General features: G+C 36.4%; 5 protein-coding genes across 6 annotated transcripts in view; 3 read left to right on the plus strand and 2 right to left on the minus strand.

Annotated features, from left to right (window-relative positions):
* LOC144444226 (proton-coupled zinc antiporter SLC30A2-like) overlaps positions 1-470 on the plus strand; it is a 12,178-nt gene extending 11,708 nt beyond the window's left edge. The window contains exon 8 of the mRNA XM_078133641.1: positions 204-470. Coding sequence (XP_077989767.1) covers positions 204-364 — 161 coding nt within the window. The 3' untranslated portion in view covers positions 365-470. The remainder of the gene's footprint in view (positions 1-203) is intronic.
* Positions 471-6,526: 6,056 nt separating this feature from the next.
* LOC144444473 (2-aminomuconic semialdehyde dehydrogenase-like) lies at positions 6,527-19,537 on the minus strand. Of its 2 annotated transcripts, none has more exons than XM_078133899.1 (9): positions 19,226-19,537; positions 15,803-16,003; positions 15,212-15,423; positions 13,848-14,014; positions 12,813-12,988; positions 11,963-12,137; positions 11,384-11,497; positions 10,433-10,528; positions 6,527-9,793 (listed from the first exon to the last, which is right to left on the minus strand). In XM_078133899.1, exons 1-9 carry the CDS (start codon positions 19,393-19,395, stop codon positions 9,647-9,649), a joined length of 1,458 nt encoding a protein of 485 aa, XP_077990025.1. In that variant the 5' UTR covers positions 19,396-19,537; the 3' UTR covers positions 6,527-9,646. The 2 variants fall into 2 exon arrangements, with proteins under 2 accessions (XP_077990025.1, XP_077990026.1); XM_078133900.1 differs by having other exon boundaries at positions 19,359-19,405.
* Positions 19,538-25,341: 5,804 nt separating this feature from the next.
* Positions 25,342-68,559, plus strand: LOC144444227 (E3 ubiquitin-protein ligase UBR5-like). Its single transcript, XM_078133642.1, has 48 exons — positions 25,342-25,502; positions 28,353-28,397; positions 29,166-29,244; positions 29,742-29,818; positions 30,500-30,619; positions 31,287-31,524; positions 31,763-31,859; positions 32,125-32,268; positions 32,594-32,829; positions 33,195-33,314; positions 34,072-34,182; positions 34,759-34,916; positions 35,363-35,477; positions 36,080-36,354; positions 36,871-37,000; positions 37,544-37,663; positions 38,593-38,704; positions 39,197-39,351; positions 39,752-39,946; positions 40,488-40,569; positions 41,042-41,158; positions 41,593-41,782; positions 42,375-42,541; positions 43,615-43,810; positions 44,550-44,826; positions 45,140-45,231; positions 45,574-45,720; positions 46,449-46,558; positions 47,039-47,162; positions 47,750-47,867; positions 48,208-48,368; positions 48,812-48,986; positions 49,728-49,907; positions 50,424-50,571; positions 50,853-51,020; positions 53,217-53,462; positions 54,522-54,772; positions 55,345-56,786; positions 59,182-59,395; positions 59,789-60,035; positions 60,797-61,026; positions 61,654-61,784; positions 62,176-62,388; positions 62,925-63,009; positions 63,139-63,411; positions 64,018-64,162; positions 64,633-64,718; positions 65,268-68,559. Exons 1-48 carry the CDS (start codon positions 25,441-25,443, stop codon positions 65,478-65,480), a joined length of 8,817 nt encoding a protein of 2,938 aa, XP_077989768.1. The 5' UTR covers positions 25,342-25,440; the 3' UTR covers positions 65,481-68,559.
* A 2,074-nt stretch (positions 68,560-70,633) lies between these two features.
* Positions 70,634-75,023, minus strand: LOC144445108 (uncharacterized). The gene is made up of 3 exons (XM_078134664.1): positions 74,857-75,023; positions 74,334-74,461; positions 70,634-71,648 (listed from the first exon to the last, which is right to left on the minus strand). The coding sequence occupies exons 1-3, from the start codon at positions 75,006-75,008 to the stop codon at positions 70,696-70,698; spliced, it is 1,233 nt and encodes a 410-aa protein (XP_077990790.1). The 5' UTR covers positions 75,009-75,023; the 3' UTR covers positions 70,634-70,695.
* Positions 75,024-79,643: 4,620 nt separating this feature from the next.
* LOC144444228 (sperm microtubule associated protein 2-like) lies at positions 79,644-101,982 on the plus strand. The gene is made up of 5 exons (XM_078133643.1): positions 79,644-79,683; positions 83,691-83,757; positions 90,337-90,383; positions 99,473-99,539; positions 99,884-101,982. Exons 1-5 carry the CDS (start codon positions 79,644-79,646, stop codon positions 100,452-100,454), a joined length of 792 nt encoding a protein of 263 aa, XP_077989769.1. The 3' UTR covers positions 100,455-101,982.
* The last annotated feature ends 42,197 nt before the right edge of the window (positions 101,983-144,179 follow it).

The following is a 144,179-nucleotide window of genomic DNA, read 5'->3' on the forward strand; positions in this document are numbered from 1 at the left end:
TTGCATGGTGTACGATATTACAAGTAAGACATTATATTTAACAAACAGTTTCAAAAAATGGTCCAGTTGCAGCTAGTGAAGATTTTAAATGGAATTAAATATGACTATTATAAGGTGAATTATTGGAGCTAAGTTATTCAGTTTTATCTATTGGTTTGGTTTTCGGTACATTTACCATTTCTTTTCTGTTATCATTGACATAGAATCTCCTACTGAAGAAAAAGAGGTTGATCCACAGGCTGTGCTGGAGGAAGCCGCTAGAATACTACGAGAAAGATACGACCTCCACGACACAACAATACAAATTGAAAACTATTGCGAAGGCATGGAAACGTGTTCACAATGTAAAGAGCCCATGGACTAAACACGACGACAGGAAGTGAAATATCAGATTTGAATATATCCAATAGAATGCAATATTGCCGAAGGTTAATGATGTTCAACCATACTAAAAATGGCATCCCGGCTAAATCAATACATATTTTAGTACAATCTGACCACTGGTGGCTCCCTTTACACTACGCTTCACCACTGCCTCAGTTGGGTCAGCTATAAAGTAATGACCACATGGTTAAAATTCCAATTTAATAAAATTTTTGTCAAAGAATCATTGAACATTCCGAAAGGAAATAGAAGTGAAGATTTATGAAAGTCATACTAGTGATTTAGAGAAAAGAATTGACAAACTAACTTACATGTATGTTATGGTGGCAACACACAAAAGTCACATTGGTAAAAAAAAAACTGAAACAAAATGACACCCACATATGCTGAGGTTATGTGTATTAGTGGTGTGTAGTAAAATTGCCAAACTGTTCCAAAGATATAATTGGATTGAAGAGCGCCATCAGTGGTCAGAATGTGACATGTCAGTACATTCTGTAAACCCCTTAAGTTACTGTTGTTGTGCATACTTGTCTGAAGCAGTCTATTACTGAAGACGAAAGTCAACTAAACCCCTTAGGTTGTTATAGCATTGGTGTTTCTGTCCTTGAAGTCAGTTGAATAAATTAAAATAAATGTTTTAGATTGGTTTAAAAAGCAGTTAAGCTACTTGACTTTCTGGAAAATATCATTTTAATAGTACTTACTGTATATAGCTGCACCTTACTTATGATAACTTCAATTTTAGAGTTCTTTCAGAGAAGATAGAATGAAGAACGAATTACTTGTAGTAGTTTCCAAGTTTGTCTCACCACAACAGTGGCAAACATTGTTGAAATTTCACTAAAACTTAGAGATAATATTAGCATTATAAACACCAGGGTGCACACACTTCGTAGTTCAAGTTCTTGTCTGGTAATAGTAGTCTTACAACACAGTATGATATGGTTGCTACAATAGTAAGTACAGTTGAACCTCGTTAGTACAAACTCGCTTATAATGAAACCCCAGTTACAACAAACATTAGTCGAAGGTACAGTTATAACGAAATACGGATATAACGAACTGAATTCCCTCGTTCTAAGCTATTTGTACAAACGAGGTTTGACTGTAATTATACTATTTATGAGTGCACTCTGGTGTCGTAGTTATTTGAAGTTGCAGACATATATATGGACATGTTCAAATGCAAAATAAATGTGCATAGTCTGGAAAACAACCCAGGGAAGAAAAAGCAGAAAACTCTATCTGACATGTATTCAATCAGTGAAATGCCTGGATGGTTACATTTAGCTTTCGTGAGGATCACACCAAAATTGATAGTAAAATCTTCACGTTAGTTTTCTCTACCATGCAACGAGTGGAGAAAACTTGGAAACTAATACTAGTAATTTCTGAAAATCTGTGTAAATACTTTTATTCATTCTTCTCGTAAAAGAATTGTAAATGATTGTGATCATAGATGTGGATTTTATGACACTGTCTCATTCTCATTTTATGACGCTGATAAAGTCAGACATTTTCTTTGCAGTCGTTTTGATTAAAATCAGGTCTTGTCATTTGATAGGCATGTGATAAACTTACAATTTTGGTACAAATTTTGATTTAAATCTACCAGATTTATCCCTCTTTCAACAACAGATATGCTAGCTACTTTGTTTATTATCTATATTTCAAGAAAATTCTATGTTTATAATATACATGAAAGTATAACATAGAGGAAAAATTTACGGATTGGTAACTGATTTTTTGAGGCAAAACAATTTTCATTGTTCTAATTAGTGACCACTCACTAGTCCTCTGTGTATGTTTCGTCGACAGTATCATGTTTTTGTTGCATTCATTTTGAACAGCAAACATATTCTGCAGTGAGAAAATACACGCATGTTTGACTTTATTGTTTTTACAAATGGAGAATGGGATGGAAAAATCCTTACAGAAGTGCAGTTTAAAGTTGGGGTGTTTTGAGAGTATATGGTTCTTAGAATCTGGATAAGGTGTATTTCTTATGTGATTTTCAGAATTAATACCGTGTTTGGCAGCCATTTTGGATTCTAAAATAGTTAAATATTGATATAATATTGATATGATTACAAAAAATTACATGGTGACCTTGATTATTTTTCTTTATTTTTTCACTGAAATTGTGTTTGAGTTTTCTTGAACAAAGTAACTGACAGAAAAAGTGTAAGGTTTGCATTTCACCATGCATATATTACCTTGGCGTGGGGTGGTGGTGGGGGTGGGGGTGGGGGTGGGGGTATGTTAAATGTTCCTTCCATTGTTGTAAGACCAACAAATTATTGTCTTGCAAGAATGGTATTTTTTCTGTGAGAGCAGAAAAATGGCTATAGTTTGCAAAAATGGTACATTTACTGCAAGAGTTGAAAAGGTACCCGTACAATACTATGTAACAGTTCGACACAAACTGTCCATACTTCTAAGTAACAAATCATCTCAAAATACTCCACAATATGCTATCCATAACCATAGCCTGTAAGGTATGCCATGTCTGGGCGCCCTCATACATCAGTCAACTTACTTCACCACTGATAGCGTGACACGAATGTCGTATCTTACAGACTGTCCTAACTACAGAAAACACAGATTATTTATTGGTAAATATATATATATATATGTATATGTAAATTTAACCAAGGATTTGCACATTTCTGCTTGCATGTATATACAATTGTATGAGAATCAAATAAAGTGTACTACTATTAAAAATGATATCTATACACAAACATATCATTGTAAAAGTTACAATTCACACTTAAATTGTAAATATTTGATGGAAAATTACACATTTCTGAAATATTAAGTATGATTAATAATATATAATACTGTATGTGTTGTAAAATTAATGCAATATTTTTCACAATATGTGAAGATGACTCAATTGCCTGTAAAGAAATTTTACTTGTGAAGCAATTTGTTCTCTGTACATGTATGTCGATCTCAATGCTGTAGAAACTTGTCAATTTGTAAAATCACTTATTACTATGTGTGTGTGTATAGAACACTGGTTTAACAGTGTCACAATCTGCAGCTGTACCTCTAGGACCAATTTTCCTGAAAAACGAAAGTTTGTAAAATATCTCCGATAGGTGGCGCTGTAGTGCACATGCCTTGTCTATGTGTACTGGCAGCCCCTGAAACAGAGCTCCTGTAAAAAGCTATTTGAAAGTTATTTTGGGGGTGGTTTGTGCCGTATAAGCAGTCCTGAGTGTGTTAAAATGTCCATAGATTCTAGCAGACTGGTTTCTGTGAAATAATTCACTGCAATCAAGACGATATCCAGGTTTGAAAGTTTTTTGTTTCTACTTTCCTTACAAAGAAGGGGTCAACTTCAAGTTCACAAATTCTACACACCTGTTAGGATGTCTTCATTAGTATACAGCAGAATGGTCCTGTTCAACTTAAACAATGTATGTGAAAAATTCGTCAAAGAGTGAAAAAAATCATTACTTGGGAGCGAATCACACATTTCTGCTGATGTCTCATCAGCATCGACGGGTGTACTACAATGGGTTGTTGGGCTGCGAGTAGAAATTTTCATTTAGTATGAAGCCAGAGTCCATGAACATTCATTATTGCATAAACAGTGTAATCATCAACACAGCTTCATTGTCAAGGTTAAGTTCTTTTAGCAAACACTGAGAACTCTTAATTTATGCCACATATAGAGGCTGACCTTCAGCTGGTAAATACAAACAGAGGCATATACCAATTAATGACTGCACTACTTAACCCTGGAAAGATGACATATTTTGCTGTCTTTGCCAAGATCAGTCATCTCCAAAAGATTAATAATGAAAGCAGAGCTCAGTCTCTGACATCCAATTATCTACTATGAAGTCATAGGTCAAAAAAGTGGACGAATTACAGTCATTGAACTTGTACAATGAATAATATCCAGATTGCTTCAGTGACTGAGACATGGTTTTGTGATGAACCCACCAAAAGACAAAAATGTTACAGACTGTACCCCTTTCAGCTTTCAGGAGAGGTCTGATTGACTGTACATTTACTTTGGGTCATCTCTTTATAACCTTACACTTCAGTATTTTTTTTTAAACTATTAGTTGACAGATAAAACTAGTACATACATTTCTGTATATCTATATTTTTGTTCATTTGGAAGTAGTTTTATATGAGCTGTTACCAGATGCAAATCATAGTCTAATGTTATATTATAAACTTACGTATATTTAGAATTCGGTACTCGCAACTGTATTGTAATGATTATGTGTCAATTTCATTTTTTTCAAAAGTTTAGAAAGTTGTGGTTCAAGGTATTTTCTTAGGTATTAGGTATATATTTCTTAGGTATTTTCTTTTCAAAGTATATTCTTGTCATTGGCAGGTGAGATATTGTCAGAAATATAGCATGTAGTATTGTTTATACTCACAACATTTCTCCACCTGGCAAGGAACTTGTAAATATAGGCAATATTTGGTGGGTATTGGGGGGGGGGGGGGGGGGGGGGGGGCATACATCATTGTTTATTGTACTCTATGATCCAAATAAAACTGTACAGCAATCAACCTAAAATGTTCAGTGATACACTCATAGACCTTTCCAATATCACTCTACAGGTTAAAATAGTCATTTTCAATGACAGCGCCCTCAGTTGGCAAGGTATAATTTCAATAATACCACTCAATTTACAATAGCCCTTTCCAATGACAGCACCCTCAGTTAGCAAGGTATAATTTCATTAATACCACTCAATTTACAATAGCCCTTTCCAATGATAGCCCCCTCAGTTAGCAAGGTATAATTTCATTAATAGCACTCAATTTACAATAGCCCTTTACAATGACAGTTTATCCTTACACTGAAGCTATATAACCCAATCAAAGCTTATGTACCTCATATATTTGAACACTACACCATACATTATTTTCAGTGGAGAAAGTGGTGATGATGTGGCGGCCCGTTTATTGCGGTACAGCACATTATAGTCACAAGTAATCTGTCGTTTTTTTAGCAATGTCAAATTAAGTCGGACATTCAGGGCGCCAAATCGAGTTTTATTCTTTTTCAAATTTCCTGACATAAAATTTCTTGTATGAAAGTAATACCTATGGAAACATAGTAATATAATGTATTGTACTGTATTGTTATGTCTTAATGACTGATTTGTACAATGTCATCCAATGTCTTTAATACAGCACTTATTTACTACCACTTCAAAAATGTGTATATGTGTGAAGGTCTTTTCAGTGTAAATAAAATTGCAATTGAAACATCAAATTAAATTTGTCTTCTCACTATCTTTATCACCAGCATTCGGGTAGGGGTGGGATGAGGGTACTCAGATAAATTTTACACAGGTGTGTGCCCCCCCAGGTTGGGATGAGGGTACTCAGGTGTGTGTGCCCCCCCCCCCCCACCCCCCAGGTTGGGATGAGGGTACTCAGGTGTGTGCCCCCCAGGACCCAAACAACTACAAATATCTAAGTTTTTCGGCGTGAAACAGACCCATATAAGGTACTCCTAACACTGCAGACCCATGCATAAGGATATTCCCACCGTTGGGGGTGCCATGTAGGTCCTATCAGCTGTGGACACCTTACTATATGCTTGACAGAGTCACTGCTAGATTGGACACTTCGAAGTGGACACAATGTCTTTGATTTTTTGAAGGCAAATTTACCTTTTACCTGACAATTGAGAAAATATTAAGTATGAAATAGGTACACGCGTGTCGGCTCCATATTTAGGGATATTTAAGACTAAATAGACCCATAGTTAGATATTTAGGTATTTTTGTGAAAGAGGGGCCCATTTGGGCAGTACATTTCAATTCACCTTCTTATAGAAGTACCCCCACCCCCACCCTCAGCCTGCACTCATCAAAACACACTTCTCCAAATTTGGAATCCTTACTGTTGGGAACCTTTTCATTTGAAAATGAAATGTTTCTGCACTCCTCCTTGCTTTTAGTATGTGATTGATTGATAGCAGATAGTAGTATATCTTCCACCTATACCTTGCTATATATTCCAGGTTAAACTTTTTGTCTCCGCCAGGAAGGATAATCCAAGATTAAAAGGTGTTAAAATAAATTAATGTCTAATGAACAGTGAATGAAAGCAAGGAGAGTCACTTCAGATTAAATTATTCGGCAGAATCATCAAACTTTATTGCTTGATTTTAAATATTTTACATTCCTCACCATATCTGACTGCGACCTCATTAAAATCTATAAGCCCCTATCTGTTACTATGACAACACTTGAAAACTGGCAAGAACTCACTTGAAGGAATCATGACCCAAAATAAAGATATAGATAAAACCATTTTTTTTAAATCTATGAAACTACAGTTACAAAATATTTCCCATTCATACATAGAATAAAATAAATTAATATTTTTCAAAAAATCTGTTTCATAAACCATAGAAATTACAAAACAGTGGAATTAATATTAACATCCTTGTTGATTCAGTAAATTACACACCAACATAAAAAGCAATTTCACTGTGTGGTTAGCAATTCACATGATCATTTTAGCAAACTGCCTGCCCAAGTTGAAAGGAGAATAGCTTCACTAGCTGCAAACTCTCTCACAGTCCTTGGCGCTTCGCATTGTTAAAAGGGTTGTTTTGTATGTAAAGATATCAACTGCATAATTGTACTTTAAATTAATATCCTTGTACTGTGCCCTCATTGGCCACATCAGGCTAACCATTTATTGACGTGTTACTGCGACGATCCATCTTATCGTGAAGCCCCAAGCTTTGCAGTAACACATCAATAGTACAATTATGTGGTAGAAATCAATACATACAAAACAACCCTTTTCAGCAATATGAAGCTCTTAGGACTGTGAGAGATTCTACATTAGCTGCATTAGCTGCAACTTGACCATTTCTTGAAATTGCTTTCAGTCATATAATGACTTACTTCTCAAAATTGTTCACCATGAGGTGTATTAAATCACAAACAGGTAAACCAGTGTGTAGCTGTACACATAACACGGCGTGAAAATGTAATGACTTTGTATATTACATAACAGATGCTAAAATTAGTGCCTCCATTGAATTTATACACAAAAAATAACCATTCACAGAACACACCATAAAATAATTCATGGCAATCTCTGTGACTGTATAACCTCACTTGTTATTGAATATTCAAAGACCACTACCATATATAGGTATCAAGACAAGTCAAAACTAACACGAAAAAGATTTAAAACCAGGCTTCTGCTCTAGATTTCAAACTATCACTACACTGTGTACGGATACCATCAGCCACTAATTAACAGCTATAATGTCTTTCAATATACATTCATCTTTGGTTACTTGATGAAAAAAAAATGTCACAGTTGTAGCCAGTATCTATTTCATCAGCCTCAACATCTACAGACTAAGTTTTGATTAATTTACACTACATATTGTGTTCTTGGAAATTAGGTATATTAGGCACACACAAAAAAAGAATTGTTTCTGGTCATCACTTAAAATACCCTTGTGTCAGTCTGTTTTTCGTGTTTGTCCAGCCCATGCTAAGGAGCCTAACTTAAACTTTAACCTACCCCTACTACTTAGCTTAATTTAAAAAAAATACACAATTATTAAATATTTCAATGGGGTTTTGTTGAAAATTGAAAGGTGAAGATTTATCACTGGGTTTGATAAAAACAAAGTTACTCCACTAAATTTTATTGCATAGTTTGTAAATATAAATTTTAACTTTATTTTGGCAGTCTTTTTGTTTGTATTATTATTCAATGAATGAATGAAACAGATACAGTGTATAACTACTATTGGTTCACTACCAAACATGTTACTAGGGAGTCAAATCATACTACCAAGCATGCTACTAGGGAGTCAAATCATACTACCAAGCATGTTACTAGGGAGTCAAATCATACTACCAAGCATGCTACTAGGGAGTCAAATCATACTACCAAACATGTTACTAGGGAGTCAAATCATACTACCAAGCATGCTACTAGGGAGTCAAATCATACTACCAAGTGTGCTACTAGGGAGTCAAATCATACTACCAAGTGTGCTACTAGGGAGTCAAATCATACTACTAAACATGTTACTGGGGAGTCAAATCATACTACCAAGCATGCTACTAGGGAATCAAATCATACTACCAAGCATGCTACTAGGGAGTCAAATCATACTACCAAGCATGTTACTAGGGAGTCAAATCATACTACCAAGCATGCTACTAGGGAGTCAAATCATACTACCAAACATGTTACTAGGGAGTCAAATCATACTACCAAGCATGCTACTAGGGAGTCAAATCATACTACCAAGTGTGCTACTAGGGAGTCAAATCATACTACCAAGTGTGCTACTAGGGAGTCAAATCATACTACCAAGTGTGCTACTAGGGAGTCAAATCATGCTACTAAACATGTTACTAGGGAGTCAAATCATACTACCAAGTGTGCTACTAGGGAGTCAAATCATACTACTAAACATGTTACTGGGGAGTCAAATCATACTACCAAGCATGCTACTAGGGAATCAAATCATACTACCAAGCATGCTACTAGGGAGTCAAATCATACTACCAAGTGTGCTACTAGAGAGTCAAATCATACTACCAAGTGTGCTACTAGGGAGTCAAATTATACTACCAAGTGTGCTACTAGGGAGTCAAATCACACTACCAAACATGTTACTAGGGAGTCAAATCATACTACCAAGCATGCTACTAGGGAGTCAAATCATACTACCAAGTGTGCTACTAGGGAGTCAAATTATGCTACCAAGTGTGCTACTAAAGTCAAATCATACTACCAAGTGTGCTACTAGGGAGTCAAATTATACTACCAAGTGTGCTACTAGGGAGTCAAATCATACTACCAAACATGTTACTAGGGAGTCAAATCATACTACCAAACATGCTAGTAGAGGGCCAACTCATACTACCAAACATGCTACTAGGGAGTCAAATTATGCTACCAAACATTCTAGAGGGCCAAATCATACCAAACATGCTACTAGGGAGTCAAATCCTTCTACCAAACATGCTATTTTAAATCATACTAGGGGGTCAAATCTTAGAACATCACAACACAAGTAAAATGTCAACAATTCTGTTTTTGCACAAAAGTAGCTTTTTCTCTCTTGATTTACTAAATTAGGAATGTATTTCAGTTTTCTTGAAGAAAGTGACAGATGTCTAAGATGATTATTTCTAAGGTGCATACTATTTTAATCACAATCCCTCTGCGATAAAAGAACTGTGCCATCATGTTCAATCTTTATCCATCTAGTTCAAGTCTTGATACAGATCACCTTTTCTTCCGTATAGAATTCCATGGAATCTTTGGCCCCTTCCCGGCCTAATCCAGAGGACTTCATTCCACCAAATGGCATATTGAGATCACGGACAAACCAACAATTTGCCCAAACAGTGCCAGCCTAAAGTTTGCAAAATATCAATCAATCAATCAATCAATCAATCAATCAATCAATCAATCAATAAATCAATCAATCAATGTATTCACCCTGTCCTGTTATATTTATTTATACATGTATATATTTATAATGCTATTTGTACACTGAAAGCCATACTGTCGTATTCTACAATATTTGTAGTAGAATACATACTGTCCCTTTCTACAGTATAGCATGGCTATTTGTAGCCTGGCATCCATACTGTCCTGTACTACAGTGAAAGGATGATAAAAATATCCTTAAAGGATGATAAAAAATATCCTTAAATGCAGAATGTTTCATGTCTACATAGACACGCGATTGAAATATGATTTCAATAGCGCCCCCAGTGGCAATCCTACAGCTTCTTTTGTCTTACCGATAAAATGGCCTATGCCATACTGCGACAAACATACCATGCTAGCTAGCAGATCTGAACATGCTGTTTTTTATTACTGGTCACTTACATGTAAATTCTATGAAGCCACTTTGGTCTATACTTTGGATTGAAAATTTTATTTCAATAGCGCCCCCAGTGGCAAAACTATAGAATCTTTTATCTTTCCTATAACTGACACAGACAGCACATCTAAAATATGCTCTATTTCATTATTACAGACTTACATGTAGTTTCTGTGCAACTCTGTGTGTTCTTCCAACATCACTGCTCCACACACAGGCTGCCAATCCATACTTGACATCATTGGCTCTCTGTATTACCTGGGATACAAAGACAAGAAGTTTTACAAATATCACCTTTTTGTAAAATTCTAACACAACTATTTACTTGCTTTACATTGCTAACATTGTTTACAATCTAGTCAATGACTATTTACTTACTTTACACTGCTAACATTGTTGACACTCTAGTCAATGACTATTTACTTGCTTTGTACTGCTAACATTGTTTACACTCTAGTCAAAAACTATTTACTTACTTTGCACCACTAACATTGTTTACACTCTAGTCAAAAACTATTTACTTACTTTGCACCACTAACATTGTTTACACTCTAGTCAAAAACTATTTACTTGCTTTGCACCACTAACATTGTTTACATTCTAGTCAAACATTGTACAAGAGCTGACAAACATACCATATTTAGACATTACATAACTCCCCAATAAACACTACCTTTATGAGGGACTGTGTTATTGGTTAGAATTCTGTGACTGATTAACAAAGACATGATGTTAATGACTGCATGGGTGGCTGTGGATGAATTTTAAATTGCATCTCATGCATCTCAGGATTTCTAGAGTAATGACTTTGACTATACGTGAGTGGAGGTGTAAATCATAACAATACCGTACAGCGACTAGACTAGGTAGAGAGTTAAAATAGAACAAGAAGGTTGACTTATTCTCATGCACACCTTTAGTAATGTGTCGGCAAAGAAATTGAATGATATTTATTTTTATGATGTGACTGGACGGTAAAATTCTATTTCAGGTAACGAGAATTGAAACAGTATTTTTTTTAAATACTTAATATGAATGTAATATTAAAATGATTGTGGCACACAGTAGAGTTATATTACTTGAGTGTTTATTACAACCTAGGTATAAGCTTACCTCCTCCTCGGAGTCAAATGGTGTGATGCAAACCACAGGACCAAAGATTTCCTCCTGCATACAACGTGATTTATCACCCAGGCCTGACACTACAGTTGGTTTCATGAAATAACCCTTGTGGCAAATCAAAGGAAAATAGTTTAAATTCTGAAATGTTCTCCCTCTTCCTAAAAAAGTTATTAAACACTATTGGTACTATATTTCATTTAATGTCTAATTCAATTTCCTTATTGTAATTTTGAGGTAGAAAAAACAAAAAGATTAAATTGCTACCACTACAACAAACCCCTCCCCCTTCACTCCCCCCCCCCCCACCTCAACCTCACAGGAATTATGTTTACCATGCACCAGTTTCCATAATTGATGGTCCATTACTTATTGTTGGCCCCTTACCTTACATTCTAACTTCTACTCAACCTAGTTCTAATGGCAAGATACATTCATTTCAATCCAGTCTCCACATGAATGGTATATAAGAAGTTACTATAATTTGAAAGATCTAAAAAATTAATCTTCAAGTACAACTGTTTTCATACAGAAAACAAAGTTTCAGTCAGTATGAGAACTTGAATCCAATACCTCTTTGTGTTTTTCTGGTAAGTCTGGCTTTTCATCCACCCTATCACCACAATGGATTGTTCCACCTTCAGTGACAGCAATGTTGACATAACCTTTGACCTTTGCCAGGTGTTCTTTGCTGACAAGAGCACCCATATTGGTGGTGTCCTCGTATGGTGCTCCTACTTTCACCTTTCTGCAAGTACACAGTATGATGACATAACTCAACTCAAGTTGTGGACTAGATCAGAGTAGTGGCAATTCATGATCACGCTAATAATAATAATACCAGCTAGTTGAGTAGACTCTCTCACAGTCCTAAAGCTAAACGAGTTATTTTGTATGTACTGATATCATATTCTATATAACAGTACTCGAATATCCTTGTACTGTGCGCCCTCATCGACCACATAGAGATAACGATTTGTCGACGTGTGACTGCGAGGCTCCGTGTTTTCGCGAGTAATGCGAAGCTCTGAGGACTGTGAGAGAGTCTACTAGTAGACATAAAGTTACCTTCTTTGGAATTTAGTTTGAAGCAACTACACAGTTTTTGTTCAAATTACCAGCTGGCCAAACATCATTATTACAATTATATCATTCCCAATATTTTTCTTCATTCAGCCAGAAAATACTCGTGACCTAAGGATTTTGTCAGTAACTCTGGGTTTTTTCGACTTGTAGTGACAAGGCCCCTTAGGTGAATGTATTTTCCTTAGGTGAACAAAGGATGAATATGGGGGAATAGTATTTGACACATATCACTTCATTGAGTGTGACTTTGATGAATGAAATTAACAACTGAGCTGAGATTGGACGGAGATGAAATAGCACCTGGTTAAAATGAACAATATGTCAAGTTGGGGCTCACCTGGCTCCTTCTATGAATTTCTCCAAGAATGTATCATAGATACCCTTTTGTACAAAGAGTCTACTGTTGCAGAGACAGATTTCACCTTGGTTGGCAAAGCAAGATTTGACAGTGGTTGCTACACACTCGTCCAGTTTGACATCATCAAACACAATACATGGGTTCTTTCCACCAAGCTAAAAAAAATAATTAAAACGTATCTTATCTTGAAAAATGAATTTTTTACATTCACAGTACTAATAGATTAATAGACCTGTTGCCGTTTTCAAGATGCAATGTTCATCTCTCCATACAACGCCATGTATTCTGTATGTGAAGGGGTTTTTATACGTACTAGTCATATGGGGCTGATTGTCACCCGACCGTACCCAAGGTCATTACTGGGACAAGCCATTAAAGAAGCAAGTCCACTTGTTATCAAAGAGTACCAATATTTACACATGTGATGATGGGCTCTTACATAACACAAGTAAACAGTGTAGTTCACAGCGTAAGATCATTTCTAAGGAGTGGGTCAATTGAGGCAAACCTTATCTCCGTCTTATATCAGTTGTTATCAATTTATTAGGCTATTATAAGTAACACTACAAACAGCTTTAGAGATGCAAACAACTTTTATGACACCCGTTTTCGTCAGGCAAGCCCGCGGGTTTGTTGCACTTGGACCATTAATGGCTTGTGAATGTCATGTTTACCAGTAAAAACCTTCTCTGTCATTGATGGTGTTTAGTCTTGGTTCTATAAAATCACTCACAATTAAAGTCATTTCATGATGAAAATGTTATAATTTCAAATGTCATAAAAGATAAAACAAACCTAAGTATAACAACGTAAGTGAAGTGGATTCTCATGCAATGCATCTTGGGAGTGGAAAATTGACTATCGATGATAGGAAATACAAATATAGCAACCTTTTATAATAATCATAAATATGTAAAAGTGACATCACAGGTCATCAGCTGCCACAGTTTGTATTGAGTGGTTATAATAAATGATAATATCTAATTATATTCACATGTAAATTGATCATCTTACCTCTAAAGACAATTTCTTACAGTAAGGAGCACTATCTTGTCGTATCTTCTCAGCTGTCATTGTACTACCAGTAAAAGAGATCATCGGTACATCAGAGTGTTTTACCAAGGCACTACCAGCTCTAGGGCCAGTACCAAATACAATATTAACAACACCTGGTGGTAAACCTGTACAATGCAAAATATAGAATCTGAATTTAACAATAGCCAATCCTAGGACCAGTACCAAAGACAATGTTAACAACACCTGGTGGTAAACCTACAAAATGTTAAAATACAGAATCTGAATTTAACAATAGCCAATCCTGGGACCCGTACCAAACACAATGTTAACAACACCTGGTGGTAAACCTGTAAAATGCAAAATATGGAATCTGAATTTAACAACACCCAATCCTAAGACCCGTACCAAAGACAATGTTAACAACACCTGGTGGTAAACCTGTAAAATGCAAAATATAGAATCTGAATTTAACAATAGCCAATCCTGGGACCCGTACCAAACACAATGTTAACAACACCTGGTGGTAAACCTACAAAATGTTAAAATACAGAATCTGAATTTAACAACAGCCAATCCTGGGACCAGTACGAAAGACAATGTTAACACTTGAACACCTGGTGGTAAACCTACAACATGTAAAATATGGAATCTGAATTTATACAACAGCCAATCCTAGGACCCGTACCAAAGACACTTAACACTTATCTTTTCAAGGAACACTACGGGGTTGTGGAAATTATATTGTCGTTTTAGCCTTGTAAACTTTGTAATCGTACGTAGTTTCATGTAAATTGTTGTCATGTTAGCCTTGTTTACTTTGAAATATTTATCATTTTAGCCATGTAAAGTGTTGTAATTATATTTAACATGCACAAACCAGGTTAACCAAAAAATTATGGAATATATACTCTGGTCATTCTACATCACGACAACACGCATCTATGTCACAACAACGCATGTTTATGTCACTGATTCTCCTGTGTTCGATATGTGAGTCAAAATGTTGAAAATTTCCATTTCTTTCCCTAATTTTTTGTTCATATTACTGGTGATAGTATAATTATATTATTCCCAAATGTTTTTAATTCACCTGGAAAAAAACTCATGACCTAAGGGTTGTCACTACTCATCTAGTGACTCGTAGTGACTCGTAGTGACAAGGGTCCCTTAGGTCACCCATATTTTCATTGGCTGAATGGAAAAAAATATTGGGGAATAATATGTACTTCTCATTTTATCCACGTATCTACATTTTTAGGATTGTAAAGAGCACTAAGACATAGTAGGTGAACTTTTTAAGAAATTAAATTATTATTTATTATAAATGTGAAACTTTCAATTTTTAATTTTAGCACACTAACCTGCTTCATTGAGTACTTTTCCCAGCATCCATGCAGTCACTGATGTCATTTCACTAGGTTTACAAACACATGTGTTCCCAGCTGCAATACACGGTGCAATCTTGAAGGTCAATAGATATAGGGGTAGATTCCATGGACTAATAAGACCTGCTACACCAATTGGTATCTGCATTGTATAGTTCAGGCACCCCCTGTCTTCCATCAGAGTTGAACTAGAAATGTACCAATGCAAGAATGTGTGTTCATAGAGTCAGGATTCATAGTTTCAAATGAAAGTTTCTACTCACAGAATAAAAATAAGTGGGAAAGCAAATCTCAAATTTGTCGCTGATATTGGTAAAGGTTTACTCTAATTTGGGAAAATCTACAATTTCAGACTGATTTTACAATACGCTAAGACCATTGTCACCATTATTTGGAGATGACTGTGATCAGATCATTCTGTTATCAATGGTGGACTATTAAAACTGGCTTTGAAAGTGATGAGAACTGTTTTCCTTTTTTCATCAAATTACCATAAATTCAGTCACATACGAACATATCAAACAGTTTACACCTTACAGAAAGACAGAGGAATGAAATCTAACTTACCAGTTGGTCTTATATAAAATTGATGAAGAAAAGAATCTGAAGTTGTACACAGCTCTTGGAATGTCCACTGTCCTGGCCAGTGACACAGGCTTTCCTTGGTCCCGTGATTCTGCCTTGGCAAACTCATCAAGCTGGGATTCCAATACATCTGCTATTTTGTTCATTATCCGACATCTTTCTGCCGGAGTAGTCACAGACCACCTGAAATTTAAAAAAAGTTGAATATGATAGCTGGTTCATTCTAACTACATACAATTATGCACAAAAAGAAATCCTTGAAAATATGTTTTGTCATGAAATTCATAGCATACATGACCATCTTCAATTCCAGAGAGTGACATCTTAGGGTATATGGGGTGGAAGGGGTGGGGGAGGGGTGGGATAGGGGTGGTTAAATTAACTCAATCAACACACTACATTAGTATACTTCATGCAAAAAAAATCTTTAAAAAATTTTTTGAATAAATTATATAAACTACAAATTACTATTTCTACAATAGCATACAGTGTTCTCACCAGGACATACTAGCATAATTTACATATCAATAACATTGTAATTTGCATAATGATCTGCATATAATATGCATGTCTTCAACATTGAAACGATACATACACCTTTATTACACATGGACAATTGGGAACTTGCAAACACGCCATGTTTAATGTTGCATCATGGGAAATGTGATAATAAATGCTAATCAGTATTGTAAACAATGTTGATACATACATAATAATCAATTCATATTTACCCTGACCAGTGTGGGAGGTTTATTTTATCAGTAGCATGAGATAAGTTATTATGATAATCACACATAATCCCATAGTTCTTTGCATCTGAGCGTGCTCAGTCTGGATTGCAGGTTCCCTATTGGGATCAGAGATTTCTCTTTATTTGAAAGTATTATTATAATATTGTCATTCACCAAGGATGGTAGAACACTTTTGAAGCATGGTAGAAACCTGCCAAGCATGGTGGGTTGGGTGGCAAAGACAGTGTTAACAATATGCTTTGTATATAGTGGGGAGAACACAGCACGGCAGAAATGTGCCAAGCATGCATGTGTCCTGGGAGGCAAGGACAGTATTAACACCATGCTTTCTTATATAGTGGGGAGAACAGAGCATGGCAGAAATGTGCCAAGCATGGTGGCAAGGACGGTGTTAGTATCATGCTTCTCTATAGTGGGGAGAACACAGCATGGCAGAAATGTGCCACGCATAGTGTCCTGGGTGGCAAGGGTAGCACCGTGCTTTCTCAATAACGGGATGAACAAAGCATATGTGCCAAGCATTGTGTCCTGGATGGCAAGGATGGTGTTAACACTGGCCTGCTTTCTCTATCATGAGGTAAACACTGACGATATCATGTAATACATTGCCTCTATAGAGGCTAAATAATTGCCAGGTCAATAATTTACACTACTATGGCTAATATTCACGCAGCACAATATGTATAAACATGTGATTGTGTGGGGCATCCACTTACCTTCGACTTTGTCCCATATATTTATGCATGTACGATATCAGGTTTTTAGTTTTTTTTTTATCAAAGTAGGTCACATGTCCTTGATTGATCTACTTTTAAGTGTGTACCTGAAAACATGCCACTAGCCTATCACAAATCAGCCTCCAAATACAATTATCATTTGTATTCTTTCTAGATCCACACACATGGAATCATCTCCCCAACGTTTTTGTACACAAAACAACTCCTGATGCATTCAGAAATGTCATCTGTGTCACTATTTAGTATATCTCTTATAGATCTGACTGAGAACTTTCTAACAATGTATATATCGTCGTGTCAGTGCAAGAAGATCATATCTGCTATTGTATTGTATTGCAGATACAACCTTATTACACTGACACAACAATATACAATTTGTATGTTATGAAACTCTTTACAAAAATAACCAAGATAAATGACAATATTCACGATCACAGAGTGGAAAAATCATTACGCATTACCACCATCTTTGTACGGAGAGAAAATTGTGTGCAGATAGTAAATTAAACATTGTACAGAGAAATCTTTGTGTGGAGTAAATTTTTTGATGGTGGGAGCCTCTATGATCGCAGAGAGAAAAAACCATATACTTGCAGCTTGCAGAGCAACTTTGATTGCACAGAGTCTCTGCAATCATGGCAAGTAAAATATTGATAAAGAACAATTTTTTTATTGTAATAATTATAATCAAGGCAAGCAAAACATTGTGCAGAGCCTCATCCTGATTGTGTGATGAAATCTGTATGCAGAGAACAAAACATTGAGCAGAGCACTTAGTCTTGTTGATTGCACAGACCAACTGTGATGGGGGGAGGGGGGAGGGAGCACAGGCACAGGGAGCTTAGGCTCAGTTAGTTTTGTTTACAAATACAAACAAACAAGTAAACAAACAAACAAAACACAAATAAATAAACAAGTAAACAAACAAACATACACACACAGATAAAAAATTAACATTTAAAACATTGATTCGCAACTTCTAAACTACATCGAGGCCATAAAAAGGCTGATTACACGAGTTTGCGAACTATTACACGATTAACCGTAACGTCTGAATACATCCAAGACTTTCTACGTGAGATACCCAGGTCATAAATGTCTGCTTCTACACAAGTCATCCAAGTTGAGTACCCCCCCCCCCCCACCCAAACAAGCAAAAACATTTTCTTTTAATTTTCTCCTTAGTTGCTTTGATTTCGACTGCTCGAAATGAAACTGACATGACATGACACTTGGAAACTTTAATTGCATTATTTCAAAACAATGACTTGTATGGTAAAGCCTACAGTTCAAATTGCAACAAATTATACAAATTGTATAAAACTATCTACATTGTCTCCCCATGAAAGAAGTATCCATGGTAACATTAATAAGATTTCAATGAGGGGTTCTAATATTATGCCCAAAATCAATAAATACATCTAGTAGCATAGCTTTTGGGCCTCACAGTGCAGCGTGTGCACTGCTCGAAATGACGACAGTGTGCACTTTATCATGTGGCTAGGTACATATACTGCATGCCATGTTCAGTGGATCAACAGGTACTGATGTGAGTTATTTCCTATTTCATATTGACCACACTCTGCAATATAACACTAGCAATATCCTTACATAAAATCAACATTTAACTGTTTCAACAATGTGAGAATGAGATATAAGGTGCGAGACCAATATATATTTCAAATCAATGTAGGATGAAAAATTAAATTCTTTTACTTTTGGGGTGTTTTTTTAGTTGTCTAGTTCTCATCCTACTTTTTAATGGGTCTGTTTGTACACATTTACACTTACACCACTTTAGACAAAACGTCCTTACCAGAAAGTTCTTTTTTCTGGGTCTTTTTCTGGCCTGCATACCCCAATTAGTATACGCATGGATGTAAATTTATGCGCGCAATTAATTTTACACAACTCACGTTTTGAACGCTACTTTGGCAGCCTGTACAGCTTCATCAATATCATTTTCTCCGCTGTTCGGTATTTTGGCCCATACCTCACCCGTAGATGGGTCAAAGCTATCGATGTGCGAAGTCGTTGCTACATATTTACCAGCAATAAAGTTTTCAACAACAACCTCTGTCGTCATTTTCGATCGCTTCTTAGAACGTACTAGTAGACAACATCAAATGTCTGCACTGAATCTAGCACACAGTCGAGTCACCGTCCCGATAACCTTGGGTCACGGGAGTCACAGTCGTATGTTTTCAAACTGCCTCCTTGGTTGTCTCATCGGAAGCCGAGTCATACATACCCAGACACCTCGTTTTTAATAAGTTACGTCACTTCCCTTTGTCAAGAGGATATACGTGTATGGAATGTCAGTCCCCAGCCATAAAAACAACAACAAGGGAACATTCAGTGATATTACTAGAGGGAGGGCTGGGAATCAAGCGAGGGCGGTCGCGTGGCCGGAGCCTCCCTGCTTCCGTCGTTTCAAATATGATCCTGCCGCATGTCTAAAATATTTCAACAACATGCTGTTTAGAAATGTGGAGGGACCCGATTGTGAGACTAGCCAAGGCAATTTTGGGTCTGACAGGATTGAAAGGTAAAAAGTGTGGTAAGATCGATATTGGTGATCATGCGGTATTGTACAGTGGGGATGTTGACCCCAGTCCCCCCCCCCCGTCCCGACAATTACATGTGATATCAATCGTCTTTGAGCGGTCTGGCCTTCTTTTAGCTATGGCAATTATAGCCACACACAGGAATAAATTAATACAGGTGCAAGTCTCCCCTTATACTTCCATATGTATTAAGTTTACGCACATTCACTGTGTAGTGGTGGGAAACAACCAATGCCGTGTCAGGCCTGTGGTGGCAGCGGCGGTGGGTCCTTGCCATTGAGTCACCGGCCCGGACTTGTGTCCCTTTTCTCATCTAACAGCATTTTAATAACCCAGTGATATGTTTTTGAAACATATAAACATGTGGGAGGGTCATGTTGTAGAGAGGCGATCACTTTTTAAATAAAGTAATCGTGAGAGGGTCGCATAAATACGCAATATAATTTGGCTTAATTTCCCCTGGCAATTACCCAATTGTGATTACTGTGAAAGCTCCCTAAACTTCGAATGTACATGGACAAACAATTACATATACATGTAAATTACTTTAGATTGATAAACAAGTTAGTCTGATGTTCCTTACTTATACGGTACAGCGATATATATATATATATATATGGCGAAGGCAATAATGTCAAAACCACAAAACATTGTAATTAAAAGTTAGATATTAAAATGAGTTGGGTACATGTGACTCACCCTCAAAATCATTTTCTCTAAAATTGTGGCTCTCCACCGAAAAATTGACGCACGCCAATTCTCTCCCTCCCCATCCATAAATGCTGGTGACTCCCTATTTGTAAAGCGAGGGAGGGATGGGGTGTTAAACTATCATGGTCGGTTCTTTATATCGAATCATGAAACTTATCAACTTCTCGTTCATCATTGTTATTAAAATGACATTTAAGAAAAAAAATCTTAGTGGTTATATAACGATGTATTGAATTTATTATTGTACGAATAACATGAATAGGCCTTTCCAGTTTGCATGATCATTACTTTCCCATGGAACACATCCAATATGATATACTAAATGTCACTTCGATTTTCAATATATAGTTATTATTTTTATACATAAATTAGTAACTATATATTATCAAATCGAAATGACACTTTGATACTGAAGTAAAGTTATAATCATATATGAATATATCGTTTGTAATTTGCATTGATTTTAATTTATGGAGGTAATCGTCAACGACAAATAATTGACATATTAATGCTGAACCAATTCAATTGTTGATGAACAAGTCATGACAGATCGCATGCCGTTAGATATAAATGAATGAATGAATGGCGTGTTTACACCTCATCATGATCAGTTCACAGGTTTGTTCGGCGCGGTGACATCAACTCGACCCAGTTTTCGTGTTAAATCGCAACGTAGCCCCGGAGGTATACCCGGTCATTTCATTATCATCAATCTGAGTTCAGTGTCATTCACTCGTTTAGGTAGTTGTGATTCTGGTCTATATCGTGTTTAACAGGATAGTATTGTGCTAAGATCTGCTGGATGGATAGTACAATAATATGGGTGGCGACTGTTCTAGTCCGTGGGCCGACCCCTGAAAAACCCTATACAAATAGCAGATATTATTTGTATATAGTATGCTAATACCAAATTTAAAAAGTTCTACAAATAATATCTGCAAAGATCTTGTAGTCACCAAGATCCCCTACAACGCTTAGAAATTCCCAGTATGTCGTACAGAAGGATGAGGGGCGATATGATAGAAGTATGGAAGTATCTTCATGGTAAATACTCTGCGAACCAGCATTTTTTCCAATGCGAAATACCCACTGAAACTTAATTCGGAAGTCTTTGTGTCAGAAGTCAACTCGCGCCAACTTTTTTCCAAACCGGATCATCAATGCATGGAATAAACTGCCAACAAAAATTGTTACAGCGAATACTAGCAACTCTTTCAAAAACACTCTAGACAGTCACTGGGCTGAATACAAATACATCATTAACATAAACTTGGATAGTGTTTGATTTATATATATGTTACTATTCGTGGAACTTTGGACTATGGACTGTTGAACATTTGATTTTTTTTACGTTTGATCGGCTCATAGGCTTTTAGCCTTCAAAGCTGTACATAATATGATATGATATGATAACGAAGTGACAGAAAGTTAGGATGGTCGACCCACGGACTATTCACCTATAAGTCCACTCAGCTCGTTTTTCACCGGAAAAAAAGGCCACTTGAAAATGTACATGTATATGTTTCTGGTACACGATATTTATAGTCAAATCTATTTGAATAATAGAATCACGTTCGTGATCGATATAACTTTTCTTCAAAGAGAATTCAAAGAGAAATACAAAAAAAATTGTACATTTTAATACGTGTCGATCATTGCCCGGCAAGGTCTTTTCGCCAGTCTGTATGACGTCAGTCTGTGACGTCATTACTTTTCGCCTGGCCAACATTTGTGAGTCTTTTGATACCGGGTCTTTTGTTAGTGTGACAGCAAAGGGCACAAGATTAATCACTTCCTTGCGTTAGCAAATATTTTTATACTAAAGTACATCAGGCCATCAGTGATACATTAGATGTATTAACTATTATGATAGCTGGAGTCAGTGACTGGCGTCAAAGGTTGCATCACGATGCAAAAAAAAATCAAAACAAGCTCAGCATCCAAAATTGATAATATTAACCTCTTTTTGAATAACGAGTTTTATTTATTGGTGATCATGTGGAGTGGGGGTGGTGACCTCAGTCCCGACAATTTATTGTCGATAGTCGTTGAGAGTTCAAAGCCTTCATATATCCAAACACAGAAATGATTTCATACAGCGCCCTCACACATATTTACTGTGGTGGTAGTAATGGAAACAACCAATGCCTTTAAAATTGTCGATGTGGTGGCAGCGGTGGGAACCAGTCCTTACCATTGATTCCAGCCCGTAGACTTGTGTTCTTTTTCACATCTGACAGTATTTTGATATAACCTAACGTGGTTTTTAAAAAAAACACATTTCAACAGGGGCTGGTCATGTATTAAAGGAAATGCACTTGGGGAGAGAGTCACATTTTACCCGATAGATCAGGTTTGATTTCCCATGATCCTCACCCTTGTGATTACTTTGAATAACGAGTACTAATTAATTACATGTAATTTGTACATTCTTTTGGTTGTTTGGCAGTGTTCATTTTTAACCCCCAAGAGGCAGAGGATTCTCTCCCCCCCCCATTTGGTGCTTTCCGGTGACCCCCTAAAATAATAATTAAAACGAATTGAACAACGTCAAGTTCGAATTTTTGTTTGAATTATTAGATACCTAATAATCTTCATAAAGAAAATTATGTAACAAAAATACGACTTGGAAAATGAGTTAGTTAAATCGCAAATATTGACCACATTACACATATGTCCACTATATATATGTACTGCAACTTACTAGTATATTGTATTGAACCAAGCATTGATACCATGCATACCAATGAATCTTAAACCCAGGGTGGTAAACAAATTTAATTTTTTTTCGAACATTAGGTGGTATGGTCGCCTGACCAGTGACTGAAAAAAGGTTTGTTTTTCTTTAACCTGACTGTTACAGACAATCTTAAGCAAGGACTCTGACTACGTGTACATTAAAAACAGGTTTTGACACAGGAGTCGAACACTCGGAATGTTCAGTCACCCCCCCCCCCCCATTGCATTCCTCGAGCCCTTTTATTTTTTCTTGGTCCGTTGGACAAACAAATAAGATTGACCCCCGGACACAGTTCGGACAACAGTATTCGCTCACCTTGTCTCGCTGCCAGACTCGTGACTATCGTCCCTAATAATCTGTTTATGTATGCCGAGCGGCCCAGCCGCGAGAAGAGAGGGACTTGACTCGCGGCTGCGTCGCTCCGCATACATAAACAGATTAGGGACGATAGTCACGAGTCTGGCAGCGAGACTATCGCTCACCCTACAAGTTTGAAAACAGGCTGTATACCAGAGGTATATATCGGAACGTATATTTAGAATAATTCCACTCTTCTCATGCAAGTTGTCTAATTTATCCCATCACGATACAATTATATATATTGAACATATATGCAGAGACTCAACTTGGCCAACAAAGGATGATTGATATTCATATTTACTAGCGGTAATGACGGAAGTTTGTCAAGAAAAACTAAAACAGTAAAACAAAGTACTGTCGATTTATTTTTGTTGGGGGCGCTGTCTATCAAATATTGTTCGATATCCACTAGGTGGACCCATTCCGTGTACGTATGTATATTTGCGTGTGTGTTTATATGTCCAAGAGAACATATAAATTAATACATGTTTTAAATAATAAGATAACAATTTTGAAAAAAGGTGAGAAATTATTCGTTTTCATTTCCATTTATTCCTTCTTATGCCATGCGACAAATACTGTCCGGTGTGTATAAGCGTATGTATACAGTATATTCTTGTGTGTTTATACATCCAAAAAGAACATATCATAATTCCCAACAGTCTGACATATTACAAAAAGTGTCTTGAGATTTACATTTAACCGAATAGTTTTGTGTAGACTGAGCCTTATTTATTTACCACTTGTAGCCTATATATATGTAAATTTTCTATATGTGCATCCCTTATATCTTGTTTGTCATGCCGTTGTTCTACCATAGTGTGACGTAATCGGATCAAAATTGATGTCACAATGGTAAATACGGATCAATATCTTTATTTACCTCTCTTTCCTTCGTTTACTGTTTTTTTTTTCAATTTTGTTGTGTCGGGAGTGAAGGCGCTCACTCCCGGAACAACAAACAAAAAAGGAGGGAAAAAAGCCCATCGTTATATATAATCTTTTTCTAATCCCCCCGTAGAGGGCAGCAATTTAAATAACAAAACAAATATAGAGTTGGTCGGATCATATGAAACATAGACAGAAAAAAAATATTACCGACAATACATTTTCTATCATCATAACATTACAATTGGTCTTAAAAATTGATTTTTGTTAAAGAATTTAAAGTTACCTTACTTTATGAATCAAATCAATTAATTAATTAATAAAAATGTTATCATGCGATCAATTTTGTGCCAATGACATTATCATGATGAGTACGTGATGAAATAATAGCAGCCATCTCACCTACAAGTATTGGACAGGATGGAGACTGACTTAATTGCGCACAGATGGTGCAATTTTATTTATTTTCTACTGCTCAGTGCTGTTCGAGTCGTTGTTTGTAGCTGTATATTTTCAAGTCAAGAATAGCCCTTTTTATTTGCTGCACTTTATTAAAACTCAGTGGACTTCTCTTTTATATGTCAATCTACAAATTTAATGCTATTTATTACATATTATAAATTCTCCGCATGTACTTTTCGCAGTTCGGAGTCTGAACTCTCTACCAATCAAATTTCAGTTCTGGCAGTGCTCTCGATCCCTTCCCCGTAAACCAATAAGAACAATTGTTGTAGTTTGTCAAGGGGAAATTCAAGATGGCGTCGCCGACAAAGCTCGCTCAGTAATTTCTTACATTTCACCAGTATTTTACCAGGACTATCTACACAAACATCACAAATTGACAGTTTAACATTTTTACAAGATTATGACATCCATTCATTTTGTAGTGCACCCTCTTCCGGGAACTGAAGACCAGTTGAACGATAGGTAAGGTTCTGGCGTGGTCTGTCGCGTCATGCGTTTTCAATCATGTCGAATATCCCATCAGCTGGACATTTGATGCTAGTTTTCTGCACGGGCGATATTATCTCTTCTCGCTCTTCAAATGAAGCAGTAAGCAGTGCTTATGATGTCAATCATTTTGACTCACATCATGCATTTTGATTTGTTACGGAAAACGGCATAAAAATGAAGTTTATCTAACGAGAACGGTTCTTGTTTCGAAATTTTCATTAATTTTCCCAATATGGCGACTTTCATTGTTGTGTGTGATGTCGATGCATTTCAACCGGTTGGTTCATAATGTGTATATAAAATATGTAAGACCAGCAAATTATACCCTATACATAATAAGGTATGCTACGATTGCACGAAATAGTTAATGATACCAAGCGGTTAACTATAGAAACGAGGAGTTGCCGGTTATGTGCTCCTCTTGTCAACCTAACCTTGATGACAAGATGGTGCGGATCATTTTCACCATTCTATGAGAATGAGATGCTAATCCAACACAAACTTATTGAAAATTGTGTTTATTTCCAAGTTTTAACAAATTAGCCGTAGTGAATATTCAACAGAGACAACTTACATTTGGATGTTGCATCTGTTGCTTATTATTATCCCGACTATTCTGATGGCCAAGTTCTCAACCTCAAAATTTAGAAGATGTACTCAATTCAACAATTGAATATGAATTTTAAAAATCTGACACATTTATCAGAAATCGAAACAAGGACTTCAGTCTTCTACAGCAGGCAGGTTGCAGACTTGTGAATACAGTAACTCTGAGTTTCTAGACATTTTGGCATCAAATCCATTCGGTCCCAGACATCTTGGCACTGCTCTTCTAATCCCAAAACATTTTGGCACCAGTACCCAAGATGTTTCTTTTACTGTAAAATTATTTTTGCCAAATCATCTCAGGTGATGATGCCAAAATGATAATGGTAGCTGAAGTTACCAGGGTCTAATTGTTTCTGTGCCGTGGAACTTACCATTCCCCATGTTCCTTAATATGCATCACACATGATACTAGTAAATGAATGCCAACTTCAGTTTTGATTCAATGAAATAGCCATCAAGATTGACCATAAAAACAGACAACGTAATTTTGATATAATGTGTGTGTGTGTGTGTGTGTGTGTGTGTGTGTGTGTACGTGTATGTATGTATGTATGTATGTATGTATGTGTGTGTGTGCAAGCACGTGTGTGTGTGTGTGTGTGTGTACATGTATGTGTAAGAATGGTCTTGTAAGTACAAATGTAGGATAGCTTGCCCTCATAATGATTTTCATAATATATGAGTTTACCCATGAATCTCATGTAATCTTAATTTATTTTAGTATTAGAGATTATGTTACCACTACCTCACAAATTTAAAGTAGTGAACCCTGATAAGGAAAAAAAGGAACTCAGGTACCAGCTTTTACCTTCTTAGCACTTTCTGCCTTTGACAAAGAAAACTGATTATGAATTCAATGTGCCCTCTAATAATAGCCAAATTTTGTTGTTGTGAGTCAAAATGATAAAAAATGGCATTTCTTGTGAGTCACCACACAGTAAGAGATAGGGGCACACCAAATTTTGGTGCGGGGCACACCAAATTTTGGTGCGTCACCAGATATTGTGTGCGTCACTGGCATGTCAAATTTGCTTAGAGGACACACTGATTATGATCTCTTTTGGCATTTTGGGGCACATACTGTACTACAGTTTAATGCAAATGTGGCAGTAGGAATTCAAGTTCAAGTTCAGACGAGCAATGCAGTGGATTTGTTTTGTCTGCTAAAATGTTGAGACATGTTATTCAAATTCTTTGGTCTGTTAGACCAAGGCCATTAGATTTTAGTCCATGTACTTAGTAGATTATCATGGCTGTATTAATTACTCTTTGATAAATCAACCTGTGTTTTGACAAAATTGAAACAGGAACTACATTTTTTTTATAAATTGTCAACTATGTGAGTTACATTTTTTGTATCAGCCACCCCCTTCCCTGGCAACCAAAGTGGCAGACCAGAACAGGAGTTTGGTTAAAGTGTATATAGTATATATTAGTTGTGTATATGTGTATATTCCTTTCCAAATTTATTTGTAATGGGTATTTATATATATTTGTGTATGTCATATTTTGAAATTTAATCTGTATGTACATTTGTAGAAAGTCTGAAGCTACAGCCATATAACCCAGTTGAGGGTCAATTTTAACTTCACTAACACTGTAACAGGACTGAGGTTTACTTACCAGCTGGGTAGAGACGAGAGCAATGAGTATGAATGTATGTGTGTGAGTGTTTGATTTTAGGTGCATGTATGTAACAGTGTACACAAACAAATACATGTATGTGTGTGTATCTGCGTGCATGCACGTACATGTACGCACATACATATGTACATACATACACACGTATATATGTAATTTATGTATGTATGTATGTATGTATGTATGTATGTATGTATGTATGTATGTATGTATGTATGTATGTATGTATGTATGTATGTATGTATGTATGTATGTATGTATGTATGTATGTATGTATGTATGTATGTATCCATACATGTGTATGTGTGTGTGTGTGTGTGTGTGTGTGTGTGTGTGTGTGTAATTTGGTATATATGTTTTATAGTATACATGTACATTTGTATACATTTTGTGTGTTTAAATTATGATGATCTTTTTGGGTGGTTTTTTCAGTAATAGTTCATAATAGTTTAATAGTGGGTCCAGACATGTGCTGTACATTTATGGTAGATGATGTACAAATGTAAGTGTATAGAATGGTGTGTAACCAATCAAAAACTAAACTGTTTCCTTACATTTTTTTTGGTATCATAGACTCCGAGAGGTTGCTGACAAGATTAACAGACAGGGTGTGGCAAGGTAAGAATGCCGAGTCACAGAAGTGAAACATATACTCTGACATGTTTTGTGTGGTGACTGAAACTTGTTTTAATTAGGTTTTGTTCGAATTTGTATATGAGGGACTAGTAATGTGAAGTCAAGTGATTAATCTGCCCTTTTTTGTTAAAATGTCACTTTAAATGTGTGGGTGTAGCATATGTTGGCAAGACAAAGCCTCTGGACAACTGTTGATTCATTATATCACATTCCTGTGCCCTTTTCAAACTCTCAACCCTCTCCATGAGTTGCAGTTTTTGCATGGATCCTATCACCCAAAAACTGCAAGGTTCTACATCTTGTATTAGTCTAGGGGCTATCTGTGGCCTCCAATCTCAAGATTTCTATTCACCTGGTCTAGGTCAACAAGAAATCATGAACCAAAAGTTGTTTATGCAAATGAGTAATCCCCCACCTGTTAGAATGATGTGTACATAGCATCCTGATAAGACAAATATACTGATTTCGACATTATGTACGTACCTGCTCACAATAAATGCTAACTTTTTATTGAGCAGAATTCTGTGATTGATTAACAAGACATAATGTTTTACTGTGTGGGTAGTTTTGTTTGAATTAAACATTTCATCTCAGCGCCTCATTGTGCTAGACATGAAAACAGATTCAAAACCACAGCTAGCCTCTAGACTACACTTGTATGTATAGAGTGAAATTGTTGATGTGTGTTCACTTCAAATTTTGTCACAGTGTGGAATTAATTGTAAGTGTCTTGTGTTGTCATTTTCACAGTACTTCACTTCCTGCACTAAAGAGTCAAGCCATCAAGGAAATCGCTGTCGGTCCAAACCATGTAGCTTTTCTTCTTGAGGTAAGTTACAAATATCCACTGTTTTCAGTTATGTGTATATTTGTTGAAGGCTCATGGTTCAATCCAAGGTTCTTGAATTTGTTGCTGTGTCTTGTCACTGGAACCATACAGCTTAGATGTGACCATTCATTTGTACAGGACCGGTGTTTGTTATAGCTCTGCCAGACAGCTGTGTTTCTCAACCCAGTGTGAATTCTTATCCGACATGGCCCCTTTAAATCAGTGTGATCATAAAGGAGGACAAATAAATGTTATAACAGGAATACATACAGACCAGCAACAGTGTTTTTGCTAAGGGTGGTGGTATGTAGGTAAAATCTACCACAGTTCCCAAGTTGTTTTACCAAGTTACCAAACAGTTATGGCAGATTCTATTAGAAACGACCACTTTATCCTTTTCCTTATATCTTTCACTCTGGGGTTCGCCAACATTAGCACAAACACGGAGCAAAAAGTGTTAACATCGATTAATGATTCCTATTGTCATGTATTTTCAGGATGGTCGTATTTGTAGAGTCAGCTATGCTATTAGTGTAGAAAAGTTGGATCTGACAAAGGCAGAAGTCAATAAAGGGTGAGTATAAAACATTACATGTACTATGGAGGGGGCAAGTTTAAAACATCATGGGTATTGACGGTGATGATCAGATGTATAGGGTTCTAAGTAATGACTTTTTTAAGTTCTACTCGTCTCAAACAAGTGTAGTGATTTGAAACCTTGGGCCATTGGTTTTAAAAAGTACTTGTTCCAAGGGACAAGTAGAATTTCTCATAGTTACCAATCAGAGATCGCTGTATAATATGGTGGATGGTTCTGGCTCCATTCACTTCTGAAGATAGAGGCAAAACATTTCATTATCTGCCAAAAACTTTCAAAGTGATATTTTTTTAAATGTAAATAAGTGAAGTGATTTGAAGCCTTGGGCCAGTGGTTTTAAAAGTACTTGTTTCATGGGACAAGTAGCATTTCTCCTGATTATTAAACAGAGATTAGGCCATTGGCTATATAATGTATTTAATGGATCTGGCTCCATCCACTACTCCTCAAGAATAGCTGCAACTTTTGTTTATCTGCCAAAACTTTCAAAGTGATATTTTTTTAGATGTAAATAAATTTGTGTGTGTGTGTGGGGGGGGGGGGGGGAATTGATTGCCCAATCTTGACTGATTTATGAAAAAAAAGTACATAGTAAGCGTTTAATCAAACAAAATTGTGTTTGTTTATGATGTTGTGTTTTTTTCTTATTTATTTCAGTTCAAAAGGCAAAGGTCCCAATGCTAGTCGTGTACTATGGCGGTCAAGTTCTAGAAGTGGTGAAAGTCCATGGCTGTTACTTGGATCAGAAGGGTCTGGAAATTTAGGTTCTACTCTAGGGTAAGTAACAAGTAGTATACAGTTTGGTAATGCTTTGTGTTGTATTATGTCCAATATTAATGTTATGCCTATAACATGATGATACCACTCGTTGCATGTTAGCATTCGCTGGCTGTGATACAGCCATACAGAAACTAGTAAGAAACTGCACATTTTACACTTCAAGATACAGGTTAGTGTGTGGGAACCCTTGTGTAACTAGTCATGATCATGATCACAGTTTTGTGCTACATGTTATCTAACTGAAGTATACTATTTAATGTACTACAACAAGATGCAGACACGTGGGTGCCAACATTTTGATGTCTATGTGGGTATGTTAGCTTGTTAGCTCATTTCATGTAGACAAAATGTCACAAAAAGCCAGTCTTAAAGTATGGCCTGTGCAGTTTCTTAATGGTTTTCTATGTTCTTGTATCAAAGCCAGTGAACACTAACATGAAATGGGCAGTAATTGAACCTATTGTTGGTTTGTATTGCTTTGTAATGTATTACCGTAAAAGCAGAACAAAGCTCAATTATCAATTTATGTTACAAGGTCCTACGAAAACATGTATTTTTGAAAAGTATACAGAGAAATAAAACAGTAGATTTGTTTGAAACTGGTACTAGATATGTTTTGTGTATGCAAATACTGAATACTCCATTTATCTGTATATGTTAATAGGCGATGGGGTTCAGGCAGTGGAGCATGTACATCTCGTACCAATGCCAGCAGCTCAAGGACGCCAGCACGGAACAGAGGTCGCGTGGTGCGAGCACAGACCAGAGGGCGTGGTGGTGTGATAGTGGGAACCAGACCTCCAGTACATGCAGCAGCTGTACCTGAGGAACTAGTAGCCCAAGCACAGAGTGTGTTACAGGGAAAGAGTCGAGCTGCTATAATCAGAGAATTACAGAGAACTGTGAGTACATTAATCTCTTTGTCTCAGAACTTTTTGATAGATACATCATCAGAATTTACGAAGAACAAGTTGATGAGTTTATTTGTCTGCATTGGGTTTCTAGGATCTAAGATGCTATTATCACATACCCTGACCTGACTGAAGTCAAGGTTTGTATATTAAATATTTGGTAGTGATTGCATAGGAAGTGTGCAGACCAATCGTAGTAACACAAGTACTGTTTTTTTTTTGTCATCAGAATCTAGACGTCAACATGGCAGTCAATAACTTGTTGAACAGAGATGATGAGGACGGTGATAATGATGATGAAAATGAAAGTTACATGTCTGGAGGAGGTAGGACAAAATAAATTTTATTGAAAATCTACCAAGTTTGGTAATGACTTAATAAGAAATTATAGTTACATGTACTTTCCAAATCTGTTTGGAGTAAAATTGTCCCGAAAATCTAACCAAGATGTAAAAATTTGGGTCATGCAGTTTGTGTATCATCTTTAAATTTAAACATTTCTGTTCTTCATCACTAGAGGGTGCACTGTACTACTCCAGTAATGTGTTTTTGTTTTTGAACGTTAGTAATGAATACTTTTTTTCGTACTAGATGATTTGATGTCCCTGTTAGATGCTGGCATTCATAATGACCATCCCAGCGTTATCATAGATGCAGATGCTATGTTCTCAGAAGATATGTTTGTCTATGGTTCCAGGAACAGGCCAAGTAGCAGGGGTGCTCTTGGAAGATCTGGTGAGCCTTATTGTTACCTATTGAGATAAGGGGTCCATACTGATTATACTCATTGTGTCATAGATAGGGGTCCCTGGCTATGTGGTGATTGAAAGCAGGAAATGTCTCTACAATTAATATCATGAAACTTGAAACAATATATCCTCCAACTAACTCAAAATTGAGTGTTTGGTCAGTTTAAAGTGAAGTTTCATTGGAATTTGAGAGATTTTCTGTGTCAATCTGTGAATTTATCTTAATTGTTAGTGACTGCAGATAATTTCTAGTAGTTATGATGAGGGCCTTGTTGTATTCCTCAATAAGTTGTAATGGAACTGCTGTCAAGCAGTGCCAATTCTGCTCTTGTCTACAGAGAGAGACCGAGATTCCAATGAGAGGGACCGTGATCCAGTATTTCGTGTACGTGATCGCCGTTGGTTGGATGCTGGTCTACGTGATGGAACTCCTGGTGGCAGCAAAGCAGCCGGACAAGACGGAGCCAGTTCAGATGCCAAGAAGTCATCCCAACCAACTCCAAACCCTTTGCAATTAGGAGAAGATGTAGAATGGTGGCCAGATAAGGTAAACATTAGCAGCCATATTAGAATTCTCGTGACCTCTATGTCAAAGGTCATGGGTCACCAAATCTATTTAAATTTGGAGATGTAGAGTGGGGGCCATATTGGATTTCTCATGGCCCATCTATGTAAAAAAAACCAAATAATTAATTTAGAAATAATTTGTAGTTTAAGTACTGTGCTTTGTATTTCATGTGTGGTTGCGATTGCGTTGATTTTTGAGTTCAAACATCATTCCTACATTTTGCTTTTGCCTGACTAGCCACCTTGAGGTTACATATGCCAAGAATTAAGGTGTAGTTGCTTGACTTTAAGATCATCCCATATATTTATATGTGGCTGATGAAACCAGTACTTGTTTCTTTACAGGGTGAAAACTTGAGATTTAGTCACATAGCAGCACTACATAGTGAGTTGACAGCCATTACTGTGAATGGTCAATTGTATCAGTGGAAATGGATGGAACAAGAACCTTACAAACACAGTGAGGTATGTACAACATATGTAATAAATTGCTTATTACATTACAAACACTAAGGTATGTACAACATATGTAATAAATTGTTTATTACATTACAAACACAATGAGGTATGTACAACATATGTAATAAATTGCTTATTACATTACAAACACAGTGAGGTATGTACAACATATGTAATAAATTGCTTATTACATTACAAACACAGTGAGGTATGTACAACATATGTAATAAATTGTTTATTACATTACAAACACAGTGAGGTATGTACAACATATGTAATAAATTGCTTATTACATTACAAACACAATGAGGTATGTACAACATGTCGAACAGTTAGCTAATGACATACATGTAACCACCAAATTTACTCAAATTCTGATTTTAGCTTATTACAAAACACTAATTACAACAACACTGTATTAAAACTTAAACTCAGAAATTGAAATATTGCTGCCACTTATGTAGAGCTCAGGTGCCCTAGTGTTAATGCAGTAGGAAACTGGAGTACCTTTGGAAAACTTGTATTGTTTGGAAGTGTCAACCTTAGCACCAACCTTTGTACATACAGATCTGGGAAAATTTAGTCAAACCCAGCTGTGGCTGGATCGGTTCAAACACAGACTGCAGTTGTAAGAGGCACACAGACAAGTTGCTTGGCCACTAAGAATCTGAGATGAATCACCAAAGGGCAAAACCATAACAGGATATTTTACTGACAGAATTCATCATAGTACTGACAATGAATTTAATTTCTTTTACCACAGAATCCTAACATACATCACCCAAAAGTACCGGCATTGAATTTAGTGAATGAGAAGGTCATTTTGATGTCATCATGTAATGTAAGAGCTACAGTACTGACTGAATCTGGAAAGGTAAGTCTGCCTGTGGTCTATTCTTTGTACAGTTGTGGTATGATGTACAAGAAAACAGCATTGTCAGTAATTGTTTGATGGGTCTACTTGAATGAATACAGTAACTTGCAACATTTTGTCTAAATGTAATGAATTAACCTGCCACCTTAATTGCAGACATCAAAACATTGGTGTCTGCTTGTCTGCATGTAGATGCAGTATGTTGAAGTGATTTATTTCATAATCGACAAAATGTAGCAAGAAATTGCAATCGTGTTGTAGAATATGCAGTTTCTTATTGGTTTCTGCGTGGTGGTATCAAACAGAGCTGGTGAACGGTAACTTGAAACATACTGTATTGAAGATGTGGTGTAGATCAAAGTTAGTTGCAACTTGTATTTCAATGTTTTGAAGTGGAAAATGAAATGAAAATGACATTTCTGGGAAGTACTTGTAGTCTACAGCTATGTACATAGTTTGTATATTTCTAGAGATGTTTCCCATAGTTTAATTTAGACTCGTATGTACTGGACATGATATTTTGGTTCTCTGTTTTGCATATATACTGACATTGAAGGTTTGGTATTTATCCTACAGGTTGCTACTTGGGTTGACGAGAGTTTGTCAGTCATTGCTCCCAAACTAGAACAGCCAGCACAGTTATTTCCCGAGTTCCAGACAGATAAAATAGTAGCTCTTTACAACTGTTCATTGTATACTTGTGCCAGGCTGGAATCGGGAGCACTTTACTGGTGGTAAGTAGGGGTTTATCTGTAGAATGACACTGGAGTGAAATTATGCAGGTGTACGCATAAATGATGAATAGAGAGTTGTTTTTTAGCTATGTATGCCAAAACAGACTTGAAGGACATTGGAACGTGTGTGTGCATGTTCTCATCTTTTGTACAGCAGACCAAAAGAATTTAATTGTTTTCCAAACTCAATAGTATTTTCGGCATTTTTCTTGCAAAATACCCAAAGAAAAAACATCCAACAATTAGTTTCAAATTACATTAATATTCTGAACTTTGAAATCAAAATTAAAAGATTTCAGAGAAAAATGACACAAAATCACAATGATAATGATATTTGCCTATTAAGGGATAAATCACAGAATTCTCTGAGGTTAAAAAATTAGAAACTTGATTTCAACCTGTTATCTGCTCTGTGTATAACATAGTCATGTTATTTGGTGTTGTAGGGGAGTACTGCCATTTATACAAAGAAAGAAGTTACTGGAGAAAAGTCGGAATAAAGCCAATTTACGTAAACCTAAACTAGTAAATCAAAAGGCACACATTGTAGCAGGTACACAGGTAAGTTGATGCAGTTGAAATCTTCACAGGTTTCTCCCAGTTAGTAATAGCTGGGTAGGTAAGAACGTACATTCACGCTTCTCATGTGGGAGAAGAGAAAATACAGTGCATAGTGTGTGACTAGTTTGTAAAATGAATACCTTATACTACGTACAGCCGAAGTGTAACTCGTTACTCAGTACTTAAACCAATATTAATTAATTAATTAATTAATAATAATAATGATTAAGTAATTAATTAATAATAACTTGATTACTGCATATAAATGTCAACAGTTTACAATCGAAATTGATGTGGCTTTGCCCATCAAAGATAAGTTAAATAAGTTAAATATCGGGTACTTAAGAATATATAGAGCATTACCATGTAATGATACAGACATGACTGTAAAAACACTGATATTATTATAATGTAAAATAAAGAATCAAAACATTATACTCTTCAGTGTACAGACGGCTGTGGGGTAAAACCTGTTTCGATAACAGTTAATCTTTGATCTGAAATTGCTTTGACTAGATAAATATGTCTCACAGATTTCTTGGCATTTTCAGTTTTGCTGTTTAAGCATTTTGTGTTGCATATCTTTGTTATTTGATAACCAGGTGTGTTTGATAAGCAAGCCTCTGTTCCACTCGGGAGCACTAGGTTTTACAGTTGTTGGAGGAACACCTAAAGTTGGTGAACTGCAGGACTCGGCATGGAATCTGTCTGAAGTTTGTCGGTTTAAGATCCGTTCTGCTGACAAACCAGAGGAGAAGAAGGCCGAGACTAAAGCTGAGAATAAGAGTGAAGTAAAAACTGAGATGGGACCACCTCCATCACCAGCGTCTACATGTAGTGATGTATCTATTGTCTCAAGTGCTTCATCTCTCAGTAAGTAGACTGTATAGATCCTTGGACTCTCCTGTACTATTTCTAATGAACAGAATCTATGACATTCAGTTTTAGTAGAATCCAAAATATTAATGACATGCTTGTGACCTGCATGTCGTGGTCATTGACCAGCCGACTGTAAAATGCTTTGAGCCATGAATGTTTTGACTTTGTCGCTTATACTGGTAGTAGTGTATGAAATATACCCTGTAAGAGCACCCTGGTAACCCATCCCTTCAAGTGAAGTAACATGCAGTGGACCTGTGGAGGCTCATAGGGTGTAGCAGCCATGACACGACATACAACATCTTACTGAGTCTGTCATGATTATTTAGACTTTGCTACACTGTTGTTGTTGACATCACTAAACTGAATGTAACTCTCAGTGAGTAATTGTGTTGCTGATTGCAGGCTTTGACACTTAACCTTTTGTATCTGAAGTTAATTATCATGTATGAGAGACTGAGAAACTTGTCCAATTTGAGAGTCTGAAATGATTGTTAATTTGTTATACAGGGAGAGGCAGTAAGAGATCAGCACCATCTCCTCACAAAGAGACAAGTGAGAAGTCTGATGAGGAATCATGGCCACTAAAAGATGTCATCTTTGTAGAGGATGTGAAAAATGCTCCAATAGGAAAAGTTCTCAAGGTAGGAAGATCAGTGATTAGTTATAACACAGTCTTATTAATGTGGAGTGTATACAAGTGTATAGAAGGTGAAACAAAGATTGTAATAATTTCAACGTTACTTTGGGTGTAACAGCTTTGTATTGTGAAGTCACAATGATCAAAAAGAGTAGCTGGCATAGTATGGTTTGGCTGGTTTGAGCCTCCCCTTTGTCAATTGTTCTGAATGTCCTAGGGCAAGATTTGAACTACAGCTGTGCGCCAGTCAACTCGACTGTATAAATGGTTACCTACTAGGATAAATGTTGTTATGTGAAGGATTAATCCTATGTGCTTACATTAATACAGAGATTGCAATAGATTGTGTGCTCTCTATGGAGTTTAGGAAGTAAAATAAAAAACCAGGCAGTGAGCTGTTGTAGATGTGTGCATGTGTTATTACCCCTGGTAATTGTAAAGTGCTAAAGTTTATTATGGGAAGTGTTACCTAAAACATTTACACTGTCTGTGGACATAATACAGCAGTTGCAATGTCCAGACACTGATGGAGTATATTTCTGTTTAGGTTGATGGTGACTATGCTGCAGTGAAGTTTCCAAGCAGAGAGAATTTATCCACTGGTTCATCAGAAGACCCTTTGTCAGTTTTACAGGACTGTCGGTTACTGAGATTGGACCAATTACAGGTATGTGAGACCCTTTATCAGTCTTACAGGACTGTTGGTTACTGAGATGGACAAGTGGCAGGTATGTAAGATCCTTTGTCAGTCTTACAGGACTGTCGGTTACTGAAATTGGACCAATTACAGGTATGTAAGACCCTTTGTCAGTCTTACATGACTGTCGGTTACTGAGATTTGACCAATTACAGGTATGTAAGACCCTTTATCAGTCTTACAGGACTGTTGGTTACTGAGATTGGACCAATTACAGGTATGTAAGACCCTTTATCAGTCTTACAGGACTGTTGGTTACTAAGATTGGACCAATTACAGGTATGTAAGACCCTTTATCAGTCTTACAGGACTGTTGGTTACTAAGATTGGACCAATCACAGGTATGTAAGAGTCTTACAGTGCTGTCATTTACTGAGATTGGACAAGTGACAGGTATATAAGACCCTTTATCAGTCTTACAGGACTGTTGGTTACTAAGATTGGACCAATTACAGGTATGTAAGACCCTTTATCAGTCTTACAGGACTGTTGGTTACTAAGATTGGACCAATTACAGGTATGTAAGACCCTTTATCAGTCTTACATGACTGTCAGTTACTGAGATTGGACCAATCACAGGTATGTAAGAGTCTTACAGGGCTGTCATTTACTGAGATTGGACAAGTGACAGGTATGTAAGACCCTTTGGTCAGTCTTACAGGACTGTAGAGAGATTTTCCCCTGATTTCATGTTGGGTAGTTGTGATGTTTAAATGCTGGAACAAGTTGATTGTGTTTTGACCAATTTTTAGCTCTTGGGTAGCAAAATTTACGTGTTGAGCTATTTTTGCATTGAACTTCTAAAAACTCTAAACTAACCAGTAATTGTGATTCCTAAGACACCTAGACAAACAGTTGATTTCAATGTATGTATTTCATATTCATATTTTTTTTTTCAGGTGGTGAAAGCCAACACATCTCCAAAAATACCAGAATGTTTTCAACGCACTCCTAAGAAGATAATACTGCCAGAGAACTCTCACATCATGGCTGTTGCAGTCGATGCTAGAGGTTAGAATGATAATATACAGGTTGTGAAGTTTGTACAGTGTGTGTCTGATTGTTATTACATAAAACTGAATGTTCCTAGAGGTTTAGTTTTGAATGTATTTATAGTGATAGAATTAGAATCAGAATTTTGTATAATTGTTTTTTTTATAGAAATTTCAAAGATTGTGTAGTATGAATAATCGATTTTGAAAATAAATTCCAACTTATTTTTGGTGTGTGTATGTGGGGGTGGGGAGGGGGTGGGGGAGTTTGCTGAGAATTCAGTTGAAATTTTAACATTACATTTATATATATCTTAGAATAATGTGTAATTTTGTTTCTTATAGGAATCTGAAATATTCTTATAAATGTATGATATTGAACAAATTCTTAACTTTTTCTTCGGGGGGGGGGGAGTGGGGGGAATTTGGGTTGCTGAGAATACTGTGGAAAGTTAAATTTTACAGTATTTCTGAGAAATTGATCTGAATATTTGTATTCTTTGTTGTACAGGTGTACATGTTGTAGTTAAGACTGGGTCTGCTTTGAAGGTTGTAGTTCATGATCTTGGTGCTGGTAAGATAGATACAGAGAGTATCTTTCCTACTGAGATAGCTGGATTTATTGGACAAAATGAAAGGAATGTTGCTTTACACACAGCTGGCCAGGTATGATATGATTTCACTTACCTATGTGTATGATATGCCATTAATTATAATAGTTATTGGAACGTGTGTGTGTGTGTGTGTGTGTGTGTGTGTGGAGGTATCATAGATGGGCAGGTGCTTAGTATGTGTGTGCCTGTGTATGTATTGTGTGGCTGGGTGGGAGTATGTCTGCATATGTATCGCATGTGTGTATGTGGAGGTATGTGCAGGTGTGCGTGCGTCTGTGTGTGTGTCTGTGTGTCTGTGTGTCTGTGTGTCTGTCTGTCTGTGTGTGTATGTGTATGTGTCTGTGTATGTGTCTGTGTCTGTGCATGTGTATCATGTGTGTATATTATGACACTAAGTGCCTTTGTAATGTTACCCATTTTTGACCATTGTATTTTTTCACACCATTTGACAGGACACTTGTACCATACTGCAGGATGGCAATGGTGCTATTTATCCCCTAGCTAAAGATGCTGTAGGTGGTATACGAGATCCTATATGGCTTGATATGCCACCATTACAGTGTGTTAGTGTTGGTACTTATCATATGACTAATACTATCACTGGTATACTCAAAAACAGAGCTGCAGTCATAGTCATGGCGTTACAGGTAAGCGTCTTAATCCTGTTTTCAACAACTTGTAGTTTTTTGTGTACAAACAAATACTTAGTATCCTCCTGGTAGGAAGAGGATTAAAAACTGAACTAGCTACAACTGGAATATTTTTTAAAAAAAACATTTTTTTTTGTTAGGTATTATAATGACTTATTTGTAATATCAAACACTCTGAACAGTTTTGAATCACCTAAACATATTTGTGTAGCTGTACACATAATATGGTAAATAAATCCAACCAAATTGATTTTTGGGTCCATGCCCAATGCTAGACTTATAAATAAACCATTTGAAACAGCATACTTTTACACTTGATATGAATGCTATAAACAAGTGTAGCACATAGAGAAAGTGCTTTTAATACTTCAATGTTACTCGATGTATTGTATTTCTTGGGGGAGGGGGGGGGGAGGGAGGAGGTAGCATCTGTAAAACTTTGGTGACCCTAGAAAAGACTGTCCAGAGTTTTCTGTATCAGTAAATGTAATATATCTGTGAAGATTTCACATATTAATGTATTGTATTTTATTTACAGATGCAGACATTGATTCCATATATACTGAAATGTGATTATGAAGCAGTCAAAGTGTATTTACATAGTTTGGAACAAGAAACAAGTAGGTAGCAGTAACAGATTTTGGCAGTTATTGCCTTACACACACACACACACACACATACACACACACACACACACACACACACACACACACACAGATACACACACAGACATACACGCACAGACACACACACACACGCACGCACAAACACACACACAAACACACACGCACACGCACACACACACACTCACACACACACACACACACACACACACACACACACACACACACACACATCCATTTTAAGAGAGCTGTTCAGCTAGCTGAGTATGTACGTTACGGGTTGCAAGTAGTTTAAAGCTACATTTGTACTTGAGTTTTCAGTTGTTACCTACCAAAATAATTACAAACCGTTTGCACTTTTATGTAAGTTTCCACTCATTTTACTTCGGTTTTAAACTTGGATTTAAAACCTCAGCAAATCAATAGTAAAAATACTACAACTTACAAATTAAATCATGTTAATTTACAGATAGCCCTGCCAGAGAGAGTAAAATCCAACAACTCACTAAGGAATATTGTGACGGTAATAGGAATATACTACATACATGTGTAGCTATGTGTTATCCTACAACTAATGCAGATAATGGTAAGTATACAAATACTTTTTAAATATTTATCTCAAACCACCCACAATAAACCACCAACCCCAGGGTGTTGATTTTTTAGGTTCTGAAATGGTGGTTTCAGTAAACCTACAGTTCCATAAGTCAGGGTGATTTCAGTAGACCTCAAACTGTCGTAATTCAGAGTAGTTTCAGTAGACCTCTTGTAGGTTTTGTAAGTTAGGGTAGTTTTAGAAGACCTGTTGATTTCCCAAGTCAGGATGGTTTCAGGAGTTGTCATGTGTACTTATCCTCAAAACTGCCCTGATTTGAAGTTTGTTGAAAACATTCTTTTCTTGAACAAGTTACAGGGTTGGTGAATAACTGAAATTTTGTAAGTAACTTTTACTGAGAGATTAACAATGAATTTGTATGAATATATATTTGATTTTGTTATTGTTGTTTTTTTTCCCCCCAGGAAGCAGTAGTTCAGGTACAACCAACAACCCTCCAACCACAGGTGGTGGTAGTAGTAGTATTAGTAGCCTGAGTTCAGCTCTAGACCATGTCAGTAGTCATATTAGTGCTGTCACCAATGCTATGGATGCCATTGCTAATGTCATAGCAGCAAACAATGCCAGTGGTAGTGGATCATCAGCATCAAGAAAGTAAGATATATGGATTATGCATCGTATACTAGTATATGTAGAGGAATTTTTAGACTGTGATGGACTAGAGGGCTCCAGTCTGCACCCCTGTCAGGTGCTAAACACACATTGGATGAGTTTAGAATTGGGATCAGAACCAGAATCAGAATCCTTGAACCAGACTCATTATCAGAACGAGAACCAGAACCACAGTCATAATCAGAATAAAAATCAGAATCGCAGAAGCATTTTGATAAGGAAAAAATATGACGGCCCTTTGCAATATATAATCAAAATGTATGAATGAGAGAAAATTTTGTTTCAAGAATGAAATTAGTTTATTGTAAGTATGTTCAGATAGTTAAATAAAGGTATAACACGCCAAAATACTGCAAAGAAATACTGTGGTTAGTGACAGAACTAACAAATCAGACAAAATGATGCTTTGGAGTTATATCTTCCTCTTCTGTGTTGATTTGTCATAATGCATATTTTCTCTTTTTTATATCCTCTATCTTTGGTGAGGAAACCATGCATTATTTCAGACAGATGACATGTCTGGTTATACCAAGTTTTGATCATTACACTCATTGTTGTAACATTCTTCTTTTAGTATGTCTCTCCGTGAAATGATGCGTCGTTCGATATCAGCTGGTAGGTCAGGTGCTAGTAGTAGCGGACTGGCAAGTCAGGAAGAAAGCAGAGAGGCAGCATCTCAAGACCCCCAACCACCACCACTACCACCACTTAACTGGCCTCCAGATCCTCCTCTGTATTCCGGTAAGTATTAGTGACATGCATCAACAGTGAAAAGGAGTTACTGAGTTATATGGAATAGCCGTCCTTAAATAAAAGCCAGGTTTCCAATCCCAGGTTCTCTCACATCAGTGATGTCTTTATCAGTGGAGACGTGGTATTGGATCATTCTTTTATTTTGAACGTAACGTTTCTATGACTGCTAGACAACTATTTGTCAGACCTAAATTGTAATCCTAATCCTGGGCCTTTAAAGTGACCATATGGATGAGGATTGGGTTTTTATTTTGGATTAAAGATTTTATAATTTATAAAACAATTTTGTCATAGTGTCCTAATTGAAAAATCAATGTGAAACAATTAAAAATTTATTTAATTTTAGTTTATACAGAATATTTTCATAAGCCTGAACATTCCATTCCTCCTGGCATCTAGTTCACAAACCAGTGTTCAAATATGCTCACAGGAAATATCAGAGGATGTACGTCATCACCAGATTACATGTGTATACGTAAGGGGAGCACAGGAAATTGTCAGAATGTTTGTACTAATAACTACTATGCATAATTTTCTACTTAGGCTCCTTCTAGCCTCAGTCTAGTTCAAGCTGCGTTTGGAGAACATTGCTAAATTTGTCTCTGCCTACCGAGTCAAGTCTGTGTTTGTAAGTCATTATATTGCAAAAAGCTAAAAAAAAAATGTGTAAAAAGTTTGTTATTGTATGTACAATAACAAAGATTTTACATATGTAGCAGTCTTTTACAAATTACTGAGTTGTTTCACAGTCATTTTTCAAGTAGGAAGCTATGATAAATTTGTTTTATAAATTTGAATTCAAAAACAAATACCCAATCTTCATCCATATGGCCACTTTAAGATGATAATCTGTTACTCTCTCCTTGGCAAGGCACAGCATTCTGGGAAGTTTATAAATGACCCTCCCTAACATCACTACTTGGCAAGGTCCAACTTTCTAAGCAGTTACCTTTACTGTATAAAATGACCCTCCCTAACATCACTACTTGGCAAGGTCCAGCTTTCTGAGCAGTTACCTTTACTGTATAAAATGACCCTCCCTAACATATAATCTGTTACAGATCATGAAGAGGATGGTCTAACCACAGCAGCTACCGCTGGTTCAGCTAGTTCTTTCTCATCTCCAGGTTCTATGGCAAGTGGACAACCAATCAATCTCACTGTGGAGGACAGAAAAACCAATGCACAGCAGATTCTCAAGTTATTCTGTGAAAGCTCTCTGTTGCAGCCATATCTTGCAGATTTACTCACAGCCAAGTAAGTATAGTATTGTGGAATACTTAAGCTCATCTTTGTAGGTTACTAAATCAACATACATATTTTAACTTTTCAAACTTTACACACAATTGATATTTAGTGAAAGCAAAACTGAAGCTTTCGTCAACACCTTTGGACTTACTCACCCGTCAGGTGTGGATGAAAGCTTCACTTTTACTCAATTTTGTGTGATTTCTCAAAAAGTTTAAATATCTCTGTTTATACTGTGGACTGTATTACTATATCACTGTTAGAACCTTGCTGACTTTGAGCCAAGCAAGTACTTATTTTAGTAAACAACAAACAGTAAGTAAGTTCTCCTGATGATACACTTCAGTTTTGAACAGTGTTCTTCTGAGATGGGAGTGTATGTGGATTGTATGACTTCTGAGCTTCATCTGGTCGGTACAACATTGTAATAATTAGTTCTTGTATCACAACCAAGGGTCCTAGTTACTTACAGGTAACATTTCACCTGGTCAGTTTGACAAGCTTTGTCAAACTGTCGGTTTACTTGTTTTACTTCTGGGTGCCACTATGGTGTCTAGCAGTAAAGCCAGCAAACTGACAGTTTGGTAAAGCCTGTCAAGCTGAACAGGGAAAACGTTACTTGTATGTAATTGAACCATTGGTCATGATACAACTACTGTAGGATTTTTTGTACAGATGATAACTTAATATTTGGTTGTTGATAATTTTGATTTTTAATTCAGCCAACTCACTTTTGTTTTGTTATCAGGGATACTGAAGGTAATACACCATTCATGGCTGCTGTCAATGGGAGAGCCTATGCGGCAGCTGTTATTGTGCTGGATGCCATCCTTATGATTTCTAAGAACCAAGCTAAGGAGAAAGCCAAGACGGACAAGAAGGAGGAGAGAGAAGCTTTGGAGAAGGAAATCAAAATGAAGATGGTTTACCCTGCAGGAAGCAATCTGAATAATTCACCACTTCAAGTACTATGTTGTAATGATACGTGCAGTTTTACTTGGACAGGCACTGAACATATTAACCAGGTGAGTTTGTAGTGTTGCCACCAATTGTGCTGAAGGTGTTAGGGATGCCCCCAACAAGAAAGAGCTAGAAAATGTATGCCAAAGGGCAGCACATGTATGTATAGTCAAATAGGGTAGTAGTAGCCACACCCCACTCCTGCATTAGAAATTTGCAGAACTTAATTTTGAATGGCACACATGTAATAAACTTGTACTCAAAAAGGACAGCAAGCCACACTGACCTTATTACTGTACAGGGAAAGGTGACCAAGAATGAGATACTAGGAACATATACAATGTAATGAGTAACTTTACGTTTGATTTTAATTCCCAGGACATCTTTGAATGTAGAACCTGTGGTTTACTAGGTAGTCTGTGTTGCTGTACAGAATGTGCCAGGGTTTGTCATAAGGGACATGACTGCAGGTAGGAACATTTGTTATGCTGTGTGTGTGTGTGTGTGTGTGTGTGTGTGTGTGTGTGTGTGTGTGTGTGTGTGTGTCTGTGTCTGTGTCTGTGTCTGTGTCTGTCTGTCTGTCTGTCTGTCTGGATTTTATGTATATATGTGCATGTATGTGTGTGTGCGTGCGTGTATGCATACCCGGTAGATCTGTATGTGTGGTGTGTGCATATTCATGATGTGCATGCTTATTTGTGTATATTGGTTGTGTGTATGTGTGTGGTTTGTGCATGTCCATGTACATGTGTATGGATATTGCGTGTGGTGTGCAAAAATTGTCATTAACTTGTCTGTCATACAATTCACAGATTGAAGAGAACTTCACCTACTGCTTACTGTGATTGCTGGGAGAAATGTGATTGCAAAGCATTGATAGCTGGTAACCAAACTACAAGATATGAATTACTAAATAAAGTTATATCAGAAACTGATCTTGTAACTCTTCCTAACAGTAGGTGAGTACAGTCATTTGGTTGCATCTAAAATGTCAATCCTGTCAACTCCTATAGTAAGTTGATCAGTCCACAGCTGGTTCATCCCTACAGTAAGTAGATCAGTCAAAATAAACCATTCCTTATCGTGCACATCTGTCTTTAGCAAGGCACATTGCATACATGTAAATGTATATGTTATGTACAGTCTTCTGGTGAACACTCTCTTTTTAGCTGTAAATGTATGTGTTATCTACAGTCTTCTGGCAAGCACTCCTTGTTTTAGCTGTAAATGTATGCTATCTACAGTCTTCTGGTGAACATTCCCTGTTTCAGTTCTATAATATTGATGGATATGATGTGATGGAGCTCTCTGAAGTTTCACCGTAAACTGAAGTGTTTTGTTTGGATGTTGTCACATGTAGTACACTTAGAGTGATGTCACATGTAGTACACTTAGAGTGATGTCACATGTAGTACACTTAAAGTGATGTCACATGTAGTACACTTAAAGTGATGTCACATGTAGTACACTTAGAGTGATGTCACATGTAGTACACTTAGAGTGATGTCACATGTAGTACACTTAGAGTGATGTCACATGTAGTACACTTAAAGTGATGTCACATGTAGTACACTTAAAGTGATGTCACATGTAGTACACTTAGAGTGATGTCACATGTAGTACACTTAAAGTGATGTCACATGTAGTACACTTAAAGTGATGTCATTTCTCTACTCTTTTTTTTCAGAGGTGAAAACATAGTGCTATTCCTTGCTCAGACTGTAGCCAGACAGATGAATGAACAAAGACAGTATCACCCTAGTAGATCTAGAGGTGTTAGAAAAACACCAGATACAGGTGAGTTTCATGGAAAATAAGTTCTAAGTGTATAGTGTAAATATATTTTGTATTCTGATGGTTTAAAGGCCCAGTTCAGATTAGCATTCAAGTTTTTATGTTGGAAAAACAGTTGTCTGGCAAAGCTATCGAAAAGTTTGTTCCAGAAGAAAAGAAAATTCCTATAATATGTCATTTTGTGGTTGAACTGACAGGGTAATGTTAATGCAAGAATCTGGAGTTGAAACGCTGGTCTGTAAAGTCAAAATTGGGGCCTCAGTTGACCACTTTAACGACCTTTGTTCTCCACATCCACTTCAACAATTTCAATATTGTATTTACAAAACCATTTATGTTGATGAGGTTTGTCTGAATTCCAGGGGATAATATCTGAGAGTGCAAAGAGTGAGTTGTGGGTACAATATTATACTGTGGCACACTGTAACATTTATGGGAGTTATACCTCAGTGCAATGATTTGTGTATTTCTTTCGTTCACCAGAGCAAGATATGCCAGAACACAACCTAGAACCTCCTAGGTTTACCAGGAAAGCTTTAGAGAGAGTTCTACAGGATTGGACAGCAGTCAAGTCAATGACTCTACAGGGTGTCAGTGATTCAGCAAGGTGTGTGACGACATCATAGATTTCCTATGCTTTCAGTAGTGTGAGGTTTTAGCTCTTAGAAGGGTTACTCCTGAAATGTCAGCTATTATAACTTGTTGGACCCATGACATTTTATCTTACCAAGTCTTTCACAACTGTAGTTGTTTCTCAATCTAGCATACTGGTGTATGTTTTCATGTCATTCTTGAAAAAAATGGACCATGGTCAGACTAGTGTTGTTCATAAGACAAGTTATCAGAAAGACAAAAGATTATGTAGATTGGCCACTGGGGGCGCTGTTTGGAAGCAGCTATTGACCCAGATGTGTTGGCATTTGAGTGCTATAGCCTCCTTGTAAAGAATGGTCATTTCCCAGTTTTCTAAAGGAAGAGTTAGTTACGCTCTCAATCAGTTAAAACATTCTACAAACTGTTTCCAGTGATTTAATCTTTAAGATTGTAGTTATTTTGCCGCACTTTTTGACTGCTTTACGTACTGCCATGTAATTTAAGCCCTCACTTTTCTTCCTGTTTGGCGCCCTCTTGAGACACTTCTTTGTAAACTTGTGATTGCTAACTATATCCATTATGATCTGATTTGACATACAGACAACCATTCATGTCAATGCCAGAAGACTTCACCTATCTAAGTCAACAAAGTGGTACAGCCAGATTAGACTGTTTTACACATTGTTTGATTGTAAAGTGTGGTGTTGAGGTAAGTTGGGTAAGTTGAACACTCACCCTTCTGTGGTATATATGTGTGTAATGTCTGAAAGTGAAGTGTGGTATTGAGGTAAGTTACATAAGTTGAACACTCACCTTTCTATGGTATGTATGTGTGTACTGTATATGTAGTCTCTGTAAAGTGTGGTGTCTAACTGTAAATTGTGGTCTCTAATTGTAAAGTGTGGTGTCTGATTACAACTGTGATGTAATACATTTACTCTTTGATTTGAGTATTTTACTATTCCTTAAGTCCAGCCTATTACAGACTATAATAAAAACTGAAATTGGGTTTTAGTTTCAGCAGTATACTGAATGATTTTATGTGTGATTGGTTATAGATGTTAGATGCCCTGTTGTCCACTCTGATCCACGAACTACAGAATACCAGTATTCCAGGCAGGAAAGCAGAGGCTAGTAGTGTAGCTAGACGATTTCTACGTTCTGTAGCAAGGGTCTTTGTTGTACTTAGTGTTGAAATGGCACCAGGGAGGAAGAAACCGTAAGTAAAAAGATTCTATACATATGTAATTAGTACATTTGCATAATAGTGAATTCCTGTAGTTTGCATGCCACTCATGATACTCACACTGATGATGGATAATGATGTTGTGGCATTTAAAGTAAAGACAAAGTGAAAGACAACTTTTAAGCATCAGATGGTGCAATTTAAACATTTGCATATCTGCAAAGCATACATTTGCATAATATGCATACATATTGCTAAATGTGCATATTCATATGACAGTGTCATCTGGTCTGAATACCACAGATCACACATTCACTTTACCTGCAAAGGATTCATTTGCATATTTTGTATATATAATTACCACATTAACATAAGTTTAAATGTGTTTTACAATGGAGGCATGACAAATATCATTTATTATTGAAGGATGTGTGTAAAGCTTATTACTCCCTTTGTTTATATGTTCCTACCTCCAGGACAAGTATATCTCAGCCAATTGTGAGATGTAAGAGAGTATTCCAAGCACTTATTAACTTAGCAGTAGAGGAGTTGTGTGAAGTAGCTGATTCACTTATAGCCCCTGTACGAATGGGAGTGGCTAGACCCACTGCACCATTCTCTCTTGTTAGTTCACATATGGATGCAATACAGGTAGGTCTAGTCAAGCTTATTTCTGCCTTTAGTACACATGCATTGATACAACTGCCGACATTGAAACATTGATGAAAGGAACCTGCTACAAACAGGGAAAGTAAACAACTGAATTGGATTAATAACACTTGGCACAGCATGTTGGAAGTACAGAGACTTGTATTGCCTTTCATCATTTGAGAAGAAATTGTATGGCCTCTTTACGTAATAGTTCACGTTCACAAACAAATGTGAAGTTTCCCTGGCAATTCATGTACATGCAACTGTTCTTATCAAACCATGAAATGTAATACAAGTCTCTCCTGTTCCAACATGCTGAGCCAAGTGTTATTAATCCAGTTGATTTGTTTTCATTCCATGTTCGTAACAGGTTCCATTTGTCAATGCTTTGATGTCATCAGTTGTAAATGCTATTAACCTCCATCCCTTTTGTGATTTGGGATGATAAAGTAACACCTTGGTATTAAACTTAGTTTGAAATCTTGTATGGAAGCCCTACTGCATTTACATGTGTTCTTCCATTTTGGGGATTTCCTACAAGGGTTTGTGGGAAATCCTTGCAGGAAGTGACATCACATTTATCATAATCTCTTTGTTTTTAGACTTTTTCTTTAAATTAAAAAAAAACAAAACCAGAAAACATGTTTCTACTTCATTGTGGTGTATTGAAAGACTTGCTATGCTGGTGGTAGTATCAAAGGTCAGGAAATGCTGAGAGTTTCTTTATGTATCTGTACACAGGGAAGTGAGGAACTGTTCTCCACAGAACCCCTGCCACCACGCCAGTCTGGATCAGGACAGACTATACATGCAAGCAGACTGTATATGCCACACAGTAATACTGCCCAGAGCAGAAGGAATGAAGGAAATAGAGGTAGAGATAGAGATGATGATGATATTGTCTCTGCTGATGTAGAAGAGGTAAGCAGGGTTAATAAAACCCTAAAGACATAATGTATACAGACATCCATCTCTTTATGTAGACAGACAAAGCAGACAGACAGACAGACAGGCATGTGCATGTATGCACATACACACACACACACACACACACACACACACACACACACACACACACACACACACATACATACATACATACATACATACATACATACATACATACATACATGAGGGAGGGGGGAGAGAGAAAGACACACACACACACACACACACACACACACACACACACACAGACAGACAGAATAAAGTTCCAATTGTATATTTTATTTACTCAATTTGAAAACCATGTATTGTGTGAATCATAAGTTGCAGTGCTGGCAAGCATTCTTGGTTTTCATAGAACATAAAGTCAGGGTGTGATGTTAAATCAAAGCATGTTGTGAATGACAGATTTAACAGTACATGTAAACACAGTAACTTTTATTTATGGCATAGTGTGCAAAATGACAATGTTATTATTTTCTTGACCCAAAGGTGGAAGTTGTAGAAGGAGTGGTTGGTGAGATGGAAACCCATGGCGATGGTGAACATGATAATCAAGATGAACATGATCGTCATAGTGATGGACATGTTGATGATCAAGACCGAGAAAGTCACCATGACGACCAAGACCAAGAAGAAGGTGAGTGAAACTTATCTCCAAACTTTACAATCTTATCAGCAAAGTTAGTAATATTTTTTTTTGAACCAGAAAATGAAATGTAGCAATTTTAGTAAGATTTTTATTGACCCAGATGATAAAATGTAGCAGTGATTTTTTGTTGAGCCAGATGATGTACTACTGTTTCAAGTGAAATGGCTTCTATCATATTTTGCAGAGAGTTTGTCTGAATTTCTCCCAAGGTCACTTCATACAAGAAACTAAATGTTTGATGGTAGATTTGTTGCTTTCTTATCTTTCAGGTGGTAATGACAGTGATATGGATTTAGATCTGTTGGCAGAGAGTGAAAGTGACAGTGAAAGTAATCATAGCAACCAAGAACACGAACAGGACCATGATAACGTGAGTCAGGACAACGCTAGTGGTCGTCGTAGTGCTGTTACTGCAGCAACTGCTGGTTCTGATGCAGGTTTGTGTCTTTGTTTTGATTTGAAAGTTTCTATTCTAGACAGAGAAGAGATGACATGATTTGTAAGTTCAAGTACATTCTAATGCTTGATATACATACCTTTAATGATAGTTATTTTCAATGATAGAGTTATAACCTTGCTATGGGTTCAGGGTAGTCTAGTTCCAATACTACCATGTTACAATTTACACTACATTATCTTCACATTTTATGTCTAGTCAAAGTAATTTGGCTAAACTCCATGCTGAGCAAAGGGTAAATGGCACATGTCAGTAGTAATCCATCACAAATTGACAAGCAGTTGTAATTGGTTTACTTCCTTCTGACAATTGCTCACAAATATTCAATTAGTACAGCTGTACTACTAAAGTAAAATCACATGGAGACGTGATAACGTCGTCATTTTTAGCACAACTGAACTGAGGTTCAGTAGTGCTATAGGGATCGCCCGGCGTCTGTCTGTGTGTGTGTGTGTGTGTGTGTGTGTGTGTGTGTGTGTGTGGATGTGTGTGTGTGTGTAAACAACTTAAAGTCAAAAACCACTGAACCGATTGCCACGATATTTGGTGGGTCCATTACCTTGGGTGTCTAGTTGGGAAATTGTTCAAATCAAAATGATCGCATCACAGGTGTGTGATTTGGGTCAAAAAATGTGATTTTTGGTCAAAAAACTTAAACTCAGAAACTACTGGGCAGATTGGTGCGAAATTTGGTGGGAACATTCTTAAGGGGGTGTAAAGTAAGATTTGTTCATGACGGGATGATTCCATCAGTGATATGCAAATTAGGGCTAAAAATGTGTCTTTTTGGTTAAAAATCTATAATTCCAAAACTACTGAGCAGATTGGGCTGAAATTTAATGGGAATGTATCTAGGGATGTATGGACAAAGAAATATTAAGCATACCATGATTCCATGAGTGATATGCAAATTAGGTGTAAAAATGTTCATTTTTGGTCAAAAACTTATATCTCAAAAAGTACTTGGTCACCGAGTCTGAAACTTGGTGAGATGTTTCTGAGTGTTATTCTTCAAAACATTTTGACAAAATTGGCCCTAGCGACCATGACCACGCTCTTAGCAACAACCAAATGGCAGTATATTTTGGTAGAATAACAACATCATATGGTAGGCAAATGAGTAAACATTCAAAAAATGTATGCAAATACCATAGCAACCATGACCATGCCCATAGCAACAGCCAAACGGTCGTGTATTTCACAAAGATAACAACAGGGATTAATAGACAATTGAATAAACGTTCAAAAAATGTATGTAAATTTGCCTAGCAACAAGACCACGCCCATAGCAACAGCCAAATAATCACATATATTGCAAAGATAATGACAGGAATAGAAGACAAATGAATAAACATTCAAAAGATGTATGCAAGTGTGCCTAGCAACAAGACCACTCCCATAGCAACAGCCAAATGATGACATATATTGCGAAGATAACAATGGGGATTAATAGACAATTGAATAAACATTCAAAAAATGTATGTAAATATGCTTAGCAACAAGACCACGTCCATAGCAACAGCCAAATGATAGCATATATCGTAAAGATAGCAACATGGTTGGATAGGCAACTGGATAGTCATTCACCAAATGAACACTTATTGTTAGCATGTTAGCATTTTTAAAAACTGTACAGTTGTGCTACAACGCCATTGGCGGTATTTTTTATATTGACGCTGTCGGGGTAGCACAGATTACTGTGCTAGAGTAACCATTTTGACTAGACATAATATGTGAAGATAACGTAGTGTAAATTGTGACACGGGTCTTATTCGAACTAGACTAGAAAATTGGCTGAGCTAAAACTGAGGTAATAAATGTATGGGCCGATAAAACTAGCTGGGTATTGTTTTGTGACAGCCCGAAGGTTTTCAAATTACTCTTCAGCTTTGAATGGCGTAGTGTGATAAAGATTTAGTGCTGAACTTAGCATATTTTCTCTCATATTTGGTATTCATTCCCAGATATTTTCATCATTTGTAGAGAACTCTACATTGTAGAACTCAAACATTCACTCTCCTAAGAGGAAGACAACTAATCCTAAAACAAACTTTCGTTTGACTTTCACATAATATGCAAAACTTAAATCAACATCTGTACGATTTGAAACATGAATATTGCAAAATCTACTAACACAATGAGAAGTAGGATGCTGATACCATGTCCATTGATCCAGGTGCTGGCTCTGTTACAGCATTCTTTTCTGAGGAAGACTCCTCCTCCAACCAGGAAGAGAGTGAGATGGAGGAGATTGAAGAGGAGGAAGAGAATGATGAGACTGAATTCATAGATGAACAGCTGGAGCGTCCTAGCAACAGTAGTCAAGCCAACCGTGCAACTCAAGCTCCATATTCCCTACAGTGGGCAGTGAGAAATCCTAGAGGAGCTGCTACCACAGCTGCTGCAACTACAGCAACAACCAGTAAGTATATTTTGTAATAGTTCTGAACTCATAGTGTACATAATATGCCATGTTTTCCACTTAGCAGAAAGACAAAGGATTTTTGTAGTTTGACCTGTAGGAGTGCTGTTCAGATGTTGACCAGAAGTGACACTTGTACATGCATAATAAATACATCTTTAAGATGTGGAGGGTAAAACTAGTAGGTTGTAAGAGAACACAAGATTACTAAACTAGTAAAGAGGGTACATTAACACATAAACATAGTGGCATAGTGGGGTCAAGAATTCCATAGTTACATCGCTGACTTGATTAACAGTAAACCCGCAACTCGTTCACTTCACTCAAGTAACAAAGTCTGCTTCATGTACCCCGTTGTAATACAAAGTCATACGGTGAGTGTGCGTTCTTGCAAGCAGCGCCAGTATTATAGAACAGTATACCACTTGAACTTCCTTCTTCGTCAATTGTCGATATATTCACGAAGGATATTGAGTCACAACTGTTTGCAAGAGTTTTCTCTAACTTTTTACATTGATCTACAATTGTTCCTGTTCAGCGCCATAGAGCATTACGTCATATTGGATTTTGGCACTATGCAAATTCTTTTGATTGATTTTATGTAATAGGTACAGTAAATTTGAACTGCATAGGCTACAGGGCTGTAAGGTGTATAACTTGCAAGTACAGTGGGTTGGCAGATTCAGGGCTGTAAGGGGTATAACTTGCAAGTACAGTGGGTTGACAGATTCAGGGCTGTAAGGGGTATAACTTGCAAGTACAGTGGGTTGACAGATTCAGGGCTGTAAGGGGTATAACTTGCAAATACAGTGGGTTGACAGATTCAGGGCTGTAAGGGGTATAACTTGCAAGTACAGTGGGTTGACAGATTCAGGGCTGTAAGGGGTATAACTTGCAAGTACAGTGGGTTGACAGATTTACACTACAATATAAAGGATATCCTTGTACCCATACCAATTTGCCACCCAACCTGTGAGTATGTATGTAGAGTTCAAAAAGACATGTATAAATGGAATATGATACAAGTTGCCAATACATCTATTTTATATACACCTGTAGGTTCTGGTGGTCTGATTTACATCGATCCATCTTCACTCCGTCGTACCACTGCCAGTGTAGCTGCAAGTGCTAGTGCACATGGCCCAGACCACCACAGTGGTGTGGCAACAACAGCCAATCAGCTGGCACGGGCATATGCCATCGTGGTTCGTCAGATATCCGACTTGCTTGCCCTGCTACCTGACTATCCAGGAATTGCACCCTTACCACAGGCACTGGAGATCTCATACCAAGCAACAGTTGATTTACAGGTCAGTGGGGAGACAACTTTAGAATTAATGTAACAATGAATATCATTTGGTGGTGATCTGCTAAGGTAACTTTTGCTCATGCAAAGAAAAGTCAGTGATGTTTGTAAAAGATTTGATGAACCAGACGATGAAATGTAGCTCTGTCTTGAAAGATTTTTGTCAAGCATATTAACAAAATGTAGCAATGCTAGTAAGATTTTCATTGAGGCAGAAGATAAAATACAGCAATGTTGGTAAGATTATAAAAATGTAGCAGTGTTGTAGAATGGTAAATGTAGCAAGGTTGGTAAGTTGATAAAATGTAGCGATGTTAGTAAAAATGATAAAATGTAGCAAAATTGATAAGATGATAAAATGAAGTATGGTATGATTTTTGCTCTGCTGCAATCTTAGTAGTTTCTTATGTTAATCGGCTATGGTTAGTAGACAGATCTCAACTATTAGGTGATAACACTGACATAGCAGATAGAAATGTCACTGAGAAGTCAGCAACGAGATCAGAAAGAATATAACTGTCCCAAAGCCTATAATTTTTTTGAGTTTAGTTTTAATGATTTAAATTCTCTTTACAGATGTATATGGAATATCACTTACGACCTACCTGGGATTGGTTGGTAGCTATCATGGATAGCACAGAAGCTCAGTTAAGATTTGGACAGGCGTTGAATTCAACCACGGATCCTTCACACCCAAGTCATCCATTGCATTCCATCCACATGCGGAATCTACGAGAAAGGTCTCGTGACAGAGGGACGCAAGACGAATTCAACATCTTGCAAACCTTTGAAAGACGAGGTAGACTCGGCCATGTAGGGGATACCGGTAACACTAATCGACATGATTTCTTGAGTTACGCACTGTCGCTAATGAGATCACATAATGCCGAGCATTCTGATTCGGTACCGATTATCGATGTATCTGCTATGAAGCATGTTGCGTATATATTAGATGCAGTGATTTATTTCCTGCGAAGCAGCACCGATCAAGATGTAACTGACAACGTAGACGCTATACAGGAATCGTTAGTGTGGGACCCCGATGACGATAATGAGGCTGATGAACATAATGAGGATGATGTCACACAGTCGGTTGCCTTGGATACAGATAGCGTTGATGACGATCGCAGTTTACCCGCAACAAGCAGTGGCCGTAAACACCCATTCTTTCAGCGATCTGATTCTGTCACGCACTTAGGCTGTCCACCTGCCGATCCCTTTGAGTTACCGTTGCCGGAATCCTTACCTTTAGCAGAGCAGCCGCATTTATTGCAACCGAATTCACGAAAAGAAGAACTGTTCGGTAATCCGTGTCAATCAATCATACCACCGAAATCCGAACAAGGGATTAGTTCTGTGCCATCACAAGATATCACAGTGGATCAGAGATACCTTGAAGTAATACCAACTCGTTTGAGTCTTATCCCACGACAGACTGCCCCGCCCGTACACAACGAACCGACAGTTGCGTCCAGTGAATCCACCAGTGGAACAGACAGTGCAGCAAGGTCATCACAACCAACATCTATGGACACTAGTGATTCAAGCAATCCCAATATTGCCAGCATGTCCACAACTCAGTTCCAGTCCAGTTTGAGCAGTGCGCAGTCAACTCTGACAGGAACTGATCTTTCAACCCAGGCTACATCTGAAAACACCCAGTCTGCATCAATTGAGAATGCACCCTCTATGGTCAATGATGGAGATGTCAGTATGGCTGATGTGTCATCTGAGGGTGCTGCAGCTGGTAAAGAGGCCACCAACCTGACACAGAGTAAAAGCGTTTCAGTCATCCGATCAACCGGCGCAGCAGAACCAAAACCAACATCAGAGCAAGCAGGTGAGAAGGACAAGGCAGGTGATAAGAAGAGTGGCGGATCACAGCATCCGGTGGGAAGTGATGCAGGAGCAGGTTCAAGTGTTACCGGGGCAACAGCAGGAGGAGCTAGCAGCGGACCTACAGTTACAGTTGACTCATCACATGTACATCCAGCTACCAATTCATCTCTCTTTGGAAGGTTTGTAGTATTTATTCATTACTTGTTTGATAGTACTTGTTCTATTACCACTATGACATCAAATCTGTGCTGTTCATTGTCTGTGTATAACATTCTACTTCAAAAGCACTGTATGTTGATACCCAACGACTGAGGATATTGTAAGTGCTGGTGTATCCCACTAGGTAGCCAGATACAAGGTAATCTGATAAGATTGAAACCCAAGTTCATTGTACTCATTGTTGGTATCTATTAAAACTGAACAATCTTTGACATTTCAACCATTGGAACAACAATGACAACAGTCAAACCTGTACTAGCAGCCACCTCAATAGAGTGGACACTTCAGAACATCCCTGTCGCATTTTCCAGGGTAAACATACCTTACAGAGTTGCCACTTGTCTAACAAAACCAGAGGCCACATTTTACAATGAGTGACACTGAAGTAAAGCACTCTCTCTATGTGCTACACTCATTTATAGCATTCATATCAGGTGTGTACTGTTTCAATTGTTTTATTTACAAGCGCTCAATTAGGAAATGGAACAGTATACTTTTACACTTCATGTGGATGCTATAAACGATTGTGCTACTTACAGAAAACAGTGTAGTTTGGTTTCATGGGTGGTAAACGCTTCTCTTAGCAGGTTATGCTTTATATAATGGCAATTCTCACCTGGCCACTGAGTAAATACTTTTCAAGTTTGTGTTATGCGTGCATTATATTTGAGATATTCTAGAAACAGAAGATATGGGATAGAACACGATAGCAATAATGGCATCCATGTACTAATCTAATATGTACAATGGATTCATGTTATTATTGTTTAAGTCTATCCCTACACCAATCTGCCTTCATCGAGGCTGTGTGTTATTTAAGCCGATACACGCAGTCAGATACGAGGCAGACATTGACTGGTCAGCTGTGTTACTTCTCCATATTTCTATAAGATATGAAATGTGGCTCACAGATGACTGTAGATTAAAACTGGTCCTATGATAACAGTGCAGGGATAATAAGCCTGCTCTGCACTGACAGATACAGGACCAACAAGTGGTTAAAACTCCTGGTAGCTGAGTTGTGTGTTTAGAATAATTTTTAGCTTTGACAATCTTGTTGGACTGAATATGTATTTGCAGTGTTCTCAACAGAAAATGTTCTGGAGTCACATACAATTTACATAAAATGTATGCCTTATGGTTTTAATCTGTTTCTATCATTGTCAAGAAATTGGAGAGTTGATCCCTCTTCTTTTAATAAGACATGAATCTTTATTTTAGTGAAATCATAAAACCATAGTGTGGAACCCACTACTCTATATGGGAGTGGAGAGAACCTTGATTATGAGGTAAAATCATATGATGAAACCCACTACTCTATAAAACTCTGACTGTTAGGTGAAATCATAGGATGGAACCCAGTAATCTATAGTCCCAGTGAGAACCCTGACTGTTAGGTGAAATCATAGGATGGAACCCAGTACTCTATAGGCCCAGTGTGAACCCTGACTGTTAGGTGAAATCATAGGGTGGAACCAAGTACTCTATAGGGCCAGTGAGAACCCTGATTATTAGGTGAAATCATAGGGTGGAACCCAGTACTCTATAGTCCCAGTGAGAACCCTGATTATTAGGTGAAATCATAGGGTGGAACCCAGTACTCTATAGTCCCAGTGAGAACCCTGACTGTTAGGTGAAATCATAGGGTGGAACCCAGTACTCTATAGTCCCAGTGAGAACCCTGATTATTAGGTGAAATCATAGGGTGGAACCCAGTACTCTATAGTCCCAGTGAGAACCCTGATTATTAGATGAAATCATAGGGTGGAACCCAGTACTCTATAGTCCCAGTGAGAACCCTGATTATTAGGTGAAATCATAGGGTGGAACCCAGTACTCTATAGTCCCAGTGAGAACCCTGACTGTTAGGTGAAATCATAGGGTGGAACCCAGTACTCTATAGTCCCAGTGAGAACCCTGATTATTAGGTGAAATCATAGGGTGGAACCCAGTACTCTATAGTCCCAGTGAGAACCCTGACTGTTAGGTGAAATCATAGGGTGGAACCCAGTACTCTATAGTCCCAGTGAGAACCCTGACTGTTAGGTGAAATCATAGGGTGGAACCCAGTACTCTATAGTCCCAGTGAGAACCCTGATTATTAGATGAAATCATAGGGTGGAACCCAGTACTCTATAGTCCCAGTGAGAACCCTGATTATTAGGTGAAATCATAGGGTGGAACCCAGTACTCTATAGGCCCAGTGAGAACCCTGACTGTTAGGTGAAATCATAGGGTGGAACCCAGTACTCTATAAAGGTCTGGGGAGTACCCTGATTATTAGGTGAAATCATAATTATGGTACCATATACATTCCTGTATATTTGATATTTTACATTGATAATTGTTTTGCAGGCAAGGCTTAATGAGTCCAATGGTCTCCTCAGACACTTTACTAGGAAGATGGCGTTTATGTCTGGAACTGTTTGGTAGGGTCTTTCTGGATGATGTTGGTGCTGAACCAGGATCCATACTGAGTGAACTTGGTGGATTCGAAGTTAAGGAAGCCAAGTTTAGAAGAGAAATGGAGAAGCTGAGAAACAATCAAACGAGAGATTTATCACTTGAGGTCAGTAGATAGAGAGATTTATCACTTGAGGTCAGTAGATAGAGAGATTTATCACTTGAGGTCAGTAGATAGAGAGATTTATCACGTGAGGTTAGTAGATACACATGTACTGCTTTCGCTTTGTAACATGAAGTTGATGAACAGTCAGGGTTTAAAGAAAAATTATAGTGGCAACTTTTTGAGTATAGGTTCACTCACTGCAAGAACACAATATTATCCCATCCCATCACATGTGTTATCAGGTTAGAATCTACTACTGTTTCAAATACTTTAATTATCAACCCAGTATGTTTCATCAGGTTGAAAGAGAGAGGAATCCATTGACTTAGTCAGCTGAATGCTCACTTGAGTGATAATTTTCACAATGTTTTTTTTTTGTAAATGTTTTATCAGGTTGAAAGGGAGAGGAATCCATTGATGCAACAGACACTTCGTCAGCTGAATGCTCACTTTGGTAGACGTAGTACAGCTATGCAACCCATGGCTGTACACCGAGTCAAAGTCACCTTCAAGGACGAACCTGGTGAGGGCAGCGGTGTGGCGCGTAGTTTTTATACTGCCATAGCTGAGGCCTTTATGTCACCAGAAAAACTACCCAACTTGGATGATGTACAGGGTACTGGGAAAGGACTGCAATATAGTAAGTGTGTACTTTTGGTGTAGTGTAAATCATGTTTAGAAAAGTACCCAAACTAAACAATCACAGGGGTCTGGGAAAGGACTGCAATATAGTAAGTGAGTACTCTTAGTGTAGTGTTAATCATGTTGAGAAAAGTACCCAAAACTTGGAAAGGATGGCTATACAGAAAGTTTAGTCATAATGGTATGATGAAAATCATCTCAAGAAAACTACCTATTTGAGATATGAGGGGTATTGCAATATGTATGTTTAATCTTGGCACTGTGAATAAATATTAAGTTCTAAAGTCGTTACACCTTAATCCAGTTACCTGATTTGGAACACAAATGTAACCCAGATATTGTAAGACCCAGATAATACAGCCTGTGTCAAGGTACAATTCATTGGCTCTGTTTGATACAACCATGCCGAAACTAATAAGAAACTGCATATGCTACACTTAAGCATTGAATGAATACAGTTGTTTGTGACTTTTTGTCTACTTTAGATGAAATGAACTAAAGTGTAAGTATGCAGACATCAAATGCAGATGTCAAAACATTGGCACCTGCATGTCTGTGTTTAGTAGCAGTATGCTTAAGTATTTTATTTCATAATAGACAAAGAATAGCGTGAAATTGTGAGCTTGCTGTCTTAGTGTAGAATATGCAGTTTCTTATTTGTTTCTGCATGGTTGTATCAAACAGCCAATGAACAGTAACTTGAAATGTGCTGTAAAGAAGACTAGAATTAATAATGATATCAATGACTTTCTCTAATAGGTCTGATACAAAGACTGAGGAATAGAGAGAGAGAACGTGAACGACTCCAACGTCAAGCTGATCGGCGTGGTCGTCGTCTCAATCGAGAAGCTCGTCAGTTGTCCTACGATGCAAGGCCATTCTATAGTATGCATAGCTCAGATCGTCCAAATGAAGACTATGAACCGTTGTCACCTCAGAAGCAGTCATTTGGTGAAAGGCTATTTCCAAAAGTACAAGCATTACAGCCTGTAAGTCTTAAGAAAACTATGCAGTTGTAATACAATAATTTCTCTATTGGCTGGTAGGCAGATCCTTAGTCTGTAATGTACGCCATGACGGGGCGCCCTCAAACATCGGCCAACCGATCTTACAGTCTAGCAGATACTATACATACAGAAATTTCTCCCTCAATGTATCTAATAACACAGTGAGTGGTGAAGGTACATTTACTAAGATTTAGTCATTACGTCGCCTTCTCCACTACCTATACACTAGTCTAGAATACCACTAATGTACCACTACACATCTGTCTCTGTTACATAGTGTAAACTTTTCAGCTTTACATTAGCATACACACATCAGCGTACCACTAAAACCATTACTGTACTGCTCTTTTCAGAACACACAGAGTTATGTCACACCCATTTGATTCACTGCCTCATGCATTGCTATAGGATCAGTGGGCATAACGAAAATTTTAGCCCTCACTTTGCCAAACCTAGGCTTGATAATATTTAAACTTGAATATGGTATCTTGTAGTAGTCACACTCTCCAATGAATTATGGCAAGCAGTGAGATATCACAACCAAAACAAATAAGAGTTTTATGACTTGAAATATAGACTAATTTTGTTTTGACTATATTTGTATTGTAGTCTCTAGCCAGTAAGATAACAGGAATGCTGTTAGAGCTACCACCAGCCCAGCTCTTGTTCCTACTTGCCAGCGAAGAGTCTCTTCGAGCCAAAGTAGATGAAGCTGTTGATATCATTCTATCTCATGGAAGGTAAGATGATATATGTATGTAGTGTGATTAGGAGTAGTCTTGTAGGAAGACCTTGGATCTGTGCTTTGAGGTTGCAGTATAAAGGTGATAAGTACCTCTATTGGGATAGCGCCCTCAGTGGCGACCTTTAGGAGCTTTTAAAGTAGGCAGGTTAGCCAAAGGGTCTAGCAGTTAGACTAGATAAGAAGACTTGTTGAATGACACTTCAGTTTTACTGCAAAATAGGTTTACTTGGGTATTTTGCTCATGGAATGTGATATTTTTTGTGGATATTCCGACTCCTTCAAATGCAAAATTAACAATTATAGGATGCCAAGCACTATGTTCTAGATATCAACATATTCTCTGATTATATCATAATAATGCCACAATCATTACTTTTGTATTACAGGGATGTGAGTGCAGCCGATGTTCTAGACATCGACATCTTCTCCTTAGACCGCAATAATGAGAAACCCAAGAAGACTGAGGGTGACGGAGAGGAGGAGGAAGAATCGGATGACAATGCTCCTTTGTTCCATCAACCTGGAAAGAGAGGGTTTTATTCACCAAGACCGGGTAAAAATTCCACGGAAAGAATAAACGCATTTAGGAATATAGGAAGGTAAGTTAGTTGTTCAAAAATCTGCAACTTACCGATTCATCTGGTATTTCTGTCTTAATAGCTATTAGTAGTGTTTAGGTAAGATCTGAACCATGATTGCGCCCTCGTTAACCCAGCTGTATGAATTAGGGACCTGATGGGATAGGGGTTGCAATGTGAATGTTTCAATCCTATGTACTTACAGAGGCTAAAATGGATTGTATTCTCTCCCAGGGAGTTGATGTATAAAGGACTTGTGCTATTATTGGTCTGTGCCAGGGATGATAATGTATAATGCTTTGAACACAGTGTAGGAAAATGGTTTGTAAATGTATGACAAGTTGTTGTGCCATTACTGGTCTGTGCAAGGGTTAATAATTGTATAATGCCTTGAACAGTGTAGGAAATTGGTTTATAAAAGTATGACTGGCGGTTGTGCCATTACTGGTCTGTGCCAGGGTTAATAATTTTACAGCACATTGTACACTTATATTGTAATACTTACAATATAATTATTGTTTGTTACTAACTTTTATTATGTGTTCTTGTTGTTTTAGAATACTTGGCTTGTGTTTGTTACAAAATGAATTATGTCCCTTGCAACTAAACAGACATGTAATAAAAGAGATTCTAGGCAAGAAGGTGAGTTGATAATTATCCTTTTACTCTACTTTTTGTACCTGAAAAAAAAGAGAGCAGTTTTCAAACCTTTTAATTAACTGCAGATTTGATACAGACTATACGTTAATGAATACAATGATTGTATTACAGGTCGCCTGGCATGACTTAGCATTCTTTGACCCAGTAACGTATGAGAGTTTACGGCAACTCATGTATGGTGCTCAGAAGGGGTCAAACCCAGAACCTATGTTCACAGCCCTAGATATGAATTTTACTGTAGAGCTGTGTAAAGAGGAAGGTGGTGGTACGATGGACTTGATACCAGGAGGTGCATACGTACAGGTTAATGCCAGTAATGTGTTTGACTATGTCAGGAAATATGCAGAGTACAGAATGTTAAAGGTTGCTGAGAAACCAATACAGGTAGGTTGGTTTGTAATGTCTGACAGTCTTATGATGCATGAGTGCAAGAGTGATGTACTCAAAAAGTATTTGTACCAGTGCTTTGCAGTTGTCTTTGTGGTATTTTCAGGAGTTTAGCACATAAAAGTGCAGAAGAGCGTACATGCAATGCAAGCGCAAGTGCAATCAGATGTTGTTCACCCATATTTTTCTTCATTCATCCACGAAGAATATGAGTGACCAAGGGGTCTTTGTCACTGCGAGTCACTAGACGAGTTTTACGGCCACTTTTCATAGTAGTTCACATTCACAAACAAATTTCCATTTCCCTGGCATTTCATGTACACATAAAGAGGCCATAAACTGTTCTTATCAAATGATGGTGTGTAATACAAGTTTCTGCTGTTCAAACATGCGGTGCCAAATGTTATTACTTTCCCTGGTTCTGTTCGTCCACGGTCTGATGTCGGTAGTTTATGATTGTATGCTCATTTGCCTATATATGTATTCCATAACGTTGTTTGGTATTGTCTTGCAATACAAATGACAACAGTATCTACACACTGATGCAATAAGTCACTTGTACAAATGTACTTATGATAACCGAATGTTGTCTTGGATGTGTAGGCAATTCGTAGTGGGGTGTATGATGTACTGCCAAGGAGTGCGCTAGATGGACTAACGGCGGAGGACTTTAGACTGTTAGTCAATGGAGTTGGACAGGTGAACCTGCAACAGTTGATAAGTTATACTTCATTCAATGATGAAAGTGGTAAGTGTTCATGTGAACTTTTAAAACTTGATATGATACATACATTTGCATATTTAAAAAAAGACAAGAAAATCAGTTCAGAGCTAGGGAGTCTAACTGTTCCTATGGCCGACCTAACCCTAACTCCCTAGCTGTGATACAAATGTATATCCATCGTTTGTCTGCTGTTCCACAATCTTCCTGATCAAGCCTTCTCGTTTACTGCAGAGATTGAGATGTGCACCCTCTAGTGTTGTAATATGGAAATATTAGATTAGGTTCATTTGAATATTCTGTAACTATAAAATGTCTACAAGTTTATGTCATTTTAAATATCATAAAATGGTGACCCTATCTGTCTTGGGAATCACATGGGGATCAATAATGGACACAATCAGATGCTATAATCCCAAGCTCAATGCTGAAAAAACTGAAATGCTTGTCCGTTTTAACTCGTGTATCTAATGAAAATCTATTTGTCTTGATTGTAGGCGATACATCTGAGAAATTACAGAAGTTTAAACGTTGGTTCTGGTCAATAGTTGAGAAGATGAACAACCAGGAAAGGCAGGATTTGGTGAGTTTTAGATTTGATTGTTGCCATGGAAATATATATGATGTTAGATGCAATGATAGTATGGATAGCATTGACTTTGAATGTTTTTGTATGAAGTCTTTCCTTTGCTTACTTCATAGAAAGTTAACACTATTTATTCCATAGTTGTATCTTTGCGTGAAGTCTTTCTTAGCTCACTTCATTGGAGCAAAGTCAACGCTATTCATTCCACAGTTGTATCTTTGCGTGAAGTCTTTCTTGGCTCACTTCATTGGAGCAAAGTCAACGCTATTCATTCCACAGTTGTAGATATATGGCATCTCTTATGTAGCTGTTTTGATAACAATTTTGCATGAATTGTGTGTTGAGAGTGTGTACTTAGGCGCCATAATGTTTCCTCTTCTCTCAGAATCATATGAACTTACCTGTAAGGAGTATTCGACCACATTTTGTGCAAACATCCTGTAATACATCTGTATGTATGCAGCTCAAAAAAATCTAAATATTATGTCAGGTCAATTCTAAGAGCTCTTGGGCAGGTTGTCATAAATTCTTGTGATCATTTCACAGGTATATTTCTGGACATCGAGCCCTAATGTCCCAGCCAGTGAGGAAGGGTTCCAGCCAATGCCAACTATAACTGTGCGACCCCCTGATGATGACCATCTACCTACAGCAAACACCTGTATTTCACGCCTCTATATCCCACTGTATTCTATGAAGAGTATTTTGAAAGCTAAGCTAATGACTGCCATCAAGACAAAGACCTTTGGATTTGTTTGAAACCAGTTCATCCCTATCTGTGCAAATGGACTGGTCGTACTATTATACAAGTCATTGGGTCATACCAAGTGTTGTTGTAAAGATAGGGGTGGAGATATGTAGATGAGAGGAACAAAATGACAAGAATGTGATATTTGTTATCATCATTATTATTACGAATCAAGAGAGTACTTAATAATTGTGACCAATTATGAAATATCAAGTTAAGAAATCCGATATTTTTAAACTGGAAATATTGATTAAAGATGTAACTAACATTTAGTTAGATTATTACAAGCAGTAAGGTGATCAGAAATCATTTAGTTTTTTCCAACAAAAGACAGCACGTCATCATCAGCCATAAACATGTATTAGTGTAATAGCATGCCCATAAAGTCCTCAGTAATTGGCCAAAAGGGATAACCTCTACTGAGCATGCTCATAAGGTATCCTGTGATTGATCAATTTCTGTAACATGTATTGAGTATGCCCATAACAATGCTAGTGATTGGCCAAAATGGGTGCCTGCTACTGCACATGCTCATAAGAAACCAAGTGATTGACCAATATGGATAACATTGGAGCAAGCTTGTAAGGAGTTTAGTGATAGGTCAGTAAAGGCAATCTCGGTTGAATTTGTCTGTATGAACCCAATGGGATAGGGTGTTGTATAGACATAACATGTCCATATGGAGTCCAATGTCTCACATTGTCATTCCATTTGACATTCTTATAGGGAATTCAGTAAATGGTCTACTTGTGCAAACTGCCTTTTTAAAATGTATGACTGAATGTTATGGAAACATCTTCAAATTCAATCTGACCTAACCCACGATATACATGGTTGAGAGGGAGAAAAAAAGTTTCCCAAAGATGGCAAGAAAGATTCCACTCATAAAAAATTTTCAACTATTTCCAGAAATGTTTTGAAGACTTTAAAGATAGGAACATTTTTAAATGTAACTTTGACATAAACTGTTATGCTACATGGTCTACTGAGGCAATGTGATGTCATCAATACACTGCTATTAACACTAGAGGGCGCTAACCTTCAATATCTAGTCCAGACATTGTCTCTGTTGATCACGAACATTCACAATGTATGACAGTAAAGCAATCTGATGCTTATTTTATTTTTTGGCTATCTCTTATCACAACACTGTTATGTATGTATTTGATATCTGATGCTGCCATCAAAGGCACTTATCTCAAGGATACGTATTATTTCCTAAAAGTCCTGGTGAAGTACAGGTTTTCGTGTAAGCATAATCCATCACGATGCATTGCTATTGATGGTGCGGGAAGTCAACTATTGGTTTGCTTACATAGCTACAAACTAAAACTGTTATTGCAACATGTTATTGCCAGCAATTAAAGTTGATGTCATTACACTCGCATGATTGTGGCATTTCTGATAGCAAGTATTTCTCAAGTGGTCTTGCATACAACCCTAATCAGTGTTTACACTATCTTGATTATACAGGAGGATTAGAACCACGTTACACTCCTATCATCAACTTGTGTAATATACCACATGCTACAACCATTGTGTTGGTTTGTGTGTATCTTGAATAGTTTGTCGATAGCTTGATGTCCGTGGTAGTATGACAATATCTGGTGATGCATCAATATTTCTTTGCCCCCCCCCCCCCCCACAACTCCCCAATATGAGAGGACTCGCAGAGATATACAAACTTTCATGTCTTATCAGAGAGTATATATATATACAGTTGCTTCCAGCCAAGCAAAGTGTTCACTTCATGTAAACATGAATAAGAATACAGATACGAGTAAAAACATTGTGAATTTATGTATTTTGGTTCTGAACTTATTTTAGCTTGACACTATTCTGAAATACATCAGTGTGAAAATGGAATAACTTCCCTGGTAAGTACCTACCTAGACAAAGGTTGACTTCTTTACAATAGTTTGAGTCATTTTATCAACTGACAAAAGTGATGTGACTATCAAAAGTTGTTTATCAGCAAAAAATGAAGAGGAGCATAATTTTGATAAATTGTATTTCCTTGCAAATTTGTCTGCCAAAATAAATACATTCACAGTATATAAACAGGCACTGATCAAAGGAAGATTATTCTTAAATGTATGACTTTGAATTTTAACTCCCCTCACCACCCCTTCCCCTGGGCCTCCCCTCCCATCGTGCCTCCTCAAGCATCACATTGGCCATATATATGCTTCAGCGACATGCAAACAACAATCGTTCATTACCCGATAGAGGCTCCTGGTAACCGTTGACCATTCCATTTGATATGAATCCTCATATCTAATAATGGTAGAGGCCAAGCTATTTGAATAATAGACCCATTGTTATGTAAATGTTAATAAATTTGCATGACATTACTACTTTGTGTATGTATATACTCAATGGATGTATTACCATATACCACTCTGGTAATCCAGCCTTCAGTTAACTAAGATAGACACAAACTAAAATCTATTGTTCTTCAATGTGGTAGATTACACGAGTGGGTGATAGCAGTTCCTGTGTTGTGCAATTCTAATCACCCTGTGATCAACATAGTGTAAACATTGGAAGTCCCAAAACAGAACACTGCAAGTTTATGGAACTCTGTCAATAAAACTCAATGACGCCTCCCTATTGAGACAAGGATTAAACAAAGGCTAAACGACCAGAGTAATAATTTACAACCTGGTGACTGTCCCGAGATATATAATTTTTTACAGTTCTTAGAGTTTCTCATGGCTCTGACAAAACTGAGGGGGGTGGGGGAAAGGGGAGGTGTGTAATCAAGCTCCGTGGCATGTCAACTACTTTCCTACATAAAAAATGAAGTATAAAGACGTTCTATAAATTACCAGTTTGTGATTTATTATGCAATTTGTGTTGACAACTTTGCTTTTATTAGTATCTTTACTGCGTCAGATTTCTTCCCAGCTGACTATGCTTTTACTTTTTGTTTCCATGGTAACTAAATTCATTTGTACCAAGCAGTGTAACTTATTTCTCCTCCAAGAGGGCAAGTCTTTGTTTTTGTATGACGTGCAATGTGGTGAATTCTTAAGTTAACACGTACACATACATGTACACCAAAAAATGGGGAAAATAAAGAAAAATTGTGAATTCATAGAAATAAAGTGTATATTGTGTTTATTAGCAGAACTCAACTGACATTTAGTAGTGCTATAGGCATGTTTTAAAAAAGTGTATATATGTGTTGTGAGTGAATTACAAGCCTAGTCCCCACCCAGATCTATGGCCTAGTACACATGTAATAGACATGTTTTGTCGTGACATAGACGTGTGTTGTTGTGGCATAGAATATAGAGTATATATTCCATATTTTTTGTTGAACCTGGTTCGTACACGCATGATACAATTATATTGATATTATTATGCAAAGTGTAAGCAAAGATGTACACATTAGAACAGAAAACACAGGATTTTGTTCATTGAGCTATGTTACCCTTCTATGTCACTGGTTCCAATGTACCCCAAATTTTAATTACTACATTGACTCAAAATCACCATTACTTTCCCTCAATAGTACATAAATTAAAATAGAGTGCATTTTCGGGACATACTTTCCCCCCCCCCAAAAAAAAATAAAAAATATGACATCTCTTCAAATTCTGCCATATTGAGGCTTGTTCTTATCTTGTCATATTTATAATATAATGTAATAAATTAAAATTCAGATGTTCACTATTTTGATTTCAATGAAATATACAATATATACATACATACATAATGATATATATATATATATACACACACATATACAATATTCAGTAGCCATATTGGATTCCAAAATGGATTAAATGTTGACTGACCTCTTAAAAAAATGTGTATGACAAGGCCAAGAAAAATAAAGAATTGTTTCTGGTCAGGACAGTTTATCTAAAATGGTGCGACGACATGCTTTTTTTTTTTAGTCTCAACAAACCTGTCACTCAATGTACTATTTATGGCAGTTACTGTTCTTTCTATTTAGTACTTCAGACTGAAGTGTGTATGTGGGGCAGATGTCATTTACTTGTTCATGATTGGCTCTGCAGTTGTCTTCACTGAAGATAGGGAGGGTTATTTTTGTGTTTCCCAACAGATCTGCTGACTGCATGGACTGCAAACACGAAAAAAAAAGACCGACACGGGGGTATTTAAGCGATGTACACGCTGACCAGAAACAATTATTTTTTTATTTTTTTTGCCTATATCCATTCTTGATTTTGGCTGAGAATGGGTTGTCTCTCCTTGTACAAAGTCACATCAAACATTTAAAGAATTTTTTTTTGTGGTGCATAGTACATTAAGCCTACCATTATCTATGAATGATGGACTGTGTTTCTGTTATCATAGCAACCACTTGCATAACTCATATTTACTTTTGTTGAATAAAGGAAACTTTAAAGAATATTATGTAATAGAGTTCGAAATATCAAACTTAGATATCGTATATCTTTGTAAAGACTGTCAATAGTCGTTCATGCCTTTTTGCTACGTTTTATCTAAAACTTAAGTCGTCGCCTCGCTCCACTCCAGAGCAATACTATAACCGTGTACTGATCAGCGAGTGCCTGAGGCACAAGCTCGTGCCTTCGGCAATCTTCCGCAATCGCAGTTCCTATCAGTACGCATTAGTATTCAGTGCTATGGAGCGAGGCGACGACTTTGTTTTCAATGAAGCATAGCAAAAAAAGACACGAACGACTGTCGACAGTCTAATCTCTGTATTATGTTCAAGACTACAGAAATCACCTGACAATCAATGACACAGTGACCTCAGAGGTCAAACACTGGTAGTTGTTGATAGTGATTAAAGCAACCACCTATTGATTGGCATGGATATCTTGACCCCATAGGTCACACATCCTGGCACTTCGGTTGATAGTGGTTGAAGCAACCACCTGTTGATTGGTAATAACATGATCGAGAGAGCGAGAGAGAGAGAGAGAGAGAGAGAGAGAGAGAGAGAGAGAGAGAGAGAGAGACAGAGACAGAGACAGAGAGAGTAAGAGAAAGAGAGAGTTTAATTCCAATTGTCTAACTGCTAAGGGAATGGCCTGACCTGAAAGAAAGGGGATAGACGACCCAATTTGTGCTAATTTGTATCCCTGACATCGACATCAGGGAACTTTATTATTTGAAATATCTGTAAATACTTACAGCTGTGTACACTATCAATCCCAATCCATCACCAAAAATCCTTTTATTTCTTTTTTCCAGTTTTTTTACAAAATCATATACCTATCATCAAACAATCTTAGCTGTTTTCAGGAGAAGACCAAATATTGCATAAATACTACATAAAACTATTGCTATGGTAACATGTAATCCTATTTTCTTCATATCTTGAGGTAGTAGATAAGCACTGAATTCAGAGGTAATATTAAACAACCAATATGCAATAAATAAATAAATCGCCGTTGCCAAGGCGAAATTCAATAAAGGGTAGCCCGGAATATAGACAATTAATTCTTTAGCACCAGACTGCATATAAACATGTAGTTGTGATATATATGTCTCCAGTGTTATCTTACCCAACCAAACAAATAAATTAAGATAATGGGATCGAAATACTGGAAAGAGGTTCCGGAAATATAGGAAAGCAAGAATAGGAATGAAGGAAGTATAGGGATGGATGCGATTGTAGGAATATTTATCTTTGCACATTATAGTCTCATGCCAGGTGATGACGGCAATACAGATAATGATTCCGATGATGAACTTGATAACAAGTCCAAGTTTAAAGTGATTTGGGTCTTCTTTCCTTTCGAGCCATTTCATCAGTTTTTCGTACTTTGGATAATTGTATGCACACAGCATACCGATGAATGTCGCGTAGTGGTCAAGGCCTGCACGGAAAAGCCACTCATGTGACGATCCCTGATACGACAAAACGAACATAAATGGCCAAAACACAATATTTCCAACACCTGGAATGTCAAAGATGATTAAATTGATGATGAAGTACGCTGCAAATTTGGCTAACATCTTTTTGGGGTCGGTGTTCCACGAGTTCAGGATGCGCATGAATGCGTAGACGGTGAAGAACCAGTACGTATGCATGGCGCATATATAATACAACATGTACTGGTTGTCGGTCACGATGCACACTATGATGACAAGAAAGTTGAGACGCCATAACATCTTAATCATTCTCCATACTGTGAAGTCCTTTCTAATCCAAAAGAAAGAAAAATTACCTGCAATGAATTGAGAAACTGGTTACAAATTTCTTTGACATAGAAAGCAGAACTACAGGCTTTATAACAAAGTACAATTATTGCTAATCGTAGCATTTGCCAACAATTTTGTTTTTTTGATTTTCTGTAGTCATACGTAGCCATACATACATTATATTATACCATTATGGGAATGGAGAGATCTGATTGGCCTGTACAACCAAATAACTGTGCTAGAATAATGAATATTAGAATAGAATATTAATCAACTGATAAAAATTGTGTTCCTTTCCCATCAAAATTATCTGTTTTTCTGTAATATTTGTCACACCTCAACTTAATTTTAGACTGGAATCATACAAAAAATACTTGTTTATCAATTGGTGCAAAAACTGCGTCACTTTTCTGTCAAAATTAACAAAATTTATAGTTTTTCCATCACTTTTTAGCACATCTCAACTATATTTTAGACTTGAATTATAGAAATCTCCTTTATTTACAATCTTATGTCAAAATATTTAGGAAAAGTAGTGAAATTTATGAAACAATTGTCATCACATTTGTCATTTTTTGGTTATAATATTCTAGACAGCTGACATAAAAATCCTGCACAATACGTACGGACAAGAGAGACTCAGGAGCTTTAATTTTTATAGAGATATATCACAATGGAGATTTGTGGTATAATCTTTATGTTATTTAACATTTTCACAGCTGGTGACTTAATTTCCTATCAATGTATGCACATGTGTCAAATGATCATAATTCAGGAACAACTCATAGCGGTTGGTCAGGTGGGGCGCCCTCATACAATGGCTAAGGAGCAAGCCAGTCAGTGCTTGATATGATGTATCATATAGTCTAAATTTATAGTTATACTATTGTAATTGTATATTGCCATTTTTTCAGTAAATCTCAACAAACAACATATGGCATCAATATCTTTTTATTACTACAATGTAAAGCAAGCCTCTCAACAATGCAAATAGGGTCATAGTATAGTCTAAAAAGACCTGCTGGGCACAAAAATTAGCGACAGTCTCGCGTTGACGACCTGGTTTCTCTCTGGAATATGATTTGTTAAAAAGTGTCCACAGATGAGGCAAAGGCATGAAGGTGTACTTGAAATAGAAATAAATTGTTATCATTTTATACCTGTTTGCATGCAAAACAAAAATATGTTTAGGGTCGGGGGTGGGGTGGGGGCTTAAACTAGGGTCAGTCGGGTTATTAAAAACACACTTTTTTTTTTTTATTTGGTCTAATGGAAATTTGAAATGTTTTGACTCATTTTTTGAGCACCAACAGAACAAACGATGTAGATGCAAGTTGTCATGATGTAGAGTAACCAGGGTATCAATCCATACTTTTTGTTTGAATGCATTCAACCTGGTTTGTGTATGCCATAAAAAACACATGTAATCGCTTTCTAGTCTCCGCGACACCAAAATACTCACATTGAATACAATCTGAACACAATAGTAAAAATGAATGAATATCGTGTAAGATAATCTGATAAAAGCTGTTGCACACTAATCTCATACTATAACATGACCAGTGTGATCCCCAGCACACAATACGTACCTGTAATAATGTACAAAATACCTTCAAGTTATAAACATGCCCATATGCTCCATGCTTTCAATTTTTTATTCAACAATCCCGGCTTATTTTTTTCATTTTGATTTTATTAACTCATATTCTTGCCAAAAGTATTAATCAAACTATCATTTCATTTTTATTCAATACTCTGATTTTTTTTTCATTTTGATATTAATAAAGTGGTTGAAGCTGAGTAAATTTAAACCTTTCACTCAAGTGAAAATACTTGCATAAAATTTCAATTAAAGCTACAATTGTATTCTGGCATTGTTAGAACAGTTGATTGCGTTGTTTTGATTCCTCGTCATATTTTGATACGTATAAAAAATTCCATCATCAGATTGTTTATGTGTTATATCTTATTACCATGTTTGAGTTCAGTCAATTGCAAGTGATATTTTATATCATTTTTTCATGCTGGGAATTGAATAAAAAAGCTCCAAAATAAATTCTTTGTGTCAGTGCAATAAGGTTGTAACTGCTATACAGTATAATAGCGGAGATGGCCTTAGGGATGATCGCACAATGTCGCACAAGCTCAATAAGCAAACATCGTTCGTTTAGGACAACCTCCCCCCACCACCCCCTCCCCCAGTCCTAAACGAACATTCACAAGTGCGACATCAAACGTTTACATATGATGTAAACCATTATGAAAATTGTAGCGGTCACATCACTACGATTGATGTAATGTAAAAATATGATGATAAACAGCCTTATGAACCTGTTTACTGGGATGATGGTAACACATCAAAATACGACTGGAAACCCAGCACTGTATACTGTATCTCACATTCGAAGTAAATTTTCATCTTGTTATCAACATCTCAGTAGTAAATACAGAAGCTTTTATCATTGAAGGCATTTCAAAACTTGGTTAGTAGTGCGAAAATGAAGTTCAGTAATCGCATTTACACCAGACCCCCCCCCCCCCACCCCAACCCCAACGAATGAAGTTCACTTGTTCAGCTTGTGTGACATTGTGTGAACGTCCCTTATATTATTGTGTCAAATTACCCTATTCTCATCCACAGGAGACTTTAATAAGCAGCAGACACTACCGACATAACATTGTCACATTTTTGTTTTTGTCAATTAACTTACCAAAACCAGTCATCCACACGTAACAAGCAATGAAGATACGAATATAATTATAGGTTTCCTTGGCAGCAAAGTAATGATACCATACAAACATAACTTGCATCCAACCACGCCATTCTTCAGTTTGATCTCTGTGAACACCCCAAAAAAGTGAGAAGTTTGAGGATCAAACAAAATTGATATGCACTACAAAGAAAAAATGTTGTGGTGGCTAATTGAACCGTCAAACCTACGTTGCTTATTGTGTTTGTGTAAAGTATGGAAAGAGAAGTGCCATGATGTTTAACAAGCTGGCATACATAAGAATTACAATCCATTGTGTATTTTCTATGTTTCCCTTTCTGTTTACTGTAAACCCGAAAAATTTCCGCTAACAGACTTATTTTCGCTTATTTTGGAATATTTTGTTTTAAAACTTCATTTTGCTTATTCGGGTACAAGCCATAGTTATTATTTCTACCACTACATTTTGCCTGTGTGAGTCTCGTTAAGATGTTCAGAAATCAAAAATATCCCAAACCCTTACCTGTTAATCAATCTATCCGGTGTTGTCCTGAGGGTGAAGCCAGCAGTCACAAGGAAGAGGATTAATACCAGGAAGACAAACAAATCTCGGGAATAAATTCGCTCTCCGGCTTTGAAAATATGTTGATAATCACAAAGGTAGAAATAGATCATAAAGCCACCAAATATGATCACATAGTAAAGAAAATTATCAAAACTTGGCGGTGGTTTAAATTTGGTGAAAGTCTTCTCTCCTTTGTTTTCATCGTCACATTTTTTGATTGTATTATTTGGCTTTTCGGTAGCTTTGTCTTTAGACTGAGTTGAATCTTTTTCATTATCGTTTTTGTTCAAGTCTATGATATCCTTTTCGGCGTGATCAATTGTGGTTGCAATCTTCTCCAATACTTTCTCATCGAGAGCTTTTTCTTTTTGGCTGTCAGAGATTTCAGGTTTTGGTTCCGAACCATTACTGTTCAGCGTGATGGGGCCGTTACTTTGAGCTTCCACGTCGCCCGTTTCATCTTCGTGCGAATTCCCGTTTTTCTTCTGAAGCAAACGAAATCCCCACAATATAATAGCAGTCACCCAAAGAAAAAACAACGTCAGTTGTCCAATTGTTGGGTTTTTGTAGCCGTGTTGAAGCAATGCATCAGGTTGTAGATTTTCTGACAAATCTCCGATAACAGATTCATTTCCGAGTTGCGAGTGCTTGTTCGCCCAACCCTTGAATTGGTTGAGAGTTTGTCGGTATGCAGAGTCTGAATTTGACATAATGTTGCCTGTCAAATGTCACTTGGAAAACTAATTTACACTAAATTGCCACATCATAGATTCCTGGCAGCACACATGGTGACATATGATAATTTCACAACCCCTCAGTACAAATTATGTAAATTAGCAACAATCCATCATGCTCTACTTATAATCTCTAATAAATTTCCTGTCATGGTGTATCAGCTGTGTACACCTCCTTTATGCTGCAATAAATCAGAAATAAATATTGTTAATAAAAGAATAAATCAAAATTAATATGACACTGACTGCCAATGAGACTGAAGTTCAACTGAACCCTTTAACGTGGCCATATGGATGGAAATTGGTACAACTAGTAACAGTAAACTACAGCAGAAAAAAATTGAAGGGTCTTTCGGCTGTGTGTATCATACATATTTTATGTTCCCTAAGAACAATTTAGAGAGATAAGAAACAGGCTTCCCACAGACCAGTCATTACAAATATAAACAACACCACACTCCTGCTGACAAGCAGTCACTGTATGTGTACACACGTCACCATGGGGAACCATGCAAGCAGACTAAATTCTTGCTAGTTTCATGTGTCAAAATCTGGGAATGCAATGTGATGACATCGATATTGAATAGCTTCTTTGTTCCAAGGACATTTTATGTGTGTCTGCTATTAGTTGGGGTAGGATGATATTGTTTATATTTGTATTGAGTGGTCTGTGGGAAGCATGTTTCTCATCTATCTAAATCATTCTTAGGGAACGTAAAATGTATATGATACGCTTTCGGCGACCCTTTGATATTGTTGCTGTAAACTGTTTGCACTGCCTGTCACATTGGTTTATACTTATAGCATCCATATCAAGTATGAAAGTATACTGTTACATTTCACTTTAATTATCAGCCCAGTGTGTGGTGTCTCTTAATGTCAAGTGTCACAACTGTGAGTATCTATTGCTCTAAGTGAAACCAAGACATCTTGTGACTCTTGTGACTATGTTTACTCTCTAGTCATTTTATGACTAGCTTCTGCTTTTTCTGGTAACATTGTTTACAGATTGATTACATTAAGAGATACCATATAGTGGGCTTATGATTTAAAAAAAAATGTAACAGTAAAACAGTATACATTTATACTTGATATGAATGCTATAATAAACGATTGTGACAAGCAGTGAAAACTCTTTTTGACTGGGTAATACCTGTTGTATTTATTTTGGATTTTTTACTCATAAAACAACTTTACTATGTTTTCCTACTTGAAAAAAAACCCAACAATGTGAAACAAGATATACCAAGTCCATGTTTATAACTCAATAAATTGCAAAAAGCTAGAAAGTGTCTAAAATGTTTGTTATTGTGCACACAATAACAAATTGAAACATTTCACACAATGTTGTGTAAGTTTGTTAGCAAAAGACTTGGTATATGTTGTTTCACATTATCTTTTCAAGAAAGGAAACATACTAAAGTTGTTTTATGAATAAAAAACATAGTATCATTGCAATGATACTACGTTTTTTTCTGTTTCTCATTACCTACCAACCCACATTTTCAGCTCTGATATCAAAATAAAAAAATATTTTTATTTTTGCCCACTCTTAATATTTGTGAAACAGCACCCTCTCTGGCAAGAATAAGCAATTGCTTGGACTGTTGATGTCATCTACAGTCATGACAACCACGATGTCACTTATCCATCAGTGAACTGAGCATTTCTTTCATGATGGAAGTTATTCAAATAGGAGGAGGGGGGGGGGGGGGGCTGAGAACATGTCAATTGTGTAGAGAAGCTGAGAAAGGGCTTAGTACCAGAAATCCAATAAAATGAAGATAGAGAGGAAGAAAAGGAAAGGCAGAGAAATATGAAGAAGATGATTTTTAAAATGTTTTTTACTTTTTATAAAAAAAATTCAACCGACCGACCATAGTTGCCATGAGTACCAAGAAACATTTTAAAAACTGGGTCACTCTAATTAGTTTCAACAGGATCCACAGTTCCAGGCTAGGATTTCTTTAAAACAATACAATTTAATTAACATAAGAATATAGTTTTGCTCTGTTCATTTTATCATATCTTAAGATTTGTCTGGGTGGAAACTGGCAAGAAATGTAAAATCAATGTTGGTAGATTTACTACACTTAAATGTAAGCTCTTTAAAACCTGATAACAAGTTCTCTTTATAGCTTTAGCCTGTCTACTAACTGACATTGTGATGATGCCAATTTACAATTTAGGAGTGAAATACGGTCATCTAGGTGTGCTAAAGAAAAAGTTGGTCCAGAACACAAGAATGGTCCTATGTAATCGTTATTGCTTGCAACTGATAAAATAACACTAATGTGTGAAGTAGGGATTGAATCATGGGCTTTAAGGGTATGTGTTCTTATTTGTGAATATTAAGCACGGAGTTTAGCGTCACAGATTCAGCCATAGTCTAGTCCCTATATAGTATCGTTACGATTTACACCTCCACTCACATGGTTTACTACTCTAAAGGTATGGGGAAAACCCTTATAAATCATAGGATCCCCCCCCCCCCACTATTACATAAAGGCCTGTGAAGAACATCGTTTTTATCATACATTGTACAGTGTATATTTACAAAATTTACAGAAAATTTGAATTCATTTTTGTATGGAGAAGTACATGGTAACAAAATACCTCAAAGTGCACACACATAAATTAGTCATTAGAAAGCCACTCCTTTCCACATCTTGACTACAACTACAAAGTTATTTCCTAAATTCAACAGGTGGTTTCCATCAATTCTGTAGACATTGCCGTGACTACCATTGTCAGATCTTTGTTTAACTTAGCAACACAAAAGAACGACACAGCGCCAGTCATCTCATATTTACTGTGGACCTTGGTGCTGGCTGACATATACAATCTCTTGCCTATAACCTGTGCTATCACAGCAAAACAGAGTGTGTGCGTGTGGAAAACACAGATGGGCAAAAAAGTGAGGTTAGTAGACAGCTTTTCAGTTAAAAATATTATTGTTGAAAATAAACAGATGCTGTACATACTACATATACCCCTAGGTAATTTCTATGCTTTCGCTTGGATGCTGTTGCTACAGACTATTGTTGTTCAACTAACACATTGTAATATAGCTACATATGTTTTTGTATGCAGAAATCTGAAATGACTGCAGTTCTGTTATTTTACAAAAAGTGGCATTGATGACAGAACAGAAATTTTGAACAAATAGGACGATGGGTATATCACCAATTAAGGAGTATCATAGTCAGATAAAACACAACACATTAATTTTACACCTGTGTCTTGGAAGTATTGCACAATCTTCTTTGAAACTGTGGTTGATTTTTACTTGTGATAATGTTGCTATATGTATAGTAGCATCATGTAAATCATGGAGTTTAGGGTATATGTCAGCTGTGTTGTTAAACTGATGTCTAGTTGGTAACTATCCAAGATGGAGTAATATAAACAAACATATGAGAAGTAATCTTCATTTTGTTCCTAATCAGAAGACCTATTAGCAGCTTTCATTAATGCAATACCTGGAAAATAAGAGGTTGATTGGTTGCTTATCAGAAAAAAAAAGTGGAGTGTGTGTGTGTGTGTGGGGGGGGGGGGGGTAGACGCATAAAACCTAACCTATGCGTCTAAAGTGTTGTTGGAATTATAATAACGTGAAATGATTTAGCATTTTCAATGTGAGGAAATACATTTAGTTAGTCAATAAATTATGAAATGGAGTGTGTATTTATTTTGTATTCAGGGATTCACACTGTAGAATCATATACTGTTTTCATATGTTGAAAAATTGGGTGTCCATCATTGTGGTGTCTTGAAAGGGGTAAGTAGTTTGCTACTGTGTATTTGCGGAAACTTGTAAGTAGGAATATTCTCTAGCTATATAGTCACAGCCTCCCCCCCCCCCACCTCCCATACATACCATAGACAATCTCTTTTCCCTGTCTCTGTATGTTATAGCCTTACTATAGGTGATACAAGACTGCCATCATGTACTCTGCATATCAAAGGTCCAGAATGAGAGAACATACAGACCTTGTACTCCAGTACCATATGCCGAGAGGTTACTACAAGAAATGGAAAAAAACAGATCGTAAGTATACAATATTTTATGACATCAATTGTCAAGGTGAAAAAATCTCTTCTTTTGTTACAATCATTTAAGTCTAGCTTTAGTTTTGATAATTAGTACTCTAAGAATTTGTGCGTTTTCTGGCCATAGCTTCATGAAAGCAGTAGGTTGATAGTAAAATGCAAGACTTTTATAAAGTGAATAATTTTATTTGACCATTAATGGTCACTGATTTGAACATACTGGTACACACACACACACACACACACACACACACACACACACACACACACAGACACACACACACCACGCACGCATGTGCACACACACACACACACACACACACACACAGACAAACACCTACCTACATACACCTACCTACATATATATCACACTACCTACCTGCCCACCCACCTATCTAGTCTAAAAACACCAAAGCACCTGACTTGCATAACCTAACTTACTTACAAATTTTAAAGTGATGTCCTGATTTGAATACTAATTGTTTTGAAGATTTGAAAGAGAAAAGATGACAAGATGTCGTGTGCATCATTTGTATCAACCTGGACATGTCGATGTTGGAGAGCCTCCAATGGGAGAAATTTCTTCCTTACTTGTCTGTGACTATGTGTACAAGTTATGAATATGATATGTATTAAAGTATAAACAGATGAAAAGCCTATACTAGGGGAAATTTATGAAAACATTTCTCTATTTTAAAAAAATTCTTTGAAAAATGAGGAAAGTAATTGAAGAAACTATAAAATCTAGGAGGGCTGGGCTTGAAATTAACAGAAGTCCCATCACAGGGTGCTCAGGCTCATTTAGTTCTGTTTACAAATATAAACAAAACAAAATAAACATACAAGTAAACAAACAAACAAAAACAAACAAAAAATAAACAAGTAAACAAACAAACAAACAAACAAACAAAATAAACTGACAAATGAGTAGATACATACATGAGTAAACGACAACAAACCAACGAACAACCAAACACTGCCCAACCCCCCAACCCCCCCACACACCCCCCCAACCCCCACCATGGCGGGTTATTTCCATATGTGACCATTTCGGGGGGGGGGGGGGGGGGGGGGGGGCAGTGTTTGGTTGTTCGTTGGTTTGTTGTCGTTTACTCATGTATGTATCTACTCATTTGTCAGTTTATTTTGTTTGTTTGTTTGTTTGTTTTTGTTTGTTTGTTTGTTTGTTTACTTGTATATTTATTTTGTTTTGTTTATATTTGTAAACAGAACTTAATGAGCCTGAGCACCCTGTGGTCCCATGTCCATAGACTACCATGTCAAAGGGATACCATAATTTGTAGCTGGTAGCTCACACAGGCTACAGATTATGCAATGATTTAAAGGATGGAAGATTTACAGACTTGAAAGTATTATTTATAACAAACATCTATTTTGAAAAGTGGAGCTATGTCTATCAGTTCAGGAATATGAGACTATTGATCACCATCCTTGGGCTACCAATTTCTGAACTTGGGAGCCCACTGGAACTACCATAGAAAAAAAGTTACTTTCAAGCCCTGGAGGGGACCCTAAAAAAGACTTTGTTTGGTCCTATATTTGCATATTCACCCAACCCCAATAAGAAGGTGCAATTGATGTCCAGCGACGGACCGAGATATGCAAACGATATGTGGCAAGACAAGAGGGCACCTTAGGCTACTTAAAACGAAAGTTGCTCCATTGTCGGATTTTATCTGGTTACATTTAGACCCATGGATATACCCAAAAATGAAATGTACGTTACTGTCCCAATGCCAAAATAACTAGAGAATTGATAAGAAAATTGTACTGAAATATTGAAGGAAACCTAAGCGGTTTGTTTAAACAAAGTCACGAATATGCTAACTTGTTTATCATGAAAAGCGATTCCCACATTGTTTCAAATATATGTTTTTATATACAGAAATGTGGTTGTCCCTAGGTCGTGCGAAATGTGCGTTACCAAAAATCAACAGCATCTGATGACATATAATTTTGTACCTGATATATACAAAATATGTCTCTAAATATTCGATACATATCCAAGAATTCGCGGTACGTGTTGAGAATGTCAATACATTGACAGTTCGCAATGCCAATGTGTTGCAAAGGCACGTAAGTGGCAGAGTAATTTTTGTAGGGAAATGTACGTTACTCCCTATATTATATATCGGTTTACTGTGGACACGATAATAGATTCTCTTTTCGGTTTGTCTTGGTTTTATACGAGAGTGAAAAGACCGATCGATGCGCACACGAATAATACATTTTTGGGAGTACCACGGTTCATGGAGGGTGGATACGCATTTTTCAATTTAGTGACATAAATGCCAAAGCTCGTTTTAAAGTATAGAGTGCCACACATCATGGATATATATAATATATTAGGGAGACACATACAGCTTCCGTGATCATTTGGCAACCATACAATGGATCTCGAATCTTATTTTATATCCATAACCATATCCACGGTACATTTAAAAGTCGGTGCATGTCAGTATAATTTAATACTCAAAGGTTTGATGTAAATATTGCGCAAAAACATTGGTATCGTGGTATAATCACCATTACTCAAAGTTGCAAAGGAATTATCATGAACACTGTCCTACTACCGAATTCGACCCCGGCCCGGGATATATGATTCGATCACAGCTCATGGCAATCCACAGGTACTCGAATCAATCTGTATGATTTCTAAAAAAAATGTGTATCATTGTAAATAAGACTTATTTACCATGCATATTTTTTTTTCAAAATCATACAGATTGATTCAATTACCTGTGTGGCAGTCTATGTCTTTGGCGCGCACAGGTGAACACTGTCCGATATATGACACATCTTTGGCTCCAGATATTGTACCATATTTTCGTTTTAAAAAACACCCAGATTTCATGGAAATGTCATCTCGTCTGAACTGAGCATTGGGAGAAAACTATAAATGAGATATTTGTAGATTTACATGTAAATTAGTCCTGCTTACATGACGGTGTACGAGTCTGTATTACTGACTTGACTGGAGGGGGAGGGACAATTGTCAGAATCGAGTCCCGAATTCCTCCGTATGCAAGCAGGACTACATGTAAATAAGAGAGAAATGATGCATAATGTTTTGAGTGATATTGTAAAATTTCCGTGTATTTTACTTCAGCGAAAACACTGACAACCACGGCAGTGCAGTGTTGTTACATACATAATGCTTTGTCAGATATCGGACAGATGGCGAGTTGACATCTGTCCAAAAACTGCGACAGTGAGTGTATTTTGAGGGCAAAGTCCACAGAGCACAGGAAATTCTTTTTCACAATCACATGCTCTTCTGTAATATAAAAGCTGCAAAATATATACATACCTGAAACATAAGACTCCTCAGTTACGAGAATGACAAAGATGTTCTGAACAGCTATAAACCGGCTTTTTTTTCACATAGTGCTTGCGGCACATGTATCATAACACTTCCTGTATTGACAGTGACATATATGCATGATCGATCCTGAAAGATATCTTAGAAGTACGCCCTCTTTGTTACATGTGTGGTGTCATGTTGCTTCTTGTTAAACAAATTCTTATTGGTGAAAAAGTTACAGTTCAAACCAATCAGGACGTCTGAAACGGTCATCGGCTGGATTATTGTTTTCGTCGTTGAACGCTGAATCTGAAACTCGTCGTTTTATTGTAATTTTATGCTAAAGTGTAGTCTCTAATTTTGCTTATGGGAAAGCGGAAACCTTGTAAAGTCTTGTAATATTCCCAGATTATTGATGAATACGAGTTCAAGAGACTGAACAGCTCATGAATATTAAAATTACGTAGACAATGGAATGCGGAAGTGAATACTAAAGCGTACGTAGCAACCTCCTTGACAACAAAGTCGAAGTCAAACAAAAGGTTCCCAAGTGTAATGAATTACTTTATTCAAACATGGCTACAGCGACAGAATGTACGTATCTATTAACTCGTCTGCTAGATTGACTCTGTTTTCGTTCATTGGCGTTTTCTCACTTCCATGTGTCTTCTCTCTTACAGCAAACACACGTCGGATCGACGTTCTAGCGAGGCCAAAACAACTCCCGCCGACTTTTCGAGAAGATCGGTAAGTTGCCACGTCTTTTCCTCCCTCAGCCAAGTTTTGATCGCGGCCAAGCCACGCTCATCACGACGCGGTCGGGGATAACAACAATATCTTTGTATGAGTTTTATTTGCAAGACAGAAGAACCCTTCCCGCGTAGAGTGTTCTATAGGAATATTTAGAACAGTACTCTAAGTTGTGGTACTTACGTATTCAAGGCATCCGTTGTCGAATTTCAATTCATTTCGTAAACTGTTTCAAGTGTCACGGTAACTTAATGCTCCCTGTTGCCATTTTGATACTCAAAATGCAAAAACACTGTACATGGTACGCCATTCTTTAACTTTTTCTTCTCACATTCTAACCAGCCTACAAAATACTGTGCCGTTTTCCTAATTAGAGACGACATATATGTGTCGGACCAAGATTATCTAATTATCTTTTAATGAACGCAACAGACTTACTTATTTCTGCGTTTCACAACGCCCCTTTGAATCTCTTAGTAAATAAGTTAAGCAAACAATGTTAGTATCAGTCGCCTGGCATCCAGTAAATGAGTGATTATTTACATTTATAGAAATGTTAGGTAATCATGGTAACACAGTAGTTGTCAATGTCATGAACAAAAAAAGTGAAACTAAATAGTGAACCCCAACCCCCCACCTCAATTTTAGACAAACTCTTACATTTCTAAACCCTGTCTGGACAGGTAAACCCAAGTCTAGTACTTCCTAACGACTATATTGTTATGATTTGACACTATTTTACACATAATGTGTGTAGATAACTGTAGTCCTGCTTGCAGACGGTGCACGAGTCTGTATTACTGACTTGAATATTTAGAACAGTACTCTAAGTTGTGTGTATATATATATATATATATATATATATACATGTATATATATATATATATATATATATATATATATATATATATATATATATATATATATATATATATATATATATATATATATATTAGTATATATATATAACTTGTGTTATAGAACGTGGCTATGCTTGTATTTATTTATTTATTTATTTATTTATTTATTTATTTATTTATCTATTTATTTATTTATCTACTTTATTGTATTTTATTTTATTTTTAGAATTTATTTATTTTATCTATTTTTTTGCATTTGGCATAATTGCACAACAAAATGCCTCAAAATGTTCGTTTTTTTCTTCTTTTTTTATGTATATAATTATGAAGAATCTGTCATTAATAGACTTGTTTTTCATTAGTTTTGAGTTGAGTTTTTTGCCATAAACTATACAGTTTACTATCTCACAAAAGACAAATGAAAACTTATATAAGATAAATTATGTTGGTTTTATTGAAAACCTGATTAAATCAGAGAAATTCCGTCAATTTGTGCAACAATTAAGTCAAATGATTGCACTTGTTTAAACAACTAACCTTTCGACCCTTCTCCCAAAAATTGAAGTTAAAACCCATAAAATGTAAGTGAATTACCAATTTATAACTAGCAGTATTTCAGATGCCTAACATAGAAACACATGACTTGGTAATGTACTATAATGCTTTTGGGTAAACCCCTAGGTAAAATGTAAGTGACTTCGCAATTTATAACTCCCAGTATTTTCAGACTGCCTAAACAAACACATGACTTGGTTAACAAGCACAGTGTTTGTTTTGTCGTGGGTAAAATCGCCAACAAATTGATCAGAGTGCCAAACATTGGTATTTTACAGGGTATTTTATGATAGCTTGATGTAACCTTTGACCCTAAGAGGTGAGGGTCAGATAATAAATCAATGTCTATTTACCTGCTGGCAGTACCCACACAGACTTCATACTACATACTGTATAAGTCTCAGATTTATGTGGCACACAGTGGTCAATACTTTCCTAAATACTAAATCATACCAAAAAACAAAAAACTATCGCCTCCGACATTTTGTATAGGAGTCTAGTCGACCCCCCCTACCCATAGAGTCATGTGTATAACATAACTTTCAACAGAAATGGACACAAAATACTTAAAACAAATACTTACATGTAATAAAGTAAATAGATTGTGAGTTAACTGACCATTTGCAACCACAAGTGATATTTTTAACTCAATTTTTCAACAAAAATCAGGGAATAGACACTAAATACTAACATAACACTATAAGATCTGTTACTAGTAGGGTAGAGTAAATTAATCATTGAACAATAAACTTCAGCAGACACTAAATTATTTATAAAATAAAAATGCATTTACAGTTTTAGTGTGAAGTCGTACATTCATTGCAGATTAACTAAAAAAATTGATAGCTGAAATTGGAATAACAAGACGTCATCTATTTCCAAAAACCAAACCTGGCTTTGTTAATCAGTAAATGTAGTTTCTTGTAAATATTTGCTGTTTATTTCACTTTAAAGTTATTAGCACTTAAATAAATTACCAGGCGCTAGTGTCTAAAAATATTTTACTTAGTGCAAATAACTTTCATATGAAATAGATGCCAAATGTTTACAAGAAACTTCGGTTTAATAGATTTCGATTAACAAAGCTACCCAATTGTTAATTGAACTATGATATTTAATTTTGTCCAGTCGAGTAAATATTGGACATTCAATTGAATTAAGCTGCTAGATTGAATTTCTATCGCCACTGAATTGAAATCAAAGACACTTTCAGTCTCTTGTCAAGTTGTCTGAACCCTTCAGTACTTACTTCTAGTTTGGTGGAAAGAAACTGCAAAACAAAAAACTCACACAAATTAGGGAAAACAGTCAAAATATTTGCAAAAAGGGATGAATTCTTAATTTTTATGGCAAACAACAATCAATTAAACATGTAAATATTACATAACATTAATTACATATTTGTACAGTGAATACAATTGTCACATTAAATTATTCAAGGTTATACCAATTTGCTATAAAAAATATCAGTATTCAATTATTGAATTATTGAATTATAGCAAATTGATAATATATGGTATAACCTTGAATAATTTAATATTATTTCAATGACATTATTTAATTATTACATAACATTGTGTATGTACCTTGAACGTATTTTTTAGCCAATTGTTCTCATAGATCCTTGAATAATGATATTTTGAACAATAATAAGTATAGAAATTTAGAATGTCTGGTTGTTTATTCCACTATGAGGATATCAATCATCAGTTCAGTCATACATAAAGTCAGAACATTTATCTTAGACACTGAAAATTCACTGGTGCTTTTTTTGGCTTTTTTTAGGCACACCTTTGGCAATTGCAAACTTGCACTTATCGTGAAGCATACACTTAATTGTGCTTTTAAGTAAGAATGTAGTAGTGTCATGGCGCAGTGCTCAAATTTAACTTTTGGGCTTGTAGTCAGATTTTAATTTTATCCAAGTGAATTGTTTCAGCTACAATTTTCCATTGATCTAACAGACTACCACATTATAAATTTGCTAGTCCAGATATACCAATTCTTGGTAGTCTATGTGCCCTGGACTACTGCTAATTTGGTAGTCTAGATACAATGTTTAATAGTCTGTGTCCTGGACTACTGCTAATTTGGTAGTCTAGATACAATGTTTAATAGTCTGTGTCCTGGACTACTGCTAATTTGGTAGTCTAGATACAATGTTTAATAGTCTGTGTCCTGGACTACTGCTAATTTGGTAGTCTAGATACAATGTTTAATAGTCTGTGTCCTGGACTACTGCTAATTTGGTAGTCTAGATACAATGTTTAATAGTCTGTGTCCTGGACTATACTGCTAATTTGGTAGTCTAGATACAATGTTTAATAGTCTGTGTCCTGGACTACTGCTAATTATAAAATTTGGTAGTCTAGATACAATGCCTGTGTGTTAATCTACATTGTATAGCTAGCACATTACCCTCTGTGTTGGTTCTAATCATGTGGTGGCAATATATTGACATCATTTCACAGAGGGAAGATTTTAATAATACCCTTGAAGAATTTGTGTTGTTGTTTTCTGGCCGTAGATACATTAATGTAAACTTAGCTGCCAGCAAAAGGCTAGGCTAGAGTGCTGGCTGATAGTTTGGCATGAATGTCTGTATCATACATTGACTAGTCACATGATTAAAGCTGAAATTATGATGTCTAGATCTCCACAATACCTTTCTCTGTCCTTTTAACTTAAAGTGTAGGTAATAATAAATGTAGTCATTATACCTTCTTAGCCTGACTACTGTTTACAAAATTTATGAAGTCTGCAATGTCCCCATTACAAAGTCATTATTTTTTTTATGGGTATAAACCTTAAATTCAATGGAATGTTCTATAATGTAGCCATCTTGAAAAGGTTAAACAGTTCTGAAAACAAAACATATATACCTTTTCTCAAGGGGCCAGTGTTCTCCCCACTATAGAGAAAGCATGGCCGGTGCAAACACCATCCTTGCCATCTAGGCGCCATGCTTGGTAGGTTACTACCGTTCTTCAAAAGTGTTCTATCGTCCTTGAGCTTTAGAAATCTTTGAATGACAAAATCATAATAATATTTTCACATGAAGAGAAATGGTTGATCCTCAATGTACACGTGTATATGTGTAAAATAAACATGTCAGAGTTGAAGACATGCATATTATTTGCTGATTGCAAAAATTACCATGCTATTTATATGTAAATTAATATGCAAATTAGTCACCATCATCTGGAGAAGTACACTTGCCTGGACTACATGTAGGGAATACAAATGTAGCTTCATTGTGAAGCGGAAGTCATTGTGTCGACAAATGATTGTATACTTATGATGTACGTAGGCGGTAAAATTCTATTTTATGTATTGAGAATTTTAGGTGAATTTAGGAATTGATGTTAAGATGATAAATTGAACCATTCTGGTTCTGCCACTCAATACTTTTCAGTCACATCAATTTTATACTTCCTGTGTTGACAATACAGTCATTGTTAGTTTCTTTTTTTTTTATAACCACTGCCTGCACATTAAATTTTCATGGTGTTACTGGCTATGTCCTCAACATCCTGGTTATCATGGCAACACCTGTTTGCTACGAAATTAATATCTTCACACTTGAAGTATTCCAATTAAACATTTATCAAATTGTGTTTAATACTCAAATTCCAAATTAATGAAATTTCAAAAAGTAAATGCTCTTAAGGGATTGTCAACATTTTATTAAAATTGGATCAATTGCAATATAGTGTTTGCTCTTTATGTTTTTAAAAACGGAAAAAGTGAAATTACAAATAACAAAAAAAACACATTATGACTGAAACATAAATGTTATCAATTTAAAGAAATAAGATATGTTGTAAAGTATAAAATAAATTCTAGACTGTTGATTGTGTTCTGTGGTTGTAGTACTTGTAAAATAAATGTACCCCATTATTAGTTTGAACTAAATAATTAATAATAATTAAAAATCATGTGTTATAAATAACACCGAACATATACGCCATGAACGTTGTTCGCTAATTGACATCCAAGCTGTTATCTGTTTAAAGAAATAACGTATGTTTTGTCGCATAGAATAAATTCTAGACTGCCGATCGTGTTCAGCAGTAATAGTAAAATACAAAATGTACCCCATTGTAAGCTTGGATGCTATGCTGTTCTGTTCTACATATCAATATACATACAACCCATAACACCAAAATAAAGCATTTTCTGTATGCACCACAATCGTTTATAGCATCGATATCAGGTGTAAAATTATACTGTTTCATTTGCTAATTGACCCCATTACAAAGGCCACATGCTAGGCTTGTAAATAAACCAATTGAAACAGTATACTTTTAAAACTTGATATGAATGCTATAAATGAGTGTGCTACATAGAGAAAGTGCTTTACTTCAGTGTTGTTGTAATATGAATGCTATAAACTATTGTAGCACATAAAGAAAGTGTTTTACTTCTGATCAGCGTTACTCATTGTAATATGAACGCTATAAACGAGTGTGCTACATAGAGAAAGTGCTTTACTTCAGTGTGTTACTTGTTGTAATGCTATCTTTGCTGTAAGAATGTAAAATATTGTGTCTTAATTTGTGTCTAAGAATTATACTGTCGTGTTGTAGAATATATTCTATTTCAGACCTAAATAAACCAATTAAATATAATGAACTAAACATAGCAAATGTAAAAGCTTAAATTTTGATAAAAATTTAAATTTAAATAAACATTATCAATTTGTATATTGATCAATGCTGTTTAATAGAAGATTTGTTGATTACATTCCTTCATTCCGCTTGACTCAAAAAGTGACTCATGCCCCTAATTCCCAAACAGTGACCCAGCTGCCCCATCCTGACCCAGCCTTTCCCTGTGATACCTGATCAGCCAAGGTCATCTGTGCGAATTGAAATAGTCAATTGTTGAGATACCCATCAAAAGTCTAAGTTTTGGTAATCTATAATTTGTATAAATTGTCAGGAATCAGACTTTTTGAGCTGCACCCAATAGTGCATCAAAAATAGAACCGAGATCTACACCATGAAGAAAAAGTTAGTGTATAGGCTGCCACTATAGAGTAAAAGATTCAGTTAGTAGACAGGCTATAGCCATAATATTGTGTTCTATACTGAATACAAGTTGACTTTCATTATATTTAATGTCTAAATGATGATTATTTCTGTTTTATTTGTTTCAGACGATCGGTGTACTGGCTGGATAAACCATTCAATGGTGACGAATACGGTAAGTTTTGTCATCATTATATACTAGATTTTTATTTAAATTCTCTTGATATGACTAAATTTTATGTTTACTTTTTTCTATTTTTTAGCACAACTGAGTAGTGCTATAGGATGAAATTGTAAAATCATATGTACAAGTTATTGTCGTAATTTAAAGCACAGACATGTGTACGATACAAAACATATCTTGGTTGGTGAACGAAAATTGGCAGTTGGAGAGCTGAAATAGTGTAGCTAAGTCTTAGTCTAATCTGTAAGATTACACTCTGACATTCATGCCACACTATCACTGTCAGCCAGCACTCACTGCCTGCTAGGGTTGAACTCAGACCACTGAGGGTTGAATTACACCATGGAAGTATAACGTACCCCATATTATAGTTCCATGTTTACACAATGTATCTTACAGTTTAGTGTTAGTCCTTCAAGACTACAGGTTAGACATATATGGAAGAGATCTTTAGCAATAATGCTGATGCGAAAAATTAAATATGAACAGCTGTGTATTAAATTTACATTTAAAAGATGTAAAAAAAAATAGTAGAATGTAACAATTTTGTGTTGACATTTTGTCTCAGAGTGATGATCTAGCTATAGAAATGGAAGTGAATCACTAACACAAACACACTATGCAAACATTCTGACTTCTGTGTATTGAATAGTGTCCTGTTTGTCTGTTTTCATTTGGATCAATAATGACTGTTGTCAGAACTCCTTGAAAGTATTAAATTCAAACACAGATCAAAGTTACTGTCTGTATTTAGTCTAGAGGCTCATAATCCGTTGGCTTTGAATCTGAAGATAATATGACAATCTGATTAAAATACGATGTAGTGAATATAGTAGTTCCTATACAGTTTCCTTACCATTTACATCATCCACTCACAGTATAGTTCCTATACAGTTTTGTTACCATTTACACCTCCACTCACAGTATAGTCAAAGTCATGGTTAACACAGTCCCTCATCAAAGTTAGTGTTTATTAGGGCAGTTATGTAATGTCCAAATGTGGTATATTTGTCAGCTGGGATGCTATGATACACTGTTTACGAATGACAGTTGGGGTTCACTTGATTGGATGAACAACTTTTTTGTGTTGATTGAGGGACTTTGACTAGACATGGTTTAGTTAGAGACCACATTGGCACTCAGACTATAGTGAATACAACTCAGCTCGATTTCTTTATTTACCTCTATTTCCTTTGTTTAGTGTCATTTGTTGTTGAAAACAAACAACACGTACTAAACATTTAGAAACTGGTTTCAAACAAAAAAGCATCAGAAATAGTATTTTGGTGTGACAAATTTGTAAAACCATGGAAATATAGTTCCTGTATTGATAAACCAGAGACTTGGCTATGGCTTCACAATGTTACTACTATACTCAGGACAAACTTAAGTATATTTGAACCAAACAGCATTGTCAAGCCAAGTCGTATCTATAGGTCCAGCAGCTATCAATAGTTTCGAATCGGTCTCTGATAAATTGTGAAACGAGCTATAATCTGTAAATTCTATCTAAATCGACCTAAATCGACCCAAACTACCCATAAACGAGCATAAACAAACCAAGACCAACCAAAAAACGAGCCAAAACAAGCCAGGAATTGACGCCAATGTCTTCGACAGGCACACACTCACACTCCGCATACAGACACTCAAGGTCTCGAATCTCAAAATCTCTCTTTTTTTAAACGTCTTTTCTGTTAATTCTCTTTGAAAAGAGATTCAAAGCCACACATTAATCCTCTAGACTATAGTCATCATTCCAGATAGCCAAGTCTTTGGGTTGCAGAATAAGGTTATACAAACATACTTCAACAGTAAAACTCTTATCAATGTCCAAATGAAAAATCTGGTAGTTTCAAAAAAAATTTAAATGACTTTCATGTGAACACATTGATAATAAAGGCACTCTTTTGTTCTTTGTCATTAAATTATTCAAATTTTCATTCCTTAAATGACAAAAGTAAATTTTTGCACATTTTGACCTCTGATGATAAACTTCCTTTTGGAAAATTTGTTGTTGATGTAAAGAGTCCTCCAACAGTTGGCTAAATGACTGTATTGTACTCACTTTATTTCTGTATGTTATTTTTGTGTACTTTACCATGCTTGCTATAATGGTGTGTTGTTAATGCATAAAGTTTGATTGATTAATAGCACCTGTTGATCCAAAATACATCTTGTGAAGTAGAAGAATTTAACTTACTCTCTGATAGACTCACCTAGACAGTAAAAAGAACGAAGTCATGAATTTGTTTTAAAAGGGGTAGCTGCAGTCTGTATATTTACAGTGAGCAAACAAGACTGAGACTTTATTGTTACACTTGATGTCCTATTGTTATGAGTTTGGTACAGTCACTATTTGAATAGCTAACCCTTACTTCATTACAGTGTCAATCACTGTAAATAGGGTAAAGCTAACAATATCAATATATAACATTGGTATCCAGGGAATACAGTATAAAAATCACTTCCACTTAATTACTGTAACTATGTGAATAAGAAAGCATGTGTTACATTTCAGAGCTAAGGTTTATAGTTGCCATGCCAACTGTAGTCTGACACAATAGAATTTAATGAGATGATTAGAAACAATGTCACATTGTGAGTGTGTGCTCATTATGTAAACACACCTTCATATATATTGGTAATCTTTAAGGTTCTTACTGTGATTATTGACTTACAACACACAATAATGTTTTTACAGGTGAATGTTTTATTTTTATTACTCTACTCATAGTTATGTAGTAACAAACCCCCTAAGGCCTCACTATATCTTTCTTACTGTTGTTTCTTTGGTTGAACATAGAAAAATATCAGCGCAAACCACGGCCTGTTTTACGGCAACGTTCTTAACGTTATTTCGAAATGTAGTGGTAGAAATAATAACTCTGGTTTGCGAGAATGCCATATGGATGACAAATGGGTGTTTATTTTGGATTTTTAATTTTTCTGACAAATTCTGCTATCAGTTTTCAACTTGAAAAAAACAATGTGAAACGTCTTTGACCAAATCCGTGTTTGTAACTCAATAAATTACAAAAAGTGTTTAAAAAGTTTATTATTGTACATACAATAACAAGTATTTTAAAACATATTTTAATGTTTTGCAATTTTTTTAGTTACAAAGAAGGTTTTTAGCCTATGTTTTTTCATATTTTTTGTTCAAGTTTAAGAGCATTGTAAAGTTGTCTTAAAAACTAAAAATCCAAAATAAATCCCAATATGTCATCCACATCCTTTACAAAAGGTTAAACTTAAAATTAAGAAAACCATGGAGAAATTTATGGTGATTTTAAACATTTTGATTCATATTTCAAGCATTTGCAAAACCAATGATGTTGTCATGACACAGAACGCCAATGGTATTAAATCCCATATTTTATGTTCAAACACATACAACTTGGTTTGCCAATCTTGTTAACTGTTAGAGTCGCCACTGAAATTGTGGTTTGATGTATATATACAAAACTCAGTATATCATGATTTTGAAACTTTAAAAATAGTCCAGTGCTATCCTTCACTAGTCTAGTTACGATACAATACGAGTTACAATTACTATGATCATCTCCACTCACTACAGATAATCGTAGTAATTGTAACTCGTCTCGTATTATAGGAACTAGACTAATTCTTCACCGAATCTCAAGATGATTCAAAAACACTTTGGCATCCAGACTTACTTGAAAGTGCAGGAGACAATTAAACTTGGTTTGAGTTTGTACTTTGTGTCTTTGTTATTCAGATGCATTTGTATTTCTTACAATTTAAAAGACATTTACATTCAAATGTTGAAGTGAATCCCGCATGTCATGACTGTCTTTATCTGAATACCATCTCAATGTTATATAACAGTACAGACTAAAGACTTATCTGAATGCACACTCATGTACTGGAAATAAAACCTAGATATTTCAAGTTTGTCACCAGAAAATGTTATGATTTTACAGTCTTCAGCTTAAAGTTCTCAAAATTAATTTCAACTAATTACCAGACTGATATATTATGTTCATGTAAAGGAATTAAGGCAACATCTTAACATTTTAGTTTTCCAGAAAAATAAGTGAAAATAAGCTGACAATATTACTGTAAACCTGAAACTTTTGCTAAAGGCTTTGTTTGCTGTCAAATCTAAATTTCTTGGCCTAAAGTCCAGTCATGAGGATTTGGCTTTCGCCTTCCCTAGCGATGTCTGATATGTGGGGAAAGGCTGAGTGCCAAAAATCTCTCCATGCCTGGATTCTAGACTACAAATTTCTCTATAGAAATTAGACTGTACAAATACATAAATTCAGAAAAATGTAGGACTCTTTCATCAATTATTTATTGAAGTACAAAATACAAATGTTCTTGTCACATATGAAATTTTAAAGAAATGGCCTAAAAATCAACAGTTTTACCATTTTAAAAATCACATAAAATACAGTCAGAAATAATTTGATTGGAATGTGATATAAGTTCTTGCCACTATTGATAAGTATGGTGTTATTGTTAGATACCATATTTTTTTTATCTTATAATTCAAAATTTCAACAAAAAAATTATTATAATGAACTGTTCATGTATTGAATTTTTTAATATTGGTTTAAAAATAGTACAGGTAGCTGGTTTAGTAGAGTGAGCAGCTGTTAGTACAAAACTATAATTTCATATGGTGAATGTGACTCAGTTGTTTAAAAATTAAAGTGGCCATATGGATGAGGATTGGGGTATTTATTTTGGATTTTTAATTTATAAAACAATTTTATCCTGGCTTCCTACTTGAAAAATCAATGTGAAAAAACATATGCCAAGTCCTTGTTTTTAATTCAATAAATTGCAAAAGATTAATAAATGTGTAAAATGTTTGTTATTATACATACAATAACAAACTTTTTACACATTTTTTAGCTTTTTGTAATTTATTGAGTCACAAAACACAGACTTGTCTATGTTATTTCATATTGATTTTTCAAGTAGGAAGCCATGATAAAATTATATTATAAATTAAAAATCCAAAATAAATACTCATCCATATGGCCACTTTACAAAGAATACTAAAAACATCTGTTATCAACTATTTGCATTACTAGAATACATAGGTAAAACCGTCATCTGTTTTGATCAAGAGTTATTGCTCAATAGACTAAGATACGTCATGTTTTACAGCCCTATCAGGCTTTTTAGCCACAAATGGTGCTGGCTAATAGTGTGGCACAATTGTTTGTATCTTACAGACTAATTGCTTGAGTGAACTTTACTTCTGAGAGGACTGTTCTACCTATGTTTTTCAATACCTCTTTTTCTACAGACCTAGCAGCGTTTTATCCATTAGTATTTTTTACTATACCATAGGGATTGTTTTATAATGGGTTTTATCATTTTCAATAAATAAAAAATTGTGATATTTGTGACTATCCACTGTAAAGTATCACCTCTAAGTGCGTCACGCTGTATTGTACATTATATCTTTGTTGCTAAGCAACCAGACTGTGTTTTGTATATACGAATGTTGGAGAAACTTGGCTAACCAACCATAACTGGTTTTACAACACTGCGAGATATCCCCTTTCCGACTGAACAATACCTACCATTGATAATGTTTAATGTTGTAGTTTTGAAACATGGTGAATGGCTACTGAGAGACTGAAGGTCAACGCTGAATGTTTACAAAAAAAAAAACCTATGATTTTCATTCAGGGCTATAGAAAATTGATTAACCTTTTATACGAGTGGCAAATTACTCTGTGTACGTACATGTATAGTGTCAGTTGCTGTGGTCACTACTATAACACTTGATACATTAAAATATTTTTCTAGACTTGCTGTCGTTGACTACCAGAGACGTTGATATGTTTACATATTTTCTATAAAAGTGACCACTATAGGCCGCTTGCTATCTCCCCCCCCCCCCCCCCCCCCCCCCCCCCCCCCCCATGATATGAGTGGAAAATTAAGGCTAGAACTAAGAATGAACTTCATGTTGGCAACATCAACGTCAGGTCTATCACAACAGAATTCAACCTATCAACTTCACACCATTGTCTATTGAAAATACTATATTATAACATCACATGGTGTAGAATCCAACAGGTGTCATATCAATTTGCCAAGAAATTAAAAATCCATGTTGGAAGGCCGAGTATTTCAAGTATTTCATACAGCATAAAATTGTTTATGTATTTTACATTATACCATGGGTATATTTTTACAACAATTTTTTTTCATTCCATCAATTTTTGGAAAAATAATTAATTCTGGTATGACCAGTTTCATAAATATATACATGTGTCTTGTTGTTACTGCAGTGAAGTCTGCTGGTTTTAATATTTCTTTCAAAGATTTTTTTTTTAATTTCATTCCGTTATTACCAACATAATTTAAATTTCAACACAGTAATAAATCAATGGCAGGAACTGAACATGGAGTGAAACACTTCATATACTAGCTACTAGTAAGTGTTTAACAGGAGAACAAGTAATGTATTCAATGCTAAACAGACCGTAAACCTAGATATTGTCACCACTACAAAATTTTGCGATTTTACAGTCTTCAGCTAGTTCTCAAAGACTAAATTTTCACTAGTTACCAGACTGGTACATTATGTTCATGTACAAGAAAACATTTTAGTCAATACTTATTTTTGTATTTTTGTTTTCCAGGGAAATTAGTGAAAATAGGTCATTTCCAGGTTAAATTACAGTATACAGTGGTAATAGTGATACCTCCATTAGTACTTGTACGTGTACATTTGGTACATTTTGTACAATTTAGCAGCTTTCAAATCGAATGAAAGTTAAATTCTTTTAACCACAGGGACAGTTGTTATGTAGCGTAATGTCATAAGCTTAGCTACACACCTTTTGAGTATTACAAGAGTTTAAGAATACAGCCATTCAATTGTCCATACTTACATTCCATACAATAATATTGGCCTTCTAATTGTACACACAGAATAAAGCTCTTCAACAATGCTGAAAACATGCCTGTAGGCTATTCATAATCACAGTAAAAGTTGAAAACATTGCCTGTCACAGCTTTACACAATCCCAACATGCAAAGCTCTAAAAAGACATGCGTGCCTGACAGTACATTTAATTGTTAGAGTGGCCCAAACTTTGTTTGTTTGCTATAACCTTTCATGAGAATATGCCGTAAGTATGATTTCAGAGCTAACATCGTCCAGGACAACCAATCACACCATGGTTTTAGAACCTGTCAAATTTGTTTTGCTCAAGATATGTTTCCTATTTATTTATTTCCAGTTGTAATCATAAAAATGATTATATATTAGTAGTTCTTCTGTCAGTCTAGTTCCTATACGGTATCGTTACAATTTACACCTCCACTAGTCAGAGACCATGTCAGCATCCAGACTATTCTGCTCTGTGAGTGAGTGTTGAAATTTGATTCAAAAGAGGTGATTTTTTTCTTTTTAGAAAAACTTTTTTTTTTAAAGATTTTTTTAGCTTGAAGGTCTGAAAGTGTAGTATGTATGTAGCTGACATGTTAAAAAATATCAAATTACAGTTTAGAATTAGTTGACGTGAGTTTTTAATGTATAGTCATTATTTTAATACATGTAGTAGCTGAAATAGCCTACTTAAGACATCATCACATAGCGATGAATTCCATTGTGTTCTCTCCTAAATAGTCTAGAGGTTATCCATGGCTTTGAATTTCTTCTTCATGATTTCTTGTCGAGCTAGATGGTGGTGAAGGGAGATCTTGAGATTAGAGGCCACGGATATAGCCCTAAGCTTAAGAGCTACCTCCCAAAGCACAATGAAATTCATTGATGACATGTATGCATGCATGGATAATTTTTAGCACTATCCTATGTTGTCTTGTTTATAGCCCGGACACTAAAGCTTAACAATTTGTCACCAGAAAGTACTAAAGTCAATGATATAGTGCAACTAAGCCCAGGTGCTAGACCATATTAAAGATACAATGTACTTGTATGTAACAGTATGTTGTATTGTTCAGCCCTATCAGGCTTTTTAGCATACATACGTGGCATGCCATTCAATGTTGTATCTTATATACTGTGCTTGCAGACTAGATTAGGGTACGTAGGACTCGATTCTGTTCTTTTCCTTCTCTTGTTTATAGTGATATTGTCATAGTTGAGTTCTGTACTCCGTCTGTAAGCAGGACTACCGTAATGTACATTGCACCAGATAGACAAGTCTCTGGGTCGTCTTGTCTAAAACATAGCTGTCTATCTCAGAATCATCATGCAATATTCCAGTTAACCCATAGACTTTGCTATCTGACTCAATATACACATCAAATAACATCGTGAAGTCACAGAGCCAGGTCTCTGGGATACTGGCTATACCTTTAAGAATGTGACATTCACAGACGCTACTTGCGATAACAACTAGTGGTTATGATGAACTTTGGTATTTTATCAGACAATTAGTAGCATTAGTTCAGTGCAATCATGGAGGTGTGAGGGAAGCTATTTATGATGGCTGTCTTCCATTGTGTACATTCTAATTGCAGCTATCTGTATAGAAATGATAGATGAAAAGGAGATGCCATTGCAATCCGACCTTTGACCTTTGTTGATTTTAGTAGTGTTCACCCTAAAATACCCACAATTCAGCAGAAGAATTCAAAGGATTAAAAATTTTCAGATTATTTTAATGACACGTTTTATAGTGATACTGCCGTATTTTGTCCAATTTCAAAGTGGTTTTTGGAGAACCATCCTTATAAATTGATCTAAGAAATTGACTTTTATATCTAGACCTTCACCCAAAATGAAATAGATTATGGTTATAATATTATTAATGTCAGTCATCCTCAATTTCAATGTAACTGGGGGGGGGGGGGGGTCTTACACGCCCCTCCCCCTTTTTATACTTTGGACATTTGCCTAACAGTGATAAATACTTACATAATTTGCATATTTTTATTTAAAATCTGAGGGCTATTAATTTACCTATGATACATACAAATCAAATTGTGCAATTTATGGGTAATGAATAATATACACAAAATATCCCATTGTATCATTTGTTCCCATGTTAAAGTTGAAAACTTTTTTTGACCGATATTAACAGTTTCGTGGATTTTTTGTTGTTTATTTTCAGCAATGTCAGCAAGACAGCTTGAATTATCAAATAGTAAAAACGTGTCAAAAGAATACCTTGGCGACAAGTAAGTAAACAAAAGTGTTATCTATATACCCATCAGTGTGCCATCAACAAACAATTTTCATGATGCACCTACATCTTATTAAAATACATACAACATACAATAACAGAGATTTTACGCATTTATTAATCTTTTGCAATTTATTAACTAACAAACAAGAGTTTACCTATGGTGTTTCACGTTGATTTTTCAAGTTGGAAGCCATGATAAAATTGTTCTACAAATTAAAAATCCAAAATAAATTCTACCGCCTAATTCATTAATTTACATGAATTAGCATAATCATTAGCATATTATTTGCATATTGTTCATATTTTAAGTTTCAGTTTTTATTTTTGATTTCACAGACCTTCTCCAATTTGGCCAGTCAGCAAAGCAGCTCAGAAAGGATCGGCTTCAGATCGTGTTGAAGCCCTAAGTGCGCACAAAATGCTACACCGATTATTTCAACCGGAACGTACAATAGAGACACGTGTCAGTCCCGCCGCAAAGAGTGCTTCGGCTTCAGATCGTATTGAGCATCTGTCATTACCTAAAGTATACAAGCCACTTTTGATTCGTCCTAGCAGAGAGTGGGACGTTGATGAATGGGAACAAGAAATTACCGACGCCGCAAAACAAGCACGAGCCAGCGCACGACTTGAAGCACTTGCAGAACCGAAACACAACCACAGTCTCTTTCAGCCTGAGAAGACCATTCAGTGGCCAGTGTCAGAACCTGCGATGAAAGCTCTAGCAACAATACGGCTTCAACAACTGGCTCGTCCTAAGAGCCGCGGGAAGTATGATAATTTTGACCCCTATAAAGTTACACCTGCTGCCAGAAATGCCAGACCAACACCAAGAATCGGCGAACTTGCTGCGCCAATACCAAGAAAAGTACGCCAAAAGAAAATACTAACAGGTGCGGCTTCTTAAAAAAAAAGTGATAACAAATATAAGAATATACTGGTGTGGGTAACAGCAATACTTGGAACTTCTGCTACCTCTGGGACAACACCTTGGCTGTTCTGTTATGAATACTCACCCACTTAGAATAATTTGAGTGAATTGTTTGTATAATAGACAATCTTTGTTCCAGAGGGGCAGACAAAAACGAAATATATTTTTGAAAAACTGCCAGTTCTCTAAAAAAAAATAATAATAAAGATATATCCGTCCATTTCAAAATCTCTGCCATTATAGAAGTTTTCTCTTTTTCAAACCTGGCACTTTCTCACATTTTCTGTGTCAACCGATGACAAGTCAACACAAGTCAGCAGTTAGGTGCCAACGTGCATGTTGGGCGTTGCTATGTGACAGCGCCCTCTTGAAACAATATCTGATTTACATTTGTTTGTTTTTTTGGCTTTACATTGATATTTTGGGCTGCATTTGCATGTCATCATGGGTGCCAAACAGCACAATTTTACAACAAGAATTCACTGCTCAGTATTGCTTCTTGGTGCTGTACAATTTACATATTGACTTGTTTCTATGGCAACTTTAAAATACATCGAACTTCATCATATCATTCTATCTTGAAATAGACTTTTCTGATTCCATGTTGTGTTACCATAGTAACCATGATTAACCAGACATATCTTTGGCAGAGTTGTATTCCCTGTAACAAACCTCTATCAAATATCCCATCCTGAATGGTGTGCATAAATCATCGATGTCCAAAGATTTTTCCCCTCCATTAAGTCCAGACTATTTGCATATGTTGTCTTGGCAACCGTAACTCCTTGGTGTGAAGTTACCACATGGCTCTTCCAGGTATGCATGGTTCTGCTATTACACTGTATTATGTACATGAATGGCTAAACCTGAATGACCTTTGAACTTTTGACCCCTATGGCTTGAACTTTAAACTTTGACCGTACCATTCATAATGCATTACATGCATTGGTGTGAATGAACTCTCACAAATAATCCTACATTTTAACCTTAAAAGTATTTATCCAAATGACCTAAAGTGACCTTTGAACTGTATGACCCAGCATCTTGGTTTGACCCTTGACCCAGCCCAAAGCTCGGTGTGCAAAGTGAACCTATATCCATTTTCAAAACCCGACCTACACTTAAAATATTGTCTTCCATTTTGAGCATAAATCAAATATAAAGATATTTAAACTTGATGTTTACTAACATTTTCCCATTTTATTTACTTTCATTTACAGGCTTTCTAAAGAGATTCCAGTTCTAAATTAACAACTATTTGACTGGGTCCTTCAAGTAATCAAAGCTATATTTGTCCATACGAAATTCACTTATTCTGCTCCGATGCAATATTCAGAAATATTAACAAGAACCTACATATCAAATGTCAGCCACCAAAATGTAACATCTGGGTACTCGCGAGGTTCATGTATGAAAATGGTACATCATAATTGAGCAAAGTTGAATGTTCCATTGATCCCCCCCCCCCCCGCGCCCACACCACCCCCACCCCCACCCCCACCCCCTCCACTTCCAAAATTGTATGAAACTTTTTCACAAATGAAATGAATAAACATTTTCCAGCCCAAATTCAAGCCAAGATGTTGCTGAGTACAGTTCAAACTTAATATTGGTATTACATGATATACATTGTTACTTCCGAGTTTCTTTCATTGGAGTTAAGGGTCCTATGCAGTATTTCTGTGGAAACAAACCGTTTTTATGTCGTGTAGTTTGCCATTTTGATATGAAACATCCCTGTGGAAGAACACGTAGTTGCAGTACCAGTAACATCTGTTTTGTGCATGATGTTTGAAAAAATTTTTACCGAGAGTATTTTGTACCCAATGCATTTCCAAATACAACCTAATGATCACCGATCACTATGCATGCCATAAATTCCTTCCAGGTGTTGGAGAATTTCATCTATTGAGAATCTTTCCCTCTCAAATCTTCCAACTTCACGTCATATTTTCTATCCCTTTCCCAAGGAATTCATCCTCTTTATATACCAATGTATATCCTTCAAGTTGGTATATCACGGAAGAAACCTAATATTGCTGACTCAGCGATTTTCTGACTAACGTTATACTTTTCAATTTGTTACAATTTGTTACAATTCTGTTTGGTGATTGACCATCTATGCAAGCAATGAATGACCAGAAATACAGATGATTAGCAAATTTAGTAAACCTGACTTTGCTGGTTGATATTTGGACTAAATCATAGCTAGCATGCATAAAGATGTACATATTAACCAAATGACAGTTGGTGTGGCTAGCTTACAGTATTCAATGAAATGACTCTAAGAAAAGTGAAATGATATTTTTTTATTCGTAGTAAACCATTTCATCATGCTGTTTTGTTTTGTTTCATAAAATATTATCAGCTAAAAATCACTAAACTTCATCAAAGTCTCAGCATCTTAACTCATTTACTGTCGTTTACTCTACAAAAACAACCTGGTGATATCATAAGAGCTAGGTTATAGTATCTCTATCATTGTTCATTACACATCCATCATGGATAAACTGGCTATTAAAACTGGTATACAAAATCCATGCATGGAACCACCTGTTGGATTCTGCCATATGTGGGCAAAGTTGAGGACATTGTTAAAGGCCTGGGTTTCAATCCCAGGTTCTCACATTGGTGTTACCTTATCACTGGCACTATAAATATCACATAGAATTATTGTTTAGTTCTGGACCAATTTATTCTATAACTTTTCTGAGAATTGTTTTTCACACCTAAAATTGACGGTTAGCATAATTCTAGCCACATCGGTGTACATTCTAGCCATATCGGGGTACATTCTAGCCATATCGGCATACATTCTAGCCATATTAGTGTACATTCTAGCCATATCAGCATACATTCTAGCCATATCAGCGTACATTCTAGACATATTAGTGTACATTTGAGCCATATCAGCGTACATTCTAGCCATATCAGTGTACATTTGAGCCATATCAGCATTATATGTTACTCATGAGTCATGAGTGCACTGCACAGTGTCAAAAGAAATGTGACAAATAGAAGAAAGCCTTTTCAAATTATTGATTTTGTTCAAATAGATGTGTGTTACAAAGCATGTGTACTCACTGGATATCATAACAAGTGCTACTTACATTAATTTCAATTTACACATGTACCTGAAATAGATTTTTACCACCAAAAATTATTCCATTTTTTTGGTCGACGCCATGACTTGAATTACACAATTACTATATATCGGCACATTCATGTTTCATTTTTGACCTGCTATCATGAGGCAAAATGTTCCGAGAATCATTCTCGACACAGAGGGTGCACTCATTGTACTTTTATAGTTTTGATACAAAGACCTTTTGGAACGAGAATGATCAAGTCAACTTTCTTGTTCTATTTTGACCCTCTAGCATGAGGTAAACTGTTGTTACAAGTTCAGAGAATCACTCTTGACACAGAGGGTGCACTCCTTGTACTTTTATAGTGTTTGTGCGAAAAGACCTAGGGGAACAAAAAATGACCAAGAATTCGTCAACATTGTTATATTTTGACCCTTTAGCATGAGGTAAAATGCTATTACACGTATTATGATGATGATACCGTCCAAAGTGAAATTGGTTATTTTGTTTATACAGGGTGTTATATAGCTGTTACAACAAGTATTATAGCCAAATTGGTTTTCTTTCCATTTTTGTTATGCCAAGTGTTTGCTACAACATTTAAAAAATGGACAGTATTTGATACAGGTTTTATTAGTTATTAATTGGAAGATTTACATTATTGTGTGGCACACCATACAATGCTGTTAGTCTGTAACACACTTTTTTACTTTACAGTTTTTTAACATACTACTTTACAACGTCATTCTTCCAACATACTGTACTTCTTGAAGTATATCGAACTGCATGCTGGGAAATTCAGAGTGAGGCTGTAAAGAACTTCTAACGTTGAAATTTTTTTTAAAAATATCAAAAAAAGAAATGACATGTAGTTGGTTAATGCATCAACATTTTAGGGTCTTATAGTTTTCCCACAATGCAATTCAACACAGGAAGTGCAGCATGAGGGTTACAAAGTCATTACATGCAAAACAGTAAATAAATAAGTTCCGATGTCTATTTGCAGTATTAGATGATGGCAACATTTAGTTTCTTTTATAATTCTTAAATTTGCAATATTACTAATTTTTGAGTGTTGCACAGAAAGAATCTAAAACAGTTCTTTCAGTTGTAATATATACCTATAAAAATTATGAATAAAAAAGGTATTTCTTATCTTAGATTTACCAGAGCATGGTTTACATTATGCTTGAGCAGTTCCTTGGTTGGTTGGTTGGTTGGTTTGGGTGGGCGGGTGGGTAGGGGAGGGGTTGCTGGCTGCTTGGGTGGGAAGGAGACACGGGGAAGAAAATAATTGCCTCCCTCAAACATCTCACTTCAAAGTAAAAGATACAATTCTGTTGTAAAATTTTATAAATTTTTGTCAGCTAGAAAAAAAATGTTCTTCAAGTTTCAGATGTAAAAGTCGGGGCTATGACAAAATCTTGAGAAAAAAAAAACAGCAATCCTCCAAATTATGGTTACATTGGTTGTAATTTTTTTGTTCATGTTTTCTCATTATTTAGGAAAGGGTATGCAGATGATATTCAAGTTCTGGTAGCTTTGTAAACCTTAGCACTAATACTGTATAGGGTGGAAGCACATGACTGTAAGTCATAAATGACTAAAACTGGCAGTCAATTTGACTTTATTGACATTTTTTTGGAGCAAAGACAGATAATTATGGATCTTTGTTTTGGAGTTTAAAATATAGTGGAACTGAAACCATCTGTACAATATACAATATGCAAATCAATATACAATATGCAAATTAATCTGTATATATCTCATCATATTTATGTATCCAATATAATATTTTGACGTGTGTTTGGAGTGGAGTGTCTAACCAATAAAACTGATAAAAATTGACCTTTGACATTACAAATTTGACCTTGACAACATTTGACCTTTCATATACGATTTTAACCTTTGACATGACAAAATGCTTTATTATGTAAATTAAGACAGTACAGATTATGCACTTTTTATCAAATACATGTACACAATGTGCAAGATGTCTGGTAAGTGTTTGCACCAAATTTTCTGATGTAACTTGATTGATTGACTTCAAAAATATGGAAATATTGAGTTGTCGATTTCTGTGCCTGTTTTCCATTTGGTGGAAAACTTTAAGACATATCAGATGAAAATCAGAAATTTAGAAAAATTCATGGTAAAGATTAAAGTGGCACAAGCTGAGTTTATAAACTTTTTTACTCAAAGTGAAAATATTTACATATAAAAAACTCTTACTATAATGTTTGTGGTAACCTACTATACATCGTGCCTTCATATCCTCAATAAAGAGTTTTGATTCAAAATGTCGGGTTACATTTATTGATTCAGACTGTATAACTCGTTCCTTACACTTTACGATGTTAATATCAATGAATGTCTTCTATGACAGTACAATTATCTTCTGGCATTGTTAGAACAGTTAATTGTGTAGTAGCATAGATTCTTTGACATGTCTTGATACATATGAAAAATTATGTCATCGGATTGTTTATATGTTATATCTTAATACCAGGTTTGAGTTTAGTCAATTACAGGTGATATTTATGTATGCTGCAGTAAGTAGAATACTAGAAGTGACTTTGAAATACGCATTATAAATCTGACCTAAAAATGTATTACCTCAGCTTGTGCCCCTTTAAAATTGATACGCTAGCTCAAAAATTTAGTCAAAAACACGTCCAACTTTATGGAACAATATTCCTTGCATCATAAACATTGTGTACTAGTTTTTATCACGGTTGACATTTTTTGAAACAGTATTGAATTATGATCACAGGTGATTGAGTGTCATTGTCACAATTTTTTTGTGAAAATTACAAAACATGTATTTATTTAAAAATTACGACATTTTGCCATGTTGCCTTTTTTCACAGATTTTGTGAATGTAAAGAATTGAATTTATAATTGTTGTTGTTGATGATGGTGGTGGAGGTGTTTTGTAATAAAACTGAAAACTGTGTTAAAATTTTATGTTTATGTTGCTTTTTCTCCTTCTACATAGAATCACAATCATGTACCTACATTTGCTTTGTGGCACAGACTCGAACACAATGTGCAGTATATTGCTGATATTGTGTTTGTGTGTTTGGCATTTATTTTCATGACATGGGAAAATAATAGTTCAGCAAAATAAAAGAAAGGCAACAATTTTTACTACTGAGATCTGGTATAAATAAATGGATAGTTTAAATTTAATAATTACTTGTACTTTGTTTTCATTTACATGTTGTCCTAACAAAATAAAATGAAATATTGCATCAAAGTTCTTGGATAAATCCAAACTTTCAACCCAAGTCTTCAGGTCTTCCTTCAGGAATATGTTGAAGGATCTGTCTTTGACTTTAGTAGCTTGTACTCTGAATAAAGTACAGTTTAATAACTTGCATGTGTTTTACATAAAACAGAACTTCTGTGGAGATATCCCTACTGCAACTATATGGGTTAATTTTGAGTGGGTGGGGTGGGGAGAGTGGGATGGGGAGAAGGGCATGTCAAAAGCGATGCCATCACATACTTAACTATCTGATAAAATTTTATCATTAATAAAGGTGCAGAAAACAGAGTATTTCAACTTGATGTGAAAAATTCATTTTATTTCACTGCATTTGAAAAAAAAATAATGAAAGAAGAACCAACATTGTACAATTCTGAAATTGGCAATTTTATAAACTCCACTTATTCCATGTTTTGTTAAATGAATAAAACATGCTAATAATATCCTAGTGTATGGACCAAGGTCTATGAATATTCTAGATTATTAACTGGCAATTTGCATAAAATTTGAATACCAACACCATACTTGTTATATAATTAGAATAACTGAATATTAATTAGCCCAGACTGTGTACTACATGTGACAAGTGTTATTTTATAGAATAAACTGGACACCACCATTGAGGGTCAGAATTTTATCTAAAACCTAAAACATAACTTTTTATCTTTATCAAGTTAAACATATGCATGTACCCTTGGAAATATACTCTCAACTTTGCTGCTACTTACTGCATTTACGCTTGAACAATGTAACAGCAACATATTTTTATTGTTGTGGTGTTTACTGTGTAAAAACTATCCTGGCATACATTTTTTTTCAAGAAATAATAATGTGAAAAATACAGTGTAACAGAAGTTATTACAACATGAAAGAATATTAATCAAAATAGATGTATACTGTACAAGGAATAAAACTAACCTAAACTGAAACTGTGTAACACATTTGAATACAAAACACACTTCAAATATACAAATGTCGCCTCCAGGAATAAAAGTTATCACAACTCAAAGTCTGTAACATAGTTGAATATCAAAACACATCTCAAATGTACAAGGAATTAACAAACTGTCCTCTCACCCCACAAAGTTTATGAAAACTTGCTTCGTCTCAGAACACTCCCCAAAGAATCAAGCAGAACAGCACATCATGTAGTAACCTTTTAGCTAATGAAAACTGTACACCAACAAACTATCACTTAATTCATCTGTAAACTTGTAAATATTCAGCAGTATACATACAATGTGGTATTTAGATATAATTATTTTTTATCATTCAGCTGAGTGAAATACGAGTAATAGTTCAATAGTCACAAAACCAGTATGTCTCAAGTATTTTTTGGCCGAACGAAGACATTATTGGAGAATGGTACAATAATAGGAACAAGAGTAATGTAAGACAAAATTCTTTGAAATCATGGTGATTTGGAACATTCTGACCAATACTAATCATCATAGAATCACAATTGAAAGAAATACAAAATATTCTATTTATATACAGTGCAGCTTTAAGTTGTGCACAGTACAACTGATGAAACAATCTAAGTATCACAGTAGTCGTTCTAAAATGATCTATCAAAATCTAACTTGTGTAATCGTTAACAAAAATGGGCAAACTTTTGGTCCACTATCTTCATTCGTAAATACTGTATATAAAATCTTAGATAATTCACTATCTCAAAATATTCTTATCAGAAACTACAGCAACTAATTGAAAGGTTTAAGAAATGAAAATGTGACACATACTCATGGTACTGTAGGATATTTTCATCAAAACTAGTACATACTAAATAACATAATATAACATGAGTAAGTGCAAACGACGTTTTAGAATTGAAAATGTCATTTAGAAGTCTAATATAGAATCCTACATTTTCTAGTTTGGACTTAGAATAACAAAAACTAAATTGTATAATCATGTATCTACACAGTACAAGGGAAAAGTGAAAATAATAAAACCTTGTCCATTTGTACTAATACATCTTGTTCCAACGCTGTTATCAAAAAGATAAAAGATTATACAGTTTGGTCACTGGGGGCGCTATTCAACAGATTTTGGTCAGTATCTTCTATCTTCAGTAATTGAGTATACATGGAAAATTATCCTTTTCCAATGTTTCACATCAAATGTTGATATCATTCTTGGTTAAATCAAATATGCCTATTTCTGTTTTCAATTGTTCAAAAATTTCAGAAATTTAATTTAGCTACTTGTTATTTGCCGTTTTAGACAAACATGTAATAATAACAGAACCCCAAGCCACGCGATTTACAGTGTGGATGGGTACTCAGGGTTATTTGCACTCCTGCTTGCAGTGTTTTCTGTAAATACTTGTGCAAATACCCTGTCATACCATGTCATGGGCTTCTGTCATAGTATTTATGATATTCTATGGACACTGACAGTAAACGTTTTGTCATAAATAATCCTTCATTTTCAACCACATACAAATATGTACAGTATTCTTTCATATTATCAATATTCCATACAATACACATGTGTACCCTTCTGACATGTACTCTAGTTTCAGCTTTAAGTCTTCAGGCTTGCAGAACTAGAAACTGTACATAATGGTAAGTACATGTGTACATATAATATAAACCTAGACATTTTCACTACTACAAAATTTTGCAATTTTACAGTCTTCAGAAAGTTCTCAAAGACCAATTTTCTGTAATTACCAGACTGGTATATTGTGTTCATATACAAGAAGGCACTTTAGTCACCGCTTATTTTTGCGTTTTTGTCTTCCAACGAAATTAGCAAAAATAAGTCTTTAGCGAAAATTTCCAGATTTATAGCACTACTGGCAGAGATAAACCAATAAACCATCATGGTTGTCTATGTACACATAGTTTTATCACCTTACAATGTTTTAACTTTCCAATGGCTTCAGACAATGGCAGCACTACTTAGTACAATTATAACATGTAAATTTTTAATGTCCTGTAGGCTTTCCTCCATTTCTGATGGCACACTACAGCTACAGCAATGCAGAAATTGTCTGCGTATCATCTAGTTATCTACCATCTAGTTGATGTAGTACTTCTAATGACTTGCTAGAAGTGTAACTTGGAAACTGAACACAATTTTCTATGAACAGTTAGTTCTATGTTGCATTTCCAGTTGAACTACAGTGGCAACATTGACAAAATTCCTGTATACAGTTAATTTGATGTTGTCTTCCTTTAGCAACGATATAAATTTCTGCGTACAGTTTGATGTAGTAACTTGTTACGTCTTGCAACATTCAGTGTATAGCAGCCGTCAAAAAGTTAGTTTTATGTTGTTTCTCTACAACAGCTTTAGCAGTGACATACATTTCTGTGTAGAGTTAGTTTGATGTAACTTTTTTAAGGCTTGCAATGGCTGTAACTACTACGCATGATTAGTTTGATGTTATCTTTCTACCAGTAACTGAATTTACATAGTGACATAATTCTCTGCGTGTATTACTTTTATATACTAACTTTTTTGCAGCTTACAACAGTGGTACAGCAACCACAAAAAGTTATCTACTTTGATGTAGTAACTTCCTGTAGATTTGCAAAAGCTGTACAGCAAACACAAATTTTTTTTTTGTTAATAGCTAGTTTGATGTAGTAACTTCCTGTAAACTTGCAACTGCAGCTATGATATCAATATCTGAGTGGACTGGAATCATAATGGTATGTGTTTGTCCTTGCTGTTGTGGAACATGATGAACACCAGACTGAATAATATTCATGATGTTTTCTGCGGCTGATGCACCACTACCACCGACTTCTTTCTGTGGGGACTCATTTTGTGCTGCCATATTAGCACCAATACTGGTATTGTTAACAGCCTTCTCTAGTATGTCAACCTCGGGAGACATCGGTGATGTGATAACAACAGTTTTTAGCTGTTCAGAGTCTCCTTGGGGTTCAAAGGTACAAATCTTCATGTGTCTTTCCAGCTGTTCACTTTTTTTGAAACTGTGCGAGCAGTTAGGGCAGCTGTATTTCCCTTTGTGGGTTCTCATGTGTTTAGTTAGACCTTCATAAGTTTTGAAACCTTGTTTACAGAGTGTACAGCTGTACGGTCTCTGGTGCAACGTCATATGTTTCATTAGAAGGTATTTGTCTTTGAAACCTCTGCGGCAAATCTCACATACGTACGGTCTTGCTTCATTGTGCACGCACATCTGGTGTGTTTTTAAGGTCTTTGCCATTTTGAATTTTTTGCCACACAAATCACACTCATGGTCACGGCCTGTCAAATGCATCTTCTTGTGTTTTTCAACATACATTTCGCTGAACATTTTGCCGCAAATATCACAGGGTACTTTATCAGCATCATGGACATACTGAACATGTCCAATCAGCTGCTTTTTTAACTTGAATGTCTTGTGGCAGAGTTCACACTTGAAGTTCTTTTCTGTAGCATGGGTTTTCTTATGTGTAGCAAGACTTTGTGGGTAGGAGAAAGATTTCCCACATAGATCACACAGGAAACTTCTCTCTTTAGTGTGTGTTACCTGGTGCATTCGCAAGTTAGCGACAACACTAAATGATTTGTCACAAATACGACACTTGTGAGGTCGCTTCTTCTCGTGGACACGTTTCAAGTGGAATTTCATACCTTGGCGAAACCTGAAAGTCATACCACAGATTTCACATTTGTGGGGTCTTTTTCCAAGATGTATGTTCAAATGATCAGACAGTGCATACTGAGATCGAAAATGCTTTCCACAGTGTTCACAAATTGCAGCTGATAAACTTTGCAAAACATCTTTATCTTCTGGATGGGCTTCCTTAATATGATTTTGAAGACCCTTCATTGAGAAGTAAGAGATATTACAAATTGGACATAATTGTTGTTTTCCTATTCTACTGCCAGTGGTACTAGGACTGGCCGAGTCACTAGCATCAGTCGTTTCTGCCCCTCGTTTGGTATCTACCATGTAACTCTGTAACTCTGCCTTCACAATTTCAGTATCCATGTTATGCTTAACACGCATGTGTTTATACAGATTGGAGGAAACAGTAAAACTAATCTGACACAGGGAACAGTGATATGGCTTCTCGCCTGTATGCACACGCTGATGTCTGACGAGGGCGTTTGTTGTCCAAAATTTCTTTCCACAGTCACGACACTCTGGTTTACCTGGTTTAATGTCTTTCCTTTTCTCATCTGAACTGTTTTCTATCTTGATTTCTTCTTTGACTTGCTTAGTAGACGCTGGTTTTAATGCGTTTAATTGGGCGCGTACTGTTTCTGTGTTAACACCGTGTTTCACACGCATATGTTTGTACAGATTTGATGACGCAGCAAATCCTATACCGCATTCAGCACACTGATACGGTCTCTGACCTGTGTGTATGCGTACATGTTTGGTGAGATCATCCTTTGACTTGCACAGTTTCTCACACACAGAACATTTATATCTGTATCCTCTACGTTCTGCCAAGGATGATTTTTTAGCCTCCGATGCATTTTTGACAGTTTCCCATGCTTGTGTATGAAACGTTTTTAAATGTTTCATGAATGAGGAACGATATCTGAAAGTCTTCTGACAAATATTACACTCTGGATTCGCTTTGTTTTTAGATGCACTAGAGCTTGTTACATCATCGGATTCTGTGATAGAGTCGGATTCTCTGATAGAGTTCTCGGTACCCATGCTGGTGTTATCATTACCTACGTTTACTTCCTCAGGCTTGGCAAGAGGGCTTTCCATTATTATCTCTCCATGAATATTTTTCATATGTTTTTGAAAACTTGCGATAGTTGCAAAAGTTTTATAACACGGCTCACATTTCTTCAAAACACGTCTTCCACTTTCTCTTTTAGGGGGAGACTCTGGTTCATTTGTGGTACTCAAACTCACAGGTGCTACTTTGAATGGGGAGCTCTGCTTTCTCTTGCTTCTCCTTGATACTTCAACTTCTGCTAGTTCCTTGAATCGGACAAGTGATTTGGTAAATTTCAGTGTCTCTGACTCGGGCACATAATCATCATCATCATCATCATCATCCAAACCCCCTAAATTCTCATCACCTTCATCATCAAGTACTTCACTTTGCTTAGCTACACCATCTTCTGTGTCCATGGCAACATCTTCTTCATTCTTCTTTTGTGTATCTACATCTTTTTGATGGACATCCTGGCTCTTGTTCTTCACTGCTTTAATATCTTCTGCAGTACCTTTTTCTATGTTCTTTGGTTCATTGTTATCAGGCACATATGGGGTTGTCTCCAGCGCATTTAGCAACTGTTCTGCAGTTGTTCCATGTACACCATCTCCTGTATCATTCTCATGTGTCAATTTATTATTTTCTTCTGTTTCATCCCTATCATCTTCAGTTCCCTTCTCTACATTTTTCTTCTCTTCTCCCTGGGCATCGTTATGAAGAAACTCTTTACACCCCTTGATAAGTGAATCAACTTCAAATTTTTCGGCCATTTTTAAAACATCTTTGACACTGCAGATATTCAACTGCACACTGCCTGTGTAGATATACTGAAGGAAAATATCAAATAACTGTGCATTGATGTCTTCCAGAACTAATGCTGCAGCATCTTGACTTTCAATCTGGCCATAAAAAAAACTCATAAAGAATTTACTGCAACTTGCTAACACAACTTGGTGGCATGGAAACTGCTTCTCTGCTATGCATAAGACGACATCTGTAGAAACTGCCTGCTGTCGGAGTTCATTCAATTTACTCAGAACGGATCTGGAATGGTTGGCATTTTTGAAATCCCAATTAAATTGTGCAATCTGCATAGCCATCTTGTGGTCTGTAGAAGTAGGCACTTTGTCAATTATAAAACTGGATATGAAGCTCTATCTTTTTTGTCAGTCCGATATCAAATTGAAGTATATCTTTAAACATCGAAGGTATCTGTAATCACAAGAGAAGAGAGATACGTACATTACTACAACAATTATAGCTCTCTCTATATATATTATGCTTGGGACATGCTGTAATAGAATTAATCTGTTATCTGACCCCAAACACAAACTATTTGGCTTGATGATTGTAACTATAATTGGACTGCTGGATGAAAATTTATTTTGATAGACCATCATCTTGACTCAAGACTCTCTGGCCTTTTTTTTTATTTGAATAAAATGTTGTTTTAAAACTTATAAAAGACACACACACACACACACACACACACACACACACACACACACACACACACACACACACACACACAGCTGTGTTCTTTTGTGTGAAATGATCATCAGAGTGAGTGATTACAAAATAGTCAGGTGATGAATACCTAAGCCAAGATTTTAAATCATTGATAAACTCAAAATACGGGCGACCTAGGACGAAGGAAGGCGGAAGAGTGAGGTGACTTGCCAAAAGCCAAGATGGCGGCCACAAATTCTCACTTCATCGACGAACTTGAGTTTTTGTGTAGGATTACTCAGTGCACATTAGTTTTGATTCAGCACTGCAAAAAAGTTCATGAAATTGGTCATTTACAATTGGTAACGATATTTAGAAATACGAATACCCGTCGGCATAATGGTACGGTTGATTTCACGTACATTGAGCGATGCAAGATAAACTTGGGTCAGGTCACAGGTCAAAGATCACTTCATTAGTGTAAAAATAGTGTATGCATGAATAACAGGCCTTTTTAGGCATTCTAGCATCCTGACAGTACTGCAAAGGTGTGATTTAACTATGCGCATCGTCTTTTCAGTGATGAGTGCTGAATGTACACAAAATGTGACAATCTTCTGTTTGAATGTGCCGCCATCTTTTGTTTTTCATGCACAACATGCGTAATGCGGTTCACAAGAGGGCCAGGGTGCACTGGCCAAACAATGACAAAAAACGCTTTGGCTACCCTGGATGCCAACATGGTCTTCTAAACTAAACCAGTTAGTGGAGGTGAATTGTAATAATATGGGAACTAGACTAAATCCAGACGTGGACGCCAGACTATGAGTATGTATAACATAAAGATTGCTAGCACACACAAAATGATTATTCATTTTCCATGTTGTTCTTATTACTGTACTGAATAGTAATTTTAAGTTTGAACTTTAACAACTTCGGTAGAAATTATGCATTTATAAAAAGTTTCTGACTATTAAACCGAGACCCTGATCACAAAGTGATTTCTGAAATGAAGATTTGTCATAGCCCCTCACTGACACTCTACTGCAGAGTATCTGGGTCCAGATCAGTGAAATACAATTGTATAAAGTGACCTCTGTCCTTATCCTACCTACATCATTGGAAAATCAGGGGAACATTGGACGATGTCCCTTGATCACCATATTTTGAGTACTGCAAGCACTGGGTAATACTAATAGTAGAGTGTGTGCTTTATACCCAGAATTCAGTGCTTTTCAAATTATCGATAAGATTGAACTACTGATGATCAAAACACCTGACCTGTTGAGTGTTGGCAAACTTTATCTTTGATGCTTATAATAAGAGAAAGGAGAAAATTTATAATTTGTAAGATATACTCCTCACACTTGAAAAAAAAATGTTTCTTTCTTTATGTATTTATTTATTTATTTTGCAACAAATTGGATTTGTGTCTTATAAGCCCAAGGGGCTGGATGTGGCAAGTTTTAATAACAATTGTACCAGATCATATATACAAATGTATACTTTAAGTCCACATAGGAAACGTTAATAAATAAAATACAACAACAACAACAACAACAACAACAACAACAACAACAACAACAATAGTAATAGTATGTCACTGTGTACAGTGTAGTTATAAATGCTTCTGATTATTGAAAACTGTTCTTGTTTAGAAAAACAATATTTTGTAGAATTTTCAGTTTCAGATTGTTCCTGGACTAACTGAATACATTTGTTTGGTTAATGAAAAAAAGGAAAAGTTGTGCTGGGGGATCGGGGACTCAGGCTGCCCTTCCAGTCTTGCGCAATTTGCCAGCACTAAACAAAATGGCGTCGTATTCACGATGGTGGAAATTACCCAGAATCCAAATGTGACTCCAAATCTAAATTTAATGATTCCGGGACGTGAATCGAAAATCGAATATGAATCCGAATGCATTTGTTATCGTAATTCGAGTTTCGAAAGTTGTTCTTGCGAGTTGCAATCTAGATTGGTACACACTATTTTCAACCCGTTGTAACGCCATTGCCGTTCATCTTAGAACAATTTAATTTGCGTGTGTGACCATTTTGTACAATGTTCAACAAAATGGCCTCGCTATTTCACGACAAGGAAACATACACGTTTGAGTTTTAATACCAGGCTGAGTGTAAGGACATTGTGAGAAGACCTAATTTTGCTTTCAAAGTATTAGTTAACGTATCAATTTATCCTCATCGTCATTATACAATTGCCAGCAATAGTAAACAACGAAAAAACGAATCATTTCAAGCGCGCCAAAATTCGGGCGTTTTGTGCATGCAGTGGTCGGAAGTTACTGGCATGGCAATGGGTATGTTCGGGTATGTCATGTGGAATGTTTTAAAACGGAAATAAATTGGGATTTAACACAGTAACTCACCTACGAGTAGTTTTTTTCTGAATTACCTATCGTCATAAATCGTCAGGAAATAACTTCTTCCTCAACATTTCGAGTAGTAAATATGTTCTAAGACCCAACGCCAAACCATGAGCGAGGATAAGAGGTCAAAGGTAGTCACTAACAGACAACAGCGCAGCGTTGGAATAGAGGGCGCTATACGAAATGAAAACATTATATGCCACATGCATGTAACACTTCTAGCTTGGCCAGCCTGAATGAGGTTATATCCGTGGCTTAATTGCTTGTTTTGTACACGTCGACAACAACAACATATACCAACTTTCATAGAAATCCATCCATCCATGCATCCATCCATACATACATACATACATACATACATACATACATACATACATACATACATACATACATACATACATACATACATACATATCTATGGGAAGCCGTTCAGATATCAGTCTTAAATAGTTGTTTTTTGTTTGTTTTTTAATAACCAGAAACATGTCATGAACAAATGACAAATAGATCAACACTCCACAGACATTCTTATGTAAATAAATATTTGGACAATATATTGGATTCACTGTAATATTTTGTTGAATAAAAATGTTTATTTTGATATTTAATATGTTATGTTTTTTATTTGTATTTTTTATAGAGTAGTTTTGATAGTGTTATATATATATATATATTCATAATTATCTATTTTTTTTCTTTGTTGTTTCTGTATGTTGTTTTGACTCTAGATAACATATTTTTTTAAACATTATTTCATGTCAAACAAAATATACTGTACTACTATAATATATATATATATATATATATATATATATATATATGTACAATATATATATGCATCCTTATTCTTTATATACAGTATATACATTATTATTATTATTATTATTATTATATATATACATGATATTATCATTATATTATACTATATTATTATTATTATATTATATTATATTATATTATATTATATTATATTATATTATATTATCATTCTATTATTATCATATGTATGTATGGTTTTTTCCTGTAGTTCTACGACTTTCAAAACTTATGGATAATACAAGTCTATCATACAAAATACCCAATGTCATCACACACAGAGCATCTACTCAAATAAACTGTAAATCATTCAGAAAATGTTCCTGCTCTCCTAGTATACATACAAATGAATTATAAGGAAATCTGACTATCTGCATTGGCAATGGTATTTGCCCAAATACAGTATTCAGGCATTAACCAGGTCTCTGGGCTAATGGAATGATAGACTCTGAACAAGATTTTAAATGTATAAATGCTATAAACCACTTCCAGAGTTACGTTTTTCTCTTACCATCGTGCATGATTTACATATAGGCTTACTTTCAACAAAAGGATTTCTTTGTACAATGTTGGTTTTAGTTCTTTACTGTTTCAGTTTGTTTTTATTTATTTTTTGTAACATGTATATTTGTAATTGTCATGGTGGGAATATTAATGTGCTAAAATAAATAAATGACTGAATAAATTAATCTATATTTAATACGTTTTTGTCTTACCTCATGAACTCGAAACTAAAGAAACAAAAATGTTTCTGTCACGTGCTAAAGCAGCGTTGGCACAGCGCCCTCTATGTTTATGAGTAGCATAAAGTTCCGGTACGGTATCGACCTTTTTGAAATTTGTACACAAATCCGTTCGACGTTTTCCACCAAATTGGCTGATAAAGGTGAGTTTACTGTAGCACGTACAAATAACGTACATGCAAATTATTTCACTGAATTTGATATAACTACAGACTGACCTTTTTAGACAGGTCAATCGTGGTGTTATGTCGTTGAACCATAAAGTTGAATGTTAGCCCACAGTCTAGCCATAGCCCTGTTTGCAGAAGGTGCACCACGGAGTATTGAAGTCGTCCCTTGTCGGTAATATACAGGACTAACACTACTCCTGCTTGCAGACGCGATACTGACTAAATAGACTATGTCCCAACACTACTGTCAGGGTCGAGTCCCAAATGACTCAGTCTGCAAGCAGGACTAACTTTGCTACATTGCATTACAGCTAGCTAGCTGCAATAATTGTAGCGTCTTGTTGCGGTTTTGAGGGGGTTTTTCGTCTGTTTTGGTGACTTTTTAAGTTTTAGTGTTTAACCCGCACCTAACCTTAGGAACCGTGTGACAAACAAAACAAATAAATAAATAAATAAACAAACAAACAAATAAATAAATGACAAATGAACAAGCAAACGAACGACAAGTATAGGAACAAATAAAATAATTAAATAAACCAGTAAATAAACAGATACTTGTGGGGGTATACCTAGAATACGTTTTTTGTACCCATCACTTTTGTATAGCATGGTGTTACCATGAAAGTGGATAGTACTTCCATGGCGTTACAGTCAAAGTCATCTTGTATAATGAACATCATCTTTTAATCCTTAATCTAAATCTTAATCCTATTTACATGTAGATTAGGCCTCTAAGATGACCTCTTTCAAATCACTTATTAATGGTTACTGTGTCTAAACTTACAATGTACCTATCCAAAAGTAAAGCCACAGTAACTGCAGTTTTTTTTTGATAATATTTATCCCTGAATGCACTTACCTTTACTGGAAACTGTTTAAAAACTGTTATCAACTGGTAAGCTGTATGAACACTAGTCTGTAAGGTACGCCGTGACGGTGCGCCCTCAACCATCGGCCAACCCCTAACACGTCTGTATCGAACTGGACTCTTCCCAGCGTTTCCAACCAGAACTGGTTGCGGCCAATCACAGGCATGCACACGATTAGAGGCCGTTAAATGACACTTTGATGTTAATTTATTTTAATTTCGCTGGCGACGTAATCAAAAATTGCGTCACCGATATTAGCATACATTCCGCCCACAACCGTCTTGTATCTTATCATGTGTACACAATGTAATGTATACCCGATTACGTTCTCAGTTTGACCTATTATATTAAAGCATTTAGCAAAGTACGTCGAGTTACCAGCAAAATGTCTGTCGTGAATGCCATTACGAAGTCTTCCCATGAATTTGGAATAGTGTTGAAAGAGAAGCAGAGAGAATGTCTGATTTCTTCGTTGTTGGTGCGACCGATGGCGAAGACATCTTCGCTTGCCTTTTTGTTCGGATGTAGTCCTGCTTCCATGACGGTGCACGAGTCTGTATTACTGACTTGACTCTAGTCCTGCTTCCATGACGGTGCACGAGTCTGTATTACTGACTTGACTCTAAGGAGGGGGAGGGACAATTGTCAGAATCGAGTCCCGAATTCCTCCGTATGCAAGCAGGACTAGTTCGGATGGTGACATTCGGCAGAACACCCCCTCGCGACTTTAAATCGTGCTCAAGCTTGTCTAACTTCATTCTACGATGTACGTGGTCGAAACACAACTTGCAAACCCCAGCACGTTCATGGTCTTCTTTTCGTAACGGGACACAAAATAAGTCACGTAAATAGGACGTGAAACGATCTTCTGTAGGGAACACGGATCGCCTTTTTTTAGGGTGTAATTGTACACCACAGACGGCACACTCCGTACACGTAAGTTTGAATGTGGCGATCGTGGACTTTGTTGGCGTTTTGCCGTCATCCATGACTCCGTTACATTTATTTCAAAACTGAACATGGAAATTTGAAGTACAAGTACGTTATTTTAGGAGAGTTTCAAACTAGTTTTATTGGTCATTATCGGTCATTATTGGTAATGTATATTGGCCTACACATGTGTGTGTGTTTATTTACGTGGTGGTATTATCGTTGGTTATGCAAGTCCAATCCCAGAGCGGATGTCGCCGACCGAGTGATTGACATATATTACCATGGCAACATTCGCTCTTATCGCCTGACGTACAAGCTACTCTACATATTTGATTTCTAATCTACATGACGACCTCTGCATGACCTTCTAATCGCTAGTTCAGGGCGGGGCCCAAATCTTTTGAAGTGTCCGACATACTAGTGCAGAGTAGTACAGTCGTGTGAGAGGAGGCCGGTGAGGGCGAAACGTCACGACGTATCTTACAGTCTATATGAACACCTGTACAGTAACAGTTGATGCTACCCTGTATTATGGCTTGATGTTTACATATAAACATCAAATGTGTACGTATGAACATGATTACTTGTTTATCAACAAAGTATCAATTTATGGTATACTTGAAGGGTTTACATAAGTTAATCACTAGGCTTTGAACAGCTTGTACAACAACACCACATGTAGACAGAAGTTGAAAATAAGAATAAAAACAGTTAATCTTTGAAACACTGTCATTTCATAGTTGTCATGCGTTCAAGCAGCAAATGCCAGGTTTATTTTATTGTTAATATGTGTGACATATCATGATGTGTGACTGGTATTCAAGTAAAAATGTTTTTAATAACTGGTATTTTCCCAAATTTACATACATCCAGCATGCAAGCATAATTATAAAAGCCAATTTTTTTCCTGCATTTATGTGAAATATCTCTAGGGCTGTATCAGTTATCAGCTTTGCCAGCATTTTCATCAGCTGAACAGAGAAAACTATTAGGGAATACATGTAATGTAATTATATGCATGAAATTAAATTTTATATTTTGTCTGGACCTTTGACTGCCAGGAAAGAATACGGTTATTGAAATGATCTAAAAATAGGCACGACTCTGATCTGTTACATGCAAGTCACATTTAGTAGAGAATACAAAATGTACATCATAGACATCATTCATCATATGTCTATGTTTCAGTTGTATTATCCTTTTGATCTGTTTTTGTAACACAACAATAAATTTTGCCTTGCATTCTGTGGTGTCATTCAATTAATACACCTTATTTTGTGGTGGTTCTGAGTTTTTAAATGCCAGAGTTTCAATCCCAGGTTCTCATGTTTTATCGGTAGAGCACTCGGTGGCAAGCAAGCCATTAGAAATTGACCATTGACTTGTTTTTCTCATTTAATATTTTGCAGATACATCTTGGTGCATCAGTAACTTTGGCCAGTAGCGACCAAAATATTTCCAAGTTCTGTGTGGATGTACGTGTATTAACTACTGACATTGTTTAGAACGGAAATTTGTCAGCTTGTTCCTCATCAAAATGGCTGCCACAGTGCCATTATTTACTGAGTGGGAATATAGAAACACAGAACATTCCAAATCTATGCTTAATAAACTAAATGAACTACGCCAGCAGGGTGTATCTACGGATGTTGTGTTGTGCATTGCAGAGACAACATTTCCATGCCACCAAGCTATATTAGCAAGTTGCAGTAAATTCTTCATGGGTTCTTTTTATGGCCAAGTACAGACCCAAGGTGTAGCAGAATTGGTATTTGACGGCATCAGTGCTGAAACTTTTGAACAATTTCTGCAGTATATCTACACCGGTAGTGTGCAGTTAAGTTCACAAAATATTACTGATGTTCTTAAGGTGGCAGAAAAATTTGAGGTTGCTTCGCTAATGCAAGGATGTAAAGAGTTCCAACAGAAGTGTGCCCCTTTGAATGATGCCACAGGAATGTATGTGGAAAGACAATACAAAGAAGAAGTGCAAGACATTGAAAAAATGGAGCACGAGAATGGGACAGATGATAGCAGTTGTGAAAAATCTGCAGTAAGGTTGCTAAATAATTTAGGGAATCCATCTAATGTATCAGACGATGCTGATCCAGTTGTGACCACAGAAGATGACTCTCATGGTGTAAAATCAGAAGGCAAAAGAATTGATGGTGGTCAAGAAATACAGCACATTGTACCTCCAAAACTAACAACCAAACACATTCTTTGTCCAGAAGCAAATAAGAGTGATGGAGAAGTGACCAAGGATCAAGGAGATGTTGTAACTAAGCAAAGCGATGCACATGATGATGATTGTAGTGATGATGATGTTGGTGGTTTTGATGGCAATTCAGATAGTGATTATGAGATACCTGGTTCCAAGATAATATCTGATACTCCAGAGAGTGGTGATATTTGTACTCCAAACACGACAAGGCATCAGACAAAACAACTTCTTGTCATTCAAAAGGTGACACCAAGAAAACACTTGAGTTACAGGCAGATTCTGAGCTCAACATGTCCTTTGGAATTGCAGAGTGACACTGACAGAAAAAATGAAGCGGCTATAAAAAAGGATGGTTCAACTGTATGTGATCTGTGTTCGAAAACTTTTGCAACTCGTTCCAGTTTTAACCAACATATGGGGAAAGTTCACAAAGAGAGACTGGTGGTGGAAAAAACAACAAATCAAAGCATTGTGAGATGTGAGGCATCAGTATTTGAGCTGGATAAAGCTACAAGTCCAGACACTTCAACGACTACAGCTGGTCAATTTGATAAGTGCAGTGATTGCCAACAGACATTTGAATCTCCTGATGCATTCAATAAACACATGGAAAGCTTTCACAAACAATCTTTGGAAATCATTAAAAAAGTACCAGAGGCTGAAAAGATCTCCATTGTCAATGAAAATGACAGATACAAGTGTACCCTGTGCGAAAAACAATTTAAAGGAAAGCATGGGCTAATTTCACATATGCGATCACACACTGGTGAGAAACCGTACTGGTGTGTTGACTGCGACCAAGGATATGCCAGATCATCAAATCTTTACAAACACATGCGTTTAAAGCATGGTGTTGCCTCGCAGGCAGTCCGCAACCAAATGGAGAGACAGAGAGAAAAATTAAGTAAGAGGTATGAAGAGCTTGCTACAGAAAGCAGTAAGAATGTTGTGAAAGAGTCAGTCGTTACAAATGTTGTCAAAGAGGCAGCTGTTATGAATGTTGTCAAAGAGTCAGGTGATACAAATGTTGTCCAAGAGTCAGCTGTTACCAATAAAGATAGCAGACATAAGTGTACTATATGTCAAAAACTTTTTCCTTTGAAAGATACTCTTATTAAACATATGCGCTCACATACTGGTGAGCGACCGTTCCAGTGTACTAGGTGTGATATAAAGTATGCTGTATCGTCAAATCTCTACAAACACATGCGTTTGAAACATGATATTGATACAGCGACAGCTCGAAAGGAACTGAGTAAAAACAAAACGGTTGACAAATCCAGAAAAGGAAGTGCAGATGTCCTTAAATCACCAAATCAAATATTGCTAGTGCCCACTGCAACTACTTCACATTTGACAAAGATGTCATCTACAGTGGATTCAAAATTTTCACAGAAGTGTCCAGAATGTGACAAGATATTAGTGTCTAAGAGCGCTCTCAAGAAACACATGCATGTTCATACAGGAGAGAAGCCATTTCACTGCACAGAGTGTGATAGGAGCTTCGCTTACTCTTCAGTTTTCTATAATCATATGCGAGTGAAACACAGCCTTGAGACACATGTAATACAAGCTCAACTAAAGACACAGAAGAAAGAAAAAAAGTCAAAATTCTTCATTGAAGTGCCAGATGGAACAAAATTGCCAACACGGACTGAATACAAACATCAGTGTCCTGAATGTGGGAAACGGTTCCCTGAGAAATCTTCGCTTGCCAACCATACTCGTATCCACAGGGAAGTGAAGCCATTCCGGTGCCAAGAATGTAAGGTATCCTTTGTTGCCTCAGCTTCTCTCTACAAACACATGCGAGCAATGCACGGCCTTGACAAAGAAACTGTACATGCAGAAATTGACAAATACAAGAATGAGAGCAAAACCCCCATGAAAGAGAAAGGTATGCGAAAGGTCAATCAAGCAGAGAAAAGTCAACTTGTACAACCTTCCGTGAGAAACAGGAAAGGAAACTGTCCAATTTGCAAAATTACGTACAGCTCGAAAGAAACTTTTCATATCCATTTGAAGGAGGCTCACCCTAATTATTGCAACTCAACTGATATAGTTTGTGAGTATTGTGGTAAATATTTAAGTTCATGGCGTCAACTTCATGATCACATAAACATCCATACAGGAGACAAACCTTACAAATGTAGTTTCTGTGGGATGGACTTCAAATTTTACCAAGCCTGGAAATCCCATGTGAAACGTCTTCACGAGGAGAATCATCGTCAGCACAAATGTAGTATTTGTGATAAAGCTTTCAGTAATCCAGCCAATTTGAGATCACATCAGGTGTCTCATACCAAAGAAAGACAGTACCTATGTGATTTGTGTGGTAAATCATACCCCTACTCACAAAGTCTGGCTGTCCATAAGAAAACACATAGGGTTAGCAAAGACTTTAAGTGTGACCACTGTGAGAAGATGTTCAAAACAAAAAGACAGCTACTAAATCATGTACAATATGCTCATGATGAACAGAAAGTACCGTGTGATATCTGTGGGAAAATGTGCAGCAGAGTGTATATTGAAAAGCACAAAGCCTGTCATTTTGCAGGGAGCAATTGTGATATCTGCGGGAAAAGGTACAGTACACCCAAGTCCTTGAGAACTCACAAGAGTACAGTTCACAGTGACGTAAGACCATATGTCTGCACTATCTGCAGAAGAAGCTTCAAGCACACTGTTCTATTACAAAGACACATGAAGTTGCATGACAGACCCTATAGTTGCAAGTTGTGTAAAAAAGGTTTCCAAGACTATGAGGAACTATGTAAACACATGAAAGTCCACAAGCGAGAATATGTTTGCAGGAAGTGCTCTCATAGCTTCAAGAAAAGTGAACAGTTGAAGAAACATATGAGTTTTTGTTCCTATCAACTGCAAGAAGAATCAGAACATGACAAATATCTACATGTAAGTGCACCATCATCTGCTGAATGTATCTTGTCTATGATAGAAAGGGGAAGAAATCCAAGTGATCCAATGGAAAATAGACGGGCAAACTCAGTCGTGGTTCCTATGAACTCTGATATTGATCTTATCGCAGCCGTAGCAAGTCTCCAAGAAATCACTACATCAAACTAATGTGTACTGATTTTACCATGAACTTATGTAGGGTAGGAAGCCATTGAGGCTTTTAAAGACATATTACTGTTCTGAGGTGGTTATCAATACATGTACAAAGTATACAAAATTTATGCCCTAAGCTGAGTCTGTGTGTTTTGGTCATAATTTTTGCTACATACTTTTAACTGATGCTTCTAGTGTTCTACTGTCGGTTTCAAGTTACTGTTCACAGGTTCTGTTTGAGACAACCTAGTCTGTAGTCAGACATGGATTATATTATGTCATATTCCTAAAAAACCTTCTGAATATTAATTGATTTATTACTAATTATGTACACATGTGTAACCCATAACGTGATGTAATAATCAGCATGTACAAAGTATATTTTCTGTTCTATGCGCACGACACATGATACAGAATACTCACTACTCCCACTGAGGATTCGAACACACATAAATACATAATCCAGCGCTGACTTCATCGAATGTCATGCACTCTATGTTTTAATTCTATTAATTTCTGCAACAAAAATGGTATTTACAAATGTAAGATCAATTACAAAAAAGTAAAGATGACTGTTGACAGTCTAGGTACAATCATGCAGAAACCATTAAGAAACTGCACATACTACTCTTTCACTGTTTAAGATAGCAAGATTGAATTAAAGAATACAGTTGTTTGTGACATTTTGTCTAAATGAAATGAGCCAGTGTGCCACCTTTAATTATATAGACATCAAATGCAGATGTCAAAACATTGGCACCTGCATGCCATGTCTGCGTCTAGTTGCAGTACGTGATTTATTTGATTTGACAAATTATCGAAAGAAATTGTAGTCTCGCTATCTTTGTACAGAATATACAGTTTTGTATTGGTTTCTGTATGGTTGTATCAAACAGAGCCACGGAATAGGCCATTTCAGACTGCAAACAGGAAATTGAGAATACAACGCCCTCACTCGTATTGGGGGTATCACCTCATAGTACCCATTCTTATGAGCTTTGTCCATTGGTATTGTGTAGAAGTGTAAATTAAAGACATTTTCCATATTGTTCAGACATCAAGGAAAGCAGCAGTGCTCTATGATTAACTGAGTAATGTATACCATGTATACCCCCAAGGTACACATAGACAGGAAGTTGAGCGCCACCATAGCAAATTTTGGAAAGGCCCACTGTAACTTGAAACGGGCTGTATTAACAGTTCAAACATATCCAACTTCCATTGCCTAGTGGCAGAACTTGTTATTCAGGCATACACATGTATAACATATCAGTAATGTGATGATGAATTCAAGGATACGTTTATTGTATATGACGAAGTCAACTTGACAAGGAAACCCGTATTCTTTGATCAACTGTGCTTTGTTTGCTAGAGGATAATTCTGAATGCAATTAAAGATATGATATTATATTAATATTGTACTAGATAATAGTCTAGAAGAAGTTCACCAATGGATTTATGTATTTTCACACTCGTTAGTCAAAAGTCTTTAAATCTCATGTGAGACATGAAAGTAATAGGAAATACTTTTATTAGAAGCAATGCAGACCTTCAAAGAATAACAAAGTGATGAAAAGTCATCAAAAGTTTATTAATGATTTTTAGTGCTGTAGGTACAAATGGTAAAGGGGATGCCACTCCAGGAAATAGGTTATACATGTATTTTCATAAAGTTTTATTTTTAGAGCCATTTTACATAGATTTTGCACAATTGCCAAGAAACACCAAATTTAAACTTCATTTCACCTCTTTTGTCCTCACACTGGTCCACCATTGCATCATAGGACTTAAAAAGACATTCATTTGTTTGTACACGCAATATTCAAGACAGTCGAGCTGAAGGTAATAAGCACTTAGGAATCATTTCATGAATTGACTCCCCAGAACTCAAAGTTTATGAAAATACCTTTAGTTCCTGCAGTGGCATTCCCCTTTTTTGCATTGGTTACAGTATCAAACTAACAAAGTGTTTTACGTGTAGGATCACCCTGGCAAATCTCCAGGAAGCAAACACATCAAAAGTAACTTTAGGTGTTGGTAATTTTTAGTACTAGGTTGGTTATAATGTTAGTGATGATATTCTAATTTTCTTGAAGTGAACTATATATACATGTACATCAATTGTTTGAAACATTTGAACAGTTATTGCTTTTCATCAGTATTTGGAAACATGTCTTTCAGAATCTTGTACTCCAGAGGTCATGGATGAACACAATCTGATTAAAATCTGATGTGGTGGATATGGCTTGATTTCTTTACTTACCGTAACCCCTATTCCTTTTGTTTTGTTGTTGTTGTTGTTCTGGAGTGATTGCCGCCTTCCCACATATGTGAAGGTGGCGATCACTCCTTGAACAATAAATCGAAAAACATGAAACTATGAAATGTAAATTGATTGTTTGACTTGCACACATTTGTTGTCAAGGATTATTAGGAGATAGAATATTTTCTGAGCAAAATTTTGATATTACATCTGGGGAAATAAGTTTTACCAGATTTAGCCCAGAGTCTTGCTATTACTATCTCAAGAAGCTCAAAGCCATTGTAAATGCAAGTCTTCCCGGATTTAGCCCTGAGTCTTGCTGTTACTATCTCATGAAGCTCAAAGCCATTGTAAATGCAAGTCTTCCCGGATTTAGCCCCGAGTCTTGATGTTACTATCTCAAGAAGCTCAAAGCCATTGTAAATGCAAGTCAGAAGCACAGGAATGTATTTTGAATTTGACTTGGCCATTGATAGCTGCTAAGATCTAAATGGATCTCATACTGGGGTACGCATCAGAATTTGGCCGTCTTTCTGTGGTCAACATTACCTCATAGGTGTGTATTCAAGATGACTTATAGCAGTGATTGTTGGTCATTTCAAATTCAAAACACATTCATCTGCTTCTAAACTTGCATTTCCCTTGGTGCTGGTGTAGGGCAAGGGCGCTTCTTGAGATAGTAACAGAATATTAATCCCTGGGCTATACTAGGTTGCATCCTCATGAAATTTGTGTTACAGTTCTAGAACCTTAGTAAAGATATTTATTGATTGAATGTTGTGCGATGAAGTACTACTATAACATATAGGTACATTACTAGTCTTGTTCTGATGTATACTGTATTTGGTTGGCTAAACTAGTCACAACATTCTTTTGACATGGTAACTTCAAATGAGAAGGTGCTTTAATCATGTCACTAAATAACTGCACAAATTCAGTGATGACAAACCTTTTGACGCATATTGCTACACTGGTTGCAGGTTTGAGCCTTGCTACTGCCATACATTTTTTGATTGGCCAAAATCCTTGGGCAAGATTTGAAGTGACAGGCAGTCTAGACTCTATAGTATGTCACCTTTATATCAGGTTTGAATGAAATTAACCATTGTATCCCAGAGATGTGGATGTTTACACACAGGTGTACTAACTGTAGTACCCCCGACAACACCCATATGGGGGGTAGGGGTGGGGGTGGGGATGTAAATATCCATTACTCCTGAGTGCTTACTATGACTACCCTCAAAGAAAGCAATGAGAAATATTGTATGTTTTTGAATATATGCATGTCTTGAGTAACTGGTGAGGATGTTTCGAGGAATGTCGAGATGACACATCAAAGTAATTACTAGTCTTGCTGCAAGACCCCTCAGGCTTTTCTGCTCACTGTCAAGGCGACCGAAGGTTGCTAGTGAGTGCGACAGCCCGAACTGCTCAGGCATTCGCCTTCGATTGTGTGCCACCTTCAGAAACAGAGTGTTGAAAAGAAAACCTGAGGTCTAGCAGCTAGACAAAGTAATTACTCAGACCACTACTAGTTGTTTACTAACGTTAGTGGTCTGAGGTAATTACATGCAATTTAGAATGTCAAAACCTGTAAATTAGTCATTGTTTAGTAATGAATGAGTGAATGAATGTAGTACATTACATGTATTGGCATTAGAAAAAAACAAGGCGTCGTCTGTACGTTGTGATGACATCGAAGTATTGACGGAAAGGAACCTGTTACAAATAGTGAAAGTCTACAAATGAATTGGATTAATAACACTTGGCGCAACATGTTGGAACAGCAGAGATATGTATACTTTTCGTGGTTCGATAAGAACAGTTTTATGGACTCTCCATGTGGTACTTGCGATTACGATTCATTTGATTTTTGGCACTAAAGTCTGCAACATACAATGAAAACAGGACAGGCACAATCACTTCACAAGGCCCATTGGACTGCTAAAAACTACGACAATTGTGTGTGATCTCAGTTACTTGTTTAAATGTATGACCTCAAGTAGCAAGATTGATAATGACATTTGGCCATGAAATTAATTACTTGTTCTTGCAACTTCGAATTCATAAATGTTCAAAAAAAGTATTATTTCATATTCGATTCTCTTCCGTATACAGAAACATTGTGTTGCAAATCACCATGTCTCCGATTATTGTGCAGTACGTTTATATCTCAAAGGTTAACATTTTATACTGTAGGAGTAAAAGTAATGTCTACTTAATAGCTGTTTTACCAATATCTTGCAGTACTCTTAGATATTCGCGTTCACCTTAGCTTGATATGCGGTGTCAGTCGCTTTCGTACCTGCACATTCTTCTGAATCAGTAGATTCTGGTTTCTCCCCTTTGGCATTATACTTCAGCCTTCCCTACTATATATTCAAGAAGTTAGCTACAATGATAAAGTGTAAGCTTCTGATGCCGCGACATGAATAAATTTCTTTGAAATCAGAGACTGGTATTACTATATACTGAAACAACTATTTCATCACCAGCGATATACGTAAGATTAAAGTGGCCATATGGATGAGAATTTGGTATTTATTTTGGATTTTTATTTGATAAAACAGCTTCACCATGTTTTTCTACTTGAAAAAATAACGTGAAATAACATATACCAAGTCCATGTTCACATCTCAATAAACGGCAAAACATCAAACAATGTGTAAAATGTTTGTTATTGTACATACAATAACAAACTTTTTACACTTTGTGCATCTTTTTGCAATGTATTGAGTTATGAACATGGACTTGGTATATGTTATTTCACGTTAATTTTTCAAGTAGAAAAACATGGTGAAGCTGTTTTATCAAATAAAAATCCAAAATAAATACCAAATTCTCATCCATATGGCCACTTTAATCAACATTATATGAGGCGGTCGAAAAATACGGAATTCATAATTTTGCACGTCTCTCGACCAAATAACTGTTATGTTCTAGCGCTGGAAATATAGGCTACGAGGTGGAGTGGGAGAAGACGTGTCGGAATCTCGTACCGTGTATTTCCAGAGCTAGGTATCTTCATGTATATTACTAATAAAACAGCTTTGTTGAAATTAATTTTGAAAAAAAAACTTTCTGGTACTTTTGCCATGGTCGTTGACGACTGCTGCATGCTGTTGCTTTCTTCTGCATAAATAAAAGCGAATTCTTCACGTTTCAATTTAATCACTTGATTCCACGTACCATGGCAACGTGTTATTAGTTATGGTTGACTGACACTAGGTGTGCTTAATTGTCATTCACGTTGTTACCATTGGCGATATTGCCCCTTTCAACGAGAGCAGAGGGGGCAGGATTGACGTTTTCGCAATGTCACAAGCTTGTACTTGTCGATGGGAATTGAGCGATTTTATTTCTTCTCTTATTAAATCGCGAGCCACGTGGTTTTTAATCCTATCAAAGATCCCCTCGAGCTCGTACAGGGATTCTTCTAACGACTCATTGTTGACAACCAGTTCGTTGAAGTAAAATGATAGAAGTCGACACGTCGGACTTTTCTTTGCTCCAATGGTATCCATTTGCTGTACGTTTAATTTCAACTCTACAGCAAATCCTCGCCAATAATTTAATTCATCATTGTCGCGATCAAGAATGGCACAAAGATTTCGCCAGGTGAGAGTGTTAATTTGATGACTGTGTGGCTTCCAATCTTCATTCCATCTTAGATAACGCTCTGCATTCGTCAAATCTTCCTTTGGTGCTTTAGAGTCTTCGGGAATATGTACTGTTTCTGCTGGGTTATCAGCCTTTTAAAAAAATAACACTTGTAATATTAAGATATTTTAATCATGAAATAATGTAACACTTTTGAATCTACAATGATTAATAGATCTATATATTGGAGACAGAGGTGTGGGTGTGCATTTTAAATAAGTCTTCTTGGGCTTCCATTAGTAAATGCGCAACGTGTGTATCGGAAAACTAGTACTCGGCACATATTGTGAGTGTCCCTCATTGATAAAATGACGTTCTAGTTAGAGTCTTATTGTTGTAGTATGTAAAATGTCCACAAATAGAAGGAAAAGTCAAGGTTTGCATTTGTTTTCACATGGAAAATGATTGACTTACTTTCTTATCGTCTCTATCTATCAAAAGCTCAACGGTATCAGTATAATCAGATGCATCTAATGATATTGATATCAGGCAGCTTAGATCCTCAGGTATATCATCGGATGAAGAGCCCACGTTTCTCAATAGATACTGACAGTTGGCTACCACGCCATCGCTGGTTGAGCCTACATCAACCAGTCGAATTATCTGTAGTTACCGAAGAAACAAAGTTAAACCATGACTTGTAATACACTTTTCTGTTAGCAGAGAGAGAGAGAGAGAGAGAGAGAGAGAGAGAGAGAGAGAGAGAGAGAGAGAGAGAGAGAGAGAGAGAGAGAGAGAGAGAGAGAGAGAGAGAGAGAGAGGGCGGAGAGGGTAGGGTTTAGGATATATTAAAGTTGCACTAGCTGCAACGAGATATATATATATATGTGTGTGTGTGTGTGTGTGTGTGTGTGTGTGTGTGTGTGTGTTAGATGTAAAAATATATGAATGCAAAGATGGATGGGTGGATAGATACCAGATATACAGCATAAGAGAGGCACACTAAAACTCAATTATGTGGTCAGATGTGACATTTTACTTCAGATTGTCAATACGTTGAAATGCAGAGTAGTAACAACTTCTTAAACTATACCTTCACAGGAATATTGTGTCTTAAGTTAGCTTCCATCCTTCATCTATCCCATTAATCTCAAGCTTCAGTTTAGTGTCTTGGTCACTGATGACTATGGGTTTACATGTGATCCAATCTCTTCCTGTAGGTGTCTGTATACATCAAGATGAAGAGAACAATGGTCACTTTAATTTTCAAGATATATTTCCACAAAATGAATGGTAACATTTATCAATAGCTCCCTTAAAATGAAACTAAATAGACGACTGTCGAAAGCCATGATTCGTAGTGACCAGTGCCTTAATTTAGTCCCTGTGAATGATAAGTATTTACAAGAACTGTAGGAGATTACCTGTGTTTTTTTAATAGTATCGTGCATTCCTAAATCACTCCATGCACCGACGTGGACTTCACCCTTCCTTGCCGAGAACTGGCCTCCTACTCCAACAATGATGCGTCGTTGCGCACTCTGACCTTCCTTCGCCGATGCTTCAGCTGCATAATCGGTAAAGTGATCCAGAAATAGGAAAACGGATCCTCCCTTCACCAATAGAGTGTTGTCTGGTAAGTCCTTCCATTTCTTACTGGTTGTTTTATTAATTGCGTTGAAATCCCAGGAGTCTGCATCGACTGCACTGTGAGGGAATGAAAGAACAACATCCTTCTTGAAGGAGGCTTCATCAGGACCACAATGCACCACGGGAGTTAGTACAACTTTACCCGCGTTAATTTCGCCATATTTGTATTCATTCACATGGCAGTAAATGGGTTGTCGTCGACCTTCTTCTATAGCATTAGGAGGAATGTACAACACCACACCCATAGACGGTATTTTAAGGTATCCACCTTTGTCATCAAAGACACTGCCAACAAAGTTACCTTTGTCATAGAGGTCACCAACATCAAACTGTGCTGAAAGTAGCATGAATTCGTCAACGAACTTAGCGTTTGGTTGTATATCTGGTATCTATTAAGTAAGAAAAACAATAGAGACGTATTAGTAGACAGTGAATACATTTCCTCGTTGACCGTAAATTAAAAGAAAATATTTAGTTTCATCAATAATAAAGTATCGTGCTGGGCATTTTGAACAGTGACAGATATTAGAAATTCAAGTTTATTTCAGTAGTCGGTCATCTTTTGAATGCTTTTAATAAATACTGAGACATTTTCGAGACTATGTCCTGATCTTGTGATGGCAAAAACTGAACTAGACTGACATTAAGAAATACACAGATAAGTACAAATAAGTTTGTAAAGTACCTTCAATGTTGATTTTGGGAGCTGTCGTCTGAGAGTAGTAACTATTCTTTCGAAGCCGTCTTCACACCCCTCTGGTATGTAAACTTTATCTTGTGGTGATATCATTAAGTGTTCCCAACTGTTCTCATCAGTGTCACCAATGAAGACTCCGATGTATGGCTTACCAATACGCTGTGCATAGTTCATTACTAGGAAATGAATCACAGAGTGGGTCACATCATAGACCCTCCACCAACATATACATATAACCCCCCCCCCACACACACACACACACGCATGCACATTGTATATTATAGGTCAGTATGACATTGGAGGACTGGGGTAAAGCCATAATGATTGCAAAATACTTTGGCTAAGATTATGAGAATGCTATTGTCACCTGAAGGTTTGTTAAAAGAAAGACCAATCTGCATTTAATAATTCAGCAACCAAAGCCATGCAGTTGATTTGAAGTTAAATTCTGTATACTTCTCGAATTTAGAACTGAATAGAATACGCTACTTTCCCTTCCCTTTGTTGTTTTCCTTACTTTCTAATCCTAAGCTTCTCGGTGACACTAGACATTTTGAGGATTACCGTATTCTGAGTTCGATGATTAACAGAAATCTGAAGGTATACAAAAGCGTAGCCCAGAAACTTTTCTTGGTGTTTCCATCTCAAGAAAGTATCGTCACCAAGTCTAGTCTTTCACCTATAATTTTTGTAGCACAGAAATCTACTTTAAATTTGAAATTACCACCAACAGCAGTGCTAAATCCACAGGCATTTGCGATTAGTTACCCTCAATGTCAAGTGGGGATGCGAGTATATTATAGTCTTACGTATAAGACGCTAGCACTCTAATACATTAGCGATTTAGCAGATCTCTTGATGGAAATTTCATATTCAGAACAATTTATGTGCTAGCAACACCTGAAGATGTCTCATCCCTGTGTAACAAGGAGTATTTCGGGCACTGTCGTTTTCTTGAGTGTATTTGTTTAATCTTTGGAAATAGTCATGGGGCAAGCTACTTACCTGTGCGACTTCGATCCATGTATCGAAATATATGAGTAAATAGAAGAATGATGTATTGTGATGCCTTGACTGCGCTGATTACATCAGAAGGGTCAGGATCCTCTATAAGCTGGATGTATTTGATTGCATATTCACTGTATTCTTGAGACATTGTAGCAGCAGGCGATAGGTCTATTCCAGGATCGGTTACTATTACAGTCACATCGTATGTCTCTGAAAGATACAATTCATAAAGCAATCATTTATTTGTGATTTTCACATACGTTATGTTCAGTTGTACGTGCATTAAAAAATAAACTGCGTAAAATTGAAATGCATACGCCCATGTTTTGTTTGCACTCACAACACTACCTTAGCCTTCAGGATGAAGTGAGGATAGCAGCCTGAGAAATTTAAACCTAATTACATTGTTTTAAAAAAACAAAAACCTAATAATTTCACCTGTTGCTGAACATGTGTTGCAGGGATCGGTGCCTGTAATCTCCAGCAATGACCAGTATGCCAGACGATACATGGACGACTCTTTGTCACGACAGAATAATTCCAATTCATTCATCAACACTGCATCTTTTCTCAGCATCTCAGCATTATTTCTGTCCATAGCAAGACGCTGAGAAAGGAGTATTGTAGCCAGGACAGTGTAGTAGTTCCACGTTCTTAACTTCTCATTATAGCCTCTTCTGGCCGATTGTAGGATATCTCCAAGGCTCAGGTCGTTGAGTGCATGGAGGATCAGGCTTTTATTTTTCACTTCTAAGGCCAGATATCCCAGACACCTTACAAAAGATTCTGGATAAAGTCTTTCTCTACCAAGAGACGTCGTTTTACCATATAAAACAAATCGTCTCAAGGGATGCAAGAGAAAGGAGGCGATCTTTTCACTCCATGCGATCTGAGGTAAGAAAGAGTGAACCGATGCATAGTGTTCAATGCAACCGAGGGTCATCAGGGCCAGATATTGGTACATATGTTTCCCACTGCACACACATCTCCTCAGTAAGTCTGTGTATGGTGGATTGGCAATAATCTGTTGATTTTCACCACGTCTGGCAGTTATGAACAGCAAATGAAGAAGTTGATTACCTACACTTGGGGAAACCTAAAATGATAAGATAAAAATTGACATCAATTTTGAAGAAGACAAACACTTACAATCATTATATAACGAAGTCTCATCTGTGTGGCGAATAGTTATAAATAAATTCAAACTCAGTACTGCACCAAAATACTTTCGGATAAATCCTAGCTTTAGATCTGAGTCTTCAGATCTTCTTCTGGGATGTGACGTCAAGCGTTGTTTACACATGCGTGACTTCAGAATACTGTCCCAGACAGACGGAAAAGTGTATAGGCCCGCGTCTTTATCTCTCACAAGCATTGTTAAAATTAATGAAGGGGAATTAAATAGAAGAAAATGGTTTGTCTTAACCCTTTACCTTGTCAATATCATATGTAACACCTCCAGTATTCAACAATTTCTCAACGAAGACTTTAAAATTATCATTTCTGATAACTTCATTGTTGAACTTGATACTCTTTATGCTGAACAGAATGACTGCATCAATCACGCTGACCAGTTCTGCAATGTTTCTTGTCGTATCATCGGAAACAGTTTCCATCGATGATAAACCTGACAATATCTTTGTGCAGAGGCTGGCAGCCAGTGTAGGATAGTCTTGCATCTCTAGAAGATATCTAGTATCAAAGTCACAGGTATGTAGCATTAAACCAATCATATGCGGCAATCCATCGGGTATAGCAACAGTATTGGTTAATGCAGCTGGTGTGACACCACAGCCAGACGGCCAGGTACATCCGAATGATAGCCACATTTTCGCGATGAGCTGCCACATCCATGCTTGTGTCGACTGATAGTTTGGTAATGCATGGATAGGATCTTTCATAAACGACAGGATGCGTGAGAGAGCATTCTTTTTCACCAAAACATCACCAGTTGACTTGAATTTGGCCAGCTTCAACATGATGAGGATAATTTTATCCAAGAGGCCATGTAGGTTATCATCCTATGAAAAGACATAAAACTATCAGATAAGGAATCACAATCATAGGTATAGAATTGACAGAGTACTTGTGTAGGCGAGATATCAGGCAGAAATTATGTGACGTCATATCAGATTGATCCGGATTCATATTAATGGGGTGTTTGCCATATTTTTGTCATTTTAATAAATAAGCTTATGAACATTGTATCGCATTTGCCAACCTAGCGTACTTACAAACTGAAGGATGTACTCTAAGCTCGAGAGAGAGAGAGAGAGAGAGAGAGAGAGAGAGAGAGAGAGAGAGAGAGAGAGAGAGAGAGAGAGAGAGAGAGAGAGATTCTTGTAATGTCACTTTATTGCACAGGTGAGATGATCGGCTATTGCCATGAAAATAGTGTAACTGGTGCAAATGGTCTGTTTAGCTTTTGAGACGTTCCTTATCTTCATACTTACTCTTGATTTGTAATTCTGCAAAATGGTTTTCTCTGACAGGAGACGAATGAAAAGCCTTGTCAATTGTACGTCTTTTTTGAAAAACTGGAATGCTAGATCTTCACTGTAGGTTGCACACTGAGCGATCTCATTCAAAAGCTCGAATTTTACATCATTTTGTACTGCCAAATCCATGAGCCTGTTGGGATTTGCATTCACCATACTATTGATGTCACCAATGATGTACCGAAGTGGGTCCTCTTCATTTAAGTACCGAGCCAATACTGTCATTACTTGGGTTTGAAAAATATCATTGAATCTACTTTGAAAAGTTGTGATGAACTCAAGCGAACTCTTAATGTCCTTCTTGTCGATAATTTGCGGTAATGTCGGCAAACTGTATTTACTTTGTTTTATTGCGTGACGACTGACAATGATAAACGTTAACGCCAATCTTCTGATCTCGATGTCTTCATCCTTTGTCTCACATGTGTTTAATATTACATCGATGAGCTCTTTATCGAGGATGGCATTTACATGACCGTTACCAGTCATGGCAATAAGTAGTATGATAAACTTTGATTTAGAGTAGGATAATAATAATTGTTGCTCCTCATCCTCCTGTAGATAAAACACAGTACAATATATTAATATATATTATAGTATTAAACCATGCGCATGCCAAGTTGTACATGACTGTTACAATATGGAATTGATGTCCTGGTCTGGTTTTTATGTCATGACAACCCGCATGGTTCTGCGGTGCTCTAGCTATGATTTAAAACGTTCAGAAATGATATCATTTCCCACATTCCCCGTAAGCTAAATTACATTATTCTTCAACATTTTTCTTCATCTAGCTTAAAATTAGCCTGGCATTGTATGTCACTTATAGACAGACACAAAGGCACGAATGAATTATCGTCGCTATTAGGGACTGAAATTTGTTTAGTTTTGCGCGCGAAAGTGTGCTTCAGTTTCAAGCCAGCCCCGATCATGAGAATTAGAGTATTATTATTAAAGTGACTCGTTCACTTTTGAATAATAGAATATAACACGTTATAACTTACTTCATTCTGTTTACTAAGGCCCAGCATAAGCTTCGCAAACGCCTTCAGATATTCATTAAATTTGTACTCCATAAGCTGATCTGAAGCTTTTTTGCTCAGTACATTGGACAATGCAATCATGATAGTCATAACGTGTGTAGCTTCGTCGTCCGTCATTTCCAACGACAATAGATTTGTTAGTGTTTTACCCGCGCTGTGAATGAAACCAGAATCAAGCACATATTTGTCAAGTTCGGGAAAGCTTCCCAATAGAGAAAAGTAAGCAACGATAGCGGCATTTTCAAAACTGGCTTCAAACTCGGGTCCGCCCATAGCCGACTTCTTCTCGAACGGATAACGTGCTATGAGAAGAAGTGCATTGGCATTACTTCTGATATTAATGTCGCTGGGAGATCTCAGTACTTGCCAGCAGTTTTCCACAAGACCATCGATATACAAGTATTTCTGTTTGTTTTTCAAATCACTTATATTCACCAGGATAGTTAGAAGTCTCTCAACCATGTTTGTAACGCTCTGTCATCAACAAATAAAGAAATACAAATGTTATAATTACGTAATGCTAAGTAAAGACATTTCCTAGGAATTGTGATCTGACGTAGCTAAATCTAACATATTTTCGTAGTTTGGTAGAACTCAAAAAAATGAAATGGAGGCCTATAATTGTCAGTTTTTAAATTTGCGAAGATCATAAAACTCAAAGTTGGTGTGAACGTCTGCTACATTTTTTGAACAAGGAGTTATCGACAATTTATCTTTGAAAATGCAAAAACTTAGCTAATGACGTCGTAGCAGAATTGATCAACATGAATTTAGAGCTAATGTTTCAGCTTATTAAAATGTATTTCCTTCGACCAAACATTATATTTTCACGTCTAAATCCCAATATTGAACAGACCACCTCATCTGAATAATCTATCATTTAGATACCCCAGGAAATTAGCGATATCCTACAATAAACTCCAGTTGCTATGCATATTCTAAGTTTACATCAGACGCGATTATTATTAAATATATTTGTATAGCAATAAATAGGGAAAATTAGATATTGGCCATTCTTCATTTTGACCCAAATTATGGTTCAGTATTATGGGATTTAAAACAAAAATAGCCCCACTTTTACCTCAAAATCACACAAGCAAAGCGATTAAACAATGTTTGGAGCTACAAACTCCTTGAAACCTTTCACACATCGCGAACCCACGCGCGCGCGCACACACACACACACACACACACACGCGCGCGCGCGCGCAGGCACGCACGCGTAGGCATGAACACACAGACGCGTGTGTGAGCGCACTTTAGGAGATAACAATACTGAACTTCAGTTAAATAACTATAACACAAAAAATAAAATGCTAAGGAGAACTGAAAATTAAATGATCGAAGTATTACCTCATTTTTTCCACAGTTGGTCTGTACCGTTTCCTCCGAGAGAATCACATTGACCGTAGAGACAATATTTAGTTGACACAACTTTGTGACGAACTCAATATTGTTTTTGCTTAAAATGGCCAATGCTTCAACAGTTGACCAGATCCTTTTCATTTCTGGGGATGTGTCGATCAACAGTGCTTCAGCAAACTTTTTCTTCTCAGTCCTGAAAACAAAGTAAACCAGGAAGATGTTTTTTCGCTTGTTTTTTTTCTCAGCAAGAAGGAATAGAATATCTCATAACAATTGCCGAACAGTCTTCACAATATAGAACCTAGAAGACGACACTAAAATAATTTAAATAGCAAAGTGATATAGTCACAAAATACCTGCACCTAATTCCACCTAATCCCTCTCTCTCTCTCTCCCTCCCTCCCTCCCTCCCTCCCTCCCTCCCTCTCTCTCTCTCTCTCTCTCTCTCTCTCTCTCTCTCTCTCTCTCTCTCTCTCTCTCTCTCTCTCTCTCTCTCTCTCTCTCTTTTATCATGACCTAAAGGGTGTACATTTCCACGTTTTGTATCATCACAGATATGAATATAAACCTGGAGATAATTAAATATGGACTTACCACGCTGACAAAGTTCTGCATAGAGTTATGGCACGTATCTCATTAGTGTTAACGCTTGTTAACACTGTATTAGTAAAGGTTACACCAATCGTTCTGGACGCTTTCAACTCATTGGCCAATGTCAGTGAAACCTCTAATTTTTTAGCAAGCTGTTGAATTTGGTCGTCATTATTATCACGGTAGAATCGTGTCACTTCTCTGATATTTTCCACTATTGTTGATGATAACGGATACCTTGCTATGTGCAGAAGGGTTTTGAATGCATGGACAACTGCTCGCATCGAGACTAAGTCACGTTCTGACTCCTGAAAGGAAAAAGGTGATAGTATCGTACCGGTAATTGTTATAACATATATATGTGATTGTTTAGCCGGTTGACGGCGCTGTTGAGATACATCGTTAGCTCGTCGTACTTCCCCCCCAGCCGTCGAATCAACAGGACCGGGCTAGGAAGGTACGACCAACTAACGATGTATCACAACAGTGCCGTCAACAGGCCAGTAATTGTTTGTAGATCAGAGTAAGCCTTCTCATTTTGGAGATGAAGATGACGGATTATTGAGTACAAACAGATAACTGGGGAAGAAAGAGGTCGTGAACTACCATTCTCAACTGATAAAAGATCTTTCAAGGTCTGACAAATCAGATTTCCTGACAAAAATACACGAGAAAGTTTAAGACATACCACGAATGTGCCTGCCGAGGTGTGTATTAATAAATGCTGAATGTATCTATTCATTCAACTGGATTTGAACTTTGATTTAAATCAAACAAAATTTTTCTCAACGACGAATTTGATCAACTGATAGCATATTGTCCACATATTGTGAATGAATTCTAAAAGAAACTGTTTTTGGAAGTCTGTCCCATCCCATCAGGATTGTCATGTCATTTATGATGTGAGAAAGTTTTAGCATTCACCAGGAGAGGTCGTGACCACAGAGAAATTTTACATGTTCAAAGCAAGGCGATATGTGTAGTTTCTATATGAAAAGGGACCAGCCAGATGAAGTATCGGTACATATTTTACATACTTTCGAATTAACACATTTTGATTTATTTTTTTGTACATTTGTAGATAATAACGACGAATTGAAAGTGGTAGCTAATTCGTTATTTTGTAGGTTCTATGCTAGAGAGTTCTATGACAACCCCTTCCCCCACGGAATAGGCTTTTAAAGTAATCGGTTTTAGTTTTGAAATGTGTTCACCGTTTCCGTTTTGTGAATGAGAGGGTGTATCTTTACAACGCAAGGAATGGGGGGGGGGGGAGGGTTGCAGTGTGCAAAGGAAGCACCTATAGAATAGGCATTGTAATCTCAGTCAGTTTACTGCTAGGTTGTTACAAATCCCGCTTACCGGTTTTTCATTTAGTTCATCTTTCACGGCTGGCTGGTTCAGAAATTTAACCGTCTCATCAATGAATTGAGTTTCCAGAGCTTTTCTCAGGAACATATCGCCATCTCTGCTGGTTGACGTTAACATGGAGGTGATCTGATAAATGAGGCACAACATATCCCATGCCACATCGTGTTCTTCTGGTTGGAACACACCTTTAATCTGCTCAGCAAAGATTTTAGCCGTGTCCGCCTGAATGAGACTTTCGACTATCTCACTCTGCAACTGATTTGAGCGATTGTTGTTTAGTAGAGCCCAGATCTTCTGTAATGAAGCAACAGCATCACTTCCGCTTTTGGTATTGAGAGCAGATACTGTTTCCTGGAGATCACTCTTCGTCTTGTCACTTACTTTCTGTTCGAGGGCGTGCTGCTCGGCAGAGAATTCTTCAAATGGACCTTTTTCTTCCGAGTCGGACAAGTAGCCATCGTCAAGGATATCTCCTTGCGCGCTCTGATGTTCTGCTGCTGTTGTTGTGTCACTGTCCTTATCAAGTGAAATACCTGGTACAAACACAGGGTAAAGGACCAATGATCAATTTTGTACTCGCTATTTTCCAGATTTCTAATATTATTTTCTGTATATTTCGAAATAAAGTTTTAAATACTGTTTCCTCTTACTGTTTTTTTCTATTTCCTACCTGATATCAATGTCTTATCTGAGTTTATCAGCTTTGCATTAATTAGTAGCTTGCTAGAACAAACTCACTATTTGCCCAAATTAACGCATTATGCCGTGAGTGTAAACATCTACTGATCCGACTAAATGGTAATACACGTGTATTACCATTAGTCGTATCAGTAGATGTTTACACTCACGGTATAATGCGTTAATTTGGGCAAATAGTGAGTTTGTTCTAGCAAGCTACTAATTAATGCAAAGCTGATAAACTCAGATAAGACATTGATATCAGGTAGGAAATAGAAAAAAACAGTAAGAGGAAACAGTATTTAAAACTTTATTTGCAATATACAGAAAATAATATAATTAGAAATCTGGAAAATAGCGAGTACAAAATTGATCATTGGTCCTTTACCCTGTGGTACAAACGACAAAATTAACATACTTATAGTGTATGCACCTCACAAACATTTTCTTTATAAACCTTTTTTTTTCTGTTACATCGTATAGTCAAATGGATTTCTCTAGCACAGCATTCTGTTCTTACCACAGAAGTGGTAGTTTAAGGTATTATACTACCATCACTGAATATAGTATTTCATATGATTATTTGACATTTAATACCCAATAAACCATACATATTTTCAAAGCTATGAATCTCCACCATGTATTCATTTTTCAAGTTAAAAAGTGAAAATTGGAATAATTAATGGAGTTCAAACTTTGCATCAGCTGACAATGAGCGTAACAGCATCAGCAGCTGAAATTGACACCTGCACCAACGAATTACTCCCGACACGACCAACAAAACCGGTCCCGTTACCGGAAACACGCTAACTATTTTTCGTTCACTTTATAAGGGAATAATTGTTACTGATACTGACTTATTGTTCTTTGACTTTGTCTATCGGGTGTAGACAAATCCCGCTTTCCAAGCTGTTTCCCAAAGTTCTTGCGTTGAGCACTCTGACTTTCTTCTATAAAATGCCGCACATGAGGATTGCCAGACACTGTAAGAAGAAAGCATAAGTACTTCTGATCAGCGAATACGAATTGATGTGGCTATACCGTTGCTGATAATACCAACTTATAATAGATAATGCCTGTGAAAACTTATATCTACGTTGAATATAAAGACTATAAAAACTATTGACTATTACTGCTGTTTCATCCTTATATATCCATAAGAATGTATTCATCAGATCAACTAAAATAGGTGATTCGATAATAATAACACTGAAAATATGTGTTTATGACTCACAGTATTGCACACAAATAATAACACACAAACACACACACACACACACACACACACAATAATACATAAACAAATATACTGTATCAGTTTTCGTTTCATATACCAATGGAGTAACTACAGTAGAAGGGACTTTACCTTTTAAAAAAAAAAAAAATTATTATTACATATGTACCAGAGATTACTTGCACTGGCGCATGCGTATACTAGTGGTGTATTTTCACTGCAGTGAATACCGAAAACACTATTATTGCATATTACCTGCATGCAAATAATATGCAAATGATGACACGATCATTCGCTACATAAGAAATCGTACAAGATCGCGCTTTATGATTTTCATGGAAATTTGCCATTTCAGATAAACATATGTAATATTGACAACAGAACCCAATTCCATGTTAGTTCCAGTATGGGTACTCGAGGAGTATTTGCACTCGTGCTTGCAGTGTTTTCTGCTGCAGGTCATGGGCCGGGGTTCTGTCACGGTTCTTGCGGATGGTGCGTGTTGTTTTATACTCGCGGTGTGGACTCTCGCGATCCTAGAAACTCGTGTTATTTTACCCCTTTCATATATATTATCGGCCAAATATCTCTAGTCTCTGAATCTTCGGCTTGGCAATTCCTCCAGTTTACACAAGCTCAACCCAGTCATAATTTTCTTTCCTGCTATCAGGCTCAGGTTCGTGTTTGTTTTGTCTTCAATTGCCTTTGTCACGATATAACCATAAACTATCAGAAGTGGCGACACAAGATGTTTTGGTCGCTAACTACATATTTGTGTTTAACAGCTGAAAATGTCTGGACTATTGACCCTCCCGTCATGTGACTCATGTCATAATTATATATTTGTGTAACTATGTAATGCTGTACCAGTCGCCGATATTTACATTTACCATTGTTTACAGAACTTTTAAGTCTGATAAATTACAACGAAAATCACGACATCTGCACAAAATGTCGTCTGCCTAGACAAATAGCTACATTTTATAATCTGGCTAGACAAATATCTCAGAGACATTGTTAAATCTT

The sequence above is a fragment of the Glandiceps talaboti genome, chromosome 13 (genome assembly GCF_964340395.1).
Source record: "Glandiceps talaboti chromosome 13, keGlaTala1.1, whole genome shotgun sequence".
In the NCBI taxonomy this organism is placed as follows: domain Eukaryota; kingdom Metazoa; phylum Hemichordata; class Enteropneusta; family Spengelidae; genus Glandiceps; species Glandiceps talaboti.

Excerpts from the sequence above, each read along its gene's own strand:
- LOC144444473 (XM_078133899.1), bottom strand. The coding sequence starts at position 19,395 with ATGACGACAGAGGTTGTTGTTGAAAACTTTATTGCTGGTAAATATGTA. Across the intron at positions 12,138-12,812 it reads AAATTCATAGAAGGAGCCAG|AAAGGTGAAAGTAGGAGCAC; the intron begins GTGAGCCCCAAC and ends GTGTACTTGCAG. Across the intron at positions 10,529-11,383 it reads CATTTGACTCCGAGGAGGAG|GTAATACAGAGAGCCAATGA; the intron begins GTAAGCTTATAC and ends TTTGTATCCCAG.
- LOC144444227 (XM_078133642.1), top strand. The coding sequence starts at position 25,441 with ATGACATCCATTCATTTTGTAGTGCACCCTCTTCCGGGAACTGAAGAC. Across the intron at positions 29,245-29,741 it reads ATGTAGCTTTTCTTCTTGAG|GATGGTCGTATTTGTAGAGT; the intron begins GTAAGTTACAAA and ends ATGTATTTTCAG. Across the intron at positions 41,783-42,374 it reads GGATCATCAGCATCAAGAAA|TATGTCTCTCCGTGAAATGA; the intron begins GTAAGATATATG and ends TTCTTCTTTTAG.
- LOC144444228 (XM_078133643.1), top strand. The coding sequence starts at position 79,644 with ATGCCGAGAGGTTACTACAAGAAATGGAAAAAAACAGATC. Across the intron at positions 79,684-83,690 it reads GAAATGGAAAAAAACAGATC|CAAACACACGTCGGATCGAC; the intron begins GTAAGTATACAA and ends TCTCTCTTACAG. Across the intron at positions 90,384-99,472 it reads ATTCAATGGTGACGAATACG|CAATGTCAGCAAGACAGCTT; the intron begins GTAAGTTTTGTC and ends GTTTATTTTCAG.
- LOC144445108 (XM_078134664.1), bottom strand. The coding sequence starts at position 75,008 with ATGATCTATTTCTACCTTTGTGATTATCAACATATTTTCAAAGCCGGA. Across the intron at positions 74,462-74,856 it reads CCGGATAGATTGATTAACAG|AGATCAAACTGAAGAATGGC; the intron begins GTAAGGGTTTGG and ends GGGTGTTCACAG. Across the intron at positions 71,649-74,333 it reads CGTGTGGATGACTGGTTTTG|GTAATTTTTCTTTCTTTTGG; the intron begins GTAAGTTAATTG and ends AATTCATTGCAG.